This window comes from Alnus glutinosa, chromosome 11, assembly GCF_958979055.1.
Source record: "Alnus glutinosa chromosome 11, dhAlnGlut1.1, whole genome shotgun sequence".
Taxonomy (NCBI): domain Eukaryota; kingdom Viridiplantae; phylum Streptophyta; class Magnoliopsida; order Fagales; family Betulaceae; genus Alnus; species Alnus glutinosa.
The window spans coordinates 2259881-2382269 of NC_084896.1; the positions used below are offsets into that span (position 1 = coordinate 2259881).

Consider the following 122389-nt stretch of genomic DNA (forward strand, 5'->3'; position numbering starts at 1 on the left):
CAGGTGTGTCTGCGGATCACCGAACCTAGGTTGTTTTTTTTTTTTTAACAAAAAAAAAGGGGCGCAGGAACAGAAAACATAATCCCGCGCCACGAATTGCTCTCTAACGTGCAAGAGAGTATATCTGATATCTTGCTCTCTAACGTGTATTTCACCACTCTCACGAATTGCTTTCCCCACGCCGCCTCTCGTTCTCAATCTTTCTCTCTTAATATTTATTTTCTGTTTCTATTTGGCGCTAGGTCCAGCCGCGTGCAGAACGTTCTAATCGCCTCCATCGAACCCTCGCAGGTGTGCTCTTCCCTCTCGGTCTTGTTTTATCTTTGAGTGATTTTGTAGGATTTCGATTTAGGTTTCAATTTGTTGGAGGAATAGCAAATTTGAATTAGGGTTTTAAATTGTTGGAGGCTCATTCTTAAAATTCAGATTTTTCTTGTTAGGATTATTTTCCCCTGTTTTTCCCTTCTCTTTATTTTGCCGGCTGATTAGTTAATTGTAATGATTTAGGGTTATTTTCCCCTGTTTTAAGTGAGCTTACTTAGGCTAGTTTAATTCCAATAGAGCCCTGCGTTTGATTCTTAGTTCTGTTGATTCAGTTGTGGAACTCAAAATACTAAGTTCTTTATTTGTTAATAATAATAATAATAATTTTTTTTTTTTTTTTTTTTTTATTATTATTATTTTTTTTTTATTTTTAACAAGGACGAGAAATTTTACGTAGAAACTGTCTAAAAGATACATCAACCAGAAACTGTCTTCTCATTGGAGTACAAGTAGCACAAAAGCAAAGTGAGCTCAAAATTAGGCTAGCAGTTTATGATTGGGCCCACAAACCCGACATGAATCCAAAACAAAATTAGTAAATTAGAGTTGAAAAGTTTAACCCGTTCATTTAAACTGGTTAGTTTAGGATTAACCAATATTAAATGGTTATGTTAAATTGCTTTGGGTCTTAATTACTATGATTGAACACATGGTAGCTAGTGTAGTAAGGCATAAGTCAGTTTCTGAAAGGGTAGTTCTCTATTGGAGAATTTCATGTAATTAGGAAACTATGTATGACACTTTCTGCAATTGTGTGGTATTCATAAATTTTGCAAATGACATTATAAAATTCTGACCGTAGGAATTTCAACTTAAGTGGTTTGCTATTTACCTCCGCGATTGTAATGGTTGAGATTCTATAGTTCACCGTATTTTCAGAAGCCTTTGTGAAAATGATTGATATTAATTTACTCCTGTATGTTTGTGTGAAGGTGAAATAAAGAAAATAATCTGTAAAACCTCAGTAGGTGTTCCCTACTGATGTTGTTAGAAGGTATTATGTTATGAATAGTAGCAGTGAAATGCTCATAGAGAAGCAATTTTCGTGTCTTGTGCTTGTAAATATTGTTGTAAGCTAGTTTACTTGTGTAACATAAAGTCCCGGAGACAAAATTCTTTGACATGCAGTTGAGCTTCTATTTTATTTTATTTTATTTTATTTTTAAGTTGGGTTCTTAAAGATACTGTAAATTTGCTATTTTAAGGAGGAAGGAATTAAATATAAGGAGTTCTGGAGTTGCTGATCAATGAAAATCGTCATTGTTCCTAATTGATGGGTTCGTTTGGTAAAAGGAAGGGGAATTTCATTCCCCTTCCTCACTTATCCCAAAAATATCCAACTTTAAAACATTCCAACTTTATATCACATCAATAATTTTTTATTATTATTTAAATAAAAAAATTCACTACAATACAAAATTTTTTCACTTTTCTATACAAATTCTTTTTACTTTATATCACATCTATCAATTCTAACTCCCACTATCAATTCCCCTTCCCTTCCCCATCCATTCCCAAACAAGCCCGATAAGATGGTATCTAGGTACATTGTTCCTAGCACAAGTTACAAGAAGGCTCAGAAATCAGAGGAAATGAGTGGATGTGAATTTTTCAATCCATAATGCTATGTATGACCTTTGAATATGGACAATTAATCATTACAAAATGAATACAGATTAAGGAAAGTGGCTTCAGTTTGGCTTTTTCTTCTTGATATTGTAGCCAACCAATCCCCATATGATGTTTGCCTTTAGTTAACAGGTTAGCCCACCCTTTGCTCCAAGGTGCTCTACTTGTAACCAATTGTGCATGCATAGATAAATCAATGTGGCGATTTGGCTGATTAATCTTCATGTTTACCACTCATCATGGTCCATTGAGTCGTCGCAACTTTCATTTAGTTTTTATTTTTATGATCTAATTTCTCTTTTGATGTTGCTTTATGTTGGTATAGTTTTCGGTATGGTGACGTGTCGATTGGTGATTCTTTTTCTCCCTTGGTTGGCCTGCCTTGAAACCTGCAAAATAACAAACGACTAGTCAGGGGTGCCGACTCTGCCCACTCCGATGCCTAAGTCAGTTCAAACTAATTTTCTGGAGAATATCAATAATCTCAAAAACTCAGAAAATATGTGTGTCAAATACCTAGCGTAGTAGTCTTATTTATAGGCTTATGGTTACATTAGAGACCTACTGGGACTCTCGAAACCCAATTGGACTAGGAGTTTGAGTCCCAGTTGGTTTGAATCTCGACCTTATCTTCACGAGATTTGAATAAGGCAGCAGAATCCAAGTTGGATAGCACTCGCTTCTTCAATCCTTGTTCTATTCCATTACGGCCTTATCCCACTAATTATGGGATAAAGATTAGCCTTTAGGCTTCTTGAATATGGACCTTATCTCATTGTGCAGAGTTCTTGCTTCAGGGATGAACTCATGCCAGTGTTCTGTTAACATTTAATCACTTATTAGTCGAATTTGAAGGCGAGTTTAAGAAGATACTTCCGAGACGGTTGTAGCGTGCTTCAACCAATCCTCCGAGGCGCAAATATCCGAGACATGTTCGCTCCAATCACACTAGGAGATCTCGAGATATAGCACCCCGAGGCGTAGATATCCGAGACATGTTCGCTCCGATCACACTAGGAGATCTCGGGATATTTTGCACAGTTACTGAGTTCGGTAGGTCCGAGGTGTTACCATACTGAGACAATCTTTTATACAGGGTCACGATGAATGTCCAAGATGTAACACCACGTGACTCAAGGTTAGGATCCAGGTGTTCGTCGTAGTTATAGCTGCTAATGCTTCTGCTTCTGCCCATTTAGTAAAATAGTCTACAGCTACAACTAAGGACTTCTGACCCCCTTTCCCTACAGGCATTGGGCCGACAATATCCACCCCCCATTTCGCAAATGGCCATGGAGAAGTGAGGGGAGTTAGCTTCTCGGGCGCTGTCTTCATAATTCTTGAGAACCTCTGGCATTTGTCACAATGCTTTACAAGAAAAGCTGAATCCTTGCTAATCGTAAGCCAATAATAACCTACTCGGATGGTCTTTTGTGCCATCATCCTTCCTCCCGAATGGTTTCCGCACACACCTTCATGGATTTCCTTAAGAACATAATCCGCCTCGGTCTTAGAGAGGCATTTAAGCAGGGGTTCGGAGTATCCCCTTTTATATATTACTTCTCCAAGGAGGCAAAACCATGTTGCTTGAATCTTCACCTTCCGAGCCGCAACCTTGTCTTGGGGTAACATCCCGTTTCTCAGAAACTGAATAATCTCTGTAGCCCATTCTGGTTCGTTCGGCGTTGTATTTGCTTCCATGATGTTAGTCTTCGGGGTTATGGATGGCTCGGTCAGAACAATAATCTGCCGTCTTGACGCTTCAATTTCTTCATCTGTTCCTAATGCTATCTTCGAGAATTCATCTGCTCGGATATTTTCCTCCCGAGGTATCTTTGTGATAACGACCCTTTTAAAATAAGATTGGAATTGGCGCACCTGGTCCAGATATCTGGCCATTTGATCTTCTTGTGTTTCAAATTGTCATTGAACTTGGCCCACCACTACTTGAGAATCACTTCGGATTTCAACATTAGTTGCTCTCATCTCTAGGGATAATGCCAAACCTGCTATTACGGGTTCATATTTTGCTTCATTATTCGTTGTGACAAAGTACAGTTTTATAGCAAAACCGAACTCTTGACCTGCAGGATTCCTGAGGAGGACACCCACACCGCTTTTGCCCCGTGCCGAGGAACCATCCACATACACTACCCAGGTTAATTCTTTTGGAAGTTCTTCTGCTTCGGGGATGTTGCAAAATTCTACCAAGAAATCTGCCAGAACCTGCCTCTTGATAGTTGTCTGAGGATGAAACTCGATATTGAATTGTCTGAGTTCCATTGCCCAATTGACTAACCTTCCCGAGAGGTCAGGCTTTTGCAAAACCTTCTTCATCGGATACTCCGTTAAGACTCAAATAGCATGAGCCTGAAAATATGGCCTCAATCTCCTGGTCGAGATAATCAAAGCGAACGCCAACTTTTCGATCCGAGGATATCTTTCCTCTGCTCCGTGAAGTGCCTTACTTGTAAAGTAGACTGGTTTTTGAATCCCTGCATCTTCTCTAACTAAAGCCGAGCTTACTGCTGAGGGGGATACTGCCAAATAGAGATAGAGTATTTCCCCTTTAGTAGGGCGGCTCAACAATGGAGGGTTCGTTAAGTATTCCTTCAACTTTCCGAAAGCTTCCTCACATTCCTCACTCCACGTAAACGCTTTTCTCAAAATTTTAAAGAAGGGAAGTCACTTATCTGTTGACCGTGAAATGAATCGGTTCAAGGCCGCAATTCTTCCTGTAAGCCGTTGGAGTTGTTTTGTTGTTCTCGGTGCCTCCATCTCAAGGACAGCCTTGACCTTCTCTGGATTTGCTTCGATACCCCTTTGCGGCACCATGAACCCCAAAAATTTTCCTGAAGAAACTCCGAAGGCACACTTCGTAGGGTTAAGCTTCATCTTGTACTTTCTTAAAGTCTGGAAAGTTTCTCAGAAGTCTTCTATGTGTTTGGTTGCCCGGATACTTTTAACCAACATGTCATCTACGTACATTTCAACGTTTTTGCCAATTTGACTCCGAAATATCCTGTTTACCAGTCGCTGATAAGTGGCTCCCGCATTCTTCAAACTGAAGGGCATCATCTTATAACAGTAGAGTCCTCAGTCTGTGATGAAAGAGGTTTTCTCTTGATCTGCTTCCTCCATGTAAATCTGGTTGTATCCCGAGAAAGCATCCATAAAGCTTAGGAGCTCATGCCCGGATGTCGAATCCACCAATAGATCGATCCTAGGCAAGGGAAAACTATCATTCGAGCATGCTTTATTTAAGTCAGTGAAGTCTACACACATCCTCCACTTTCCATTAAATTTCTTTACTAGCACTACATTGGCTAGCCATTTAGGGTAATCCACCTCTCGGATAAATCCGGCTTTTACAACTTCTCTACCTCTTCCACAATAGCTTGATTTCGTTCAGCGGCGAAAGTTCTCCTTCTCTGCTTCACTGGTGGATGACTCGGTTCCACATTCAGCTTGTGGACAATAACCGAGGGATCAATCCCCGGCATGTCTTCGTGGCTCCAAGCAAATACATCACGGTTGTGCTTCAAGAACGCCACCAGGTCTTCCTTCACGAGTTGGGGGAGTTGTGAGCCTATACAAACTCTCTTTCCCGGATCGCCTATTTCGAACTCCTCTAAGCCTTCCACAGGCTCCCCCAACGGTGATTGCTATTCCCCGTCCTTCTTAGCTTTCTCACCCAGGTTGCGCTGCTTCGGGGTGCTTTTCAAGGACAAGTTGTAACAACGTCTAGCCTCCTTCTGGTCTCCCTTAACCTCTCCAACTCCTTCTTCCGATAGGAACTTCATTCTGAGATGTGGTGTTGAGGTTACAGCTTTCAAATCGTTGAGAGCTGTCCTTCCGATAATGGCATTGTAGGCTGAAATTCTGTCAACTATCAGGAATTTCACCATGATGACCTTTTGCCTCGGATAAGTCCTTGTCGTGACAGGGAGATCAATCGAATCAAGAGGTAGCACATTCTTTCCAGCGAAACCCAATAAGTGGCATGAGACCGGGACCACCTTCTCCCGTGGGACTCCCATGTAGTCAAAGGCTGACTTGTACAGAATATCGGCCGAGCTCCCTGTGTCAACAAGGATCCGCCGAGTCTGATAATTCGCTATTGTTAGAGTGACCACAAGGGCGTCTGTGTGCGGAAGTGAAACTCTAGCATAATCATCATCCGAAAACCCTACAACCACCATAGGGTTACATTTCCGAGACTTGTGGGGCTTTCGGACCGAATACACTTCAAAATCATCCAGCTGCCTGGCGTAAACCTTCCGATCCAAATTGGACTCTCCTCCACCTCCAAATCCTCCTGAGATGGTGTGAATGATGGGAATGTTGCCTTGCTGATCCACCCGAGCTCTACTCCTGCTTCTTTCCCTTCTTTCTTCCTCTCAAGGCCGAGGTGCTGGTTCTCTGCTTCTACCTCTTCTCTCTTCCCACCTCGGTTGATAGTTTCTCCTTTCATTCCGATCTTCTTCTCTTCTTGGCCGCGAATATTGGTCCCGCTCCTGTTGGTTTCTCTCATTAACGAGAAATCAGACTAACTTCCCATTTTCGATGAACTTCTCAATCACTTGTCTCAGTGATACACACTTCTCGATCAGGTGACCATATGAATCATGGAAGGCACAGTATTTGTGAGCCAAGCGTGGAGGCGGATTTCCTGGGATGGGCCTCGGCCTCTGGTAGTTTGGATCTTTTTTGAGTTCCATAAGCACCTCGGTGAGAGAGGCATTTAATGGAGTCCACTTGTAATCTCTGAAATTCTTCTTTGCCTTCTTGTACTCCCCGTGATTGGCATCCTGTGTGGCCTCGGGATTCTTCTTTCTCTTGGGTTTCTCGGTGGAAAGCTGCTGTTGCTGCTGAGAATCACCAAGAAGGGCTCGGAGCGTTTCCTCCTGATTAATGTACCTGTCCACCTTTACCATAAAGGTATGGAGATCCTTCGGTGGTTTCAACGCGAAGTCAGCCATCAATGGTCCGTCTTTCTTCATCCCTTAAAAAATTGCACCATAAATGAAATCGTCTAGCACGCTTTCCGTCTCCAACTTCTCCTGGTTGAACCTCCACAAATAATCCTTCAAAGATTCATTTGGCCCCTGTCGTACGGAGAGTAGATACCCTCAGGGTTTCCTTCTGATCCTTCCGGACACAAACTGGGCCAGGAACTTCCTACCAAGGGTATCGAAATTATCAATTGACCTCGGGGGAAGGTTTCTGAGCCAGTCTCGGGCCTTTCCGGACAAGGAGGAAAAGCCCGGCACGCCACAGCGTCGGGTGTCTTATGCAATGATATGTGAGAGCGGAAATTATCCAAATGCTCCACCGGGTCTTCACTACCTGAAAAAACAGAGATATCAGGTACTTTCAACCTTTCGGGCAGGTCGAAGTTGGATACTTCTTCGGTGAATATAGACTCCTTGTGCTGGAAGGGGTTATCCACAAGAGACTCTTTCCCATTGCGTTTCCGATCCATAGTTCTCGACAGTGCATCATACTTTGCATCCAAGTCCAGGACCATCTGCTGCAGCCTTCTTTCAGCATCCGTTGATGGGGGTGGAACCGGGTTAACAGGCTCCGCATGGTCTTCGATCGGTGGCTCGGCTCTCTCCCCTAACCCTTCCGGGTTTCCATTAGGATTTGTTCCTTCGATGACGTCATGATCTAATGGTGGAGGTGTCAGAGCAGCTATCAGCAAGGCATTCTGAGCCAGCAAGTCCTCCACATTCTTCTGCGCCTGAGCCAATTGTTGGCTCAGTTGGGTTATTTTGGCCTCTGGACCGGCAGATTCCGCTTCTCCACGGACATCATCTCGGCCTAGATTAGGGCGTCTCTCTTCTTCATGAGTTTCGTTTTGAGCCAGATTAGAGCATCGCGTAGTCACCATCACGGATTTTTATAAGAAACGAATAATCGTTCCCACAGACGGCGTCAAATTGTTGGTACAGTTTTCGGTATGGTGACGTGTCGACTGGTGATTCGTTTTCTCCCTTGGTCGGCCTGCCTCGAAACCTGCAAAATAACAAACGACTAGTCGGGGGTACCGACTCCGCCCACTCCGATGCCTAAGTCAGTTCAAACTAATTTTCTGGAGAACATCAGTAATCTCAAAAGCTCAGAGAATCTGTGTGTCAAATACCTGGCGTAGTAGTCTTATTTATAGGCTTATGGTTACGTTACAGACTTACTGGGACTCTCGAAACCCAATTGGACTAGGAGTTTGAGTCCCAGTTGGTTCGAATCTCGACCTTATCTTCAGGAGATTTGAATAAGGCAACAGAGTCCAAGTTGGATAGCACTCTGCTTCTTCAATCCTTGGTCTATTCCATTACGGCCTTATCCCACTAATTATGGGATAAAGATTAGCCTTTAGGCTTCCTGGATATGAGCCTTATCTCATTGTGCAATGTTCTAGCTTCAGGGATGAACTCATGCCAGTGTTCTGTTAACATTTAATCACTTATTAGTCGAATTTGAAGTCGAGTTTAAGAAGATACTTCCGAGACGGTTGTAGCGTGCTTCAACCAATCCTCCGAGGTGCAAATATCCGAGACATGTTCGCTTCGATCACACTAGGAGATCTCGGGATATAGCACCCCGAGGCGTAGATATCCGAGACATGTTCGCTCCGATCACACTAGGAGATCTCGGGATATTTTGCACAGTTATTGAGTTCGGTAGGTCCGAGGTGTTACCATACCAAGACAATCTTTTATACAGGGTCACTATGAATATCCAAGATGTAACACCGAGGTGACTTAAGGTTAGGATCCACGTGCCCTCGGGGTTGATTTTATCCCCAACACTTTACTTTTGTTTAGAATAAATTGTTAGACTAAACAATTGAAATATGAATAATAAAATGTATTGTAGGGTTTATAATTAAAGGAAGTAGAGCTGCTGAAGGATGGATATAATGCAGAAAAATCTTGCAACTGCCCTAAATAAAGTCCTTTACCCATGGACTTGGCTAGGAGCACAGATATACATCAGTAGCTAAAGCAGGTCCACCTAGCTCTTCAAATGCACTTATTCTAATGGCTTGGAATCTTAATGTAATGTTCAAGAAAATATTTAATGGGTTTATTGAGATTAAATAAAAATAAGTCTATTTAATGTGGTAAAACAAAACTAAGTGTTTTATTTTTAACCTATGAACTTGTAAATGATAGCTATGAAAAGAAAATATAAGTGATGTTTTTAAGTTCAAAGAAAATAGAAAAGAAATAAAATAAGAAGAAGAAATAGAAAAGAAAAAGGAAATAGGAAATAGAAATAATGAAAAAAAAAAAAAAAAAATCAGAAAAGCATAAAGAAAAGTCAAAAAATAAATAATAAAAAATATAAATAACATGTGGGGCGACCTATGCCCCTTCACAAAATAAAGGGCCAGGTGGTCCTTCACAAAATAAAGGGTCAGCTGCCCTTCACCACGAAATAAGGCAGAATGCCTCTTTTGAAAAAAAAAAAGGAAAAAGAAAAAAGGGGGGGGGGGGGGGGGGGGGGGGGGGGGGGGGGGTGGTCCGGTTCTTCCTCATTTTCTCTTTGGTTTTTCATAAAAAAATTATGATTCACGAAGATTCAACGGTCCGATCTTCAATCCATTTTCGGAAATGTGATTCTTACACTCGGATCTACGTTATCACCGATCGTTTTGAGGTAAAACACTAAAGTCGTGTTCTTGACATTTTTGGGTTAAAATATTGAAATGTGAATTTAATCTAGTGTTTTCTTTAGGTAATGGGTTACTTGAAACTTACTTGAAGCTATCCAAACCATGAGTTTTGGTTAGGTGAAATTTTGGTGAGTTTTCCTCAAACACTAACTTTTGGGTATTTAATTTTAATTGAGTTTTTATGTGATTAACCCTTAGTAAATGCTATTAGGTTAATAATATTGTGTTTGGAGTAGTTTTTTTTTATAAATTATGGTTTAATTTTGAAAACCCTAATTTGATGGGTTAAATTAATTTGGGAGTTTTTAAGTGTTTAAAACCTAGATTGTTAATTTGTGGATTGATTGTGGTTATTGTGACGATTAATCCCAAATTAGCTATAGGTTTTGTAAAAAGATATTTGTGAATATAATTTTAAAGTTAATATTATTATAAAAGTGTTAGTGAAAATAATTTATGGATTAGTGAAATTAATTGCGGGTTAGTAATTATTTAAATAGTGATTTTAATATCTAACCCTTAGTAAATACTTTGGATTAGTATTGTTTGAGTTTTAGTTAGTGTCTAGGATTAATGGGTAAAAGTTTGGAACCTTTAAAAAAATATTATGGGTTTTCCAACGGTTTAGCCTTGAGCGATTCAAGTGCTAATTATTTAAGTGCTAAATAGTGCAATGTATTATTCCACAGTGATGCATTGCAATGTGGTGTCTAGTACGCCTAGTGCTTAAATCCGTGCAATTAAGGCGATATTTTACTCACTGAGAAAACTACTTTCATATATTATAGAATTGCAAAATAGATATTGTTTTATAAATTCGAATCGACTGTACGTTGAAATAAATGTTTTGGATGTTTTGAGTAGTTTCTTATTATGTTGAAATATATCAATGATGTTAACGAAATTGAAGCATGAATGAAAAGTATTATTTGAATTGTTTTAAGGTGCTTGATTGCCTATTGTTGGGATTTAAATTATACAAATTGTGATATAGAAATTGACATTGGATTGTTTACTATTTTAAGAGAACATTGTTTAAGAAAGCATGTGTTTAAGGTATAGTTCTTAAAAAACAAAAGTATATTGTTTTGAGCATAAAGTGGTTTGTAAAAGACCAATGGGCTAGCATTCCCATATGGCAATTGTTTGTAAAGACCAATCGGCTAGTATTCCTCTATGGCAATTGTTTGTAAAGACCAAATGGCCTAGCGTTTCCCTATAGCATTTGTTTGTAAAGACTAATGGGCTAGCGTTCCCCTATGGCACTAAAGACCAATGGGCTAGCATTCTCCTACGACATTAAAAGACCAAAGGGCTAGCGTTCCCCTAGGGCACTAAAGACCACTAGGTTAGAGGTTTCCCCTTTGGCATACCTTGTGGTTGTAGACCATTGGGCTTGCGTCCCCAACTGGATATTTGTTGTATTGAATATAATGCAAATATTTTATTGAGTGCATAATAGTGTTGTTTTTTGCGGGTTTTCTATAGTTGTTCATGATGATATCTTAGTATTGAAGAGTTAGATGCCATGTTTTCTTGCTTAAGACTTATGTGTAAGCGTGAATCCTATAATGGGGTGATCATGTGCACATATGTCCGAGCCACCGATCAAAGTAATATATTGTAGATGAGTCGATATGTAGAAGCTTCCAAGGTGAGATTACTGGAACTTCTATATATGTTCACAGCTGCATAGTATGCTTTAAATGTTTTCTATTAGTCGGTGTTTGCTTTATCAGCTATTGGGATTTTCAAACAAAAATTTATAAAATTGGTAGCTGTTATAGTATACGCAAGTCTAGAAAGAAAAGTTGGTTCTTTGCGAAAACTCAATCAGTTTAATATCATTGAGGCCTCGGTATTATGTACCGAGACGGTTAACTTATTATTTTACCTATACGGATATGGCAACCTCCGCAACCGTGCAGGCATTGATGCTTTGGTTGCAGGTTCTGCGGATATAGATATTGACTCGTCCATTTAGCGAGTGAGATGCTATGATTAGAGCACTTCATGACAGTCATAAATCACAGATTCATGGGTAGTTCACATTTTGAGTATTTTATTTATGGCTCATGTCCTACGTGACATGTATTTGTTGAACTTGTATTTTAGTATGTAATTAGTGTAATGTGTTTTATAAACCTTAAATAGGTAGACTTATAAATGACAATTGTTGTAATTAATTGTTATGTATTAGATGTATTTCCGCTTATGATATGTGTTCCGCTAGACATTGATTATTATATTCCGCTGTTAGATGTAACTCTGATTATTAGGTGCATGTTATGGGGCATGTGCCATATGTTGACTGAGCGACATGTAGTCATACTACTGTAAAGATCCATTTGTATGTTTTCAAGGAAAAAAGAAAAAAAAAAGGGTCGTCACACTTAACCTAAGATGGAGATTGGCAGCTACTAAATGAAGAATTTTGTGGGTTTCTTTGATGACAATGACTTTTTTGTTTATAAATTTGTTTATCAAAATATGTTTGAGTAATTAGTTTATCAGGATTTGTGTATGATGTTCATTATTTTGGGGGATATTATTCAGCAGTGAATGACAAGGATACTAAAATTGCCACTAATTAAATGCCATGAACATGTTTCTTGGCATTTAAAAGAGATTTTTTTTTTTTTTTTTGATGAGTTGAACTCGTAAAAGAGGTTGATAAAGGTCCTTCCTAAAAAAAATATCTTCAATCTGCATATTCTAATATCTAAAATCTGTGAACTTTTCGATTCCAATCTTTGCTTCTTCTACTGCCATTGCTCGCATCCGAGCCAAAAAGCTATGATACCAATTGTAAAGAAATTTATCCTATTTCTCAAGACTCGTGATATGCGAAAAATAAGAAGATAATAAAATTAAATTAATCACACATGACACTAGATTAAAATGATTCTCTTAATATGAGATACATCTATTGGTAGAGGCAACCTGGAGAAAATTTAGTATCAAAAGGTTAGTATAAGAGAGTAGCAATTGGAGAAAACCACTCAAAGTTCTAATACACCAACTTCTCACTTTTACTTCGAAAGAGAATAATAATAAATATATTAAAAAAAAAAAAAACCCCTCTCTTTCTTTGTAGTGCTATTCTTGTTGAAGCTATACGGCTTATTCTAGTCATTTAACAAGAGACTATTATAACTCACAAAAAAAAAAAAAACAAGAGACTATTATATGGTGCGACTAAGTCGGTCAAAGTCAATTTAAAAAAAAAACAAAAAGTCAGTCAAAGTCTCCTAATACAAGACCAAGAAGGAAATCCTTTAAATGCGGTCCACAACTTGATGACTTCAACGCACTCAACTTTAACAAAGTCATTTTCTACAATTCTTATGAGTACACTCCTTAATTTGTATTCTTTTCTTTCTTCTTGTTTGTTGCTCCTTCCCCTTCTTCCAGTATTGCTCAGGAAAAAAAAAAGTACAAGTTTTCTGAAACTACTCACTGGGATACTGCAAGTTATAGAGAGGGATGGGTAGCATGACGAGTAAGCCATGGCTCTTATTTGTTCTGCTTCTAATCCTGTCTTGTTACAGAGCATGCTTCTCCATAGCTGGTAATACCCTTTCAGCAGGTCAGTCTCTTTCTTTTTCAAAGAACGAGATCATATTATCTCAAGGTGGCACTTTTGAGCTCGGTTTCTTCACTCCAGGCTCTTCATTAAAAATATACCTGGGCATATGGTATAAATGGTTTGTTCCGAAGGAAGTTGTTTGGGTAGCAAATAGAGAAAACCCTTTGTCTGACCCATCTTCGTCAAGACTTGACCTCTCAGAAGATGGCAATCTACTCCTGTTTGAGGGTTCCTCCAAGATCCCATTTTGGTCGACAAATTTGACATTTCCCGGGTCAAATATAACTGAAGCTGTACTTCGTGATGATGGGAATTTTGTTTTGAGAAACAGGTCGAACCCGTCTTCTATATTTTGGGAGAGTTTCGACCATCCAACCGATACATGGCTGCCAGGTGCAAAGCTTGGAGTCGATAAGCTCATTTCATGGAAAAATTCAGAAGATCCAGCACCTGGTGTGTTCTCGTTGGGGTTAGACCCAAATGGAAGCAATCAGTATTTCTTAGAGTGGAACAGATCCCAAATCTATTGGAGTTCTGGAGTTTGGAACGGAAATTTTTTCAGCTTAATTCCTGAAATGAACGGATTGAGGTATATCTTCAACTACACTTTTGTGCCAAGTAATAATGGAAGTGATGGATCTGTTACTTACTCTCTTCAAAACCCTTCTTACCTTTCTAAATATCGGGTTGACTACAGAGGACAGTTCAGGGAACTAGTGTGGCTGGGTGGCCCTTGGGAATGGAGTTTATTTTGGAATGCACCGAGGAATCTATCTGATGTCTTTGCTTTGTGTGGTGCGTTTGGCGTGGTACAGTACCGTGAGAATTATTCAACCCCTTGTCAGTGTCTAAAAGGTTTCGAACCATTTTCGATGAACTACACCAGACTAAACGATTGGCGAGGTGGCTGCGTGAGGAAATCCCCTTTGCAATGTGAAAACAATACGTATGCTAATGGCAAAAAAGATTGGTTCATGAAGATACCATTCCTGAGATTGCCCTCTAATTCGAAAGCATATTCGGCAGCGAGTGCTAGGAATTGTGAAGTGGCTTGCATGAATAACTGTTCTTGCACAGCTTATGTTTATAATAGCAGCGGCTGTGTGATATGGGAAGGAGCTCTTTTGAACTTACAGCAACTCTCAGATGGTGGGGAGATTATGTATCTCAGACTTGCTGCAGATGAGCATCAAAGTACCAAAGGTGAAAAATCTACACAAATTTATGTCATCTTTCGTTATGAACGTACTAATATTTCATTCTCTGTTATATATGGTTGAGCTAATAGTGATTCTTGTCATCATAATCAGGCAAAAAATGGAAAGTATGGGTAGCTGTGCTAGTTCCAACAACAGGGCTTATCTTATGTCTCTTCATTTGTTTTTCAACCAAAGGAAAGCTCAAACCCGTAGGTAAGTGTAAACGATGTTCTAATTACCTCACATAGAAATCACTTTCAAAAAATTACAAGTAAGTCTACTTTAATCTAAGACAATAAAATTGTGACAAGTCCTTGTTCTTAGGAACATCACTTAATTAACACACTTTTCTAATGGCCCGACAATGAAAGCTAGCTGTTAGCATCATTGGTTGGTGAAGATAGTGTTTCAGGCTCCTGTTTGTGGGGGCCCTAGCTCCAACAACTTTCATCATGTCTCTGTGAAGGAGTTTGATTTGCAGTTATTTGGTCATTTCACTAGAATCAGAATGAACTGCTATATTATTACTTCTTATTTGCATAAATGACTAAATAAACTTAGTTACCTTTGGAAACTGACATTGCTTAGTGGTTGAACTTTGGTGATAGGGCAGCTCGATACATTTTGAAGCGTAAGACCACAAATTTAAGTGGGGTATAATTTTTTTTTAAAATATATATATATATATATATATATATATATATATATATATATATATATATATATATATATATATATATATATATATATTTATATATATTTATTTATTTATTTGAAAATTGTATTTTATTTTTATTTTTATTTATTTAAGTGAGTAATTTTTTTTTTTTCACTGATCAGCTATGGTCCTATGAAATGATTTTAGAGCCTTGAAAGGCTTGAATAGTGACTTGGTGGAAAATAATTAATGAAATTGTGGAAGAAGAGAATAATTCAAATTTGAATAAGACTTGAATTGGGAAATGGAGAGAAAAAAAAGAAAAAGAAAAAGAAAAAGAAAAGGAAACTTATAAAGAAAGGAGTTTATAATTGAATAAAATATTTTAAAAAAACTTTCTATCTTCTTAGCATTTAATTTTTTTTTTCCCACTTTATTTTGAACGTTGGACTTGTACGTGTAGCATAATTTCTATCTTTTTAACATTTGGAATGAATAATATATTATTAGCATTGATTTTTTTTTTTTTTTGAAATGATTAGCATTGAATGTTAAAGTTGCTCAGTGCTCATTACAAGGCCTAAAAAGTCTTTATCCACAACGTAATTAAATATTATTATTATTTTCATTCTCTCCATTATTCCCAAGAAATTGAATAGAATGTTTTAAGTTGGAGAATTGGTTTTATTTGAGAATGTCTTTAAAATTATTTGATTAGCTCATTTGGTTAAATACACCTTTGGTCTCTGAGTTTTGAAAATTTTATTTTTTAGTCATTGAGTTTCAATTCGCATCACAAATGGTATTTCAACTAGGGGTGGGTAGGACTCGCAGAACCTGCCCTGTACCCGCAACCTCGCCCCATGAAACACCGGTTTTTCGGTTTTTATTGTGGGTACCGGTTTAAATGTGAGATATTCACATGGGGTGGGGCGGGTTGCGGGTCCTAGTTTTTAAAAAAACTGGGGCCCCACCCCACATAATAAAAGAAAAAGTTAAAAAACCCCTACCCTTTACTCTTAACCTAGCACCGCTGGAGCACACCCCCCTCCCCCCCCCCCCCCCCCCCCCCCCTCCTTCCCTTTCATTTTTCCATTTCTTTCCTTCCAAGCGTCGCAACACCCACTCGCCCCCTCCCTTATTCTCTTCATTTTTCTCCTCTCCCCTATTCACAGCCTCTCCTCACAAAACACTCACAGATGGTCAGATCAGCAAGTCCTTCCCTTCACTTAAACGAAAGCTTTGGAGGTGCTGTTCATCCCCTTCAACACTGTCCGAAGGATTCCTAGAACCCTCAATGACAGAATTAGAGCTTCACGCCTTCACAAAATCACGGGTGTCGACTCTCGTTCTAAGGCGCCGAAATTGGGTATTTTCACTGCTTCACTATGTTTTCTCTGTTGGAAACTTGGAAATATGGTTTTTGTTTCATTGTTTGATATATCCATATATGATTTTGTTGGAAATTTTTAGAGCTTCAAAAAGGACCCTCCCGGCCCTGTCAAACCTGCACTCCCCGCCCCGCACGTACCCTCCCTGCATGTACCCATACCGCATGGTTTTCCCCTAAAATATGCGGTTCATGGGTTCAAAATATGGAATCCGTAGGGCTGTGCGGCGGGGGCAAAAAGGGCAGAAAACCGCCCCGCTCCACCCCGCCCCGAGCCCACTTAACCACAACTTTGGAAAAAAACCAAATTGGTACCTCAGTCAAGTTTTCTGTAAAAAAACTAACAGCTTGTCATGTGTCAACCTCTAAGATTGATACGTGGCACTATATATATAAAAAAAAAAATTTGAAAAAAAATTGAAAAAATTAAAAAAAAACAAGGGGATGACTGAGCCGCCCCCATGGCCGGTCTGGGATGGCCGAACCACCCACAAGGGCAAAATGGAAAAAACAAAATTTGGAGGGTTTGGCCCTTGGGGGTGGCCGAACCACCCCCAGTGGCCGATCACCCCCAAGGGCCAAAACTGACCTTGAATTTATTTTTTTGTCAAGGGTTGGCCGAATCACCCCATGGGGGTGGCCAGCCACCCCCTTGTTTTTTTTTATTTTTTATTTTTAAATTTAAAAAATTATTATTTTTAATTAATTTTTAAAGATTTTTAATTTTTGAGGTTGATACATGGCGGACCATTAGTTTTTAGACGAAAAACTTAACTAAGGTACTAATTTGGTCTTTTTTTCAAAATTGATGTACCATCTGTGATGCAAATTGAAATTCAGGGACTAAAAAATAAAGTTGTCAAAACTCAAGGACCAAAAAGGTGTTTAACACTATCTAATTTAATACTATCAATTGTTTAAGACTTATTTTCGAGAATGGAATGTTGGAGAATTAAGTTTTTTGGAAAATTTAATGATATTAATGCATTTTTAATTATTTATTACTATAATTAGGGGCCTTAATTAAAGAATATTGATTATAATTAAGCCTTTAATTTAATTTAATTTAATTTTTTTTAATTTTTTTTTTTTATAAAAAATCTTTATTAATATTCATTAATTGAGGGCCTTAGGCAACCGCATAATTTGTTATAAGGTAAAGCTGGCCCTATTTGGTGAACCTAATGATGTCACCTCGTTGGATTTCCATGTATAGTGACTAATTCTTATCAAACAGGAGAGAAGGCTTCAAGCAATAATTTACTAGTATTTGATTTCGATACGGAGCTCGATGCAATCAATGAAGAAATGAATACCAACAACAATATGAAGAAAAAAGAGAATGATTTTGAGTTACCACTATTCAGTTATGAGAGTGTATCAATTGCAACTAATAATTTTTCAGCTGTAAATAAGCTTGGAGAAGGAGGTTATGGACCTGTTTACAAGGTGCGTAACATTTTTCTGATGAATGTGCTTTGAATACTATCAAGAAAACCGACATTAGTGGTAAATCTTAATGAAAGTTTAAAGAGCTTATGGTGCTCCTTCATAGGGGAAATTACTTAGAGGGAGGGAAGTTGCAGTGAAGATGCTTTCAAAAAGATCTGGACAGGGAAATGAGGAGTTCAGAAATGAGACAATACTAATTGCAAAACTTCAGCATAGAAATCTTGTCAGAATCTTAGGTTGTTGTATCGAGCGAGATGAAAAAATATTGATATATGAGTACATGCCCAATCAAAGTTTGGACGTCTATCTTTTTGGTGAGTGCATGTTTATGTACATATGTATTTTTATTTTAATCTCATATGTTTCTAGGTTCTTAAGGATTAATTTCCTTGTTGTACTATTTAAACAGATCCAATCAAGAACAAGATGTTAGCTTGGGAGACACGTGTACACATTATTGAAGGGATCGCTCAAGGGCTTCTTTATCTTCATCAATATTCAAGGTTACGAATCATACATAGAGATCTAAAACCGAGTAACATTCTCTTGGATAGTGAAATGAATCCAAAAATATCAGATTTTGGCATGGCTAGAATAGTTGGAGGTAATGAAACAAAAGCAAACACAAACCGAATTGTTGGAACTTAGTAAGTATGCAACTTGTTTACATATGATATTTGCAATTGTTGGTTAAATTCTTTTAGCAAGCTACTAAAAAAATAGTGTACTAAATTTTGGAATCCAGTGGATACATGTCTCCGGAATATGCTATAGGTGGTTTATACTCGATAAAGTCTGATGTGTTTAGCTTTGGAGTACTGCTCCTAGAGATTATAAGTGGCAAGAAGAATACTGGCTTCTATAACAGTAGTTCACTCAATCTTCTTAGATATGTGAGTATCTTTTATATCCTCTCAATTTCTTTATGTTTTACCTTAGTCTTATAAATTGAAATGTTCTTAGTTTTCAATAAAACTTACATTTATTTGAATTGATATTAGGCTTGGGAGTTGTGGGTAGATGATCGGAGTTTGGAGTTGATAAATCCAACAATTGGGTATCCTTCTTCTAGTTCTCTTCCGTTGAGATTCATTAACATTGGCCTTCTTTGTGTCCAAGAAAGCCCGACTGATCGACCTACCATGCCTGATGTAGTCTCAATGATTAGCAATGAACATGCACCTCTACCTAAACCCAAGCAACCAGCGTTTACCACAGGCCGGAACATGATGGACACAAATCCAACAATTGACACTGCAGGAAATTGCTCAAATAATAGCGTAACTATTTCAACACTGGAAGCCCGATGAAACGTCTCCTATATCAAAGAAAAGAAATGTTAAGAACCAATCTTTTTGTTTGATTTGTATGCACGTTGATATATATGCTACATAGCCTACATGTCACTAAATGTTGTCTTGGTTCACTTATATCTTTGAACCAATCTTCTTGAAGATTTTGAAACATATCTCTAAATTATGCGATATGCAAAACTGCAATGATGTGAGTTTAACAAAAAGTATATTCACAGCTATATTATATATGTAAATTTCTACTATTATCGATGATAAAATATTTCCAATAATTACAGAACTTTTAATCAGAGCTCTGACTAAACACCCAATTGAAATACAACATGGCACAATCCAATAATTTCAGTAAATTGGTCCTCATAGATTCAATCAATTTTCCAAAATATACCATTATAAATGTTATATATATAAGAAATGGCAAGTGTTCACCTTGAAAGAGACCAACATATCATATATGTTAAACATAACTTCATGCTTTTTGGTCTGAAACTAGGACGGACAATTTTGTCAATTGAAGAACACAAACTAATCCCACCTATCTCTCCACAACCTTATTTTTGTTAGAAAATTTTCTACTTACATTCCAATTTTCAACCACTTAATTTCTTATTAACCAAATAGAACTTAGGGAATTTTTGCAATACTCCAAAGTATTTTTGTGACTACCCCTTTTTTTTTAATTTTTTATTATTTTTTTTATACAAACATAAACGAGTCCTCACAGTGGCACGACGATGTGTCGCAAAGCCAACATATGGTACATACCCTATATCATGTAAAAAGCATTCGAAAGTTTTTGAATTTCAGGCCATACGACAAAACACCAAAAAATAGCTGCAGTGGTAAAGGAGTATGGTAAAGCCGCAATCCGGAAAGTCCACGCGTGAGTGAGTGGGATCCATGCGTTGGCATATGAGTGCCACGCATCAGCAATTAAGTGCCACGTGTCAGTGCATGGTGGTCGAACAACGACATGAAGGAGAGTTGCAGGAAGCAGGGAGGCCCAGGAGCATGGTGGTGGCACACGTCTAAGGGCGAGGCTTACGAAAGTTTACGGATCTAGCCTTGAAAAAGCCAAATCTGTGACCATTTGCCGATCCGAGAAACAATTAGCAATGGGGAGCAAGAAAGAGGCGGAGAGCAGTTTAACGACGGGGAACAACGAGCTAGGGACGAAGAGCAACCTATAATTGTCTTATTTGGAGGAACCAAGAATAGCAACTATGGAGAAAGAGAAAAATGAAGAAAAGAATAGCAAGAAGAAAAACAAGGGGGAAAGGGAGGAGGGAGGGAAAAGGATCATCCCTCCTCCCTTGAAAAGCCGCCGGAGGTGGAGGAAAAACCTTTCAAATGGAGGAAATACCTTATTAGCTTTCACTTAATCACTTGCGACCACCGAAACATGCAATATAACACTTATACAGCCTAACAATTTACCAAATTGTATTATCGGTCAATGTGAGTGTGAGACCTTTGTTATTTTTTTATTTTTATTTTAGGGTTGGGGGATCCCGCAACCCCCTGTCTCCACCTAAAGTGACCCTAAACCCTAAACCCTCACCACTAAAACCCTAAAACCCTAAACCCTAAACCCTAAAACCCTAAACCCTAAGCCCAAAGCCCTAAACCCTAAACCCTAAAACCTTAACCCTGAACCCTAAACCCTAAAACCTTAACCCTGAACCCTAAACCTTACACCCTAATCGCAAACCCTAAACCCTAAACCCTAGAACCTAAACCCTAACCCTAAATTGTAAAGACCAAGAAAAATAAATAGGGAGTTTAGAAATTAATGAATTATATTTATTAAATAGATGAGAGTAATAATCATATTTTAAGTGATAATATTTATATTCTGTAAATATAATAAGTCCAAGATAAAATAATGGAGTTAAAATAAATAATAACAATAAAACAATAAGTCCTAGTTAAATAAATAATTAATTATAAGTGTAAGTTTTAATGGAATTAAAAATGATGGGCTAAATAACAATTTATAAATGATAGAATTTTAATAAAGTGGGGTCCTGTAGTAATTTAACAAAAGTTAGGGCTTAAAATAAAAGACAATCCCACTTTGCCACGTGTCATTACCCGGTTGGCTAGGAGAAGATAACCTTATCTTCTCCTAACCACCAACACCTTGACACATGTCCCACTTACTCTCTCTCTTCCTCTTTCCTTTCTTTCTTTTCTTTTCTTCTCTTCTTTCTCTTTTCTTCATCTCCTTCATGCACGCCCACTCTCTTCCCCATTCCTCTTTCTTTTCTTCTCTCTTTTCTCCCCACCTGCACACCCTCATCTCCCCCTTTCTTTTATCATGCAGCCCTTCCCCTTTCCCTTTCCTCTTCTCTTTGGTTTACACACGTACAAGCAACCCTAGATGAAGAGAAACACCGAGAGAGAATCCGGCCATGGGCTTTAAGAGGTAAAATCTTTAGCTTCCCTTTGTAATTTTGTGTTACCCATTATGTGTTGAGCACGAAAATCATGTGAATGGTTTGAGATTTGCTTAGATTTGGATTTTAGGTTAAAATGGTAATGGGTTTCAGTTTTTAGGAGATTATTGTAGATTTTTGGTGTGAAAACCGAATGGGTATTGTTAAGAATTTCTTGGATTTGCTTTGTAAACCGAATGGGTTCCCTTTGGTTTGATTTAGGTTGAAATCGTGGGTTTTGCATAAGATGGAAATTTAGGGTTTCATGGTGAGTTTGGAAGGGGATGGCCGAATGGTGTATGTCTTTTGAGGTTTTGGTTTTTAGTGATTTTAGCTTGTGTTTAATACTCTATTGTTAATTGTTGGAATTTTGGATGGACTTCCATGGGATGGACTGATTGTGTTGTTCTCTTGGGGTCTTGGATTTTGGTGGTTTGGTGTGAAGTAGTCTTGCTAGATTTGATGTTGTATTTTTGGAGCTTAGTTTAGTGATTAATAGTTTGAGTTTGGAGAATGTATGGGCTGATTTGGACGGGTGTTTTTTGGTGGAATCCAAATCTGGTTTTGGGTTGGGGATTTGATGATGTTGGTTGTTAAGTTAATGGAGGTTGATTTTGGTAGCTCATGGCTAATGCCTTGGACAGAATTGTGAGTGGAGAATAAGAGAAAAGTGTAAAACAAATAATTAGTAAAAAGAGGAGTAAATAAAAATAAAGTGTAATAAGGGTCATTAAGAATATGTTAAATAAGATTAGGGCCCCATAGTCCAAGTACTCAAGTATTTATGTAGTAAAAGAATAAGAGTTGCATAGGGTAGTTGAAGATGAAGATGTCAAGGGAGTTATGGTTTAATCCAATTAGGTCCTATGACCTAAGTTGCGTAGATGACTAGTAATTAGCACTGATTAAGTATTAAGTGTAATGTTTAAATGAGAATGCTTTAAAATGGTAAATTGTCCAAATAGCCTTAAGACAACAAATATAAAATAGTGACATTATTGGAATACATAAATAGGTTCCAAAGTTGATTAGCAATGTAATTATATGATTAATGTGTTTATCTAAGTATTATAAAATACCTAAGTGCATTATGAGGTTATGCTTAACTTAGTAAGCCTTCTATACATATATGTGTACATATATACATATATGGACCAAGTGTACTTAGTTAGCTTAAAGAAATAAACAAACTATAAGACTTAATAGTTAATAATGATAATAAGGTGACTAAGTACCTAATTCACTTATCCATGTACACTAAGTATTTTAGTGTATCATCAGATTATGTTTAAGCGTTGGATGTGTGTGTGTATATATATATATGAGTTAAAAATATATTGCTAACTTGATAAATAAACAACAAGCCATAAAAGGGATTATCAATGATAATGTGATGCAATAATAATAAATAAGCTAACAAAATAGTAAACGTGTCTTAAGGGTAATAAGCAAGATAAGATATGAACCTACAACTAATGGTTAACCTAATAATAGCCTAAGGTATCTAGCTAGCTTTAGAAGTGAGTGATGCGATGTGTGAGTACGCGGGTAGTTTATGTGTCATAAAGTATAGGTTCAATAGCATAGTCTAATGTTACCAATGTTTGCAGGATCTTGTCCGGATTGGAGACTTTAATTGGTTCTCCAATGTAGAGTTCATGTAACTAGAATTCAATGGAATATTCGAGTCAAGAGTCCAATGCAGCCAAGGTGAGTATTCTACTCATTGAGAAGTATTATTTTCATATATGATGAATTGCAAAATATATATTGTTTTACAAACCTGAACCAACTGTATATTGATTATGATTTGTTTTGGATGATTTGAGTACTTTTGAGTATATTGAAATTATGATGAAGTTTTGAAGTATGAATATGATATGTGGAGTTTGAATGAATGGTGTGACTGTATGTTATGGTTGGGAGTTTTGAAAATTGTGATTGCAATGGAACATGAATGTGATTTTAGAGTGAGTATAAAGTTTGGGAACATGATGTTTATGAAATTAATGCATGAATAAAGGTGTTTGAATTGATTTAAAGGGTATGAATGTGTGCTGTGATTGGGATTTAAATTACGCAAATATTGATTGATGAATTGATGTGTTAAACTGTTTATGGAATCTTATTGAAAGCATGTGTTAAAGCATGATCATGGAATTGGAAAAGATATATATTGTTTTAAGGCATGAAGCATGAGCATATAAACGCCGAACATGGAACGAAGTGAGGTTTACGACCTACGGGAAACGGTAATCTCAAAGGGACAAGTCCCAGGGACAAGCCCCATACAATTCATTACCTCAGGGCAAGCCCCATACAGTTCACCACCTCGGGGCAAGCCTCATACAGTTTACTACCTCGGGGCAAACCCCATACAGTTCACCACCTCGGGTAAAGCTCTATATAGTTTACTACCTCGAGGCAAGCCCCATATAGGAAAATTTGCATCAACATGTATAGCATTTTTTTTATGAGTGATGTTTTTATACTATGAGTTGTTTTGCTAGACGTATTAGTATGCATAATAATCTCAATAGGAAAGAATTTATGTATATTTCTATCGGATGGTTGCATGATTTAAATGCTATTGTTTTTAAGTCACTGAATCGAAAGTAATATAGTAGGTGAGGATGTATGTAGTTGTTTCCAACAATGGAACTTCTACGTATAAGTCTCAGCTGCATAGTATACTTAAAATGTTTTCTATTAGTCGGTGTTTGCTGTATCAGCTATGGGGGTTTTTCAAAGAAAAGTTTATAAAATTGGTAGCTGTTATATTGTACGCATGACTAAAAAGGAAAAGTTGGTTCTTTGCAAAAACTCAGTGAATAATAGACCTCTGAGGTCTCAGTGTATTTATTTATGCTAAGATGGTGGACTTATAATTCCACCTGTGCGGATGCGGCAACCTCACAACTGTGTAGGCTCTAATGTTGTGATTGCAGGTACTCCGGTATAGTGGATGGTTTGGTAGTAGTGTACTCTAGATGTTATAACTGAAGCTCGCCGCGACGGTCATAATTGCTCGACCACGGGTGTCCACTGTTTAATAGGTTTTATTTATAACTTGTGACGCATGTGTCACTTGTTATTGTATAAGCCATTTCTGTTGTGAAATTAATGTGTTTGATTTGAGGAAAGACATAAACAGATAGATGTAATATGGCTCTTTGGTTATGAATAGATCGTATTAGAGTTTATATTGTGATTTCTGCTATTCAAGTTTATGTTTCCGCTGCATAGTTAAATAGATGTTACTTTGATTTACTAGGTACGTATTATGGGGTATGTACCATATGTTGGCTTTGCGACACATCGTCTTGCCACTGTGAGGACTCGTTTATGTTTGTATTAAAAAAAGAAAAAAAAAAAAAAAAAACGGGTCGTCACATAAACCCTAAACCATAAATCCAAACCCTAAGCGCTAAAAACCCTAAACCCTAACCCTAGATCATAAACCCTAAAATCTAAATCCAAGCCTTGACCTTAAACCTAAACCCTAAACCCTAGACTCTAAACCCTAAACCCCTAAAAACCTAAAGGCTAAACCCTATACCCCAAAACCTAAACCCCGAACCCTAAACCTTATACCTTAAACCCTAAACCCCAAACCCCTTTAACCCTAAACCCCAAAACCTAAACCCAAAACCCTAAAGCCCAACACCATAAACCTTAAACCCTAATCCCTAAACCCTAGACCATTAAGCAGTATTTGGTGAAGAAGGGAGTTTTATTTTGAGAGATTGGTCGAATGCGTCTTTTATATTTTGGGAGAGTTTCGACCATTCGACCGATACATCCCATTTTTGGTTGACAAATTTGACATTTCCTTGCTCAACTGAAGCAGTACTTGGGGAAGATGGGAATTTTGTTTTAAGAGATAGGTCAAATGCATCTTCTATATTGTGGGAAAGTTTCGACCATCCGACCGATACATGGCTCCCAAGTGCAAAGTTTTGGATTGATAAGGTTACTCGAAAACAACAGCTACTCGTTTCATGGAAAAGTTTAGAAGATCCAGCACTTGGAGTGTTCTTGGGAGGGGTTAGACCCAAATAGAAGCAATCAAATTTGCTTAGAGTGGAACATATCCCAAATCTATTGGAGTTATGGAGTTTAGAATGGAATTAATTTAGCTTAACTCCTGAGATGAGATTGAATTCTGTATACAACATTAGTTTTCTTTCAAATGAAAATGGAAGATATTTTATTCATTCTCTTTATAATTCATCTCACCATTCTATATTAGTGATGTCGACTACAGGAACATTGCAGCTGTGTACGTGGATGTCTGGCCCTTTGGAATGGAATGTATTTTGGTATGTACCGTGGGACCAATCTCATGTCTATGGTTTGTGTGGTGCATTTGGCATGTTCTACCATGAGAATTTCTTAAACCCTTGTGAATGTCTAAAAGGTTTTGAACCATTTTCGATGGAAGACATCAGTCTAAAGGATTGTTCAAGTGGGTGTGTGAGGAAATCCCCTTTGTAATGTGAGAATAATATGTATGCTAATGGCACAAAAGATTGGTTCAAATATTTGGCAACGAGTGCTAGGAATTGTGACGTGGCTTGCATGAATAATTGCTCTTGCATAGCTTATGCTTATAATAGGAGTGGGTGTATGATTTCGGAAGGAGCTCTTTTCAACTTACATCAACTCTCACATGGCGACTAGACTGGAGAAGATATCTATCTCAAACTTGCTATTGATGAGCATCGAAGTACTTAATTCTCTTTGGTTTTGATCATATGACCTAAATCTCCCAAATTTATGTCATCTTTCATTATGAGCTAATACGCCATTCTTTGCATTGAGCTAATAGTGTTTCTTATCATCATAATTAGGTAAAAAATGGAAAGTATGGGCAGCTATGCTAGTTCCAACAACAAGGCTTATCTCATGTCTCTTCATTTGTTTTCAAGCAAAGGAAAGCTCAAACACATAGGTAAGTGTAAATATTCTAAGCATACATAGGAATCACTTTCAAAAAGTTTCATGGAAGTCTAGTTTAATCTAAGGCAAGAAAAACGTGACAAGTCCTTGTTCTTAGTGTTAGGGAGAGAATCGCCTAAAGAGTCTACAATATCTCATTTATATACATGTTTAGATACCACTCTAACCCAAAAGCTTAAGCTTAAAGGTTTGGATCCACTAATATATATTAACTACTAATTTGTTTATTTTTTCTCAACATGGTATTCAACACTCATACGTGCAATTAGAACTAATCTACCCCTCACGTGTAAGTCTCTTCCACATTAACCTACCTCCTCGTTGCGTGTGAGTCATCTACGAATCCAAGAGTGTCACATGAATAAGAATTGCACCAATTGCATGTCACCAAATGCGAATTTGCTTCGAGAGCCATCCACACTCTTTGCCGGAGCCAAACCAAATGCATTAAAGACCAAGATACTCGCTTAAGCGAAAGCTGATCCATAGCTTTGATACCAATTTGTTAGGAAGAGAATCACTTATGGAGTCCACTAAAAGCACCTTAATATATATGTTTGGACACCACTCTAACCCAAAAGTTTAAGTTTATAGATTTTGGTCCACTTCTGTATATTAACTACTTATTTTGTTTATTTTTTCACAATGTGGGACTCAATACTCACACGTCCACTCACAACACTTAGAAATGCCACTTAACACATTTGTCATCATTCTATATTAAACAGGACAAAAGGCTTCAAGTAATAATTTACTATTATTTGATTTCGATATTGAACTCCATCCAATCAGTGATGAAATGAACACTAACAATAGTTTGGAGAAATAGAGAATAAAGATGTTGAGTTACCATTATTCAGTTACGAGAGTGTATCATTTGTAACTAATAATTTCTCAACTGCCAATACGCTTGGAGAATGAGGTTTTGGACCATTGTATATATGATTCATTCTCATGATGAATGTACTTCAAAACTATTAAGAAAACCTGTAATGGTAAACTTTCATGACAGTTTAAAAAGCTTATGGTTCTTAAGGGCCAGGAAATTGCTATAAAGATGTTTTTGATAAACTTTCATGACAGTTTAAAAAACTTGTGGTTCTTAAGGGGCAGGAAATTGCTGTAAAGATGTTTTTCCAAAAGATCTGGACAAAGGCTTGAGGAGTTCAAAAATGAGAAAATACTAATTGCCAAACTCCAGCACAGAAATATTGTTAGACGCTTAGGCTGCAGTATTGAGAGAGATGAAAAAATGTTAATCTACTAGTATATGCCCAATAAAAGTTTGGATTTGTACCTTTTTGGTGTGTGCGTGTTTTTGTTATCATGCTTTTTATAATACTTTTTTTCTTTCTAACTTTTATTTGTTTTTTGAGCTTTAATTTTTCCTAGTTTTACTATGTAAACAGATCAAATCAAGAAGAGGATTTAGATTGGGGGACACACATACACATTATTGAAGGGATTGCTCAATGGCTTCTTTATTTTCATCAATATTTAAGGTTACAGATCATACATAGAGATCTAAAACCCAATAACATTCTATTGGATAGTGAAATGAATCCCAAAATATCAAATTTTGGGATTGGCTCGGATGGTTGGAGACAATGAAACACAAACAAATACAAATCGAATTGTGGAAACTTATTAAGTATGCAATCTATTTCACATCTAATATCTGCAAATAAAGTGCTTAGGATACCACAACTTTTAGTACAAGTTTTTTTTTACAAACTGATATGACAGTCTGCAATTGGCAAAATAGTTAAGAGTGTATAGTTGATATGTAAGTAACTAACAATTTTATTTTTTTTGTTTAATCATTTCATCAATTACAAATTGTCACGTCAAGTTTGTAAATGACATATAGTAAAAGTTGTAATTCTCACAGCAATACTCCATTTGCAATTGTCAACGATATTCACATAAAAATCTATTAATATAGTCGTTCACTATATTTTCGAATGCAATGGCTATATGTCTCCTGCATATGCTATGGATGGTTTGTACTCGATAAATTCTGATTTATTTAGTTTTGGAGTATTGGTACTAGAGATTGTGAGTGACAAGAAGAACACTGGGTTCTATAACAGTGAATCACTCAATCTTCTTAGATATGTACGTATGTAGCTTTTATACTCTTCCAAATTCCTTATGTTTTACATTAATCTTATAAATTAAAATGCTATTAGTTTTTAATTAAATTTAGTATGCTTTGAAATGAAACTAGGCTTGGGAACTGTGGATAGATGATCGAAGTTTGGAGTTGATGAAGCCAACAATAGGATATCCTTCTGCCATTTCTGTTATGCTGAGATTCATTAATATTGGCCTTCTTTGTGTCCAAGAAAGCGCGACTGATGGACCTACCATGTCTGATGTAGTCTCAATGATTAGCAATGAACATGTACCTCTACCAACATCCAAGCAACTTGCTTTCACGAGAGGTCGGAATATGATGGACACAAATTCAACCATTAACAGTGAAGGAAATTGTGAAAACTTATTTTGAAATGTTTTATGTTTTTGGAGGTGTTTGTTAATACTTTTATTTTGAGAATAAAAAAAATAAAAATAAATAAATAACAACATTTATGGGGCTCTAATACCCAAAATAAACTTGACTTAGGATTAAGTTTAATCCAATTAGTAATACATAGTTGCTAGAAATGTAAGTGAGGGGCAATGGTATTTAAAAAATAAGTGCTCAATTGTTTCCACACAAAATACCACAGGGTTTCATCAAACCCAATTCGGGTTTCACTTTTTCTTTTTCAACATAAATAAACACTACAAAGTATTCAAAATTGCTTTCATATTTTTGTGTCAAATTAAAACCTTTTTTTTTTCTCAAAAAAAAAAAATACAAAATACAAAAAGAAGCATTAACAACGGAGCCTAGAATCTAACTCTAACTCTAACTCCAACCTCAACCTCAACTCCCAATATTGGTTTCTATTCCTACTCTTCTAAGTAATCATGTGAAGCCCTCAACCTCAGGTCTTCATCGTGAAGCAGGGTGCTCTGTTTTTATGTGAAAAGTGAAGGTAAAGGCCACTTCTTTATACTCTTATTAGACTTATTATGATATTTTCTCTATGTTGTAGTGTACTAAAGATTGAGTAAGGCCATAAAAAGGATTCATGTCATTTTTTTTTTCTTCAAAATTGACGTGGCTTTTAAAATTATTATTTCATGTGTGATATATCACTATTAAATTTCGATATTTTTGACTTAGTTGATGGTTGTATTTATAGGCGCTTCTGTTTTTTAGGGTTTCGTGCTGTAGTGACGCCTCATTTGATTGTTCTTCAAGAAATAGTGAAACATCTCTAGAACTTGACGGATATAGCTCTTAGTAGGGAACCATGTAAATCTCTGTGTTTGTATTTTTTTATTTTTTTTTTCTTCCTTCTCACTAGTTCTATTTTCCTAACATGTTAATGGTAAAAAAAAAAAAAAAAAAGTTGGTTCCTGAAAATATCAAACATGCAATTGCCTGTTTCTTCAAAGAGAAATGATAGGCTTACACCCACTTTCTACTCCCATTTGCCTACACCCTGACATGGTATTACCACATCAGATTTTCCCCATCTCTCTCTCTCTCTCTCTCTCTCTCTCTCTCTCTCTCTCTCTCTCTCTCTCTCTCTCTTTGACTGGCGCCCAGATCTGCTCAAAAGGACGCTAGTGAAGAATAGATACAACCAGATCTGGGCGCCCGCGAGAGAGAGAGAGAGAGAGAGAGAGAGAGAGAGAGAGAGAGAGAGGCCTGGTAGTGGAGAAGACACAGCACCGGTGGGAAAGAGGAACGGCCGGCTGGTTGGTTTCAAGGAAGAGCGAGAGAGAGCGTTAGGGAAAATGACCCCAATGCTGATTTTTGTTTTCCAAGAATAAAACAAAAAAAAAAAGAAAAAGAAAAAGAAAGATAAGAAGCCACGTCAGCGTTGATGTAGAGGAGATGTAAAACAAGTTTAGAAATAACATATCTTAATGGTGATAATCTCATTTCATTGATGCCACATCAAGATGTAAGTAAATGGGTGTGGGGAGTGGGTGTAAGGCTAGCATTTCTCTTATTCGAAAGCATATTTGGCCGTGAATGATAGAAGATGTGAATTGGCTTGCTTTGAAAATTGTTCTTGCACCACTTGTGCTTATAATAGGAGTGGGTACTGTATGTTATGGGACGAAACTCTTTTCAACTTAAATCAACTCTCATATGGTAGGGAGGCCGACAAGATATTTATATGCATGAGTATCAAAGTACCAAAAGTAGGATGAATAAAATAAAATTTACACAAATTTATGTTTTCTTTTGTTCGGAACTAATACTTAATTCTTTGTTATGGTTGAGCTAATAATCATTCTTGTTATAAGAAAAATAATGATGTGAGAACTACAAAATTAATGAAAGCAAAATAAATTATGTCATCAGGATATAATATTGTCTGAATATAGTGTGTAGATTGCAAATTACGAACAATACTCTTAACAAGAAATTTTGTAAGAGCTGAGAAGAAGAAGAAGAAGAAAAAAAAAATGTGTTAAATCAAATTTGCTTAAAGTGTTTTTTTTTTTTTTTTTTAATTTTTTTTTATAGAATTACAATAGCAATTTATTACTGCTTAAATGACAGCTTTTAACGGTTAATATTATGATTGTTGAAAAAACAGTTAAATACTGTTAAAAAAAAATGACTGTTGAAATAGTAGAAAAATGCACACGTAAATAATAAACTCGTGCGAGTGTGCGACGATGCGTCAAAAACTGTCAACCCGACGCACGTATGAGCAGCTAGTGATAGCATGGGTCTACAAATAAATCTCATAACTTTTTAATATGGGACAAAGTGTAAGACAAAAAATAAAAGGAAAGTTGAAATTTTGAAATTGGAGAGTAACTTTAATTTTCATGAAATAATTGTCAACTATTTTTGTCATAGGGGTAGTTCAATCGGCTGGGGACCACGACTCATGAAGCGGAAGTCACTAGTTCGAATCCTCCCACCTCCCTCTTGTGTGAACATGTCAAAAAAAAAAAAAAAAAATCAGGCAAAAAAAATGGAAATAATATATATATTTTTTAATTAAAAATGGAAACAACTTGTTTGAATAACTTGTCTCCTTCTTTTTTTCACTAAAAACATTTAGCTTCTAAGTTTAACTCGGTAGTTGACTTGGAAATCGGATGCGGAAGACTTGCAATACAGGCAGAGATTAGAGCAAGTCGAGGGTACCCGTGTGATAATTGTTGGTCTTTGCTTTGGGAAATTCCTTGACACCACAGTGGAAAGGATTTTCCTACCCATCTCCTCCATTGGCCTGCGTCAGAAAGACTTGACTCCTGGCTCTTCAAAACCTCTGAACATTAAAAAAATTTGAAGAAAATTTGCTCTTGATAATGACTAAAACCAAAACGAAAAAGAATAAAAGATCTATCATCACCCATGTCTTGCCTCTCTAATTCTTGGGTGAAAATTGAATAAAGGTGAAGAAGATTAGACCATATAGTGGTGATAATTGTATAACGCGTCTTTCTCATAATAAAACAGATAATTTTGCATATGGTCCACAATCTGTAAGGAATAGCCAGCAATTTCTTGGAAGTGAACTATTACGAGTCTAGAGTCATATGGAAAAATATGTTATTTATCTAATGGAAGTATTATTTCTATTAAGATTCTAGTAGTAAATAATAGTAGAGAATAATGTTATAGTTGACTTGATTTTTTTAAGTCTTGGTGAAGCTCTTCTTAAGAAGTAAAGTCCTCTTCATGATTAGTTTGAGGAGATATTTTATGAGAAGATATTTTTTGAAGCCGAAGAAATAATCAGACTTAAGGGACAAGTCATAATCATGACTTAAGGGATAACCTGAGGTGCCACGTTGTTTGACTCTTATCTTAATGAAGTAAAGACTTTACTTTATGAAGAAGTAAAATAAATATCTTTGGTTCTCTTCCTATATGAAGAGAGCACCAGGTTTGAAGTATTTAGAATGCGTTTGGAATTGCGATTTTTATAGACAACAAGTGCGATTTTAAACCAAATCGCAGAACATAAATTGTTTGGGAATTGCGTTTTTAAAAATTGCGATTTGAAAACGAATAAAATTTACTTTTTCAAATCGCAGGTAAGATGGTACGTTTTTGAAAACACAAAATTTGCGATTTTAAAGGCTAAACTGCGATTTTACCAAACACTTCACTGCGTTTTTAAAAATCACTTTTTCAAATCCCACATTTTAAAATCGTTATTTTAAATTGTACTTTTTAAAATTGCAAACCCAAACAGACCCTTAGAACAATAGAAGCAAAGAAAGACCAAAAAAAAAAAAAAAATAGAAGCATAAGAAGAAAAGTTTATTCTTCTTGGTGTGCGGCACAAACCAAAAGAAAAAGAGGTTTTCTCTTCTTGATGTGCCATACAACAATACACAAAAAGAAGGTTTCTTTGATTTTCTTTCTAGAGTGAGAGGAAAATCTTGGTGTATTGGAGCTTTGGGCTTTGAGTGATTTTCTCCCTGCAATAGTGCATTTTCTCTGCGTCTCTTATAGTGGATATACCTCAATTTGAGGGAACCATTTAAATCTTGGTGTCATGTGTTATATGATTTAATTTTTCTTGTCTCCTTAATTTTTCACATCCCCATGGGTCCTGGAATATAAGACTTATTTCCTAACAACTGGTATCAAAGCCATATTTTGGTTCGGGTGGGAGCGATGGCATGAGAAGAAGAGAAGATTGGAATCCAAAATTCAATGGCACATATTTTGGGTACTGGAAAGTGCAGATTGAATATATTCTCTATGGGAAGGATCTCCATCAACCTCTTTTGGGAAAACAGCCTGATGACATGTTTGATAACGAGTGGGCTTTGCATGATCATAAAACCCTGGCAGTTATCAGGTTATCATTGTCAAAATCAGTGGCACACAACGTTGTAAAGGAGAAGACCACAACAGGTCTAATGGTGACTTTGTCAAGCATGTACGAGAGGTTGTTGGCTAACAACAAGGTGTATCTGATGAAGTGATAAGTCTTGAATTATTTGATTCAAGACCCCTTAATTGGCATTTGTTATACCTAGTTTGTGTTGTATATATAAAGTTTTGTTGTAGTTTTGTGTTATATATGTCTTATTTTCATGTCTTAGTTGAAATCTAGTTCAAAACACTTAAATTAGACCTGAAAATACATCAAAGGCAATTTGGTCATTTCCATAGTTCAAGGTTCGTCCTGAAAAGATAAAAATCGTCCAAGGCATTTCGATCGATCAATTATTTGTATAGCCAATAATTCGATCGATCTACTTTCAGTCGACCTAACTTCGATCAATCTAGATGCGATCGATCGATTATCAGAACATGATACAATCGATCGATCGAAATATGTTCGATCGATCAACTTCGCATCTTCCAAAAGGTCTAGATATTTCCAAATCTTTGTGAGATCCAAATCAAAAGTTGAGTTCTATGGACAGAAATGGACGGCGACCAGTTCTGAATACTTGGCTAGAATTAACTCTTGTAGTCTTTTTGTAAATCCAATTTCCTATATATATGGAATTAGGATTTAGGATTTAGGTTTATTTTATGCACTTTTTGGGGGTTTCAGATTTTCTTAGGTGTATCACTTTAATTTCTTGTGTTTTAATTTACATTGATGCAACTCTCGAGACCAAAATCCAGAGAGCTTAATTCCTTTGTATTTCTTCTTTAAATTTCAATTTCTTAGCTTAGTTTGTTTTTCTTTTTCTTTCTTTTCTTGTAATTCGAATTTTAGAAGTTCAATATAGTTGTTGTTCTTCAATTTTCTAGATTATTCTTTACTGTTTTCATTAATTTTCATGCTTAGATTAGATTCAATTATGCATAGCTAAACTCTTCCTTAGGGTTTTGATCAAAATCTTTTCCAAAATCATGGAGTGTTCTTGATGTTCTTTGGATTTTCTTGATAAATGTTTGATGATTGTATAATACTAGAGGATATCAAAACTCATGCTAAAAGGTTTTGTTATCAATATTCCAATTTAATTAGTCATGAAAAAAGAGTTATGCTTGTCTATGAGTTTTCTTAGATTCATGAATAAAACCAACATTTTTTAAAGAGAATGATGTCTTGTGCAATGGTTCTAATTGACATGATGCATGTTTACCTATTAGAGTTACCTTATAGGGTATACTAGAGAACACCAGTCATTTCACACCTTTGGTAGTCTAAAATATTTTTCAATTGTAGTATAACTTTTACGTGATGTGATCGGTGTGAAACTAGATATCTTATTATTGTGGCCTAATTAGGGTTTTCATGTATTGTGTATGCTTATTAGGATGTTTAATAGGGTAGTAAGCTAGGGAGCATTAATCACCCCACACCTTTTGTAGTGTAAACGTTTTCAATTATAGATTAATCTTTACGTGGGGTTGTTTGAGTGTGAAACTAGGTGCTTTATGATTACGTCTTAACAAAAGTGTTTTCATGTCGAGGTCGTCGTAATGGTTGACGCCCATTACGCGCTCATATCATACATGTTAGGAAGATCCATATAGACTTTAAGCATTTCATTGGTTGAGGATTGGATAAGACCACTTCCCTAAGTTTCTTTAAGTTTGTTTCATTTTCCGTTTTTCTTAATTACTCGTTGTAGCTTCAATTCTACAACTTTACTTTTGTTTTCTTTGTTAAGTTAAGTTAAGTACACCCCTTCGAATATCCCATTACGCAAAACAACCTCAAATCTCTGTGGTTCGATAACCTTTACTATAGTACAATTGATTCGTACTATTGTGAAGTGGTAAAACTTATAAATTTAAAATCCACGCAGTCGATTCGCACTACCAATTTACTTACATAATGCTAGTCCCTAGCATGAAGAAACTGTTCAACCTGAAGATGGCAGAAGGGGTTTTGGTGGTGCAACATCTCAATGAATTCAACACCATCAGAAATCAACTATCCTTGGTGGAAATTGATTTTGATGATGAGATTCACGTGTTGATCATCTTGGCGTCTTTGCCAAATAGCTGGGAAGTTGTGAGAATGGCTATGAGTAACTCTGCAGGTAAGAGTAAACTATGCTATGAAGATGTCAGGGATTTGGTTCTTGGTAAAGAGGTCCATAGGAAGGATGCTGGTGAAACCTCCGGTTCTGGTGCAGCCTTAAACCTTGAAGAAAGGGGCAAAGGTCAAGAGAGGAACTCTGGGAAAGGCAAATCTAAATCTAGAAAGGCTAGGAGCAAATCCAAGTTTGGGTGACAACTAGAGTGTTGGAACTGTGGCAAGACAGGCCATGTAACGCCCCGCCTTTTACAAAAAGGCGTAAGTGAAAATTTCGATTTTCACGTGACATTACGACATCATCAGAGTTATAAATTGGCAGCGGAATATATATCTTTTTTATTATCCAACAGACTTGGAAAGAAATAACACATCAGAGCTTCTAACTGGAATACCTCCAAATAGATATATAAAGTGTAACTGAATAATTACACATAAGATAGTATTTGTGCCATACAAGGCACATATAATTTACAAGCCAAAGTAACTAGAGTATAGTTAATACACACCAACAAAAATATAAATATCATTCTCGAGATAATATAATAAAGGACTGGAGCACAGCAGTCCACAAAATGGAGGCATCCCAACCTCAAACACTGCTATCAAGTTCACCTAAAGGTCTTCTTCATAACCTGTATTAATATATAACACAGAGAGAAACAATAATACAAAAATACCTAGTGAGTTCACTGTTTTCAATAATATGATGATTACTGATTTAATTAACAATATACGATGCAATGATATGATGTAGTGACAGTTTTATGTGCACAGTCTTATTTATTTTCTTTTTGCACTCCTCTCATACCAGGGCCATTAAATCCCTGTTCGTTTAAGCGGCTAATTATTAGAGCACATGTTTTTTTTAGCTTTTCCGCACTAGTAGTCAAAGTAGCATACTTAGTACATTGGTCATCGCGACAACCAAGTACATTGACCATCCCGACAGTCAATTAAGTAGCCATAACTTGCCTAGCACATTGACCATCCCGACAACCAACTTGTACTTATTATTGTTTTTCGCACAGGCGGTATGCCTGTCCATTGGTCATCCCAACAACCAACTTGTTATTAACCCTGCATCAGAATTATTAACAGTATGCAATATACTATTCCTATGCATATAATTAAATAAAGCAAAAATCACAACATTATAGAAAACAACCACGTATGATCCTCAGTGAGTAAGAATACTCACCTTCTTCTTCGTGTAGTTCCTTTAAACTTCTTTTCAAAATACTTCTTAGCACACACTTCAAGTCTTGAACCACACAAAACTACACAAATTTCACAATTTTCTCTCTTGGTTGTAGGTGTGTGAGTGAGTGAAGCTTAATGAGTATTGCATCTTCCACCATGGTTCTATTTATAAGAGAATGAATGGCTAGGATCAAGTAGATACATTTTGATCCAATGGATGGGAATTAACCTTACCTACCACAATGCACTCAAACTTACCCACCACAATGCACTCAACCTTACCTACCACAATGCACTCAACCTTACCTACCTCAATGCACTCAAACTTACCCACCACAATGCACTCAACCATTACCTACCACAATGCACTCAAACCTTAATATATTATTCTAACATTATTATTATTATTATTATTTTTTAACCATTCTCATTACTAGACCAATCTACTATGCCTAGTTTCTCACTCAAGGAAATTACTATTTTCTCAAAGGTGGGTTGGGTTTGTAGATAGCAATTGGAATGGGTTGAGTTAAGTTCAAAGATGGCCCATTAATGAATAATGTGAATTTCCGTCCAGAACAGGGGTCATATTTTTCACGGGTGTTTTCATAGCCTTAACAACGTCCAAAAATCATGAATTTTGGAGGGGAGCTAGAGGACTTCAAAACGAGCGTCTCAGTTTTTGAATCGACCAAAATGGAGTTCGTTTGACCCTGTTTCCGTTATTCCAAAGTTTAAGGTCTGTTTTGAGTTTTTATCAAATTGCAACTATAAACGTTTCTACAAACAAAAATACACATTTATTTTCATAAATAATCGTAGTTATTCTTTTTCCTTATTAAAAATGTTTTAAAATTAATTTAAACCATTATAATTTATGTCTTAAAATCTGGGGCGCTACAGGCCACTTCAAGAAGAATTGCAAAGAACAAAGGAAAAAGAAGATTGATGATGATTCTGCAAACGTTGTGGTGACAGAAGATGTGCAGGATGTTCTACTTCTCTTTATTGACAATCCTCTTTGAAATATTAAATGACTTCTAATATAAACAAGTGTGTGAAAAAATGTGTGTAACAAAATATCAAAAGGTGGAATTAAATGAGACAGATATTTTGTTAATGAAGTGGAAACTCAGTCAAGAGAAAAACCACTCCGGGGCAGCCAAACCCAAGATATCCACTATTCAGAAGACAAGACTAGTTACAAAGCAGTAGCACTCACATAACCTTATGCAATGGTTGTACCTTGAACTCTGACGTGTAACCCAACACGAACGCCTCCCAACCAAGTCTCCTACTTGAAGGGGTCTTTAATGGAATCCTTTACCCTAGGGCCAACCCCTAAGATAGACTTCAAATTAGCACAACAACAGCACACAACGGCAACGGCTTGAGAGAGACTAACTCAGCACAATAACTCTAAAATATAACTCTCTAAGCACTATAGAATTCAATACTAAATTCTTGCAGCTCTCAAGCCTAGGGACCTCTCTTTATAAGCTACAGGTTCAAATAAGCGTCTGGCTTGAAAAACCTAGGCGCCGTCTGGACGATAGAAATAAGGCGTCCGGACGGATAACTGTGCGATTGGCTTTCCAAAATTTTGCAGAAATTCTTTCCTAAATTAAGCCGCGTCCAGATGGTCGTACCTTAGCTGCACGCAATTTTTATATCAAGGGTCGCGCGTCCAAACCATAGAACATTTTGTCCGGACGGTTGATTTGATGCACGTAATTTTCATATGTGTAGCTCGCGCATCCGGACCATGAAGACTGGTGTTCGAACGTCTTAATTTTGAATGCACAACTTGCCTTATGGATGAGCGCGTCTGGATGGGAATCTACATCGTCCGGACAATTGCAGTTGTCTTCCCATATCTATGTTTTGGAAAGAAATTTCATAGCTGGCCGAACACTGAGTGGCGTCCGGACGTGCTACTGAAACATTCGAATGGATGCAAGCTGGAGTAGTTCCAAGCTTCTCGACACAGAGGAAGGTCCGGACAGAAAGTTCTCGTCGTCCTAATAGATGATGCTTGGACTGTTGAGTGTTCAGACGGTATGTCATGTCGTCTGGATGGCTGCAAGGGATCCGATTTCACTGACTTGTAGACTGTGCAAAATCTTCTAGAAGACCTCTGAATAGCTGAATTCCTGTTTAAATGCATCATTACATAGAAGTGATTTTATCCACCAGAATGTAGCTAATTACACACTAACAAACTCCCTCTTTGGCCATTCTGGGTCAAAAAATCACTTGACCGGTTAAAAATACAATCCCGGTCCAAAATAAAAATTACTTCCCCTTTTTGTCACAAAGGGTAAAACAGAGTAATAATATCTATGAGTTAAACAATTTTCACAAATCATCCAAAAATAAAAATATATTGTCTCAAAAATAAAAACCAAGCACAACATAAAAATCAAGCAGCCTCTGCCATAGGCGCATCATCCTCATCATCACTACTGGATGGGTGATGGTACTTGAGACACTCTTGGAGATCTAGCTGGTTTTGCTCTACATGGAGGTTAGTAGAGATGGACTGCTGCATAGATGACATGGTTAGCTGCATGGAACTCATACCCCCTGTATAGATGCCAATGTTTCCAAAATCTAAGCATAACGACATCCTGCTGAGGTGGCGGAGCAGTCTGAGAAGAGGATGCCATATCAAGTACTGCTACAGGAATAGAAGGGGGTGGTGGCAAATCATCATCCGGATCGTCTCGCAGCAGCTAGGCATTGGACTTCATCAGAGTCTGTGTGACATCCCACATCGCCTGGGAATGAGGATGTGCTTATATGTATAAATGCACCCTTTATGACACAACGCGTTTTAAAGCCGTGATGGTCATGAACCTATCAGAACTCCACAGTTAAACGTGCTTCTGCGAGAGCAATCCCAGGATGGGTTACCTCCTGGAAAGTCTGGTTTGGGGAGCCAAAAGCGGACAATATTGTGTCATTGGGGATGGGTCGTTACAGTCTGCTTGCTGATGGGATCCTGGACCTTCGTCTTTGGCTTACCAGCTACATTGATGCAATAGTGTAAAATAATTTGTGTGAACAGGCAGCAAAACGGGAGACCGGTATTGCCCTCTTCACGGGCTTCCAGGAAAACCCTCAAAATATGCTTGCACGGGTAGAAGGGCAAGCGAAGGCAGATGGCATAGACAAACTGTGCCCTTTTCAAGATTAAATCACTGCACCTAACAACGAGCTAGAGGTTGTGCTGAACAATCTTGGCAAGCATGCGATGTGGAGTAGTCAGGGCACCAATCCTAATAGCATGAAAGAATTTTCTGAGATCATCCAGAGATGGAGGCAAGACTGCCTCATTATATGGACTGGTAGAAATCTAAAGTACTGACACCCCGATGAACTAACTGATGATCTAAGGATCAATAGTGATAATATGTCCGTCCACAGAAGACTGAAGAACTACTCCATGATCATCAGTCTGAATAACCTCGAGGTTTGCATAGAATAATCTGACAAGCCTGGTGAACATAACACAGGCACAGTTGTGCAGATAACCCCAGTTGTAGGTTTGGATAATCTCGTGGATACTGTCCAGAGGAGCCACCATGATGTTTGAATGAACCATATTTCTCTCAGCAATGACTGGTTTGTCCATAATTTTAGCTCTAAGGGCTGACCTATCTCCTTTTGTCCTCTGTCGGACTCTGCACTGTGGACTGCCAGCACACATGTTTTTGCAAAAATAACCAACACGATTTTCCAAAAAATTATTCTCAAAAAGATTAGATTCTTATTAGTTTCAAAAGAAAATTTGGCATTATAACGGCAGTAAAAATGACTTTTCCAAAAGTTACAATCAGCAAATGTCACAATACAGTCCAAAATGATATCGAAACACAAAGTTCCAACACAGCAGATATCACAAATATGCAATTCATATTCTCAAAAAAGTTCCCAAAAGAGTCAATATTCTAACAGTTAGCAAAACACTGAAAAGAATTAAGAGGAGTGAAAAAGATACCTGGAATGGAGAGAAATAAGCACAAGAGGACAAAATAAGCCAAGATTTTCCACTAACCCATAATAAAAATGCATAAAAAGACAAAAGTTTAAGAGAAAAACGAGTGGGGTCTGCTTGAGATGCGGCAGCTAGGGTTTTTAAAACTTGTGGGGTCCTTGTCCGAACGACTCACTAACCCGTCCGGATGCGCGTTGCCACATAAGTATGCGACAGGCCGCGCGCATCAAAACGTGTAACCTTACCGTCCGACCGTCTGAGCCGCACCCTCTGGACGCAAGGAGAGACCGTCCGGATGCTTCACACTGAAAAGACAGAAAGTGACGGAAAATTCACAGAAAATATTTTTCGTAATGTCAGCTTCAGAATACGCATGTATAATCAACTGATAAAGCAATCAAATAGCATTTCAACACTATGCTAAGATATAAAAGAGACTTTAGATTCCAATTAGCACAAATTTTCCTGTAGACAGAGAATTTAAATAGATTACTCAACTCATGCAATGCATGTGTGTGTGAAGACTTTCTCAATAAGGTAAAAAGTTTGCTGATATGACACAGAGCAACCGAATTTTCTAGACAATAGAGAAAATCAATGAAAGATCAATCAAAAGTCAAACCTTATGAAGTACTAAGGCCTAGCCACCCTCATTTGATACACTCCCCCTAAGATGCAGCATCTAATTGTTTTACTTGTACCATGAAGGACAAGGTAAAATTTTACTTGCACCATGAAGAATAAGATATATTGCTAATTCAGCACAAAAGCTATGAATATAAGCATATAGCACAGAACTCAGAAGAATAACTGCTTGATTCTTTTTGGTGCTGCAACCTAGAGAAAATGCTAGAATTTTTAGGTTCTAGGTTCAACTAACATGTTGGTCAATTTGGCCATCTTATCAAAAACATCTCTCTTATTTAGAATTTTCAGAAGCAAAAAGTCAGAGAGGGAAAGATGTACCTTAGGGGAGTCTTAGATAGTGCACATTTGCATCGCATGAGGAAAGTAACTATCTAGCTTTTACGTACACAGGAAAAACTTGGCAGAAATATAGTCATAAACTCTCAATCATATCTAAGCAAAGTTAATTAACACATAAAGAATTGAGATATCAGGCAAAAATACAAGCAATATCTGACATACCAAGAAAATAAAATAAAATTTCTTGCACTTTCTTCCCATTTTTTTTTTTTAATAAAAACAAAAACATGCTATATGGAAATAACATCATAAAATAAGCATGCAAGGCAAGATCAAACCTGTGAGGGCTCAAGGTTGCCAATATAGAAAAACAGTCGCCCGACATGCTTTTTCTGTTTTTCCCAAATTGTACCTGCAATATTCTCTTAAGAGAAATAGGGGGCAAATAACAGTGGTTCCAAGATTGCACAATAAGCACAAGAATAGCAAGCAAAAGATCAAACAATCAAGCCTAATGCCTTAGGATTAGGAACCAAATCCTAGGCATGAATACATTTGCCAACTAGGTGCATCCATTCCCCCTCATAGGGTGAATGTCTTCTTCCTTCTTGACCCAAGCCTGCCTTCCTATGGGTAGTTGTTGGTAGGACTTCATCTGCCGATCCATCCATAGCATCATGCTTTGCATCCAAATAGGTGGCTCTCTGCAGTATAGATCATCATCCACCTTCTGTGATTTTTTGAAGTGCTTGCATTTGTTAAACTTGGATTTGCCACTATGATTGGCAGGAACAAATCTCTGCTGAGGCCGTTGATGTTGAGGAGCCTAGCACCTTGGGGCATGATGCCTTGGGTCTTGATGCCATGGGGCTTGATAAGGAACCTAATGCCATGGAGTTTGATGTTGGGCCAAAGGTCTTGTGCCGTAATTTGCTTGTTTGGGCACTTCTTTCTTGACCTTCACTCTCTGAGCTTTGAGGAGGGAGTACTGGGGTTGAACATGCCCATTTAGTCCGCAATGATGGCATATGGGAGATTTTCTGATGGTAAGGGGCTTATGAGTACTTGGAATATCTCCATTAATTTTGTCCTTCCCTTTATCCTCAATAGTGGGGGGAGGCTCTGGGACTGCAAGCTTAACAAAGATAGTCCCAGAAGTAGAGGGAATATCAAAAGGAGGAGCTACATACTCGAGACCAGTCTTGTCTGATGGGCTCTTTTGAATTGATAGCATGTGAGTCAGCTTTTCATCGGTGACTCTCTCTAATTGGAGCTGTCTCTAGTAGCTTCTCCTCTAGCTCTTGTATCTTGTGCAGCAATGAACTCTTTTCAGTCTACAAACTGTTCAGATCATGAATGTGCTACTTGCGACCTTCCCTCAGCTTTTCGAACTCTACATAAAGGGTTTTATAAGCCTCATTTAGTTCTTCCCCATCATCACTGTGCTCTGAGTAAGAATCTTCCTCTTCTACATGCGAAGCCACAAAGGCTAGAAATTTCTCTTTCTCAGGAGCTTCTTCTTCTTCGGACTCATCACTGAGAGTCGTGTTATATGCCTTCCCCTTACGCTGCTTGAGGTTCCCACAATCAACCCGTATATGCCCAAACCCTGAGCATTCAAAACATCTTGGGCCTCTGGGATCTTTCTTCTCAGCTTCCTCAAGTTCAGCTTCTTTGGGGACCTTCTTCATTTTTTCGGAAAACCTTTTCTTGAACCGCTCATTTCTCATTAATCTTCTGAAATTTTTGGCCAACATGGCCATAGCTTTTTCTTCATCCTCAAAGTCGTCTCCAGATGAGACTTCGACCTTCTTCTTGGAAGCTTTCAGGGCAATGGTTTCAACTTCTTAACCAGGGGAAAGGACGGCTCATAAGTTTGAAGAGATCCCACCAACTCTTCAATCTTCATTTCTTCCATATCTTTGCTTTCTTCAATTGTAGTTACCTTGATTCTGAAACACTCAGGCAAAGATCTTAGAATTTTGTGGATGAGTTTTACATCCGAGATGGTTTTTCCAAGACTCACCATTGAGTTTTTTAGGTCGCTCATTTTGGAGTAAAACTCTTCGAATGTCTCATCCTCCAACATCTTAATTTCTTCAAATTTAGAAATCAACATTTAAATTTTGGCAGATTTAACAAGTTTGGTGCCTTCATATGTTGATTCTAAAATTTCCACTCTTCTTTAACGGATTCACTATTTGAGATTCTTGCGAATTCAGATGGTGAAAGTGCTTGACAAAAAGCATGGAGGGTGTTGTGCAAATTTATTTAACTCGCAAGTGCACGAATCATTTGCAATATAGCGTTTTGCAAGTGCGAGGTCGATCCCACAGGGAATTGTGTTGCGAAAATTAATCTCTCTTCAAACTAATCCTATTTTAACCTAGTTCCAAATTTAGTGATTTTTAACAAAAGAAAACATAAACAAAAATAATGAAAATAGCTACAGATTCTCATGCTCATATTCCCACCAAATCATAGCTACATATTCTCATGCTCATCTACACCATTTGAAGTTCTTAACATACAAATCTTATGTTTGTTCTACTTTGCTTCAAAAATCATTTAAATCATTCAATGAATCCATTCTTGCACAAATCACAAAAGATGTCTAGTTTTTACTAAATCATCAAATGTATCCGTAGAATGAAACACACCGAATATCCAACATTTTGATAAATCAAAAAAACAAGCCATCAATTTAATGAAACTATCTCAAATCATCACATGTATCTGGAAATCACAAGAGATATCCAAGAATAATTTCAATAATTGAAGTAGAACAATGAGAAATCAAAACCCATAAACTCAAATAGCATGAACAAGCAAGAAAACATAGTATCTCTCCAATGGTGAGGTTTCATCCTCAACCCTAGATAAAATTTTAGCTACACATGATAAAAAAAAAAAAAAAAAAAAAAAAAAAAAAAAAAAAAATCTAAAACCTTGAATTAAAAGCATAAAAGTTAAAGACTTACAAAGGAAGAGAAATGTCGAAATGAAAATATTGCAAGAAGAAAATGAACAGGGGCTGGCTGCGTGCACAGGGGCTGCGCCTCACTCCCCCCTCGTCGCTTGTTTTCAAGAAAAGCTCACTCTTTATAATTAGGTGCTGCTAGGGTTGGTAGAAAAAGACTAAAATGACGATTATACCCTCATTTCCTCTTATACATTCATTTCCAAGGCACTTCAGGTGTTGACGTGTCCTCTTTTGCTAGGCTCTTGCACCTTTCATCTGATTTAAGAATTGAGCCCTTGCATTTGTGTTGACCAGATCATGTCTTTCTAAAGACAAGAGAAATGTTGGTCCTCTTTAAAAAAAATCTGTACTTAAGGTCTTTAAATGGCCCTCCAACTTTTGTCTTTTCTACATATATATATATATATATATATATATATATATATATATATATATATTTCTCGCTACATTTGGAAGTGGTTCAAACTGAGACAGTTTTGCACTTCTTTGCAATATTACTTAAAATACCGTCATTTTATCTCTATGTCATGCAAAACACTAAAACATTAAAACTAACAAAAAATATTAGTAAATAACAAAACTAAAGGCTTAACAAATGCAAATTAAGGGGTCCAATTATACAATATTTGGCACTAATCAGAGGGCTTTATCATTGGAAAGTCGTGCGTTTTTCTCAGGGACAAGTTCGAGAGTTGCATCCACTAGCTTAGTCCAACCAGTTTCAACAATACTCCAAAAGTCAATAGATTTTAAAAAGAACCGTATACAAGCTTTCCAATAACCATAGTTCTTACCATCAAAGGCAGGAACAGTATTAAGACTTTGAGACATTATATCAAATAGAAGTCAAAGAGGAAAGATTAACACTTAAGAATTAAATCTAAACAGAGTGTACCAAGCTCTGATACCAAATGAAATATTAAATGACTTCTAATATAAACAAGTGTGTGCAAAAATGTGTGCAACAAAATATCAAAATGCGGAATTAAAGGAGACAGATATTTTATTAACGAAGTGAAAACTCAATCAAGAGAAAAACCACTCCGGGGCAGCCAAACCCAGGATATCCACTATTCAGAAGACAAGACTAGTTACAAAGCAGTAGCACTCACATAACCTTATGCAGTGGTCGTACCTTGAACTCTGACGTGTAACCCAACACGAACGCCTCCCAACCAAATCTCCTACTTGAAGGGGTCTTCAATGGAACCCTTTACCCAAGGGCCAACCCCTAAGATAGACTTCAAAATACCACAGCAATAGTACACAACGGCAACGGCAACGGCTTGAGAGAGACTAACTCAGCACAATAACTCTAAAATATAACTCTCTAAGCTCTATGGAATTCAATACCGAATTCTTGCAGTTCTCAAGCCTAGGGACCTCTATTTATAGGCTGCAGGTTCACCGTCCAGATGGACAACTGTGTGATCGGCTTTCTAAAGTTTCGCAGAAATTCTTTCCTGAATTATGCCGCGTCCGGACGGTGTTGCCCTTTCGTCCGGACGGTTGCACCTTACCTACACGTAATTTCCATATAAGGCTTTGTGTGTCTGGGCCATAGAACATGTCGTCCAGATGGTTAATCTGATGCACATATTTCTATATGTGTAGCTCGCAGGTTCGGACCATGAAGATTGGCATCTGGACGTCTTGATTTTGAATGCATGACTTGCCTTATGGATGAGCGTGTCCGGACGGGAATTCACATCGTCTGGATAGTTGCAACTGTCTTCCCATATCTGTGTTTTGGAAAGAAATCCCATAGCTGGTCGAACACTGAGTAACGTCCGGACGTGCTGCTGAAACGTCCGGACGGATGCAAGCTAGAGCAGTTCGAAGCTTCTCGACATAGAGGAAGGTTCGGACGGAAAGTTCTCGTCATTCGGACGGATGATGCTTGGACAGTTGAGCATTTGGACAATATGTCACGTCGTCCGAACGGCTGCAAGGGATCCGATTTCACTTACTTGTAGACTATGCAGAATCTTCTAGAAGACCTCTAAATATCTGAATCCCTATTTAAATGAATCATTACATATAAGTGATTTTGTCCACCAGAATGTAACCAATTACAAACTAACACTCTTGACTCTTGGGTCTTGGACTCAGGAGCCTTTTTTGATACCAAAGCGATCCTTGAAATTCTCGAAAACTATGTTGCTGGAGATTTTTGGAAGGTGTACCTTGCTGACAGATCGACGCTGGATATTATGGGCATAGGTGATGCTCGCATAAGAGTCCACAGTGACTCGGTATGGAAGCTACAAAAAGTCAGGCATGTCCTAGAACTGAAAAAGAACTTGATTTCAGTAGGGCAACTTGATGATGAAGGTCATTTCATTAACTTTCATGACGGTAAGCGAAAGGTCATCATTGGAGCCAAAATTTTGGCTTAGGTTAACAAAACATGTACTCTCTATATGACTACAAATATTAGAGATACAGTTGTTGTTGTAGATGCTAGTGTCAATTCAAAATTGTGGCATCTAAGGCTTAGGCATATGAGTGAGAAAAGGATGAAGGTACTATTGTCTAAAGGGAAACTACCGGCACTGAAATTAGTTGAGTCTGACATATGTGAAGGTTGCATCCTAAGGAAGCAGAAGAATGTGAGTTTTGTAAAAGTTGGCAAAGCACCTAAGCCAGGGAAGCTGGACCTGGTACCCACGGATTTGTGGGGTTCCTCTCTAGTGGCATCTCTTGGAGTCTGGTGGTACTATCTTACATTCATTGATGACTCAAATAGGAAGGTATGAGTTTACTTCTTAAAACTTAAATCTGATGTATTTGAAGTTTTTAAGAAGTGGAAGGTCATGGTAGAGATAGAAATTGGTCTCAAATTGAACTGTCTAAGTTCAGACAATGGGGAGAATACGAAGATGGGGGTTTCAAAAGGTTTTATGCGGTGAATGGGATTAGGATGGAGAAAACTATTCTGGGATCGCCACAGCAGAATGGTGTGGCTGAGCGCATAAACAGGACTCTCAATGAGCGTGCGAGAAGTATGAGGCTGCATGCTAGACTGCCGAAAACTTTCTGGGCTGATGTAGTAAGAACTGCTACTTACTTGATAAACAAAGGACCTTTAGTTCCTTTGGGTCATAGATTACCTAAAGAAGTCTGGAATGGAAAGGAGGTAAATCTCTCTCACTTGAAAATTTTTGGTTGTGTTTCATATGTTTACATTGAATTTGATGCTCATAGCAAACTAGATGCTAAGTCTAGAAAATGTTATTACATTGGCTATGGGGATGAGACATTCGAGTATAGGTTTTGGGATGATCAAAACCAAAAGATCATTAGAATTAGGAATGTTACTTTTAATGAGAATGATGTGTATAAAAATGATTCTAGTGCAGAGCCAGCAAATATAGAATCTGAGACTGAAAATCCTGAATTTATCAACTTAGATGGAATTCTTAATGGCATAGCTCAAAGAAGGAATTCAGAAAATGAAGAGGGTCTAGAAGTTGAAGATACAACAGATCAACAAACTGAACAGGGTACATTGACAATGGCTGTCAGAAGGTCTCTCAGAAATATTAGACCTCCATAGCGTTATTCACCCTCCCTATTTCATATTTAGTTAACTGATGGCGGTGAGCCAAAGACATTTGTTGAAGCCTTGTAGGTTGAAGATTCAATCAAGTGGGAGTTAGCAATGAAAGATGGGATGGACTCATTATTGACTAACCAGACCTGGGAGCTAACAGAGTTGTCAGCAGGTAAAAAGGCTTTATACAACAAATAGGTGTACAGAATAAAGGGTGAATATGATGGTAGCAAACACTACAAGGCAAGATTAGTAGTAAATGGATTTCAGCAAAAAGAAAGAATTGACTACACAGAAATCTTCTCTCTGATGGTGAAGATGACAACCATCAGAATTGTGCAGAGCAATGTGGCGGTGGATGACTTACATCTAGAGCAGTTAGATGTAAAGTCGGCATTCCTTCATGGTGAGTTGATGGAAGATATTTATATGCAGTAGCCACAAGGATTTGCAGTGCAGGGGAAGGAGAGTTTTGTGTGCAAACTAAAAAGAAGCTTGTATTGCCTGAAACAAGTTTTGAGACAATGTTACAAGAAGTTTGACAGCTTCTTGTGTTGTACTGGGTTTACGAGGTGCAATGCAAATCATTGTTGTTATGTCAAGAGTTTTTTTTTTAAAAAAAAAAATTACATTATTATACTCTTGTACGTAGATGACATGTTTATTGCAGGAACTAGTATGGAAAACATCAACAAGTTGAAGAACCAACTGTCAAAGCAGTTTGTACTGAAGGATTTGGGAGTCAAGTTTTCTTGCCTGTGTTCCTTCTTTGGAAGTTTCAAAAGTCCAAAGGCAAGCCTGTTAGGAAATTAATCCTATTTTTCAAGATACGTCATATGCGAAAAATAAGAAGACAACAAAATTAAATTAATCACACACAATACCAGATTTAAGTGGTTCCCTCAATATGAGGTACATCTATTGGCGGAGGCAACTCAGAGAAAATTTACTATCAAAAGGTGAGTATAAGAGAGTAACAGGGCGAGAAAACCACTGAAACTCAAAGCTCCGATACACCCAATTCTCACTTTTACCCAAAAGAAGAATTAAAAAAAAAAAAAAAAAAAAAAAAAAAAAAAAAAAAACCTCTCATTATTTTTGGTGCTCCCACCTTTTCCCTAGCTTCTCTCAATTAACAAGAGACTATTATATAGTGGGACTAATTCGGTCAAAGTCTGCTAATACAAGACCAACAAGGAAATCCCTTCTCCTACTCCAAGTAGGTTACATAGGTCTAAAATAAAAACAAGGGAATAGAAAACTTGAATGGGGTCCAATACTTGATGACTTCAAGGCACCCAACTTTAACAATCTCCACCTTGACTTGAAACCGATCAAGTCTAACAATCGCCTCTCAATATGCCTCTACCCATTTCTCTCAAGGGCAAACTTTAAAAAATACCACCCAAGTCTAATCATCTCTTGAACTTGAGCATAGGTCCTGGTTTAGACATAACACCATGCTTCTCTACCAGTTCACTTGGCCACATAGCTTTCTATGATGACTCTTTCTTCCTGTAGATCCATCTGCACCATTTAGCATTCTTTCCCTTGAGCAATCCAACCGACTCCCAAGCTTTACCTTTTTGTAGTAACTCCACCTCTTTCGGCATACCATCCTAAACAGATGATGGATTTCCACTGCCAGCTGTACGTTAGAGCAAAAGAAACCATATCTACAAAGTCATACCTCTCTCGTGCTTTTCGATCATGTTTCTCTTTGTCTCTTGCTAAAGAATAAGGCTCTTCTTGGTGCTGTGAGTCTCTTGAAGACTCGTTGCCATCACCGTTTTCCATGAGTGAATGATGTTCATCAAGCTCCACCTCTATGATTTGTTTTCCTTTCTGGTTGTCAGTTAATGCTTCATCCTCTTAAACCATGTTCTGTATTGTACTCTTCGGATGCTCATCTAAGTTGACAAACTCAGACTTTTTTAGATTCTGGCTCTTTACCCACAGGTTTTGCACTTGACCTGTCCTTGTACACAGCCTATTCATTAAATGTAATTTTCCTACTTCCAATGATCTTCCGGTTTTGATCATCCCAAAACCAATGGCCAAAGGCCTCAATAACTGTATCTCTAATATTTGTAGTCATATAGAGAGTACATGTCTTGTATCCACGAGCCAAAATCCTGGCTCTTGTGCTAACTTTCCACCTACCACCGTAAAAGCTAATAGCATGCCCTTCTTCATCTAGCTGGCCTACTGAAATCAAATTCTCATTCAGTTCTAAAACATGTCTGACTTTCTGCAGCTTCTATATCAAGTCACTATGGACTCTAATGCGAACATTACCCAAGCCCACAATATCCAATGTCGATCTGTTAGCCAAGTACACATACCCGAAATCTCTAGCAACATAGTTTTCAAGAACTTCACGAATTGTGGTGGTATAGAAATGTAATGCCCCGCCTTTTACAAAAATGTGTAAGCGAAATTTTCGATTTCTACGAGACATTACGACGTCATCAGAGTTGAGATTTGACAGCGGAATATATATATTTTTTCTTAAAGACTTGGAATATAACACATCAGAATTGACTAAAATACCTCAATATATAAATAATATATTTGTCTATTGGAGAATTTCATGTAATTAGGAAACTATGTATGACACTTTCTGCAATTGTGTGGTGCAATTGTGTGGTATTCATTAGTTTTGCAAATGACATTATAAAATTCTGACCGTAGGAATTTCTACTTAAGTGGTTTACTATTTACCTTCGCGTTTGTAATGGTCGATATTCTATAGTTCACTGTAATTTTCAGAAGCCTTTGTGAAAATGATTGATATTAATTTACTCCTGTATGTTTGTGTGAAGGTGAAATAAAGAAAATAATCAGTAAAACCTCATTTGATAGAAGCAAAATAATCAGTAAAACCTCAGTAGGTGTTCCCTACTGACGTTGTTGGAAGGTATTATGTTATAAAATGCTCATAGAGAAGCAATTTTCGTGTCTTGTGCTTGTAAATATTGTTGTAAGCTAATTTACTTGTGTAACATAAAGTCCCGGACACAAAATTCTTTGACAGTTGAGCTTCTCTGTTTTTATTTTTTTAGTTGGGTTCTTAAAGATACTGTAAATTTGCTATTTTAAAGGGGAAGGAGAGATAAGGAGTTGCTGAACAATGAACATCGTCATTGTTCCTAATTGATAAGATGGTATCTGGGTACATTAATTGTTTCTAGCACAAGTTACAAGAAGGCTCAGAAATCAGAGGAAATGAGTGGATGTGAATTTTTTCAATGCATAATGCTATGTATGACCTTTGAATATGGACAATTAATCATTACAAAAAGAATACAGATTAAGGAAAGTGGCTTCAGTTTGGCTTTTTCTTCTTGATATTGTAGCCAACCAATCTTCATCTGATGTTTGCTTCAGCTCACAGCTCAGCCCACCCTTTGCTCTAGGGTGCTCTACTCGTAACCAATTGTATATGCATAGATGAATCATTGTGGCGATTTGGCTGATTAATCTTCATGTTTACCACTCATCATGGTCCATTGAGTTGCGCGTTGCAACTTTCATTTAGTTTTTATTTTCATGATCTAATTTCTCTTTTGATGTTGCTTTACTTTTGTTTAGAAGAGATTCTTAGACTAATCAATTGGAATATGAATAATAAAATATATTGTAGGGTATAATTAAAGGAAGCAGAGCTGCTGAAGGATGGATATAATGCACAAAAATCCTGCAACTGCCCCAAACAAAGTCCTTTACCCATGGACTTCGCTTGGAGCTTGGATATCCATCAGCAGCTGAAGCAGATCCACCCAGCTCTTCAAATGCACCTTCTTCTAATGGCTTGGAATCTCAACCTAAGATGGAGACTAGTGGCTACTAAATGAAGAATTTTGTGGGTTTTTTGGATGACAATGACCTTTTTGTTTATGAATTTGTTTATCAAATCATGTTTAAGTAATTAGTTTATCAGAATTTATGTATCATGTTTAGTATTTTGGGGGATATTGTTCAGCAGTGAATGCCAAAGATACTAAATGAACACTTTCTTGAATGACAATGACTTTCTTGTTAATGAATTTATTTATCGGAATATGTTTAAGTAATTAGTCTATCAGGATTTGTGTCTGATGTTTATTTTTTTGTTTATCAGGATTTCGGTACTTTAGAAACCGATTTTATAGGTTTTAAAAAATCCGGTTCTACAGGATTAATATAAATTAATACAAATTAATTTTAATTAAATAAAAGTAATGGGAAGTTCAAACTCCCTGGCGCATGGGCATGTGCCAAGGGTGCAAGCACTCCCTGGCGCTCGGATGCAACAATGCGCCAAAAATTATTTCATGGCGCAAGTTGGTTCATTCGTAGCACAATAATTTGTGCCAGGATATTCTGGCATATGTGATATATGCCAGTAATTATAATTTTTCAGACACAGCATTAGTGGTAATTAAAATTGCCAATAATTAAATGTCAGGAACATGTTTCCTGGCATTTATTCATACATTCTTGGCATTTAAAAGATGCCAGGAATGAGGATTTTTTTTATTTTTATTTTTTTAAGTGAGCCCACTTGCTACCATCCATGTCTTTAGGTAGTTCTCCTAAAAGAGGTTGATAGAGGTCATTCTTATAAAAAAATATCTTCAATCTGCATCTTCTAATATCTAAAATCTGTGCCGTTGAACTTTTCGATTCCAATATTTGCTTCTTCTGCTGCTATTGCTCGCACCCAAACTAAAAGTTCTGATACCAGTTGTTAGAATATTTATCTTATTTCTCAAGACTTATGATATGTGAAAAATAAGAATATAACAAAATTAAATTAATCACACACGACACTAGATTTAAGCGGTTCCCTTAATACGAGATACATCTATCGGCGGAGACAACCCGAAAAAAATTCACTATCAAAAGCTGAGTACAAGAGAGTAAAAAGATAAGAAAACTACTCAAACTCAAAATCCCAATACATTAACTTTTCACTTTTACTTCAAAAGAGAATAATAACAAAAAAAGAAAATAAATTAAAATAAATAAATTAAAAAAAAAAACCCTCTTTCTTTGTGGTGTTGGCTCTTGTTGAAGCTATAGGGCTTATTCTCATCATTTAACAAGAGACTATTATATAGTGTGACTAAGTCGGTCAAAGTCTCCCAATACAAGACCAACAAGGAAATCCTTTGAATGCGGTCCACAGCTTGATGACTTCAAGGCACCCAACTTTAACAAGGCCAATTAGAGAGCCCATTTTTGTCCAAAATGGCTGTCGCCATTTTCTACAATTCTTATGAGTACACTCCTGGAACCCTCCTTAATTTGTATTCTTTTCTTTCTTTTTGTTTGTTGCTCCTTCCCCTTCTTCCTGTATTGCTCAGGAAAAGAAGAAAAAGAAAAAAAGTCCCAAGTTTTCTGAAACTACTCACTGGGATACTGCAACTTATAGAGAGGGATGGGTAGCATGGCGAGTAAGCCATGGCTCTTATTTGTTCTGCTTCTAATCCTCTCTTATTACACAGCATGCTTCTCTGTAGCTGGTGATACCCTTTCGGCAGGTCAGTCTCTTTCAGAGAGCTACACCTTATTATCTCAAGGAAGCAAGTTTGAGCTCGGTTTCTTCTCACCAGGCAGTTCATTAAAAATCTACCTGGGCATATGGTATAAAAATTTTGATGAGAAGAACCCTGTTTGGGTAGCAAATAGAGAAAACCCTTTGTCTGACCCATCTTCCTTAAGACTTAACCTCTCAGAAGATGGCAATCTACTCCTATTTGGGAGTTCCTCCAACATCCCATATTGGTTGACAAATTTGACATTTCCCGGGTCAAATTTAACTGAAGCAGTACTTCGTGATGATGGGAATTTTGTTTTGAGAGATAGGTCGAACCCGTCTGCTATATTTTGGGAAAGTTTCGACCATCCAACCGATACATGGCTGCCAGGTGCAAAGCTTGGGATTGATAAGGTTACTGGAAAACCACAGCAGCTCATTTCATGGAAAAATAAAGAAGATCCAACACCTGGTGTGTTCTCGTTGGGGTTAGACCCAAATGGAAGCAATCAATATTTCTTAGAGTGGAACAGATCCCAAATCTATTGGAGTTCTGGAGTTTGGAATGGAGAAACTCACACCTTTGCCTTCGTTCCTGAGTTGACATTGAATTATATCTTCAACTACAGTTTTGTGTCAAATGAAAACGAAAGATATTTTACTTATTTTCTTTATGATCCTTCTTACCGTTCTAAATTTGTGATGAAGTCTACAGGAAATATCCAGCAATTGGCGTGGCTATCTGGCCCTTTGGAATGGAATTTATTTTGGTCTCAACCGGTGGGCCAATCTAATGTCTATGGTTTGTGTGGTGCATTTGGCGTGTATCGTGATAATATCTCGAGCCCCTGTGAATGTCTACAAGGTTTTGAACCATTTTCGACGAACAACACCAGTCTAAATGATTGGTCAGGTGGGTGTGTGAGGAAATCCCCTTTGCAATGTGAAAACAATACGTATGCTAATGGCAAAAAAGATTGGTTCATGAACATACCATACCTGAGATTGCCCGCTAATTCGAAAGCATATTCGGCAGCGAGTGCTAGAAATTGTGAAGTGGCTTGCATGAATAACTGTTCTTGCACAGCGTATGCTTATAATAGCAGCGGCTGTGTGATATGGGAAGGAGCTCTTTTGAACTTACAGCAACTCTCAGATGGTGGGGGGATTATGTATCTCAGACTTGCTACAGATGAGCATCAAAGTACCAAAGGTGAAAAATCTACACAAATTTATGTCATCTTTCGTTATGAACGTACTAATACTTCATTCTCTGTTATATATGGTTGAGCTAATAGTGATTCTTGTCATCATAATCAGGCAAAAACTGGAAAGTATGGGTAGCTGTGCTAGTTCCAACAACGTGGCTTATCTTATGTCTCTTCATTTGTTTTTTAACCAGAGGAAAGCTCAAACCCGTAGGTAAGTGTAAACGACGTTTAATTACCTCGCATAGAAATCACTTTCAAAAATTACAAGGAAGTCTACTTTAATCTAAGACAATGAAATTGTGTCAAGTCACTTAATTAACACCCTTTTCTAATGGCCCGACAATGAAAGCTAGCTGTTAGCATCATTAGTTGGTGAAGATAGTGTTTCAGGCTCCTGTTTGTGGGGGTCCTAGCTCCAACAAATTTCATCATGTCTCTGTGAAGGAGTTTGATTTGCAGTTATTTGGTCATTTCACTGGAATCGGAATGAATTGCTATATTATTACTACTTATTTGGCAGAAATGACTAAATAAACTTAGTTACCTTTGGAAACTGGCATTGCTTAGTGGTTGAACTTTTATAACACTAGTTCACTCAATCTTCTTAGATATGTGAGTATCTTTTATATCCTCTCAATTTCTTTATGTTTACCTTAGTCTTATAATTAAATTGAAATGCTCTTATAGTTTTCTGTAAAACTTACATTTATTTGAAATGATACTAGGCTTGGGAGTTGTGGGTAGATGATCGGAGTTTGGAGTTGATAAATCCAACAATTGGGTATCCTTCTTCTAGTTCTCTTCCGTTGAGGTTCATTAACATTGGCTTTCTTTGTGTCCAAGAAAGCCCGACTGATCGACCTACAATGCCTGATGTAGTCTCAATGATTAGCAATGAACATGCACCTCTACCTAAACCCAAGCAACCAGCGTTTACCACAAGCCGGAACATGATGGATACAAATCCAACAGTTGACATTGCAGGAAATTGCTCAAATAATAGTGTAACTATTTCAACACTAGAAGCCCGATGAAATGTCTCCTATATCAAAGAAAAGAAATGTTATAGAACCAATCTTTTTGTTTGATTTGTATGCACGTTGATATATATGCTACATAGCCTCCATGTAACTAATTGTTGTCTTGGTTCACTCATATCTTAGAACCAATCTTCTTGAAGATTTTGAACCATATCTCTAAATTATGCGATATACATAACTGCAATGATTTGAGTTTCTACAAAAAGTATATTCACAACTATATCATATATGTAAATTTCTACTATTATCGATGATAAAATTTTTCCAATAATTACACAACTAGTAATCAAAGCTCTGACTAAACACCCAATTGAAATACAACATGGCACAATCCAATAACTCCAGCAAATTGGTCCTCATAAATTCAATCTGTTTTCCAAAATATACCATTATAAACATTAAACATAAATAATATATATATAAAAGAAATGGCAAGTGTTCACCTTGAAAGAGACCAACTTATCATATATGTTAAACATAACTTCATAAGAAGAATGAATTATCCTACTAACCAAATTAGAGAAACATTGCTTTCTCCTTCTGGTGATCGGCGTAGGAGTATTGTATCGGGTCCCATTCCTCTGTTGACATCCCTGTCTCGGGAAGAAGATAACAGACGGTAATGGGAATTTTGTTGGTGGTTTCCCTTTGTCCAAAGGGGAACAGAAAGGTACTGAGATCGTGGATGAGACAATTGAGGAACTTCGTGTCAGAGGTTCTAGGTGCATTGTGGGACGACTAGGAGAACCAAAAAAGCTCAATAAGGAGGCTTTCAAAGCCATTCTTGTGCGCATTTGGAGACCGGCCGGCAGATTGATTTTCAAAGAATTATTGGATAATCTATGGCTATTTGAATTTTCTGATGAGGGGATAAGCAAAAAGTCATGGCCTAACGACCTTGGTCTTACGATCGCACCCTACTGATCTTGAATGATTTCGATGGGCAGGTCCCTCCTTAATTCGCAGATGGACTTCTCTTGTACACACATTTGGATCCAAATCCATGATATGCCTTTGGGCTGCATGAACCGGGCGGTGGGAAATCAAATAGGGAGATCCCTGGGGAAGGTGACGGACGTAACTGTGGCGGAGGATGACGTGGGACGGGGAAGGTATCTTCGGATCAGAGTGGAGATTAATTTGCACCAACCCCTTGAACGTGGAAGGTCCTTGATCATTTCGAGTAAATCACTTTGGGTTTCGTTCAAGTATGAAAAACTTCCCGTATTTTGCTTTAGGTGCGGCCGGATAATTCACGGGCCATCAGGATGCCCTGAAATTAACATACGAAAACAGAGCCATGACGGGGGGTCTAAGGGGTGGGGAATCTCGCTTCGAGCAGATGATCCATCCAAACGGGCGTGGCTCAAGGAGGGACAGCAGTCTTACCGGTCGCCGTCACCGGAGATGTCTGATTCTGGTCATAACGCGGAACTGATGGGCGGGATGCCTGAAACAGAAAGTCAGATACCTACAGGGGATCTTTTTTCCTTAACCAACAGGATAGGCCTTCAATAGCTCAAGATGAAAATATCGAGGACAGCAAGAATTTTTTGAAAGGGAAGATTTTGGGGGATCCGGAAGATGCAGAGGTGGTGAAGAATCATTCCTTATAGCATTCTCAATGGCTTAATGTATTTTTCAATTTAGAATAGTTAATCAAAATCTATTTTATCTAGTTTAGCTAATGAATTTTAAATACATTATACATTCGATTATTTATTCTTAACTCTATATTATTTTTTTATTAATTTTAATTAATTTATTTCATTATAGTATTTTTTTTACGTGGGTCCCGTTTCATAACTCCATTACTTTACACACTTTCTCTTAGATCTCCACTATAAAGAAAGAAAAAAAAAAGAAAAAAAGTGGAGTGGTGGAGGGAAAAAGAAAAAAAGCAAAGCTAAAAAAGTGGAGATGAAGAATAAAAAAAAATAGATAAGTGAATAGTGTAACTCTACTTGTAGAGTTCCACTATTTATGGAATTAAGAAAAATCTATTCTAGAGTTGTAATACATAAGCTGATGGAGTCTCTTTTTAACATTTTTGTTATCTATTTTAACTCAAAGTTGCAAATAAATAATCCATTAGGAGTGCTATTAGATGCTAATCATGTCCCAGCTGTGAATTCATATCCCAATTTCACGAAAAACTTCCAAAATACCAGATACGTCAATCTAACCGATTCGAATCTGATATTTATGGAAATATAGAGATTAGGACGGAGGGCAGAAATGAAAGGAAGAGATTGCGGGTGGACGAGGGGCCCACTAAAGCCCACTATCGATCAGCATGGGTCCCAGGAGTGGAACAAATTAAGTTATCCGAGGCATATAGATAGGTGTTAACTGAGGGGCCAGCTGGACCTTCTATTGGAAGCCAAGGATCTTATCTCCTCTGACTAACTAGAAACGGAGCCTCCAGAAGCAGATAGCAAGGATGGGAACTGGAGCTGTCTGGCGAGAGGGGAAGGGTTGGGGTGACAAGCCGATCCTGATTGTGCTATGCGTGAAGCTTCGTGGAGTTTACTGCCCTATCTAAGCCAACTATCCCCTGAAGATTGGCTCTGCTTAGGAGATTTCAACGAAATTGCTGATCAAACTGAAAAGGTGGGGGTAAGGATACATAATGAAACAAAAATGGGGGCTTTTCGGGCTATCTTGTCTGAATGTTTGCTCAATGATTTGGGGTTCAGTGGCTCTAAATTTACCTGGAGTAATAAGAGGAATTCGGGGGAGTTTATCAAGGAAAGATTGGATAGGGCTTTAGCCACGGCAGGTTGGTGTGCCAATTTCCCAGCAGCTGTTGTGGAGGTGTTGGTTACTACAAGCATTGATCATAGACCACTCTAGGTTTCCTTCACAGTCCCAAAATCTTCAGATTTGAGGCTAGCTGGAATGTAAGTAATGAATGTGCGGAAGTGATCAAGAAGGCATGGTCTGAAGAAGGGAATATTGAGCCATCTTCTGAAGCTATTCTAAAGAAGCTTCGACATTGTCAGGAGGCTCTTTCCAGTTGGAGCTCTTCCAAATTCGGTTCCTTCTCAAGGTCTCTGAAAGTTCTGACAAGGAGACTTGAGGGGTTACAGAATAGGGAGAATCCGGGCAATTTGGAGGAGATAAAAAATCTGCAGCAGGAGATTAACCTTTCATTGTAAATGGAAGACCTTCATTGGAGGCAGGGAGCGAAGAGAAATCGGTGCAAAAATGGCGACCGTAATACCCAGTATTTTCATGCTTGGACTACACAAAGAAGGAGAACAAATTTCATTAGATCAAAAATGGCGACCATAATGCCCCAGTATTTTCATGCTTGGGCTACACAAAGAAGGAGAACAAATTTCATTAGATCGGTCACAGACATGAATGGAGTTTCTTGGTCGGACCCAAGTGATATTGGGAGGGTTTTTACTCATATCAATATTATCAGTCCCTATTTACTACTGCAAATCCTAAAGGTTTTGTGGAGGTGCTTTCAGGAGTCCATTCTCTGGTTACACCTGAGATGAATGCGGGGCTCACAAGGAGATTTACACATAAGGAGCTTAATGAAGCTTTGTCTCAAATGCATCCCTTAAAAAGCCCCTGGACCGGAATGTTTTTGGGGTTTGTTTTTACCAGCAGCATTGGGATACAATTGGTGAAAGGGTCAGAAATGCAGCCCTGGATTTCTTGAACAAAGGTACTTTTGACCCTTCATTCAATTCTACTTTCATAGTTCTAATCCTTAAGTTGCATGATTCTGTTTCCGTGGGTGATTATCGCCCCATTAGTTTGTGTAACGTGCTGTACAAGTTAGTGGCTAAGGTGCTTGCCAACCTCTTAAAGAAGGTGCTGCCGGTTCTCATATCCCCAAGTCAGAGTGCACTTGTGTCTGGGAGACTCATAATTGACAACATTCTTGTGGCATATGAAGCGCTCCATACCATGAACACAAGGATGCGGGGAAAAAAGGGTTTATGGCTGTAAAGGTGGATATGAGCAAGGCATACGATAGGGTTGAGTGGTTGTTTTTGGAGAAGATGATGCGGAAGATGGGATTCTCGGATTAGTGGATCAGGTTGATAATGAAATGCGTTTCTTCAGTCTCTTATTCGGTTCTAATCAACGGTCAGCCCATGGGAAAGGTCCTTCCAACGCGTGGTCTTCGGCAAGGCGATCCACTTTCTCCATATCTTTTCCTGATTTGTGCGGAGGGCCTTAGTGCTCTAATAAGGACAGTGGAGATGGAGGGCAGGTTATTAGGTGTGCCTATTGCAGCTGAAGGGTATAGGTTGAGTCATTTTTTCTTTGTGGATGATAGCCTACTCTTTTGTTGGGCTAATTCCACGGAATGGTCCCAAATCCTGGATCTGCTGAACTCCTACGAGCGTGCTTCAGGCCAAAACTTGAATGCGGCTAAGACATCAGTGTTTTTCAGTAGAAACACAGGGAGTGTTTTTCGAGAATCGGTGAGTTCTATTGCTGGTTTGTCAATTGTCCGAGGTTTTGAGAAGTATTTAGGGCTCCCTGCCATGGTGGGGAGTTCAAAAATCAGAACGTTTGCTAATTTGGTGAGCCGTGTTAGAAAGAAGCTGGAGGGGTGGATGGAGAAATTCTTGTCTCAAGCCGAGAAAGAAGTTCTACTCCAGACAGTGGTGCATGCTATTCCCAGTTACTCAATGAGTGTGTTTAAATTGCCCAAGACTTTGTGTAAGCAACTAAATTCGCTTATGAGCAATTTTTGGTGGAATCAAAATAGGGAGTCAAGAGGGGGGACCTGGCTCAGTTGGAAACTGTTGGGGTTGGCTGAGCAACAAGGGGGAATGGGATTCCGCGATATAGAGGCTTTCAATTTAGCATTGCTTGCAAAGTAAGGATGGAAACTCCTCCAATATCCGGAATCTTTGGTGGCTAAAATCATGAGGGAGAAATATTTCTCTTCTGATTCCTTTTTGACAGCCAGTGTGGGTAATCGACCTTCTTATGCTTGGCGAAGCTTTTGTCAAGCTAGGGAGGTTTTGGGTATCTTTTTTAGCAGCCGACAATTTCTCCTGAGATTGGAATTGGTGGATGGCGACTAGTTGATGGACCCTTTCTAAACATTTACATATCTTCTTCTTCTTCTCCTCCTTTTTTTTTTTTTTTTTTTTTTTTGGGTATTTTCAGCCTTTTATAGGTTTTGTGGGTCTACTTGAGTTTTCTATCTCTTGAAATGCTCATTATTACAGGATCACTCTCTCGTCTAAGAACGTCAACAACCTTGAGAAAGGTACCCCCACTTAGTTTTTTGCTTTCATTTTTCTTTTCGTTCTGGTCCATATGGTGATGATGATGAAATAGTAATATATTTGGTTCTGAGAATGAATATCAGAGATGGGACACCCTTTGATTATTATCTTAGGATTGATGAATTTTTGTTTATCTTCTATATTAGGTATCTTCAATATTGGGGTTTTATCAATGATTGTCCTGTTTAGGTTTTTGTATTATTGTTGAGTTTTTCATGGTTGTTTCAATCTTATATCTTATTGGAATACTTGGCATCTATTGAACTTAGGTTTTGTTCCTTTTGTGATTGATAGTTTGTGCTGATTTGGTTCGTGGTGCGAAGGACAAGCGGTTGAGGGTTAAGGAACCAGTGAGAATGCCCACCAAGCGGCGGTGCACCCAACATTTCTTGTTTTGGAACTAGCATCGAAGCTTTTGGATCAAAGTTTTGAAGGATTGTTTGGGATATTGAATTGGGTTGTTCGTGGACTTCTTGCAGATCTCGATCAAGAAGAACTATTGTGGATTAGTTCTAATATTTTTTTAAATATTTTTTTTTTTCGAATTTAGAGTCGTTTTAGGAACCATAAAATGACTCTAAAAAAAAATATATATTTTTTTAATTTGTTTAAATTTATTTATTTAGAGTTGTTTTAGTCTAAAATGACTCAAACCGAGACTTTAATACTTGGTATGTGGAGCCGTTTTGAAAATGGCTAAAAAAAAAAAGTCTCAAATCGTTTTGAGCCGTTTTTAGGCCTTAAAACAACTAAAAACAAGCGGTTCTAAACACTTTTTTTTTTTTTAGCTTCTCCCTAGTTTTGGGAAATAGGATATATTTCCTAACATGTTATTGGTAAAAAAAGTTGGTTCCTAAAAATATCAAAAATGCAATTGCCTGTTTATTCGAAAGCATATTTGGCCATGAATGCTAGAAGAGTATGAGATGTGAATTGGCTTGCTTGGTTGAGCTAAATAGTGATTCTTGTTATAAAAAAAATAATGACGTGAGAACTACATAATTAATAAAAGCAAAATAGATTATGTCATTAGATATAATATTGTCTTAATATAATATGCAGATTGCAAATTATGAACGATACTCTTAACAAAAAAAAAAATTGTAATCTTAACAAAAAAAAAATTGTAAAAGCAGAGAAGAAGAAAAATGTGTTAAATCAAATTTGCATAAAGTTTTTAACGGTTAATATTATGATTGTTGAAAAAGCAGTTAAACACTGTTAAAAAAAAATAGGACCGTTGAAATAGTAGAAAAATGCACACGTAAATAATAAGCTCGTGTGAGTGTGCGACGATGTGTCTAAAGTGTCAATGCAACGCGCGTATGAGTAGCTAATGATAGTATGTATGTACACAGAAGCCATTCTAGAATAAAAGTAAGATAATTCATTATAAAGTACAAATAAATCTTATAACTTTTCAATATGGTACAAAGTGTAAGACAAAAAATAAAGGAAAGTCGAAATTTTGAAATTGGAGAGAGTGACTGTAATTTCCATGAAATAAATTTCAAATATTCTTCAAAACCTCGTAACATTAAAATTTTTTTTTGAAGAAAATCTACTCTTGATAATGACTAAAACCAAAACGAAAAAGTATAAAAGATCTCTCGTCACCCATGTCTTGCCTCTCTTATTCTAGTGTGAAAATTGAAAAAAGGTGAAGAAGATTAGACCACATGGTAGTGGTGATAATTGTATAACGCGTCTTTCTCATATATAATAAAACAAATAATTTGGCATATATATGGTCCACAATCTGTAAGGAATAGTTAGCAATCCCTTGGATGTGAACTGTTACAAGTCTACAGTCATATATATGGAAAGATATGTTGTTCATCTAATGAGAGAATTATTTTTTAGAAATGCTCAAATTACAACAAGTGCACTTGTTGTGCATATATAATCTCCCATTATTTTTATTAAGATTTTAGTAGTAGATAATAGTAGAGAATAAAGAGATAGTATGTTATCTGGCCCTAAGTAGTTATGTATTATCTTTATTAACTGTTAATGTTAGTGATAGGATAGTCATAGGATACACCTCTATAAACTGTTAGCTAGTGATAAGATCAATGCATGCATCTTTATGAGAGTAGTTTATGTTTATCACATTTTTTTATAAATCTATATAAACTTATTAGGTTGATGAATAAAGGAAGCAAAAATTATTAAAAAAATAAATAAAAGCTCTTGACTTGATTTGGGAGGTATTAGGATTTTTCGAACTACCTTTATCTATCAAATACGTGTTTGAGTAATTAGGCAACTTTGTCACAAGAAATGTCCGTTTTCTTGCCGGCGTTTTTCTTCTTGGGAAACTTCAAAAGTCCAAAGGCAAACCAATGAGAGAGCTAATCTGGCTGGTGCTCACAATTCTTATGGATAGACTAATGATTTGACAAATTGTGTTGTCTGCAATGTGGGTGTGACCCACCAAAATAACACAATACAATGTAATTAGTTAAGAGAAGAAGAAAAAGAAGATTAGAACTAGAAGATGAGGAAGATTTATTCGAATATTAAATCTCTTTCGAGCTTTAGAGTGTGTTTGATATTGCAATTTTTTAGACAAAAAGTGTAATTTTAAACTAAATCGCAGAAAATAAATCGTTTAAAATTGCGTTTTTAAAAAATTGGGGGCCTTTTCAATTCCGAAATAAGTGAGTGTTTTTTTGAAAACACACAATTTTAAAGGTTAAACTACGATTTTAAAAATCACATTTTCAAATCGCTAATTTTAAATATCTTTTTTTTAAATCGTCAACCCAAATAGACCCTTAGTACATTATAATGTATTTCTTATGCTTTTGCATTTTTTGCTTGCAGAAGAAAAAGAAAAAGGAAAAGAAATGGAAGATAATGAAAAAGAAAAAAGTGAGTGGGCAAGGGGAACAAAATGAAGCTTTGAAGAATAGTTATGAGTTATGAAAACAAAAAATAAAATAAAATAAAATAAAAAAAGAATAGTTATGAGTAGACTAAAAGTAGGGTGAGCACGGCCGGATTGTGCTAGATTTACATGTTTTCTACAACCCACCCCGTAATGAACGGATTTGAAAATCGGGATCCGCAATTCGCATAGTAATTGGTCAATCTGATGGGCCACGGGTAGCACGGATTGGGGGCGGGTTCTGCTGGTTTGGATATTCTATTTGTTGTTTGTTGTTGTTGTTGTTGTTTTTTTTTTTTTTTTTTTTCTGGGCCCAAAATCAGGTGGGCAGTGGCCATATTTAAAATATATTCTATACATCACCTTAAAGGCATGTGGTCCACTAGTCCGTGAATCTGTAGGCTCCTTAGCAATCAAACAAGTAAATTAAAATGTAATATACTGCTATTGAAACAAACTTAGCAATCACACAAGTAATATGTATTGTAGTCCTGGAGCAAGAATTAGAACAAATTTTAAATCATCGCATTCCAAAATTGCTCCTTTCTTTTCACAAGTACTCTCAAACAAATATTGAGCTGCCAAAATTGCTCCATTCTTTGCATACATATGCACCAATGCCGTGCCAAGAATCACTCCAATATCAAACCCCTTCTCCTTCATATATGCATGGATTCTTTCTCCCAATTCTGAACAGATCAAGCACAAGCAGATAACACATAGGCCATAGCCAGTTTTGAGGGTTTCTTGTTGTGAGTCGTGAGTCGTGACTCTTAGTCTTAGGGTTTTTTTGGAAAAATAAGAAAAAACTGAGTAAAGAGGGAACGCGGGGCAGGGCGAGTATGCGGGTGGGAAATATATTAATACCACAACCCGCCTCAAAAATCACGGATTACATGATTCAGGATCTGCGATTTTAAAACAATGCATTATATTTGTTCTTCACGGGTCGGGTCGGGTCGGGTCGGTGCGGACCGGGTCGGTTTCACGGGTACGGGCGGTTTCTACCCACCCCTAGCTCATGTCGCAAGACTAGAGTAAGATGGGACAGATAGACAAGAAATCTTATTCCATTTATTAATATGTTAAGTTTAAGCTATTGTGAAACTTTTTTTTTAAACTAACCATTGTATCTGTTTTTCTATTTGTGAGTCATATATAATCAATAGTTAAATATTTTTTTTAAAAAAAAAAAATTATTGAGATTGTATATGAGTTGTACAAAGGTTGTAAACTTATGATATCTCATTTATAATCTTTATATACACATTGTACACCCATGACCTTTCTTTTTTTATTTTATTTTTTAAATTACAAATCATGTTGGGTGTACACCCATTGTACACCCATCGTGGCAGAGGGGAGGAGAAATACTGCAATATACTTCCCAAAGTAAGGTCAACACAGACGAAGATAGGGAGGACAATAAATTAAATTAAAATGGAGAAAATAGGTAGGGGTGCAGTGCAGGCAGCTCTTTTTGAATGTTCCTTAAAAGGGGTAAAATTCCTTGTCTTGGTAGAAAAAAGAAGAAAATTCTTGTATTATTCTACTATTTTGTAATATTTTGGGCTCGTTTAGGTGTGTCATTTGTTTGTATTATATTTTACTATTTTGTATTATATTTAAAATTGTGAATATCAAGAGAACTTATTTTTTGAAATTATGTTTGGATTATTTAGAAAACTTGAGAAAAAATTAGAAAAAATTGGATAATATCTTAGTAGAATTTGAATTCTAAAAAACAACCTAAATATGTTTTTAAAAAATTAATAAAGTATAATAAAAAACAATTGTTACCCAAACATGCTCGAAATAGTACTGCAAACTACAAATCCCTAGGCTGTAGAGTAATTTTTTTCAAAAAAAACATTGGTTTTTAGAAGTTGAAACAATCAATAAGGAAATCTGGCATATAAGAGCATTTGTAGTAAAGTTGTCAAACATATGAAATCACAAAAATCATACGATTTTGCTTAAAATTTCGTCTCCAACGAGCTCTCTACTTTTACAGTGAATTTGCGGATTGTCAAAAGAGGTCGTCTAATGAGACGTGACAAAATCACTTGTCACTTCTTATTTTGCATTTGTTTATTCAATTTTCGTAGGGAAGATTGTTGATAGTCAGCGGATTTGCAATCGTAGTGCTTCCCCCAGTCATCGTCTTTCATTTTCAATGGTCGTCGAAAAAGCCAGTTCCAGTGGATTTATAACTAGATGAGGTCCATAGTTGGCCGATCTTTCATTTCTGCGAGTAGGCGAAAGTCGAGAAGTTGTTGGCTGTCGAAGGATCTAGTCGTCGTGGAAAGCCAGTTCCGGTGGATCTAGGAGCAAAGAAGGTCCACAGTTCGTTGATCTTTCATTTTCGAGAGGAAACATCGGCCGTCGAAGGTTGGGTCTGGTGGAAGTCTTTGCTGCGTTCAGTGGAAGTCGGGATTCTAGAAGGGTTAGATGGTTTATTTTTTATTTTTTGGAACCAGAAGGTTTTTGCCAGGTTGGTTGAAAGATTAATAAAAAATAGTATTTATTTTGAAGTAGAGAATATTTGGGGAATTTGTTATTTAGAGCTTTTGAAAATTAGGTAGCTAAAATAACAAAAGTGATATTTTTTGTCAAAATTTACTGAAATTTTGACTTCAGTACAAATGCTCTAAAGCTATTGTACTTTATTAATTAGTCAAGATTGTACTAATTAATCAGTGACGGCTTCCGTTGAATGCGCAAGCTCCTCACAACCTAAACCAAACTTGGTCAATTATTTGACCATCACATTTATCAACATCTCTTATGATAATAGTTTAAATGTGTGCATTTTTTTTTATTAATAATAAGCATCATCATAATTATTTTGTATAAATTTTGACATTTCATAGTTAATTGTAGAGTATTGTTTAATTATTAATATTGAGCTTAAAATGATGTATTAATGCAAGATATCACCTTTTGTAAGAATTGGTAGGGTTTCAATTTTTTTTTTAAAAAAAAAAAAAGAAAGAAAGATAGATAATTGATAATTTATTGTAATTGTGGGGCTTGAAAGAAAAAGAAAATTGTGGATATCTATTGTACAGATGTCATTTTGTCGACATGATGGTGAAATGTGCTAGAACATATTTTGGTCTTTTGTTCTTTTATGTCTTTTGCAACCACATGCGTTGAAAAGTAAGAAGAAAATGTAAGCAAATGGCAGAGATCAGAGAGAGAGACAAAGGGAAAAGACGAAACTGAGGTTGCTAGAAGGTCTGCAAATTCATTAAAGGGGTGAGAGAGAGAGAGAGAGAGAGAGAGGGAAAAGAGTCAAAAGACGAAGCTGGGGGAGAATTGAAACTGCGTCAAATTCACTTAGCCGTACACGACACCGTTTGAGTAAAAAGTTGTAAAATTTAATCTAGACCCTTCATTATTTTTACATCAAATGTGCTTTTACTTTTATAACAGCACGTAAGTCGGATTCCTCACCAAAATTTATTTAAATTTTTTCAAATTCAAACAAATAATTATAGAGAATTTTGATCAATTCTAAATTTATACTCTTATTATGATATTTTCTCTATGTTAATGCCAGGAATTATTAGTTTGACTCAAGTTGATACTTTGGTCAACAGTGAATGATAGATCGGTAGAGTGAAAGATTCGTACTTTGTACATGTTTTAGATATGTATTCTCTAATAATTTTTAACACATCTTCATATAATTAAATTTTAAATCTATTTTTGAGTTTTACAAATTTAATAATAAATTTAAAAATAAAATAGGTAGGACATAAATTTGTATTATTTTCCTTTGAACTTTGTGTTGGCCGGAGACCCCATTGACGATCTTGAAGAATAATCTGGCAGTTTGAAGTCGTCATGATGTTGGCTGCTATGCCAGTCAACAGAGTAGCTTATGTGAAAAAGGACAGGGTGTTCAAACTTGATCGGTGCCGTGTAGTTTTTTTTTTTTTTTTTAAGTACATCAACAAAGAAATAGGTCTAGCAACCCAATAAAGTGATAAAGTCCATTGAGCTTTACTCTTCCACAAAAGGTACCTTAAAGGAAGAAGTTTGCTCAAGGCTTATAAAGCCCACAACAGGTGTTCAACATCGGGAGAGAAGGCCCAACATTATCCAAGGGCTCGTGGCTCTGATACCATGATAACGTCCATTGAGCCTTACTCATTCCCAAAAGGCACCTTAAGGGAAGAGGTTTGTTCAAGGCTTATAAAGCCCACAACCCAGACATACCTTGGCAATGTGGAACTATTAACATAAAGAGCTCCGAATTAACCTTATCAATGGTGATAAAGATAAATTAAAAAAGAATATATCAAATAAATGATGCGGCCCTATATATTTTTTGTATGAAAATCAAGAAAAGTGATCACCGGCCAATTAAGGTAGTTTGGTAAGCCGCACCATGAATGGCACAACCTAGAAGCGGAAGAAGGGTCACAAACTTCGAAAGGTCCAATAACCAATCTGTAGCCCAGCAAATAAATAACTACAGTAGCATATCCAAAGGTAAACCACTGCAACAAAGAAAAGTGTCAAATAGAAATAAATGATAAAGAAAAAATTTAAATTTATGACCTTTATTTTAGTGTCATTTTAAATCATCGATTATTCTAAAAGTTTTTTTATAAAAAAAAAAAAAAAGAAGAAGAAAAAATATAAGAATTTAATTATTTAATTAATATTTTAACAAATTTCGTAATTAATTTACTAACGAAAAATGTCAGTAGCATCTGAGTAATTTCTTAGACGTCCCAAAGCGATGATCATCTTAAAAAAAGAAAGAAAGAAAAAAGGATGATCATGTTCAACACGACATCGTCGACAAGTTGGTCTTAACGTTAATTGCATGTGCAGAGCAGACGGCATAATTGACGGCTTCTTCTAGTATCTTGCGTTAAAGATTATTAAATAATTAAATATAATTATTTATGCTTCTTATCAATTAACTACCGTCTTAAATTTTAGAGATAAGCGGTGATTAAGCATATTAAAGGAACATTCAAGCTAGACTAGACACGATCATCTTTTGAGAATAAGAGTTTTCTCTATTTCTTACCCAAAGAGTGTTCAGCATCAAACTTTTTACACCATATTCTTAAAGCATTTTCGCTGTGCTAACTAAATATTATTTTACCTCGTTAAAATGTTAAAATGAGAGTAAAATGAGCTGTATCAGACATATCTTCTTTTTTTTAAAAATAATAATAATAATAATGATAATCAATCAATTTTATTGATCATAATGGAGAACCTTGCTCAGCTAGCTAGCAAAGACAGCAGATTGGATATGGGAAGGGGTTTCCTCAATCCAAAACATTTCTAACATGAAACTTGAAGAAGACTTGGCTAATAAGTGGGCTGCCTGATTTGCGCTTCTTCGGACATGCTACACTTCTGCTAATGAGAGCTGTCACAAATTGCCCGAGTGTCTTCCAAATTAAACGATCAGCTCTTTAAGTGAGTTAATTTCTAACATTCTCTCTCATTTCAATAAAAAATAAAGGAAGAATAAAAATGTTAGTGAGAAATAATATTTAAATAGAATAGTAAAATTTGATAACTAAAGTAAAAAAAGTAATTAAAATTCATGTACTTTTGAAAAATTTGATAGCTAAAATTTTTTTAAAAAAAAATAAATAAATATATTTAACTAAAATATAAAGAAAACTTGTTTGACCAGATGTGAATACTTTTTTCATAGGAAATCGAGTTCAAAATTGATACTATCAAATAATAAGGAAAATATCCTTGCACAACTTGTACACAATACAAGATTCATGGGGTGAGGTCCAGTAAGTGGGACCCACTACATAAGTTCCATCCTATGTGTATTGTGTTGTGCACAAGTTGTACACAACTATTATGCACCAATCACTTTTCCAGATAATATGCTTTTACTCACCGAAAGAGACAGACATGCTAAAAGGGTAGTGTAGGTAACCACACCTCTCTAACTTGCAGCACCGCAGATTGTAATTACAGCTTGCTCTATTTGTTCAAAATAGAAACATTAACAAATAACTCAAAATATAAAATTTTTCTCAGAATATAAAAATTGTTTTTATCATAATGTCACATGAAAATACTTTATTAAATCATTAATTGTCTCAAAATGTTAAACTATTTTATTACTCTTCTCACATGTGAGACCGACATCACATAGAATATTTTAATTGAAATATAAAAAGATTGTAAGAATTACGATTCGATCTTTACACAAGTTATCCAAAAGCTTAACCTATTTTAACAAGAGTAATGTTTCTTGTATAACTCTCACACAACTTTTGCACAATAACTAACTACTTTTTTTTTTATGATCAACCATTGGATTTGTTTTTCTACATGTGGACCCTAAATATTCAATAGTTGATCTTAAAAAAAAAGTTGTTAGAGTTGTGCAAAAACATTACTCTTTTAACAATATTAATTGTAATGTCACTCTTTTAGAACAGCTTTTGTCAAACACAATGGACAGAAGGTGTGTTTGACTTTACTTATTACCGTGCCCTATTTCGAGTAAGTTTCAGGAAAAAAAATCAACTATCGGTCATGTAGGACCCACATTTAAAAAAACAGATCCAATGATTAGTTTGAAAAAAAATTGCTAGAGTTGTACAAAAGTTATAAATAAGTTGTAAACGTATTATTTCTCAAAGGATTAATATAGACCATTTGTCCAGGCAAACAGGATGGGAGCAAACTGAAGCAGAATCAAACTACATCACCAAGGAATTCATTACGTTAAAGAAGTCTCAAGCCTTTAATCATCCCCGATTGTTCACTCCTCTTCTACTAATCATCCACGTTTGTTTCTTAAAGACATTCTGCACTGTCCAAATGCATCAGCTAATCTCCTCTCTATTAACAAATTTTGCAAAGACAATAACTGCTGATTTGCCTTAATTGGTTCATGTTTCTTTGTGAAGGACAACCAAACGGGACAGGTGCTGCTCCAGGGACCTAGTGTGAATGAACTCTATCCTATTCCCTTACATCCAAAGCACCTAAATAATCTGAAGGGGTTTGCAGTCTACCTTGGAGTCAAGACCACAGACCAGGTTTGGCACCAAAGGCTAGGACACCCTTCTTCCTCCACTGTCCAGTACCTTTTGAAGAACCAAAGGCTTCCTTTGTCTGGTTCCATAGACAAGACTCGAGTATGTGAGTCCTGTCAGCTTGGTAAATCCAAGCAACTCCCTTTTGTTGAGTCAACAAGATGTACCTCTACCCCTCTTGAACTTATTCACTCGGATGTATGGACTTCCCCTATTCCTTCTCTAAGTGGGTGTAGATATTATGTAATCTTTGTTGATGACTATAGCCGGTTTACCTGGCTTTATCCTATCCTAAATAAAGCTGAAGTTTATCAATACTTTGTCAAGTTCAAGTTACTTGTTGAGAATTTGTTTGATACTAAAATTAAACAATTTTCAATCAGACAATGGTGGGGAGTATACCTCCATTCAGTTCAAGCAACTTCTGTCTTAAAATGGTATCTTTCATAGGCTAACTTGTCCACATACCTCTCAGCAAAATGGCATAGCTGAGAGGAAGCATAGGCATATTGTTGAAGTTGGTCTAACACTACTAGCACAGTCGGGTCTCTCACCAAAATTCTGGGTTGATTCTTTCCTCACAGCCACATATCTTATCAATCGGCTCCCTACACATGTTTTACAACAAGAATCCCCTTTCTCCAAGTTAATGAAGAGAGACCTTGATTACACCAGCCTAAGGTCTTTTGGATGCCTATGTTATCCTCTCCTACGGCCTTATGCCAATAACAAGCTATCCTTTCGTAGCAAGCCATGTATCTTCATTGGATATGGGGGAAATCAAAAAGGATATAGATGCATGGATTCAACAACTCACAAGGTTGTACTCTCTCGAAGTGTTATCTTTGATGAAACACAATTCCCTGCCAAAAGCAAGTCCATCTCACAAGGTCCCTGCAATGTAACAGCAGCAGCACATGACCCCCTGGTCTTCTTGCCTAATCCTCAACCCAGCTACCTAAATCCTGCCCCTAGACCACTCATCAATGATTCAACCACACAGCCAGCAGTAAATACTACACACTAAAATTCCATGTCTGAATCTGGAAGCACTGACAGTGATCACTCTCCACAGCCTAGTCCAGATGTTCATCTACCTGATCCTGCACCTCAACAACTTATGACCACCTCATTCACCACATCCAATGATCCTGATTCCTCAGATGCAGGAACAACTCCTGCTCTCTCCAACTCCCATTCACCCCTCACTCAATCACCTATTAACCGGATCATTACTCGATCTCAGACTGGCAACCTGAAACCCAAGGAGTTCCCTGGCTTCAAACTCTTTCATACCCTCAAATACTCCATTTCAGCCCTGCAAGTCACAATGTTACCTCAAGAACCTTCTACCTACAAGCAGGCAGCTTCCTCACCCGAATGGATTGCAGCCATGGGCCATGAATATGATGCTCTCCTCTCCAACCAAACCTGGACTCTGTGTCCACGACCCTCTCATCACAATGTAGTGAGAAACAAATGGGTATTCATGATTAAGCAAAAACCGGATGGCAGTGTGGACAGGTATAAGGCTCGGTTGGTTGCAAAGGGGTATGATCAATTAGGTGGTGTTGATTTTTATGAGACATTTAGTCCTGTTATCAAAACTGCAACTATCCGGCTAATCCTAGCTCTTGCAGTCCAATTTGACTGGCCAATTAAGCAAATGGATGTATCAAATGCCTTTCTACATGGGGTCCTTGCTGAAGAAGTCTACATGGAACAACCACAGGGCTTTATCCATCCATCCTTCCCTGACCATGTTTGTAAACTGCACAAGTCCATATATGGTCTCAAACAGGCACCTAGAGCCTGGTTTACCTGGTTGTCTCAAGCCTTGCTAAACCTTGGCTTCAAGGGTTCTCAAATAGATCACTCTCTCTTTATCTATCACTGTGGCTCTGTGCATGTATTTCTCTTAGTCTATGTCGATGACATTATCCTCACTGGAAATCATGCAGTCACTATGAACATGCTGATTGCCAAGTTGAAGATAGATTTTTCCATGAAAGACCTTGGGCCTCTTGGTTACTTCCTAGGCATCCAGGCCACAAGAGACACTAATGGCTTGCATCTTAGACAAACCAAGTATGTTCTTGATCTCCTTAACCGAACTCAAATGGCAGAATCTAAGCCTTATCGAGCACCCTGCACTGCTGGCTCTAAGATGTCCAAATATGATGGGGAACTTCTACCGGATCCATCTGAATACAGGCATATAGTAGGAGCACTCCAATATGTCACACTTACTAGGCCAGATATTGCCTATTCAGTCAACCAACTATGCCAACATATGCATGCCCCTACATCAGTACACTTCACAGCTGCTAAAAGGGTCCTCCGCTGCCTCAAAGGAACTCTCAATTCCGGCCTACACTCCTGCAAAGGACCAATTAACCTCACTGCCTACTGTGACTCTGATTGGGCAGGAAATCCGGACGACAGAAGATCCACCACCGGGTATGGAGTGTTCCTGGGACCCAACTTGATCTCATGGTCTGCCAAGAAACAACATGTTGTCTCAAGGTCCAGTACTGAGGCTGAATACAGATCCCTCTCTCTCACCGTGGCTGAACTATTTTGGCTTCAAATGCTTATGAAGGAGCTCCACCTTACACTATCCTGCCCTCCTACAATCTGGTGTGATAATTCAGGTGCCTTAGCTCTTGCCTCCAATCCGGTTTTTCATGCCAAAACAAAACACATTGAAGTTGATGTTCATTTCATTCGAGAAAAGGTAGCTAATCATGACATTCAGCTGCACCATTTTGTCTACACTTGAACAACTGGCTGACATTTTTACTAAGGGGCACACAGTCGATCGTTTCTGCTTCCTTAGAGACAAACTGAGGATTGTTCCTCCCCTCAGTTTGCGGGGGGGTGTTAAGGAAGAGAATCAAGATGATCCAGATGGTCCACACCTCACTCAGCTGGAAGAAGATCCTCCCGACAGCATGCCAAAACCAGTCCAACAACACTCCAACTTTCCCCTGCATCAGCAACCGTATGCACATCATACCATATACAACATTCATCTTGGAAGTCAGCAGCCTCCTAATCAGTCTGCAATGAGCAATCATCTTGGAATTCAGCAGCCTCCTAATCAGCCTGACACTGCAGCTAGAAGCCGCCTACAATCCAGGATTCCAGGCCACATGGTTTCAGCTTAACTTCACCCAATGCATTCAGCATTGGATCCAGTTATTTGTTTGTTTATTATGTACACTAAGTTTCATACACTTGTCTTATTCATAAGCTCAAGAGCTAAACATGTAATGAATTCTATATAGATACAAATATAGCCTCTGCCTTGTCTTTTAATCAAGCAGAGATTCATCAATCTTTTCACTAATATTATTAGAAGGACAATAAAACCTAAATCCTTTGGAGTTGACTGCATAGCCGATAAAATGACCGCTGGTTGTCCTTGGGTCTAACTTCTTTATATTTGGATTGTAAATCCTTACTTCAGCAGGACAACCCCATATGTGTAAGTGATTTAAACTTGGTTTCCATCCATTCCATAATTCAAAAGGTGTCTTAGGGACAGCCTTGGATGGTACCGGGTTTAATACATACACAGCAGTTTTTAAGACTTTACTCCATAGAAATAAAGGTAACTCCGAATTACTGAGCATGCTCCTTATCATGTCCATAAGTGTGCGATTTCTTCTTTATGCAACACCATTTTGTTGTGGTGTGCCAGGCATTGTGTATTGAGCAACAATGCCTTCTTCTTCAAGAAATTGCGCAAATGGACCTATCATTTGTCCTTTTTCTGTGTACCTTCCATAGTACTCTCCGCCTTTATCAGATCTTACGATCTTGATTTTCTTTTCCTTTTGTTTCTCTACTTCTACCTTATAAGTCTTGAAAGCATTGAGTGCTTCAGCCTTATCATTTAGAAAGTAGAGATACATATACCGTGTATGGTCATCAATAAAAGATATAAAATATCTTTGACCATTTAGGCAGGGAGTAGGAAAAGGTCCACAGATATCTGTATGTATGATTTCAAGAATCTCAGAACTCCTTTTGGCACCTTTTGTGGTCTTGTTGGTTTGCTTTCCCTTTATGCAATCCACACTAAGTACCAAAATCAGTAAAATCAAGAGTTTTTAAGACTCCATCATTTACTAATCTTTTGATTCTCTCTATGAAGATATGCCCTAATCTCTTGTGCCATAACAAAGCGGATTTTTCAATCACAAGGCTCCTCTTTATGCCAACACTAGAATGCAATGATAAATGATTGTTTTCAAAGTTGGGATCTAGATCAATTTTGAATAAACCATCAATTTTGGCTCCACCACCAATAAAATTTTCACCTTTAAAAATACTAAAGGTGGAGTTTATAAACCAATAACATCCAGTTTAGAAACCTAAATTTAGTTTCTAAAGAAGCATGGAATAAAAAATACATTTTCCAAATCTAAAACATAGCCAGTTTTTAAAATCAATCTAAAGGTCTCAATAGCTTCCACACGAGAAAACAACTTATTTCCGAAATAGACCCGTTGCTCATTGCTTGCTGGTTTCCTTGTGTTGAGAAAACTCTGCATTGTATTAATAATATGGATTGTAGAACCAGAATCAATCCACCATGTATTACAAGGAGCCTCAACAAGAAAAGATTCATGACATACTAGAGATATGATATTACCTTTCTTTTCAAGCCATCTTTTGTACTTTTGGCAATCCTTCTTCATATGCCCCCCTTTCTTGCAGAAGAAACAAGTATCCTTATTGTCATTTTTCTTGATTGACAACTTGTTATCTTTCTTGAGATGTGGGACACTTTTGCCTCTTTTACTCTTTCCCTTATCATGAGTAGCCACAAAGTGAACACTCTGTGGCTTCTCCTGCTTTAGCCTTTCCTCCTGAACACACATGGTCAGAAGTTTATTCACTGACCATGTATCCTTATGTGTGTTATAGGATATCTTAAAAGGAGTATACTCAGTCGGGAGTGAGTTCAAGATGAAGTGAACTAAGAAGGAATCAGAAATATCAACCTCTAGGGACTTCAGTTGAGCTGCCATGTCCCTCATTTCCATAATGTGCTCTCGCACACTATAATAAGCAGCAGAATTATAAATACCTCCAGCCATATCTTTGTTCAAACGAGATGAAGAACGAAGAACAAAGAAGTTTTCTGCAACACCAAATTTTGAAAAACAAAATTCAGAGAGTTCTTCTGGCCTATGCCTATGAGTGTGTCAATAGATGGATACACATGGCTTTTTATATAGGTAGGCTAGGGACCCTCGTCATCAATTAGACAGCTGATTATTCTACTGATTCCATCAAGAAGAATAAATCAGAAAATTTAATATAAAAACCGTTTTAAACCGTATGATTTCATATAACTTAAGTGGAATAAATCATATTCAATCTTTATATTAAATAATTACCGTTATGATAATTATTTAAATTCCAACAGTTACAATAAATTAAATAATTACCGTCATGATAATTATTTAAATTTCATCTGTTACAATGAATTAAATGTGTCTGAGGGACACATATGTAATTTCTTACATGACACTTTCTGCAATTGTGTGGTATTCATTAGTTTTGCAAATGACGTTATAAAATTCTGACCGTAGGAATTTCTACTTAAGTGGTTTGCTATTTACCTCCGCGTTTGTAATGGTCGATATTCTATAGTTCACCGTAATTTTCAGAAGCCTTTGTGAAAATGATTGATATTAATTTACTCCTGTATGTTTGTGTGAAGGTGAAATAACGAAAATAATCAGTAAAACCTCATTTGATAGAAGCAAAATAATCAGTAAAACCTCAGTGGGTGCTCCCTACTGTGTTGTTGGAAGGTATGATGTTATGAAATGCTCATAGAGAAGCAATTTTCGTGTCTTGTGCTTGTAAATATTGTTGTAAGCTGATTTACTTGCGTAACATAAAGTCCCGGACACAAAATTCTTTGACAGTTGAGCTTCTATGTTTTTGATTTTTTCTTTTGTTTCTAGTTGGGTTCTTAAAGATACTGTAAATTTGCTATTTTAAGGGGGAAGGAAAGATAAGGAGTTGCTGAACAATGAACATCGTTATTGTTCCTAATTGATCATAAGATGGTATCTGGCCGGGAACATTAATTGTTTCTAGCACAAGGAACAAGAAGTCTCAGAAATTAGAGGAAATGAGTGGATGTGAAGTTTTTAATTCAATCCATAATGCTATGTATGACCTTTGATTATGGACAATTAATCATTACAAAAAGAATACAGATTAAGGCTTCAGTTTGGTTTTTTCTTCTTCTTATAATTATTGTAGCCAACCAATCCTCATATGATGTTTGCCTTCAGCTCACAGGTCTACTTGTAACCAATTGTATATGCATAGATGAATCAATGTGGCAATTTGGCTGATTAATCTTCATGTATACCACTCATCATGCATGGTCCATTGAGTTGCTCGTTGCAACTTTCATTTCGTTTTTATTTTTATGATCTAATTTCTCTTTTGATGTTGCTTTACTTTTGTATAGAAGAGATTCTTAGACTAATCAATTGGAATATGAATAGTAAAATATATTGTAGGGTTTATAATTAAAGGAAGCAGAGCTGCCACTACAAAAATTGGTGAAATTTGCCACGTGCAGTTCGGCACGTGTACGGACACTGTACACGTGTCGAACAGGTTGCCACGTGCGTTTCGCCACGCATGCGACTCGTGTCAGATGTGGAAGTCACTAACTGTACATTTTGACACTTGTATTTTAATACACGTGTCCAGTTAAACACGTGTATTGAAATACACGTGTCAAACTGTCAGACACGTGTATTTCAATACTCGTGTCTAACTGTCTATTTTGTGTTTTTTTTTAAAAAAAAAATTCTAAATTGTATTTTTTATTTAATTAAATTTTTTATTTAATTCTTTAATTGTTTTTTTAAATTAAATTAAAAATACAATTAAAGAATTAAATAAAAAATTTAATTAAATAAAAAATACAGTTTGGAATTTTTTTTCAATTTAGTTTTGGTTATTGTCTTTTTAAATTTGTTTGGGTTAATTAATTTTCTTTTTTTTTTTAAAAAAAAAAAAAAAATCTTATTTCAGACCACAAATAACGCAATATTTATTTTACCCAAAAATATCACAAAATCAAATTACACAAACCAATAATTAATAACGTATTTGTTAACTATGCAAATTTTTACAAACAAAAAGTAATTACACAAAATATTTACAAATCCGAAGGGCGTCCCTGCGAAGCACGAGGTACCGTCCTAGGCGTGTTATCGCCAACCGGCGATTGCTGCGCAAGGGATGGTGTAGCGGGCAAAGGTGTAGCGACAGGGGAGTGCTGGCTCAGCCGTCGTCCAACAGGCGACAACATACCAACCGTTGTCGCACTACCTGCAAATAATATAGACAATTAAAGTATATAATATTACTTGCAAAATTAGAGTGGTAATGAAAACAAATTGAAATTAATTTTGTCCTATACACAATATAAATCATACCTGCAAATGCACTACTAACAGACGACGTACTACCTACGTGTGCAGGTGAAGACTGAGCACCAAGACATGGTTGTGATACTCCCATGGAGGACATGAAAACCTCGAACTGTCACATGTGCTGCTCCATGGGTAGCTTATATTAAATACACGTGTCCAAGTGAGGAGTTTATACAACTAGCCACGATGTCAAAAAGACACGTGGCTAATTGGACGCGTGTCTACCGTAACCGATACTATAGACACGCGTCCAATTGTAATGTTTTTTGTAGTGTGCTAAAGAATGGATATAATGCACAAAAATCTTGCAACTGCCCCAAACAAAGTCCTTTACCCATGGACTTGGCTAGGAGCACGGATATCCATCAGCAGCTGAAGCAGATCCTCCCAACTCTTCAAATGCATCTTCTTCTAATGGCTTGGAATCTCAACCTAAGATGGAGACTGACAGCTACTAAATGAAGAATTTTGTGGGTTTTTTGGATGACAATGACCTTTTTGTTTATGAATTTGTTTATCAAATCATGTTTAAGTAACTAGTTTATCAGAATTTGTGTATGATGTTTATTATTTTGGGGGATATTGTTCAGCAGTGAATGTCAAAGATACTAAATGAACACTTTCTTGAATAACAATGACTTTCTTGTTTATAAATTTATTTACCAAAATATGTTTAAGTAATTAGTTTATCAGGATTTGTGTATGAAGTTTATTTTTTTTGTTTATCAGGATTTTGGTACTTTAGAAACCGATTTTATAGGTTTTAAAAAATCTGGTTCCACAGGATTAATAGAAATTAATAGAAATTAATTTTAATTAAATAAAAGTAATGAGAAGTTCAAACTCGCTAGCATATGGGCATGTGCCAGGGATGCAAGCACTCCCTGACTAACGCTAGGGGGTGCAACAATGCGCCAGAAATTATTTCATGGAGCAAGTTGGTTCATTCCTAGTACAATAATTTGTGCCAGGATATTCTGGCACATGTGACATATGCCAGTAATTGTAATTTTTCAAACACTGCATTAGTGGTACTTAAAATTGCCACTAATTAAATGCCATGAACATGTTTTTTGGCATTTTTTCATACATTATTGGCATTTAAAAGATGCAAGGAATGAGCATTTTTTTTCTTTTTTTAGTGAGCCCACTCGCTATCATCCATGTCTTCAGGTTATTCTCCTAAAAGAGATTGATAGAGGTTCTTCCTATAAAAAATGTCTTCAATCTGCATCTTCTAATATCTAAAATCTGTGCCGTTGAACTTTTATATTCCAATCTTTGCTTCTTCTGCTGTTATTGCTCGCACCCGATCTAAAAGCTTTAATACCAGTTGTTAGGATATTTATCTTATTTCTCAAGACTTTTGATATGCGAAAAATAAGAAGACAACAAAATTAAATTAATCACACACGACACCAGATTTAAGTGGTTTTCTTAATATGAGATGCATCCATTGGTGGAGGCAACTCGAAGAAAATTCACTATCAAAAGGTGTGTACAAGAGAGTAACAAGATGAGAAAACTACTTAAACTCAAAGTCCCAATACACTAACTTTTCACTTTTACTTCAAAAGAGAATAATAACCAAAAAAAAACAAAAAAAAACCTCTCTTTCTTTGTGGTGTTGCTCTTGCTGAAGCTATAGGGCTTATTCTCATCATTTAACAAGAGACTATTATATAGTGTGACTAAGTCGGTCGAAGTCTCCACTCTCCCTCCCAATACAAGACAAACAAGGAAATCCTTTGAATGCGGTCGACAACTTGATGACTTCAAGGCACCCAACTTTAACAAGGCCAATCAGAGAGCCAATTTTTGTCCAAAATGGCTGTCGCCATTCTCTACAATTCTTATGAGTACACTCCTGGAACCCTCCTTAATTTGTATTCTTTTCTTTCTTCTTGTTTGTTGCTCCTTCCCCTTCTTCCTGTATTGCTCAGGAAAAAAAGAAAAAGAAAAAAAGTCCAAGTTTTCTGAAACTAGTCACTGGGATACTGCAAGTCATAGAGAGGGATGGGTAACATGGCGAGTAAGCCATGGCTCTTATTTATTCTGCTTCTAATCCTCTCTTATTACACAGCATGCTTCTCTGTAGCTGGTGATACCCTTTCGGCAGGTCAGTCTCTTTCAGAGAGCGACACCTTATTATCTCAAGGAAGCAAGTTTGAGCTCGGTTTCTTCTCACCAGGCAGTTCATTAAAAATCTACCTGGGCATATGGTATAAAAATTTTGATGAGAAGAACGCTGTTTGGGTAGCAAATAGAGAAAACCATTTGTCTGACCCATCTTCCTTAAGACTTAACCTCTCAGAAGATGGCAATCTACTCCTATTTGGGAGTTCCTCCAACATCCCATTTTGGTTGACAAATTTGACATTTCCCGGGTCAAATTTAACTGAAGCAGTACTTCGTGATGATGGGAATTTTGTTTTGAGACATATGTCGAACCCGTCTACTATATTTTGGGAAAGTTTCGACCATCCAACCGATACATGGCTGCCAGGTGCAAAGCTTGGGATTGATAAGGTTACTGGAAAACCACAGCAGCTAATTTCATGGAAAAATAAAGAAGATCCAACACCTGGTGTGTTCTCGTTGGGGTTAGACCCAAATGGAAGCAATCAATATTTCTTAGAGTGGAACAGATCCCAAATCTATTGGAGTTCTGGAGTTTGGAATGGAAAAACTCACACCTTTGCCTTCGTTCCTGAGTTGACATTGAATTATATCTTCAACTACAGTTTTGTGTCAAATGAAAACGAAAGATATTTTACATATTTTCTTTATGATCCTTCTTACCGTTCTAAATTTGTGATGAAGTCTACAGGAAATATCCAGCAATTGGCGTGGCTGTCTGGCCCTTTGGAATGGAATTTATTTTGGTCTCAACCGGTGGGCCAATCTAATGTCTATGGTTTGTGTGGTGCATTTGGCGTGTATCGTGATAATATCTCGAGCCCCTGTGAATGTCTAAAAGGTTTTGAACCATTTTCGACGAACTACACCAGTCTAAATGATTGGACAGGTGGCTGTGTGAGGAAATCCCCTTTGCAATGTGAAAACAATACGTATGCTAATGGCAAAAAAGATTGGTTCATGAAGATACCATTCCTGAGATTGCCCGTTAATTCGAAAGCATATTCGGCAGCGAGTGCTAGGAATTGTGAAGTGGCTTGCATGAATAACTGTTCTTGCACAGCTTATGCTTATAATAGCAGCGGCTGTGTGATATGGGAAGGAGATCTTTTGAACTTACAGCAACTCTCAGATGGTGGGGAGATTATGTATCTCAGACTTACTGCAGATGAGCATCAAAGTACTAAAGGTGAAAAATCTACACAAATTTAAGTCATCTTTCGTTATGAACGTACTAATACTTCATTCTCTGTTATATATGGTTGAGCTAATAGTGATTCTTGTCATCATAATCAGGCAAAAAATGGAAAGTATGGGTAGCTGTGCTAGTTCCGACAACAGGGCTTATCTTATGTCTCTTCATTTGTTTTTCAACCAAAGGAATGCTCAAACCCGTAGGTAAGTGTAAACGACGTTCTAATCACCTCACATAGAAATCACTTTCAAAAAATTACGAGGAAGTCTACTTTAATCTAAGACAATGAAATTGTGACAAGTCTTTGTTCTTAGGAACATCACTTAATTGAACATCACTTAATTAACACACTTTTCTAATGGCCCGATCGACAATGAAAGCTAGCTGTTAGCATCATTAGTTGGTGAAGATAGTGTTTCAGGCTCCGGTGTGTGGGGGTCCTAGCTCCAACAAATTTCATCATGTCTCTGTGAAGGAGTTTGATTTGCAGTTATTTGGTCATTTCACTGGAATCGGAATGAATTGCTATATATATTATTACTACTTATTTGGCAGAAATGACTAAATAAACTTAGTTACCTTTGGAAACTGGCATTGCTTAGTGGTTGAACTTTGGGGATAGGGCACTTCGGTACATTTTGAAGCTTAAGACGACAAATTTAAGCGAGGTGTTTTTTTTAAAAAAAAAAAATTATTTTAATATTAATATTATATTTTTATTTGAAAATTGGATTTTATTTTTATTTTTACTTATTTAAGTGAGGATTTTTTTTTAATTTGTTTGTTTATTTTTTTTCCTTTTGATCACTGATCACCAGCTATGGTCCTATGGAACGATTTTAGTGCCCCTTGAAAGGCTTGAATAGTGACTTGTTGGAAAATAATTAATGAAATTGTAGAAGAAGATAATAATTCAAATTTGAATAAGACCTGAATTGGGAAATGGAGAGAAAAAAAAAAATGGAAACTTAAAAAAAAAAATGAGTTTATAACTGACTAAAATATTTTTAAAAAACTTTCTATCTTCTTAGCATTTAAATTTTTTTCTCATTATATTTTGAACGTTGGACTTGTACGTGTAGCATAATTTCTATCATTTTAACGATTGGAATAAATTATATATTATTAGCATTGAATTTTATTTTTTTTTGAAAAGATTAGCATTGAATGTTAAAGCTGCTCAATGCTCACGACAAGTCCTAAAAAGTCTTTATCCATAATGTAATTAAATATTATTATTATTTTCATTCTCTCCACTATTCCCAAGAAATTGAATAGAATGTTTAAAGTTGGGGAATTTGTTTTATTTAAGAATGTCTTTAATATTATTTGATTATCTCATTTAATACTATCAATTGTTTAAGACTTATTTCAAGAATGGAATGTTAGAGAATTAAGTTTTTAGGAAAATCTAATGATATTAATGCCTTTTCAATTATTTATTACTATAATTAGGGGCCTTAATTAAAGAATATTGATTATAATTAAGCCCTTAAATATTTTTTTTATAAAAAAATCTTTATCAATATTCATTAATTGGGAGGACCTTAAGCGACCACATAATTTGTTATAAGATAGAGCTGGCCCTATTTGGTGAACCTAATGATGTCACCTCACTAGATTTCCATGTATAATGACTAATTCTTATCAAACAGGAGAGAAGGCTTCAAGCAATAATCTATTATTATTTGATTTTGATACGAAGCTCGATGCAATCAATGAAGAAATGAATACCAACAATAATATGAAGGAAAAAGAGAAGGATTTTGAGTTACCACTATTCAGTTATGAGAGCGTATCAGCTGCAACGAATAATTTTTCAGCTGTAAATAAGCTTGGAGAAGGAGGTTATGGACCTGTTTACAAGGTACGTAACATTTTTTCTGATGAATGTGCTTTGAATACTATCAAGAAACCGACATTAGTGGTAAATCTTTATGAAAATTTAAAGAGCTTATGGTTCTCCTTCATAGGGGAAATTACTTAGAGGGCAGGAAGTTGCAGTGAAGATGCTTTCAAAAAGATCTGGACAGGGAAATGAGGAGTTCAGAAATGAGATAATACTAATTGCAAAACTTCAGCATAGAAATCTTGTCAGAATCTTAGGTTGTTGTATCGAGCGAGATGAAAAAATATTAATATATGAGTACATGCCCAATCAAAGTTTGGACGTCTACCTTTTCGGTGAGTGCATGTTTATGTACATGTGCTTTTATTTTAATCTTATATGTTTCTAGGTTCTTAAGGACTAATCTCCTTGTTGTACTATTTAAACAGATCCAATCAAGAACAAAATGTTATCTTGGGAGACACGTGTACACATTATTGAAGGGATCGCTCAAGGGCTTCTTTATCTTCATAAATATTCAAGGTTACGAATCATACATAGAGATCTTAAACCGAGTAACATTCTCTTGGATAGTGAAATGAATCCAAAAATATCAGATTTTGGCATGGCTCGAATAGTTGGAGGTAATGAAACAAAAGCAAACACAAACCGAATTGTTGGAACTTAGTAAGTATGCAACTTGTTTACGTATGATATTTACAATTGCCAATTAAATTCTTTTAGCAAGTTACTAAAAAAATAGTGTACTAAATTTTGGAATCCAGTGGATACATGTCTCCGGAATATGCTATAGGTGGTTTATACTCGATAAAGTCTGATGTGTTTAGCTTTGGAGTACTGCTCCTAGAGATTATAAGTGGCAAGAAGAATACTGGCTTCTATAACACTAGTTCACTCAATCTTCTTAGATATGTGAGTATCTTTTATATCCTCTCAATTTCTTTATGTTTTACTTTAGTCTTATAAATTGAAATGCTCTTAGTTTTTAGTAAAACTTACATTTATTTGAAATGATACTAGGCTTGGGAGTTGTGGGTAGATGATCGGAGTTTGGAGTTGATAAATCCAACAATTGGGTATCCTTCTTCTAGTTCTCTTTCGTTGAGATTCATTAACATTGGCCTTCTTTGTGTCCAAGAAAGCCCGACTGATCGACCTACCATGCCTGATGTAGTCTCAATGATTAGCAATGAACAAGCACCTCTACCTAAACCCAAGCAACCACCGTTTACCACAAGTCGGAACATGATGGACACAAATCCAACAATTGACACTGCAGGAAATTGCTCAAATAATAGCGTAACTATTTCAACATTGGAAGCCCGATGAAATGTCTCCTATATCAAAAAAAAGAAATGTTGTAGAACCAATCTTTTTGTTTGATTTGAATGCACGTTAATTGATATATATGCTACATAGCCTACATGTCACTAAATGTTGTCTTGGTTCACTCATATCTTAGAACCAATCTTATTGAAGATTTTGAACCATATCTCTAAATTATGCGATATACATAACTGCAATTATGTGAGTTTCTACAAAAAGTATATTCACAGCTATATCATATATGTAAATTTCTAGTGTTACCGACGATAAATTTTTTCTAATAATTACACAGAGCTCTACCTAAACACCCAATTGAAATACAACATGGCACAATCCAATAATTCCAGCAAATTGTTCCTCATAAATTCAATCAGTTTTCCAAAATATATCATTATAAACGTTAAACATATATAAGAAATGGCAAGTGTTCACCTTGAAAGAGACCAACTTATCATATATGTTAAACATAACTTCATAAGAAGAATGAATTATCCTACTAACCAAATTAAAGAAACATTGCTTTCTCCTTCTGGTGATCGGCGTAGGAGTATTGTATCGGGTCACATTCCTCTGTTGACATCCCTGTCTCGGGAAGGAGATAACAGACGGTAATGGGAATTTTGTTGCTAAAGAAAACGTCAAAGTCATTTCCAACTGCTAAAGAAGAAAAGTCTTCCATGTTCTTTAATAGCTTTAGCATCTACCGAGCAGGGAAAAGAGGAGGAAGATGCACCCGGACCTACTTTGATTGACTGACCTCTGACAGTACTGGACCACTGAAAGCAAAAGGACAAGAGTAATCGGCATATAAGTCTCGCGTAAGGGATAAGTCTTAAGCTTGTTTGTTCACGGATTTGTAACTGTACAAAGTGTAGGAATTGTTCAAAATTAGGTGGCCTCTTCTCGGGTCATTTCCTGGTACATGCATTTGGGCTTGTTTGGTAAAAACATGTATAATGAGTTGTTAATTTTAAAATTAGTAAAAAGTGATAATATGATATAAAGTAAAAAAAAAAATAAAAAAATTGTATAAAAAAATGAAAAAAATTTATATTGTAATAAACTTTTTTATTTGAATAGTAATAAAAAATTATTAATTAATGTGATATAAAAATTGAAAAAAGTGAAAATATTTTATTGTTGATAGGTATTAAAAAATATTTAAAAGTGAAAAAAAAAAAAAAAAAAAAATACATAAACAGTAACCAGCACGATTGTGTTCCGTTACTGTCCTTGACAATGAAAGCTAGCTGTTAGCATCATTAGTTGGTGATGATAGTGTTTCAGGCTCCTGTTTGTGGGGGTCCTACAAATTTCATCATGTCTTTGTGAAGGAGTTTTATTAATTTCTAGTTATTTGGTCATTTCACTGGAATCGGAATGAATTGCTATATTATTACTACTTATTTGCAGAAATGACTAAATAAACTTAGTTAACTTTGGAAACTGGCATTGCTCAGTAGTTGATCTTTGGTGATAGGGCAGCTCGATACATTTTGAAGATTCAGACGACAAATTTAAGTAAGATGTTTTTTTAAAAAAAATAAAATAAATAAATAAATAATTAATTAATATTTTATTTTTATTTTTATTTATTTAAGTGAAGCTTTATTTATTTATTTTTTTTTCACTGATCAGCTATGGTCCTATGGAATGATTTTAATGCCTTGAAAGGCTTGAATAGTGAGTTGTTGGAAAATAATTAATAAAATTGTAGAAGAAAACAATAATTCAAATTTGAATAAGACTTGAATTGGGAAATGGAGAGAAAAAAATGGAAACTTATAAAGAAATGAGTTTATAATTGAATAAAATATTTTAAAAAAACTTTCTATCTTCTTAGCCTTTAATTTTTTTTTCCCATTTTATTTTGAACGTTGGACTTGTGTAGCATAATTTCTATCTTTTTAACGTTTGGAATAAATTATGGACAAAAATTTCCTACAAACTCGTTTGTATGAAATTTCTTACAACCCACAAATAAAAAGGACATGTATCATTTTTTTTTGACATGTCCACACAAGAGGGGGGGAAGGATTCGAAATAGTGACGTCCGCTTTATGAGGCGTGATCCCCAGCCGATTGATCTACTCCTTGGGGACACATGTGTCCTTTAAACATGTGAGACGCACATGTTTTTTTTTATTGCTATTAAAAAAGTATGTAAGTAGCACATACTATTTAAATAACATGCGATTCCCACATGTCAATCTTATATGTGGGTTGTAAGAAATTTCCTACAAACCAATTTGTAGAAAATTTATATCCATAAATTATATATTATTAACATTGAATTTTTTTTTTTTTTTTTGAAATGATTAGCATTGAATGTTAAAGCTGCTCAATGCTCATTACAAGGCCTAAAAAGTATTTACCCACAACGTAATTAAATATTATTATCATTATTATTTTTATTCTCTCCACTATTCCCAAGAAATTAAATAGAATGTTTTAAGTTGGAAAATTGGTTTTATTTAAGAATGTCTTTAATATTATTTGATTATCTCATTTAACACTATCAATTGTTTAAGACTTATTTCAAGAATGGAATGTTGGAGAATTAAGTTTTTAGGAAAATTTAATGATATTAATGCATTTTTAATTACTTATTACTATAATTAGAGGCCTTAATTAAAGACTATTGATTATAATTACGCCTTTAAATAGATTTTTCTTTTCTTTTTTTATAAAAAAATCTTTATCAATATTCATTAATTGGGGGCCTTGGCGACCGCATAATTTTTTATAGGGTAAAGCTGGCTCTATTTGGTGAACCTAATGATGTCACCTCACTAGATTTCCATGTATAATGACTAATTCTTATCAAACAGGAGAGAAGGCTTCAAGCAATAATCTATTATTATTTGGTTTCGATATGAACCTCGATGCAATCAATGAAGAAATGAATACCAACAATAATATGAAGAAAAGAGAGAAGGATTTTGAGTTACCACTATTCAGTTATGAGAGCATATCAGTTGCAACTAATAATTTTTCAGCTGTAAATAAGCTTTGAGAAGGAGGTTATGGATTGTTTACAAGGTTCGTAACATTTTTTCTGATGAATGTGCTTTGAATACTATCAAGAAAACCGACATTAGTGGTAAATCTTTATGAAAGTTTAAAGAGCTTATGGTTCTCCTTCATAGGGGAAATTACTTAGAGGGCAGGAAGTTACAGTGAAGATGCTTTCAAAAAGATCTTGACAGGGAAATGAGTTCATAAATGAGACAATACTAATTGCAAAACTTCAGCATAGAAATCTTGTCAGAATCTTAGGTTGTTGTATTGAGCGAGATGAAAAAATATTAATATATGAGTACATGCCCAATCAAAGTTTGGACGTCTACCTTTTCGGTGAGTGCATGTTTATGTACATATGTGTTTTTATTTTAATCTCATATGTTTCTTGGTCCTTAAGGGCTAATTTCCTTGTTGTACTATTTAAACAGATCCAATCAAGAACAAGATGTTAGCTTGGGAAACACGTGTACACATTATTGAAGGGATCGCTCAAGGGCTTCTTTATCTTCATCAATATTCAAGGTTACGAATCATACATAGAGATCTAAAACTGAGTAACATTCTCTTGGATAGTGAAATGAATCCAAAAATATCTGATTTTGGCATGGCTCGAATAGTTGGAGGTAATGAAACAAAAGCAAACACAAACCAAATTGTTGGAGCTTAGTAAGTATGCAACTTGTTTACATATGACATTTGCAATTGCCGGTTAAATTCTTTTAGCAAGCTACTAAATAAATAGTGTACTAAATTTTGGAATCCAGTGGATACATGTCTCCGGAATATGCTATAGATGGTTTATACTCGATAAAGTCTAATGTGTTTAGCTTTGGAGTACTGCTCCTAGAGATTATAAGTGGCAAGAAGAATACTGGCTTCTATAACAGTAGTTCACTCAATCTTCTTAGATATGTGAGTATCTTTATATCCTCTCAATTTCTTTATGTTTTACCTTAGTCTTATAAATTGAAATACTCTTAGTTTTTACTAGGCTTGGGAGTTGTGGGTTGATGATCGGAGTTTGGAGTTGATAAATCCAACAATTAGTTTTGTGGGCCTACTTGAGTTTTCTATCTCTTGAAATGCTCATTATTACATGATCACTCTCTCGTCCTATAACGTCAACAACCTTGAGAAAGGTACCCCCACTTAGTTTTTTGCTTTCATTTTTCTTTTCATTCTGGTCCATATGGTGACGATGATGAAATAGTAATATATTTGGTTCTGAGAATGAATATCAGAGATGGGACACCCTTTGATTATTATCTTAGGATTGATTTGGGTTTGGTTGTTTTGAGATGAATTTTTGTTTATCTTTTATATTAGGTATCTTCAATATTGGGGTTTTATCATTGATTGTCGTGTTTAGGTTTTTGTAGTATTGTTGAGTTTTTCATGGTTGTTTCAGTCTTATATCTTTTTGGAATACTTGGCATCTATTGGACTTAGGTTTTGTTCCTTTTGTGATTGATAGTTTGTGCTGATTTGGTTCGTGGTGCGAAGGACAAGCGGTTGAGGGTTAAGGGACCAGTGAGAATGCCCACTAAGCGGCGGTGCACCCAACATTTCTTCTTTTGGAACTAGCATTGAAGCTTTTAGATCAAAGTTGTAAAGGATTGTTTGGGATATTGAATTGGGTTGTTCGTGGACTTCTTGCAGATCTCGATCAAGAAGAACTATTGTGGATTAGTTCTAATATATTTTTAAATATATATATTTTTTTCAATTTAGAGTCGTTTTAGGGACCATAAAATGACTCTAAAAAAATAATATTTTTTTTTTAATTTGTTTAAATTTATTTATTTAGAGTTGTTTTAGTCTAAAACGGCTTTAAAAGTTTTGAGCCGTTTTGTGTAAAACGGGTCCAAACGTTTTGAGCCGTTTTGGTTAAAACGGCTCAAACCGAGACTTTAATACTTGATATGTGGAGCCGTTTTGAAAATGGCTAAAAAAAAAAGTCTAAAATCGTTTTGAGCCGTTTTTAGGCCTTAAAACGACTAAAAACAAGCGGTTCTCAACACTTTTTTTCTTCTTTTTTTATTTGTAGTGCATATAAATCTCTGTTTTTTTTTTTTTTTTTTAGCTTCTCACTAGTTCTGGGAAATAGGATTTATTTCCTAATATGTTATTGGTAAAAAAAGTTGGTTCCTAAAAATATCAAAAATGCAATTGCCTGTTTATTCGAAAGCATATTTGGCCATGAATGCTAGAAGAAAATGAGATGTGAATTGGCTTGCTTGGTTGAGCTAATAGTGATTCTTGTTATAAAAAAAATAATAGATAATTAATAAAAGCAAAATAGATTATGTCATTAGAATATAATATTGTCTGAATATAATATGCAGATTGCAAATTATGAACGATACTCTTAACAAAAAAAAAAATTGTAAAAGCAGAGAAGAAGAAAAATGTGTTAAATCAAATTTGCTTAAAGTTTTTAACGGTTAATATTATGATTGTTGAAAAAGCAGTTAAACACTGTTAAAAAAAAAAATAGGACAATTGAAATAGTAGAAAAATGCACACGTAAATAATAAGCTCGTGGCTCGTGTGAGTGTGCGACGATGTGTCTAAAGCGTCAATGCAACGCGCGTATGAGTAGCTAATGATAGTATGTATGTACACAGAAGCCATTCTAGCATAAAACTAAGATAATTCATTATAAGCCATTCTTATAACTTTTCAATCTGGTACAAAGTTTTAGACAAAAAATAAAGGAAAGTCGAAATTTTGAAATTGGAGAGAGTGACTTTAATTTCCATGAAATAAATTTCAAATATTCTTCAAAACCTCGTAACATTAAAATTTTTTTTTGAAGAAAATCTACTCTTGATAATGACTAAAACCAAAACGAAAAAGAATAAAAGATCTCTCGTCACGTCACCCATGTCTTGCCTCTCTAATTCTAGTGTGAAAATTGAAAAAAGGTGAAGAAGATTAGACCACATGGTAGTGGTGATAATTGTATAACGCGTCTCTCATATATAATAAAACAAATAATTTGGCATATATATGGTCCACAATCTGTAAGGAATAGTTAGCAATCCCTTGGTAGAAATGCTCAAATTACAACAAGTGCACTTGTTGTGCATATATAATCTCCCATTATTTTTATTAAGATTTTAGTAGTAGATGATAGTAGAGAATAAAGAGATAGTATGTTATCTGGCCCTAAGTAGTTGTGTATTATCTTTATTAACTGTTAATGTTAGTGATAGGATAGTCATAGGATACACCTCTATAAACTGTTAGCTAGTGATAAGATCAATACATGCATCTTTATGAGAGTAGTTTATGTTTATCACATTTTTTTATAAATCTATATAAACTTATTAGGTCGATGAATAAAGGAAGCAAAAATTATTAAAAAAATAAATAAAAGCTCTTGACTTGATTTGGGAGGTATTAGGATTTTTCGAACTACCTTTATCTATCAAATACGTGTTTGAGTAATTAGGCAACTTTGTCACAAGAAATGTCCGTTTTCTTGCCGGCGTTTTTCTTCTTGGGAAACTTCAAAAGTCCAAAGGCAAACCAATGAGAGAGCTAATCTGGCTGGTGCTCACAATTCTTATGGATAGACTAATGATTTGACAAATTGTGTTGTCTGCAATGTGGGTGTGACCCACCAAAATAACACAATACAATGTAATTAGTTAAGAGAAGAAGAAAAAGAAGATTAGAACTAGAAGATGAGGAAGATTTATCGAATATTAAATCTCTTTCGAGCTTTAGAGTGTGTTTGATATTGCAATTTTTTAGACAAAACGTGTAATTTTAAACTAAATCGCAGAAAATAAATCGTTTAAAATTGCTTTTTTAAAAAATTGGGGGCCTTTTCAATTCCGAAATAAGTGAGTGTTTTTTTGAAAACACACAATTTTAAAGGTTAAATTACGATTTTAAAAATCACATTTTCAAATCGCTAATTTTAAATATCTTTTTTTTTAAATCGTCAACCCAAATAGACCCTTAGTACATTATAATGTATTTCTTATGCTTTTGCATTTTTTGCTTGCAGAAGAAAAAGAAAAAGGAAAAGAAATGGAAGATAATGAAAAAGAAAAAAGTGAGTGGGCAAGGGGAACAAAATGAAGCTTTGAAGAATAGTTATGAGTTATGAAAACAAAAAATAAAATAAAATAAAATAAAATAAAATAAAATAAAAAAAGAATAGTTATGAGTAGACTAAAAGTAGGGTGAGCACGGCCGGATTGTGCTAGAATTACATGTTTTCTACAACCCACCCCGTAATGAACGGGTTTGAAAATCGGGATCCGCAATTCGCATAGTGATTGGTCAATCTGATGGGCCACGGGTAGCACGGATTGGGGGCGGGTTCTGCTGGTTTGGATATTCTATTTGTTGTTTGTTGTTGTTGTTTTTTTTTTTTTTTTTTTTTTTTTTTTTTTTTTTCTGGGCCCAAAATCAGGTGGGCAGTGGCCATATTTAAAATATATTCTATACATCACCTTAAAAGCATGTGGTCCACTAGTCCGTGAATCTGTAGGCTCCTTAGCAATCAAACAAGTAAATTAAAATGTAATATACTGCTATTGATACAAACTTAGCAATCACACAAGTAATATGTATTGTAGTCCTGGAGCAAGAATTAGAACAAATTTTAAATCATCGCATTCCAAAATTGCTCCTTTCTTTTCACAAGTACTCTCAAACAAATATTGAGCTGCCAAAATTGCTCCATTCTTTGCATACATATGCACCAATGCCGTGCCAAGAATCACTCCAATATCAAACCCCTTCTCCTTCATATATGCATGGATTCTTTCTCCCAATTCTGAACAGATCAAGCACAAGCAGATAACACATAGGCCATAGTCAATTTTGAGGGTTTCTTGTTGTGAGTCGTGAGTCTTGACTCTTAGTCTTAGGGTTTTTTTGGAAAAATACGAAAAAACTGAGTAAAGAGGGAACGCGGGGCAGGGCGAGTATGCGGGTGGGAAATATATTAATACCACAACCCGCCTCAAAAATCACGGATTACATGATTCAGGATCTGCGATTTTAAAACAATGCATTATATTTGTTCTTCACGGGTCGGGTCGGGTCGGGTCGGACCTGGTCGGTTTCACGGGTACGGGCGGTTTCTACCCGCCCCTAGCTCATGTCGCAAGACTAGAGTAAGATGGGACAGATAGACAAGAAATCTTATTCCATTTATTAATGAGAGCCCCTTTTATAAGGATGGGCTGTAAAAGTGATGTTTTACAGCCTCCAATAAAGAGTTGACACATCATTTAAAAAGATTAAATAAAATAGATATGAAAGTGCCCAATCTTATGAATAATTAAAAAAACAAAAACACTTTCCAGTTTTCCCTTTCAACAGCCCAACCACCCCTAAAAACCCATCACCTCCTCTCTGCCCAAGGCCACTACCGGAGGCCACCACCATCATCTTCCTGAAGCTTTTTTTTTTTTTTTTTTTTTTTTTTTTTTTTTTTTTTTTCAATTCAGACCACAAACAGAACTCTAGAAGCCATATATATGTTTAAGGGGAAGGGATCTTAATTCACAGTCCTGCTTGAAACCTCTTGAGCGCCCACTCTTTGTGAACTCTATCTTTCTCTCACTCTCTCCGCAGTTATGTCACACAATGACTTCCTTTCTTGAATCCCATCAAGAACCGTTTGGTTCTTCTTTCTTGATTGGATCAGGACTATCTCTAGTCTTTCTTTATCGAATCACACCTATGGATTCCGCCGGAACAATGAGGAGAGAAGATAGAGTTTTGGGGCCAGAGTGAGAGCCCATGCACGCCTTGGAGATCAACTTGATCTCAGCGCAGAATCTCAAACCCCCATCGATACAGATCTGACCGTTTTTTATCAAACCAGCACAGATCCGGCAGTGACTCTGTGTGTGTGTTCAACATTTTCTCTATGATGAAATCTTATATTGTAATGAGACTATCAATGACTGCTTTGAAAGCAGGAGATGCAAAGATGAAATCTCATTACAGCTTTTCGTTCGCAATTCCATGTGTTCAACATTTTCTCTATGATGAAAACAACCAGTAGATGATATGATACAATCAAAGGATTCCGGCTGCAGCGTTGGCTGTTGGCTGGGAGAGGTGTGGTGGTTTGTGGGTTGGCTCATTAAAAGGAAATAAGAAAAGTTATCATTCGGTGTTTTAAGCTCTAATGTATTTAGTGTCTTTTAAATGATGTGTCAAATTCTTATTAAAGGCTGTAAAAGTAATGGTTTACAGATGGTCCTGATTAAAGGTTTTCTCTTTATTAATATGTTAAGTTTAAACTATTGTGAAACTTTTTTTTTAAACTAACCATTGTATCTGTTTTTCTATTTGTGAGTCATATATAATCAATAGTTAAATATTTTTTTTTAAAAAAAAAAATTATTGAGATTGTATATGAGTTGTACAAAGGTTGTAAACTTATGATATCTCATTTATAATCTTTATATACACATTGTACACCCATGACCTTTCTTTTTTTATTTTATTTTTTAAATTACAAATCATGTTGGGTGTACACCCATTGTACACCCATCGTGGCAGAGGGGAGGAGAAATACTGCAATATACTTCCCAAAGTAAGGTCAACACAGACGAAGTTAGGGAGGACAATAAATTAAATTAAAATGGAGAAAATAGGTAGGGGTGCAGTGCAGGCAGCTCTTTTTGAATGTTCCTTAAAAGGGGTAAAATTCCTTGTCTTGGTAGAAAAAAGAAGAAAATTCTTGTATTATTCTACTATTTTGTAATATTTTGGGCTCGTTTAGGTGTGTCATTTGTTTGTATTATATTTTACTATTTTGTATTATATTTAAAATTGTGAATATCAAGAGAACTTATTTTTTGAAATTATGTTTGGATTATTTAGAAAACTTGAGAAAAAATTAGAAAAAATTGGATAATATCTTAGTAGAATTTGAATTCTAAAAAACAACCTAAATATGTTTTTAAAAAAATAATAAAGTATAATAAAAAACAATTGTTACCCAAACATGCTCGAAATAGTACTGCAAACTGCAAATCCCTAGGCTGTAGAGTAATTTTTTTCAAAAAAAACATTGGTTTTTAGAAGTTGAAACAATCAATAAGGAAATCTGGCATATAAGAGCATTTGTAGTAAAGTTGTCAAACATATGAAATCACCAAAATCATACGATTTTGCTTAAAATTTCGTCTCCAACGAGCTCTCTACTTTTACAGTGAATTTGCGGATTGTCAAAAGAGGTCGTCTAATGAGACGTGACAAAATCACTTGTCACTTCTTATTTTGCATTTGTTTATTCAATTTTCGTAGGGAAGATTGTTGATAGTCAGCGGATTTGCAATCGTAGTGCTTCCCCCAGTCATCGTCTTTCATTTTCAACGGTCGTCGAAAAAGCCAGTTCCAGTGGATTTATAACTAGATGAGGTCCATAGTTGGCCGATCTTTCATTTCTGTGAGTAGGCGAAGGTCGAGAAGTTGTTGGCCGTCGAAGGATCCGGTCGTCGTGGAAAGCCAGTTCCGGTGGATCTAGGAGCAAAGAAGGTCCACAGTTCGTTGATCTTTCATTTTCGAGAGGAAACATCGGCCGTCGAAGGTTGGGTCTGGTGGAAGTCTTTGCTGCGTCCGGTGGAAGTCGGAATTCTAGAAGGGTTAGATGGTTTATTTTTTATTTTTTGGAACCAGAAGGTTTTTGCCAGGTTGGTTGAAAGATTAATAAAAAATAGTATTTATTTTGAAGTAGAGAATATTTGGAGAATTTGTTATTTAGAGCTTTTGAAAATTAGGTAGCTAAAATAACAAAAGTGATAGGACTTAAGTACAAATGCTCTAAAGCTATTGTACTTTATTAATTAGTCAAGATTGTACTAATTAATCAGTGACGGCTTCCGTTGAATGCGCAAGCTCCTCACAACCTAAACCAAACTTGGTCAATTATTTGACCATCACATTTATCAACATCTCTTATGATAATAGTTTAAATGTGTGCATTTTTTTTTATTAATAATAAGCATCATCATAATTATTTTGTATAAATTTTTACATTTCATAGTTAATTGTAGAGTATTGTTTAATTATTAATATTGAGCTTAAAATGATGTATTAATGCAAGATATCACCTTTTGTAAGAATTGGTAGGGTTTCAATTTTTTTTTTTAAAAAAAAAAAAGAAAGAAAGAAAGATAGATAATTGATAATTTATTGTAATTGTGGGGCTTGAAAGAAAAAGAAAATTGTGGATATCTATTGTGCAGATGTCATTTTGTCGACATGATGGTGAAATGTGCTAGAACATATTTTGGTCTTTTGTTCTTTTATGTCTTTTGCAACCACATGCGTTGAAAAGTAAGAAGAAAATGTAAGCAAATGGCAGAGATCAGAGAGAGAGACAAAGGGAAAAGACGAAACTGAGGTTGCTAGAAGGTCTGCAAATTCATTAAAGGGGTGAGAGAGAGAGAGAGAGAGAGAGGGAAAAGAGTCAAAAGACGAAGCTGGGGGAGGATTGAAACTGCGTCAAATTCACTTAGCCGTACACGACACCGTTTGAGTAAAAAAGTTGTAAAATTTAATCTAGACCCTTCATTATTTTTACGTCAAATGTGCTTTTACTTTTTTAACAGCACGCAAGTCGGATTCCTCACAAAAATCTATTTAATTTTTTTTTTAAAATTCAAACAAATAAGTATAAAGAATTTTGATCACTTCCTTATACTCTTATTATGATATTTTCTCTATGTTAATGCCAGGAATTATTAGTTTGACTCAAGTTGATACTTTGGTCAACAGTGAATGATAGATCGGTAGAGTGGAAGATTCGTACTTTGTACATGTTTTAGATATGTATTCTCTAATAATTTTTAACACATCTTCCTATAATTAAATTTTAAATCTATTTTTGAGTTTTACAAATTTAATAATAAATTTAAAAATAAAATAGGTAGGACATAAATTTGTATTATTTTCCTTTGAACTTTGTGTTGGCCGGAGACCCCATTGACGATCTTGAAGAATAATCTGGCAGTTTGAAGTCGTCATGATGTTGGCTGCTATGCCAGTCAACAGAGTAGCTTATGTGAAAAAGGACAGGGTGTTCAAACTTGATCGGTGCCGTGTAGTTTTTTTTTTTTTTTTTTTAAGTACATCAACAAAGAAATAGGACTGGCAACCCAGTAAAGATCTCCAAATTAACCTTATCAATGGTGATAAAGATAAATTAAAAAAGAATATATCAAATAAATGATGCTGTCCTGTATATTTTTTGTATGAAAATTAAGAAAAGTGGCAACCAATTAAGGCAGTTTGGTAAGCCGCATCACAAATGGCACAACCTAGAAGCGCAAGAAAGATCACAAACTTCGAAAGGTCCAATAACCAATCTGTAGCCCAGCAAATAAACAGCTGCATGCAGTAGCATATCCAAAGGTAAACCACTGCAACAAAGAGAAGTGTCAAATAGAGATAAATGATAAGAACAAAATTTAAATTTATGACATTTATTTTAGTATCATATTAAATTATCGATTATTCTAAATTTTTTTTTTTTTAAAAAAAAAAAAGACAAAAAATATAGGAATTTAATTATTTAATTAATATTTTAACAAATTTCATAATTAATTTACTAACGAAAAATGTCAGTAGCATCTGAGTAATTTCTTAGAGGTCCCAAAGCGATGATCATCTTAAAAAAAAGAAAAAAAGGATGATCATGTTCAACGCGACATCGTCGACATGTTAGCTAGTCTTAACGTACGTTGTGCAGAGCAGACGGCATAATTGGTGTCTTCACATTCATGAGCTCGGCCCATACAAGTCTGTGATCCTTGGCATCTTTCGTGCCAAAATATAGTTGACGGCTTCTTCTAGTATCTTGCGTTAAAGATTATTAAATAATTAAATATAATTATTTATGCTTCTTATCAATTAACTACCGTCTTAAATTTTAGAGATAAGCGGTGATTAAGCATATTAAAGGAACATTCAAGCTAGACTAGACACGATCATCTTTTGAGAATAAGAGTTTTCTCTATTTCTTACCCAAAGAGTGTTCAGCATCAAACTTTTTACACCATATTCTTAAAGCATTTTCGCTGTGCTAACTAAATATTATTTTACCTCGTTAAAATGTTAAAATGAGAGTAAAATGAGCTGTATCAGACATATCTTCTTTTCTTTTATTTTTAAAAAATAATAATAATAATGATAATCAATCAATTTTATTGATCATAATGGAGAACCTTGCTCAGCTAGCAAAGACAGCAGATTGGATATGGGAAGGGGTTTCCTCAATCCAAAACATTTCTAACATGAAACTTGAAGAAGACTTAGCTAATAAGTGGGCTGCCTGATTTGCGCTTCTTCGGACATGCTATACTTCTGCTAATGAGAGCTGTCACAAATTGCCCGAGTGTCTTCCAAATTAAACGATCAGCTCTTTAAGTGAGTTAATTTCTAACATTCTCTCTCATTTCAATAAAAAATAAAGGAAGAATAAAAATGTTAGTGAGAAATAATATTTAAATAGAATAGTAAAATTTGATAACTAAAGTAAAAAAAGTACAATACATGTAATTTTGAAAAATTTGATAGCTAAATTATTATTTTTTTTTTTTTAAAAAAAAACTAAAATATAAAGAAAACTTGTTTGACCAGATGTGAATGCTTTTTTCACAGGAAATCGAGTCAAAATTGATACTATCAAATAATAAGGAAAATATTCTTGCACAACTTATACACAACACAAGATACATGGGGTGAGGTTCATGTAAGTGGGACCCACCACATAAGTTCCACCCTATGAGTCTTGTGTTGTGCACAAGTTGAACACGACTATTGTGCATCAATCACTTTTCTAGATAATATGCTTTTACTCACCGAAAGAGACGGACATGCTAAAAGGGTAGTGTAGGTAACCACACCTCTCTAACTTGCAGCACCGTAGATTGTAATTACAGTTTGCTCTATTTGTTCAAAATATAAACATTAACAAATAACTCAAAATATAAAATTTTTCTCAGAATATAAAAATTGTTTTTATCTTAATGTCACATGAAAATACTTTATTAAATCATTAATTGTCTCAAAATGTTAAACTATTTTAATACTCTTCTCACATGTGAGACCGACAGTACATAGAATATTTTAATTGAAATATAAAAAGATTGTAAGAATTACGATTCGATCTTTACACAAGTTATCCAAAAGCTTAACCTATTTTAACAAGAGTAATGTTTCTTGTATAACTCTCACACAACTTTTGCACAATAACTAACTACTTTTTTTTATGATCAACCATTGGATTTGTTTTCCTACATGTGGACCATAAATATTCAATAGTTGATCTTAAAAAAAAAGTTGTTAGAGTTGTGCAAAAAACATTACTCTTTTAACAATATTAACCGTAATGTCACTCTTTTAGAGCAGCTTTTGTCAAACACAATGGACAGAAGGTGTGTTCGACTTTACTTACTACCGTGCCCTATTTCGAGTAAGTTTCAGGAAAAAAAATAAAAAATAAAAAAAATCAACTATCGGTCATGTAGGACCCACATTTAGGAAAACAAATTCAATGGTTAGTTTAAAAAAAAAATTGCTGAAATTGTACAAAAATTATAAATAAGTTGTAAACGTATTATTTCTCAAAGGATTAATATAGTCCATTTGTCCAGGCAAACAGGATGGGAGCAAACTGAAGCAGAATCAAACTACATCACCAAGGAATTCATTACGTTAAAGAAGTCTCAAGCCTTTAGAAATGTTATGTCATTTTAATTTCTAATTTAATCATATTTTGTTTCTTTTCCTATCTCTATATGTAGTAGTCAGTCTAGTCATCTTATTCTACATAGTAGTGTTCTTTTCGTGTTTTGTTTTTATGATTCAATAAGTTGGCCATATACGGTGATGTAAGTGTACGTAGATATTTTAAATAGATGAATGGAGAATTATAAGTTTGAAACTATGTGCTTTGAGTGTAATACTCGTGCTTGAAATGGGAGGTGCTACTCATCTTCCCTTTGTCTGCTGCGTCACAGACTTTCTTTGTCATAAGAAAAGTCAAAAGTTTTCTTGGTCTCATTCATATCTACAAGCATCATTATTCCTCTGGCATTTTTCTGTAATTACTATCTGCGGTACTACCAGTTAGAGAGGAATGGTTACCCATACGAGTAAACCATGGCTTTTCTTTGTTCTGCTTCTGGTCCTGTCTTACTACAGAGCATCCTTCGCCATTGCAGCAGATACCCTTTCAGCAGGTCAGCCTCTTTCTATGGGAGAAACCATAATATCTGAAGGAAGCAATTTTGAACTCGGTTTCTTCAGACCAGGTTCTTCTTCAGAAATATACCTAGGCATATGGTATCGTAATTATCTTGGTGGTGTTCAAGAGAAGGTTTGGGTAGCAAATAGAGAGAACCCTTTGTCTGACGCATCTTCATCAAAACTTGAACTCTCCGAAGATGGAAATCTAGTCATGCTTGAAGGTTCCTCCAAGATACCATTTTGGTCAACAAATTTGAAAAATCCCCTGTCAAACTCAACTGAAGCAGTACTTCTTGATGATGGAAATTTTGTTTTAAGAGATAGTTCCAACAAGAATACTATATTTTGGGAGAGTTTCGACCATCCAACCGATACATGGCTTCCTGGTGCAAAGCTTGGGATCGATAAGATTACTGGAAAATTAAATCAGCTTATTTCATGGAAAAATTCAGAAGATCCTGCACCAGGTATGTTCTCCTTCAGGTTAGCCCGAGATGGAAGCGAACAATTTATCTTGGAGTGGAACAGATCCCAAATGTATGCCAGTTCTGGAGTTTGGGATGACAAAAATAAATCTTTCAGCTTAGCCCCTGACATGTTGTTGAATTATATTACCAACCCCATTTTTGTGACAAATGAATATGAAAGCTATTTTACTTATTCGATTAAAAACAGTTCTCCCAAATATAGGTTTGTCCTCAATTCTTCAGGACTGCTCCAGCAACTCGCATGGTCGGAAAAATCTTGGGATTGGACTTTATTTTGGTCTCGACCGGTAAATATATATGATGTCTATGGTTTGTGCGGTGCATTTGGCTTGAATTATGAGAATTTCTCAAACCCCTGTGTATGTTTAAAAGGTTTTAAACCATTTTCAATTGAAGAAACGTCCCTAAGTGATTGGTCAGGTGGTTGTGTGCGGAAATCCCCATTGCAATGTATGAATAATACGTATGCTAATGGAAAAAAAGATTGGTTCAAGAAAATACCAATCCTGAGATTCCCTGTTAATTCAAAAGCAGTGAGTGCTATGAATTGTGAAGTGGCTTGCATGAATGATTGCTCTTGCACAGCTTATGCTTATAATAGCAGCGGGTACTGTATGATATGGAAAGGAGTTCTTTTAAATTTACAGCAACTCTCGGATGGTGGCAAGGCTGGACAACATATCTATCTCAGACTTGCTGCTGATGAGTATCAAGGTACCAAAAGTAGGATGAATAAAATGAAATCTACACAAATTTATGTTATCTCTCTTTCTGAATGCATGAATACATAAATCTCCGTTATGCTTGAGCTAATAGTGATTCTTATAATCAGAATCAGGCAACAAATGGAAAGTGTGGGTGATTTTAGCAGTGATGGTCACTGCAACTGCAATCGGACTTATCTTATTCCTCTCAATTTGCTTTTCAAGGAAGCGAAAGCTCAGACACAAGCACAAAGGTAAGTGCAAGTTCTAACCATATAGAAATTACTTGAAAAAAATTACAAACTTTTATTTTTCATCTTCAAGCTTTTTAGTCTCATGATGATAAGTTGGTGAAGATAGTGCTAAGGGTTTTGAAACGATTATCTGCTGATATGACTAAAGAAACTTATTTACAGTTGTGTACTGACATGGCCCATTGAGTTATTTGATTTTCCACGAAAGTGACAAATTCTGGTCATGCTATATCAAACAGGAGAGGAGACTTCAAGATATGATCTATTGTTATTTGATTTCAGTACTGAACTTCATGGAATCAATGATGGAACAAACACTAAAGATAATGTGAATATAAGAGGGAAGAAGGATGGTGAGTTACCGGTGTTCAGTTATGATAGTGTATCAGCTGCAACTAATAATTTTTCAACTGTCAATAAACTTGGACAAGGAGGTTTTGGACCAGTCTTCAAGGTATATATGATTCATTCTCTTGATGAATGTGCTTCAAAACTATTACGACAACCCATAATGGTACACTTTCATGAAAGTTTAAATAACTTATGGTTCTCTTTCACAGGGGAAATCATTTAAAGGGCAAGAAATTGCAGTAAAGATGCTTTCAAAAAGATCTAGACAGGGGCTTGAGGAGTTTAGAAATGAGACAACACTAATTGCCAAACTTCAGCACAGAAATCTTGTCAGACTCTTAGGCTGCTGCATTGAGCAAGATGAAAAAATGTTAATATATGAGTACATGCCCAATAAAAGTTTGGATTTCTACCTCTTTGGTATGTGCATTTTTTTTTTCTTATCATGCTTTTTATAACACTTTTTTCTTTCTAATAATTTTTTTTTTTTAGCATTAATTTTCTTAGTTGTACTATGTAAACAGATCAAATCAAGAAAAGGGTGTTAGATTGGGAGACACGCATACACATTATTGAAGGGATTGCTCAAGGGCTTCTTTATCTTCATCAATATTCAAGGTTACGGATCATACATAGAGATCTAAAACCTAGTAACATTCTATTAGATACTGAAATGAATCCAAAAATATCAGATTTTGGAATGGCTAGAATAGTTGGAGACAACGAAACACAAACAAACACAAATCGAATTGTCGGAACTTAGTAAGTATGCAATTTATTTCACATCTAACATCTGCAAAGAAAGCGCTTGGGAATATTTCAATTTTTACTACAATATTTTTACAAACTGATGTGATCGTCTATAATTGATAAAATAACTAAGAGAGTATGGTTGACAAGTCAGTAAAGTCAAAATTTTTTGCATAATCATTTAACCAATTATAGACTGTCACGTCAAGTTTTTAAAGGATTTGTAGTAAAAACTATAGTACCCATAGCATAAATTTATTTGCAATTCTCAACTGAGTAATGCTATATAGCACACAAATATCTCACTTTTATCCTACAATGCTAACGTGACAGAGTGTAGTAGTCCCTTGATTAGCCATTGTTGAAAGAAGATATCTAATGACTACTACACCCTGCCGCGTCAGCATAAGGAAATAAAAGTAGAATATTTGTGTAATATATAACACTACTATTCTCAACTAAATTCATTGAGCAGGCTACTAATAGAGTCTTTTACTAAATTTTGGAATGCAGTGGCTATATGTCTCCTGAATATGCTATGGATGGTTTGTACTCAATAAAGTCTGATGTATTTAGCTTCGGAGTATTGCTACTAGAGATTGTGAGTGGAAGGAAGAATACTGGCTTCTATAACAACGAGTCACTCAATCTTCTTAGATACGTATGTAGCTTTTATACTCTCCCAAATTCCATATGTTTAACATTAACCTTATAAATTAAAATGCTATTAGTCTTTTATTAAATTTAGTCTGATTTGAAATGAAACTAGGCTTGGGAGTTGTGGAGAGATGATCAAAGTTTGGAGATGATGGAGCCAACAATAGGATATCCTTCTTCCACTTCTGTTCTGTTGAGATTCATTAACATTGGCCTTCTTTGTGTCCAAGAAAGTCCGACTGATCGACCTACCATGCTTAGTGTAGTTTCAATGATTAACAATGAACATTCACCTCTACCTACACCCAAGCAACCTGCTTTCACGAGAGGTCGGAATGATGTGATGTACACAAATTCAACCATCAACAGTGTAGGAAACGTAACTATTTCAATAATGGAAGCTCGATGAATACTATTTCATACATCAAAGAAAAGTATTTTTGTAGAACCAATGTTTTTATCTTACTTTTATGCATATGGAGATGCCACATACTAATTGGTGAATGCTGTCTTCATTATTTCACTCATATTTTTCTTTTCATTTTATAAGATTGTAGGGCATGTGTTGTTAACGTGTTTTGGAGTTTATTTTTTTAATTTTTAATTGTTTTTTGTTCTTTGTTTAAAAAATTGTTCTAATGCGACAATATTGTGAAAATTTATTTTGAAATGTTTTATGTTTTGGAGGTGTATTTTAATGCTTTTTATTTTGAGAATAAAAAACAAAAGACAAAAAAAATAACAACATTTCTGTGGCTCTAATACATAAAATAAACCTGACTTAGGATTAATTTTAATCCAATTAGTGATACATAGTTGCTAGAAAGTGAAGGGGCTATGGTAATTAAAAAATAAGTGCTCAATTAATGTTTCCACACAAAATACCACAGGGTTTCATCAAACCCAATTCGGGTTTCACTTTTTTCTTTTTCTTTTTTCAACATAAATAAACACTGCAAAGTATTCAATACTGCTTTCATTTTTTTTTTTTTTTTTGTCAAATTAAAACTTCTAAAATGCCTCGTGTTTCATTTTTTTTTTTTTTAAAAAAAAAGAGGGTAATTACCTTATTCCTCATGAACTATCAATTTTTGCACAAATCCCTCATGAATTATCAACTCGACCAAAATAGAGCATCTAGCTACTATAGTTACTCAATTTCTCCCCTTCCGTTAGTCGGAGGGGTTAAATTCAACGGTCAACGCGTCATGTGCGAGTCACATGTGTTTTTAATATATTTTCACCCTATTTTACCCTCATCTTCCTCAGTCCTATCCCTCTCTCTCTTCTCTTTTTTTTCATTTCTCTCAGGCGCACGGGCTCTTTCGTCGAGGATTAAACCATTATACCTCCCCCTCCCCCTCCCCCTACATATTTGATACCCACCGGGCGTCTCCTGCGGCCAAACACGAGTATTTAACCGGCATTCTAGGCATTCACGCGTGTTCTGTGAGCAAAGCGCGAGAAAAAGAGACAGATAGAGAGGAGAAGGAGGAGGGAAAGGGGGATCAAATCTTCCCGCAAGCCAAGTGATATCTCCATCCCATGTGAAAGATACAAGAGAAGAATTCAATAAAAAAAGCAGCTACCCCAGTTCCCCTTTATAGCTCTTACTAGCATTTTTATTTTCCAAGGAGTAAAACCTTGAAATTACCATTAGCAAGATCAAGCAAGAGATCAGCAGGATTGACGGTCATAGATCTGGAGAAGCCGATTGAGGAGAAATATTCCAAGGCTGAAGAAGCAGGACCATAATAGATGGGGCAGCCCTCGGAGAGCAAGATAACCTTATCAAACATGTGGTAGAGCCTGTTGGAGGGCTGGTGAATAGTAGTGACGATGGTTCTACCGCCACCAGCAAGCCGTTTGAGTGTGTTCAAGATCTGTTGAGCTATGGTTGAGTCCAAACCTGCGGTTGGCTCATCTAGCAATAGTAAGCTTGGATTAATTAGCATTTCTTGACCTATGCTCACTCTCTTCTTTTCTCCACCTGATATTCCTCGAAACATTGGCCCCTATATGGAATACTTGTACTACATATCTCCAGTTTAAATCTGTGATTGAATTGATCACAGATTCACAAATCAACAGAAAAATCCAATCTCTAGAACCTCAGTTCCCCTCTCCCTTACAGTTCATCCTACAAACACAGATAGTAAAAAAAAAAAAAAAAAACTCGGTTTGCCTCTGTTTTGAGCACCACGAACAGTGGCAAACAGAGTCAACCAAGTTTGAACCCTTACCTAATAATATACTCCATGTTTAGTGCTACCTTACGTGACTTTGTTGAGGACCTTGCACGCACAATAATGCATGATGCTGTTCGAGTTATTGTTGGCAAAAATTAAAGTAAGATTGGCTTACTCTATTACTAAACCACGGAGGGATTCCTTGAAATGCATTTGATTCTTTTCCCCGTTAGGTTAACTCAGGTTCTACTTTTGAAAATATGAAAAGGAACACTGCTTCTCAATCGATCAAGCGAAAACTTCTTGCACTTCGTCAAAGCTTTGCAGAGGTATCTAAGATTGTGCTGAATATTGATCTCACAATGTTTAATATCTTACAGTTCATACCCACTTTCTCGTCCCCGTACACTTTCTGAGTCTATTTTTTACATCTTTTGTGGCTGTCTTTGTACGTCATCCTCCACAAACCACACAACATTATTCAAGCCACTACAAGCTGTCCTGTTATCATTCAGAACCATAATTCTATCAACATTATTTCCCATCTTAGCCTTCCATTTAACTACTTTAACCAATTGTATTCCCCTTTAACAATGACATTTTGGTAAACTGCATGGACCAACCCACCATTCTCTATTTTTATATATTGAATGCATCAACATGTACATGAAAACAATTAGAAGGTCAAACAAAACTATTCCTAACTAGCCCGAGAAGTGAGAACTCATCGCTGACATGTCTTCGACAGCCGCCAAACTACACGTGCCACTTCTATCGGAGCACAAACCTGCACTGAGGCATGCATCGGTATGTGGGGCGGTGTTCAACGTGTCAACGAGCATAATTGGCACCGGCATCATGTCCATTCCTACCACGCTTAAGGTCCTCGATGTTATTCCTGCTTTTTTGCTGATCCTGGTTATTGCTTTGTTGAGTGATGTCCTGGTGGAGTTCTTGATGAGTTTTACTCACTCGGTGACACAACAACCTACGCCTGTGTCATGAAGGAGTCTTTTGGTTGGGTTGAGATCGGAGAAGCTGGGGTTGGGTGAGTCGGAGTCCATGGGGTTCAGGGTAAAAGAGCATGTGCGCCTGAGAGAGAAATGAAAAAAAGATATAAGAGAGAGGGAGAGGACCGAGGAAGATGAGGGTAAAATAAGGAGAAAATACATTAAAAACGCACATGACTCCCACATGATGCATTGACCGTGGAATTTAACCCTTTTGACTGACGGAAGGGGGAAAAATGAGTAACTTTGGTAGTTGAATGCTCTATTTTGATTGAGTTGATAGTTCATGGGGAAAAAAGTAATTACCCTTAAAAAAAATTATAAAAAAATATCAAAGATTCAGACATAGATATTTTTGTAAATTTCATTAAATTTTGACCAACACCTAAATCCTAGCAATTTTTTTTTTTTTTTTTTTTACTAAAAAAAAAGATGGGTATTTTGAAAATTTTAACAGGATTTAAATTAAAAGAATTAAAAGATGGATACCCTAAATTGACACTTTTTAAAGTTTGAGTACTTTTTTTAAAAAGTGATGAAATATCAGGGTTTATAAGTGAAGTTCTCTAAAAAAATTATTGAGAAATAATATTTAAATAGAGCATTGAAAGTTGATAGCTAAAATAAAAAAAGTAAAATGTAAGTACTTTGAAAAATTGATAGCAAAAAAAAAAATTAAAAAAAAAATCTTAACTAAAATATAAATAAAATTTATTTGACCGGATGTGAATGCTTTTAAGGTAGATTTTAAAGTACTTGGTTTGAAGAAACGGGGTTCAAAATTCTACTCTCAGTCTTAGATAATATGCTTTTACTCATTGAAAGAGACTGGCCTGCTGAAAGGGCCGGTATCTCCTGCAATGGAGAAGCATGCTCTGTAGTAAGGCAAGAGTAGAAGCATAACAAATAAGAGGCATGGCTTAGTTGTGTAGGTAACCACCCATATCTAACTTGCAGAACCACAGATTGTAATTACAGCCCGCTCTATTTGTTCAAAATAAAAGCATTAATAAATAATTCAAAATATAAAACGTTTCTCTGAACACAAAAATCATTTTTACATTTACGTAACACATGAAAACACTTTGTTAAATTATCAATTGTCCCAAAAAATTATACAAAATCAAACTACATCACCAAGAAATTCATTACGCTAAAGAAGTCTCAACCCTTTTGGAATGTTATGTCATTTTAATTTCTAATGTAATTATGTTTTGTGTCTTATCCTATCTCTATAAGTTGGCTATATAAGGTGATGTAAATGCAGATATTTCAAGTAGATAATTGAAAGAATTATAAGTTTGAAATTATGTGTTTGAGCAGTTGAGTGTGATGCTTGTGCTTGAGATGTGATTTATCTGTTTGAGGTGCGACTCATCTCCTCTTCGGTGGTGAGACTCTACCAACAACCTATTGTTGGTAAGTGAGGCTCTGTTTAACATGTGATTTATCTTTATTTTTTGTTGGCTTTCGTTTATTTTATGTTGCATTTGTTTGCGCTGTGTCATTGACTCTCTCGTAAGAAAAGTCAAAGGCACCGTTTGGTAACCATTTCCCCTCCCCTCATTTGCTTTTTTCCACATCTCTAAAAAAAAAAAAAATGAGGTAATTATGTTTTTCCCATAAACTACTAGCCTCCGTCAATATGCCCTATAAACTGACACTCTCAACACCCGACTGCATCGAACTACCATTTACTTACCAAAACTCCATTCCATCAATAAAAATCATTAAAAAGCTTGAAATGCATACATACCCTAACTTTATAAACATAATTTACAAATAATATCCTTAAAAAATTAAACAAATTAAAAAAAAATAATAAAAAGAAAAAAGAAATGGGGTGTCAGCTACCCCTTGGGGGAATGGGGGGGGGGGGGGGGGGGGGGGGGCGCCTACGAGCCACCCCCGGCCCATTGGGTGGCCACGCACCATATGTGGGGTTGGCTCACACACCACCTTCTTTTTTCTTTTTTTCTTTTTCTTTTCTTTTCTTTTCTTTTTTTTTTCTTTCTTTTTTTCTTTTCTTTTCTTTTCTTTTCTCTTTTTTTTTTTTTTTTTTTTTTTATTTTTTTTTTTTTATGATGGTTGCTAAACGTATCACTTAAAGCGGATTCATGTCAAAACTACCACCTGCCTACTTGTCTTATCGAGTCTAGAAATCATATAAAATTTTCTACTGAAATCTCCTGTTAAAAAACAAACGGACAAGATTGCTTCTAGGAAAAAAAAAAAGAAGAAGAAAGAAAGACTTTTTCTCCAATCTTACAATCTTATCCATTCATTTTTTTAACACGAGATTGATCAGAATTGAAAATTTTATAGGACCTAGTCCATGAAGGAATGCTAGTTGACCCGGCCTAGGGCTGCTGCTTGGAGAACTCAATATTTGTTTGAATAATATAAATTATCACATGGACCAGATCCACACAATCTCGTTGAAAAATTAATCGGCCTACGTACGCCTCACTCTTCTAAGTTTTAAGTTTCTGAGCATTTTTCACAATTTATTAAATTTGGACGTTTAGGTCAGGTAAGTAATTTAGAATTAACAGTGGCACGTATTATCATATTATTGGTATTGACGTACCACACTAACAAAATTCATAAAGTGTTTTGACGTGCAACACGACTAAATTGTTATTTTGTCATATTTTAAGGACCTTTGAATTATTTTTTATTTTCTTATACCGTAGTGAGCGAATTACATTGTACTTTAAGCTAATCACATAAACTGATTTAACCCTTAATTAAATGAGTTCTACAAGTAAAAGGCCATGAATAATCATAGTCGGAACTTGGAGATTTCAAAACTTCATTAAAGGCCGTCCCGCTTGTGGAACTTCATTTCTACTTGAAATTTGGGAGTAGCCATCCCGTGAAAGAAGACCCCAGTAGCTTTGCTTGCCACAATAGTTTTAAGATTTTAAAGAATCATAAAACAACGTTAAAAAAATTACACAATCATACATTACATTAAAATTTAACGTTGTTCTAGAAAGAAAAATATTTGGTTTTCATCGTTTGCCAATGTCCGTACAAGAAATAGACAAATCCATCATTACATATATAGAACCTACATGTGATCCCATAAATTGAATTATGAATTTGCAAAAGAGATGAGTAAGAGATGAATGTGTAACAACTCTAATAAAGAGAAATTCCCTATCAACCAACGGAACTACTCAAAATCTAAATTTTTAATACACCTCTCTATCGTTATGGAAGAATTGGTGCTCATATATATATAGAGCTTGAAAAAGATGGTGCTAAAGTAGCTATGAACCTACCATTAGTAGTGGTAGTTCAGTGGTATCAAGTTAATCCCGAAGTGGCCGGTTAGATAAGTACTAGGATAAGAGTTTGACTTCCGCAATGAGGATTCTCAAACCTAATTAGTATTAATCGCATTAAGTCCCAATAATGCTATAATAGGGCTAGGCTCAGTTGGATTTGACGGAGCGCTTGCAGTTCTCACCGTCTAGCCTCTAGACTCGTCTTATGCGCCTCTCGTAGGTAGCTACTATTATGACAACGCTCAACTAGAATAATTATACCTATCCTTTTGCTTCTTTTAAATAAAACAAATAAATAAATTAAAAAAGACAAAAAAGAAAAAAGAAGAGGTTTCCTAATAGGAGAGGTAAAGCAACACGTAATCCAAACCAATCGAAACGAGAGAAAAGGAGATACAGCTGGGCCGGCAAAGACTTGATAAAAATTTTAAAATCAAGTCATGTTACGTACACCAAGCAACTACGTACCGGAATATGATGGACACAAATTCAAAAATATTTATCAGTGCAGAAAAATGCTTAAAAAATAGCGTAAATTTTTTAATAATGGAAGCAGGACGACTTATTCGTACATCAAAGAAAATAAATGTTGTCTTAATTAGTTCACGTGTTCACTCATAATTTTTAGTTTCTTTACCAATTAATAACACCATCCGGTAGGAACCGTGTCCGTAGGAAGAGGAAGCCTAACCCACGTTACTTTGATTAAGCTTCCACGTGGACAATAATAAAACTGAGAAGCTGATCCTCATCAGTACTTCTCAGTTGGGTAGCTAGTTGGCTATGTTTATCATTCCGCTCAATTAGTGTTGGCTATGTTTATCATTATGTTTCATTGTTGTTGGGTATGTTTGGCATTCTGTTAAGAGTAGTGTTTCACAGCAGATGGGTTGTTCATGCCCAGTAGTAGTCATTTATTTAAGGTAGGGAATAGCCAAGGGAAGAGTATCAAAGATATAAACAAACAATTGGTGTGTAAGGTGCTTTCTTGCCTCAAGTGGAAAACTAATCAATCGCATTCGTCACTTCATTTCTACTTTCATTCACAACCCATCTATCTATCTGATCGTATCTTATCAAGTGGTATATATCAGAGCTATGTCGACCCAAAAGGACCGTATTGAGAAGCTGGAGTCTGAAGTACACGATCGAGTCTATGCAGAACCTTGAACGATCATTTAAGGAGAGCCTTGAATGATCATTGAAGGAGAGCATTGCCCAGACGGTGAAGGAGGCCTTCGATACATTTGCAAAACATCAAGGGGAGTCGTCACGTTATCCAGAGAAAAGAAACGAAGGATCATATATAGCTCTTTTTCACGGTATATATAGTCACAATCGTGACCACAGGGAAGATGTGCATTTTTTTCGACCTATGAAGATGGTGTTTCCATGATTCCATGGAGAGGATCCTATTATATGGCTTCATCGGGTTACTAAATGTTGGGTGGTCCTTCCTACGTAGGCAAGCTGATTTTTCAGTTTGAGAAACAGAGAGAGAAGCAGTCAGTTTTTAAAGAGGTTCGAGCAAACAGTGAGAGAAAGGAGAAAAATGGGGTTTTTCACATAGTTATTTCCGTCAAGATTGGATGGTCATCTATTGTCCGATCTTGATGAAATTTCAGTATGTTGTTCCTAACGACGAGGGCTACGCAATGACTGGTGTCGATTGTTGGACTTCCTCTCCAGTTACTTGGTTGTTCATCCCCACTTGGTGAGGCCTTTCTTGTTTTTGTTGAAATCCACTTTTAAAATAATGAATTTATGTTTTAATTCAAGAATGTGTGTATTCTTGATGTAGTGATAACCTCTAGATAAAACATTTGTAAGCCTATTATTGTTGATAGTGGAAGTTTTATCTAGACTAGGTCCCGTGGTTTTTGTTTTCCACGTACAAATTTTGGTGTCTTGCTTGTGGTGGTTGCTGGATTTATTTTTTGGATGAGTTGATATTTTTGGTGTTAGATTGACCATTTAATTTGCATAAAGAGAGGTAGACAATTTTCGCTATGTATTTTGTTATTGGCCTTTGCCCCAAAACTAAATTTTTTGAGTACCAACCAATGTATCTGGAGGAGCAGAAAGTCTGCATTTTATTTGGAAAGTGAGGCAAACAAGTGGCATGGTGGCAATGGGTAAAGAAAATTTATATCCAGCAAAAAAGAAAAAGAAAAAGAAAAAAATTTATTGGAAACTCAAACTTTCAGATTGTTCCACCTAGAGTTTAAGGAAGGATGTTAGAGAGATTCATTGTAATTATAATTATTTTTATATTTTCTTTGAATGCCCATTCATTAAGTCAACGGCGGGCTGGGAACAGACTTTGTCATAAGAAAAGTCCAAGTTTTCTTGCTCTCATTGATATATACCGGCATCATTATTCCTCTATCATTGGAGAGGAATGGCTACCTATACGAGTAAGCCATGGCTCTTCTTTGTTCTGCTTCTTGTCCTGTCTTACTACAGAGCATGTTTTTCCATTGCATCAGATATCCTTTCAGCAGGTCAGCCTCTTTCACTCAAAAATAGCATATCATCTGCAGGCAGCAATTTTACACTCGGTTTGTTCATACGAGGTGCTTCAAAAATATACCTAGGCATATGGTATAATACTTTTGGTCTCCAAGAACAAGACATTGTTTGGGTAGCAAATAGAGAAAACCCTTTGTCTGACGCATCTTCATCAAGACTTGAACTCTCCGAAGATGGCAATCTAGTCCTGCTTCAAGGTTCCAGCAACAACATCCCAGTTTGGTCGACAAATTTGACACTTTCCCGGTCAAACTCAACTGAAGCAGTACTTGGTGATGATGGAAATTTTGTTTTAAGAGATAGTTCCAACAAGAATACTATCTTTTGGGAGAGTTTCGACCATCCGACAGATACATGGCTTCCTGGTGCAAAGCTTGGGATCGATAAGATTACTGGAAAAACAAAGCAGATTATTTCATGGAAAAATTCAGAAGATCCTGCACCAGGTATGTTCTCCTTCGGTTTAACCCAAGATGGAAGCGATCAATTTATCTTGGCGTGGAACGGATCCCAAATATATGCCCGTTCTGGAGTTTGGAATGGAAAATATTTCAGCTTAGTTCCTGACATGTTGATGAATTATATATCCAACGATTCCAACTCCAGCTTTGTGACAAATGAAAATGAAAGCTATTTGACTTATTCAATTAAAAACAGTTTTTCCAGTTCCAGATTTAGGTTTGTCATTCAGTCTTCAGGACAGCTCCAGCAACTCGCATGGTCGGAAAGATCTTGGGTTTGGACCTTATTTTGGTCTCGACCGGAAAATGCATTTGATGTCTATGGTTTGTGCGGTGCATTTGGCGTGAATTATGAGAATTTCTCAAACCCCTGTGTATGTTTAACTGGTTTTAAACCGTTTTCAATTGAAGAAACAAACCTAAGTGATTGGTCAGGTGGTTGTGTGCGGAAATCCCCTTTGCAATGTATGAATAATACGTATGCTAATGGAAAAAAAGATTGGTTCATGAAAATACCAAACCTGAGATTCCCTGTTAATTCAAAAGCACATTCGGCAGTGAGTGCTATGAATTGTGAAGGGGCTTGCATGAATAATTGCTCTTGCACAGCTTATGCTTATAATAGCAGCGGGTACTGTATGATGTGGGAAGGAGCTCTTTTAAATTTACAGCAATTCGCAGATGGTGGCAAGACCGGACAAGATATCTATCTCAGACTTGCTGCTGATGAATATCAAGGTACCAAAAGTAGGATGAATAGAACGAAATCTACACAAATTTATGTTATCTCTCTTTATGAATGAATACTTATGATTGAGCTAATAGTGATTCTTATAATCAGAATCAGGCAACAAACGGAAAGTGTGGGTGATTTTACCAGTGCTGGTCACAGCAACCGCAATCGGGCTTATCTTATTCCTCTCAATTTGCTTTTCAAGGAAGCGAAAGCTCAAACACAAGCACAAAGGTAAGTGTAAGTTCTAACCATATACATAGAAATTACTTTAAAAAAATTACAAACTTTTATTTTTCTGAAAAATAATTTCGTTGAAAATGTTTTACGATCGGAAACATTTCACGTCGAAACAAACGGAGCATAAGCTTTTTAGTATCATGTTGATCAGTTGGTGAAGATAGTGCTCAGGGTTTTGAAACGATCATTTACAGTTGTGTACTGACATGGCTCATAGTGTTATTTGATTTTCCACGAAAGTGACAAATTCTGGTCATGCTATATCAAACAGGAGAGGAGACTTTCAGATATGATCTATTGTCATTTGATTTCAGTACTGAACTTCATGGAATCAATGATGGAACAAACACTAAAGATAATGTGAATATAAGAGGGAAGAAGGATGGCGAGTTACCGGTGTTCAGTTATGAGAGTGTATCAGCTGCAACTAATAATTTCTCAGCTGTCAATAAGCTTGGACAAGGAGGTTTTGGACCAGTCTACAAGGTATATATGATTCATTCTCTTGATGAATGTGCTTCAAAACTATTACGACAACCAATAATGGTAAACTTTCATGAAAGTTTAAATAACTTATGGTTCTCTTTCATAGGGGAAATCATTTAAAGGGCAAGAAATTGCAGTAAAGATGCTTTCAAAAAGATCTGGACAGGGGCTTGAGGAGTTTAGAAATGAGATAACACTAATTGCCAAACTCCAGCACAGAAATCTTGTCAGACTCTTAGGCTGTTGCATTGAGCAAGATGAAAAAATGTTAATATACGAGTACATGCCCAATAAAAGTTTGGATTTCTACCTCTTTGGTGAGTGCATATTTTTGTTATCATGCTTTTTATAGTACTCTTTTCTTTCTAATTTTTTATTTTAGCATTAATTTTCTAAGCTATACTATGTAAACAGATCAAATCAAGAAAAGGGTGTTAGATTGGGAGACACGCATACACATTATTGAAGGGATTGCTCAAGGGCTTCTTTATCTTCATCAATATTCAAGGTTACGGATCATACACAGAGATCTAAAACCTAGCAACATTCTATTGGATAGTGAAATGAATCCGAAAATATCAGATTTTGGGCTGGCTAGAATAGTTGGAGACAACGAAACACAAACAAACACAAATCGAATTGTCGGAACTTAGTAAGTATGCAATTTATTTCACATTTAACATCTGCAAAGAAAGCGCTTGGGAATATTTCAATTTTTACTACAATATTTTCACAAATTGATGTGACCGTCTATAATTGATAAAATAATTAAAAGTGTATGGTTGACAAGTCAGTAAAGTCAAATTTTATTGCATAATCATTTAACCAATTATAGACTGTCATGTCAAGTTTATAAAGGATTTGTAGTAAAAACTATAGTACCAATAGAATAAATTTATTTGCAATTCCCAATTGAGTAATGCTATATAGCACACCAATATCTTACTTTTATCCTACAATGCTAACGTGATAGAGTGTAGTAGTCCCTTGATTAGCCATTGTTGAAAAAAGATATCTAATGGCTACTACACCCTGCCACGTCAACATAATTAAGGAAATAAAAGGAGAATATTTGTGTAATATAGAACACTACGATTCTCAGCTAAATTCACTAAGCAAGCTACTAATAAAGTCTTTTACTTAATTTTGGAATGCAGTGGCTATATGTCTCCTGAATATGCTATGGATGGTTTGTACTCAATAAAGTCTGATGTGTTTAGCTTTGGAGTATTGCTACTAGAGATTGTGAGTGGGAAGAAGAATACTGGCTTCTATAACAAGTCGTTCAATCTTCTTAGATACGTATGTAGCTCTTATACTCTCCCAAATTCCTTATGTTTTACATTAATCTTATAAATTGAAATGCTATTAGTCTTTAATTAAATTTAGTTTGATTTGAAATTCTAGGCCTGGGAGTTGTGGAGAGATGATCGAAGTTCGGAGATGATGGAGCCAACAATAGGATATCCTTCTTTCACTTCTGTTCTGTTGAGATTCATTAACATTGGCCTTCTTTGTGTCCAAGAAAGTCCGACCGATCGACCTACCATGCTTAATGTAGTCTCAATGATTAGTAATGAACATTCACCTCTACCTACACCCAAACAACCTGCTTTCACGAGAAGTCGGAATGTGATGGACACAAATTCAACCACCGACAATGTAGGAAATTGCTCAACATACAACCTAACTATTTCAATAATGGAAGCTCGATAAATACTATTTTATACATCAAAGAAGAGTATTTTTGTAGTACCAATGTTTTTATCATACTTTTATGCATATTGAGATGCCACATACTAATTGGTGAATGTTGCATGTCTTAATTACTTCACTCATATTTTTCTTTTCGTCTATAAGATTATAGGGTATGTTTGTTAACATGTTTTGGAGGTTATTTTTTTAATTTTGTTTTTGTTTTTTGTTTTAAAAATTGTTTTAATTTGACAATATTGTGAAAATTTATTTTGAAATGTTTTATGTTTTGGTGGTATTTGTTCATGCTTTTATTTTGAGAATAAAAAACAAAAAAAAAAAAAAAAAAAAAAAAAAAAAAAAAAATAACAACAACAACAACAACATTTCTGGGGCTCTAATACCCAAAATAAACTTGACTTCGGATTAAGTTTAATCCAATTAGTGATACATAGTTGCTAGAACGTGAAGGGGCTATGATTATTAAAAAATAAGTGCTCAATTGTTTCCACACAAAATACCACATGTACAGGGTTTCATCAAACCCAATTCGGGTTTCACTTTTTCCTTTTCAACATAAATAAACATTGCAAATTAAGTATTCAATACTGCTTTCCATTTTTTTTTTTTTTTTTGTCAAATTAAAACTTCTAAAATGCCCCGTGTTTACTTTTTAAAAATAAATTATAAAAATTTTTCAAAGATTCAGACATGCATATTTTTTCAAATTTCGTTAAATTTTAACTAATACTTGAATTCTAACAATTGTTTTCTTTTCTTTCTTTTTTTTTTTTCGTCCTAAAAAAAGAGATGGGTATTTTGAAAATTTTGACAAGGTTTAACGGAAAATTCTAACGAATGTTGAAATTGAAAAAAAAATTGAAAGATAGATATCCTAAATTGACACTTTTTAAAGTTTTGATACATTTTTTTAAAAAAATGATGAAAGATCAGGGACTATAGGCGAAATTCTCCCAAAAAAATTATTGAGAACTAATATTTAAATAGAGAATTGAAAGTTGATAGCTAAAATAAAAAAAGTAAAACATGGGTCTTTGAAAAATTGATAGCAAAAATTAAAAAAAAATAAATAAATAAAAAATTCTTAACTAAAATATAAATAAAATTTATTTGACCGGATGTGGATGCTTTTAAGGTAGATTTTAAAGTACTTGGTTTGAAGAAACAGAGTTCAAAATTGCTACTCAGTCTTAGATAATATGCTTTTACTCACCGAAAGAGACTAGCCTGCTGAAAGGGTATGTCCTGCAATGGAGAAGCATCCTGTAGAGTGCACAGTAGTTTTTAGGGAATTTTATGGATTTAAAAGGGAAAAGAAGTAGTAGCTTTAGCTGAATAGTACTAGAATTGGATAAAAGAGCATTTAGAGAAGCTCGGTCTCCTGGTTACAAATAAGGACTGATAGATATTCTGCTGCCTTTCTTCCCTCTGGCTCTACTATTTATAGAGTTACCCTTCTAGAATTAGTTCTAACCGAATGCCAGCTCATTACATTCCCTAGCAGCAGAATATTTCCTGCCAACGCCTAAAACCACCCAAAAACAAACTAGCTGAAAATAAGGAAACAAAACGACAAATAAAAGATGCTGACATGCAAAGTTCTAGAACACTCTGCCACCTCACTACTAGGACTCAACCAAATCCCTAATAGTAGTCAACAAGTAAAATCCCCAAATGTAGTAACCCTAAATCCCCAATTGCAATAACCCTGACTTCCAGATTGGGCCCACAACACATCCTCTGTAGCAAGACAGGACTAGAAGCATAACAAATAAGGGGCATGGCTTAGTTGTGTAGGTAACCACCCATCTCTAACTTGCAGAACCACATATTGTAATTACAGCCCGCTCTATTTGCTCAAAATAAAAACATTAACAAATAATTCAAAACATAAAATATTTATCAGAACACAAAAATTATTTTTACATTTACTGAACATATGAAAACATTTCGTTAAATCATCAATTATCTCAAAAAATTATGCAAAATCAAACTACATCACCAAGAAATTCATTACGCTAAAGAAGTCTCAACCCTTTAGGAATGTTATGTCATTTTAATTTCAAATGTAATCATGCATATGTTTTGTGTCTTATCCTATCTCTGTATGTAGTGGTCGTCTTCTATTCCTATGTACGTAGTAGAGTTCTTTTTGTGTTATATTTTTATTATTCAATAAGTTGGCTATATAAGGTGATGTAAGTGTAGATATTTTAAATAGATAAATGAAAGAATTATAAGTTTGAAATTATGTGCTTGAGCAGTTGAGTGTGATGTTAAAATATATAAGCATATAATGCTCAATTAAAGATAAGGATCTAGGCATACCTTTAGCCATCTTTGCTCAAGTGTTTCCACAAAGATCTAAAGAACAAAAATATTATTTGAGGGATCTTCTAACCTATGTCTATGGCTGAATTGCCGCACTGATGGTGTATATAGACTGTTTATTTATAGGTTAGGTCATGGACTCTTAAATATGATAAACACGGTATTGTTCTTTCCATCAAGGAAACAATAATTAAATTGATTTTAAAATCAATTTAATGATTCCATTACGGTAATTCAATTAAATTTAAATTACCATAACTGTAATATCGTATATTATATTTATTTATTAAATATAATAAATACCGTATATGTGGTATATAGGCCATATATAGAGATAATATCTTACATGTATAATAAATACCGTATATGTGGTATATATGCCATATATAGAGATAGTATCTTACATGTGATGCTTGTGCTTGAAATGTAATTTATCTGTTTGAGGTGCGACTCATCTTCCCTTCGGTGGTGAGACTCTTCCAACAACCTATTGTTGGTAAATGAGGCTCCGTTCAACATATGATCAATCTTTATTTTCTATTGACTTTCTGTTCAACATATGATCAATCTTTATTTTCTATTGACTTTTGTTTATTTTATGTTGCTTTTGTTTGTGCTGCGTCATTGACTTTCTCGTAAGAAAAGTCAAAGGCACCATTTGGTAACCATTTTCCCTCCCCTCAATTTTTTTTCCCACTACTCTTAAAAAAAAAGGAGGAGGGGGGGGGGGGGGGGGGGGGGGGGTAATTACGTTTTTTCTATGAATTGCCAGCCCCGTCAATATGCCCTCATGAACTAACACTCTCAACACCCGACCGCATTGAACTACTATTTACTTACCAAAACCTTATTCTGTCAATCAACATCATTAAAAAACTTGAAATGCATACATGCCCTAACTTTATAAACAAAATTTACATATATATATAATATCCTTAAAACTACCACCTGCCTACTTGTCTTAGCGAGTCTAGACATCATCTATATAAAATTTTCAACTGAAATCTCCTGTTAAAAAACAAACGGACAAGATTGATTCTAGGAAAAAAAAAAAAGAAAAAAAAAAAGACTTTTTCTCCAATCTTACAATTTATCCATTCATTTTTTTTAACACGAGATCAGAATTGAAAATTTTATAGGACCTAGTCCATGAAGGAATGCTAGTTGACCCGGCCTAGGGCTGCTGCTTGGAGGACTCAATATTTGTTTGAATAATATAAAAATCACATGGACCAGATCCACACAATCTCGTTGAAAAATTAGTCGGCCTACGCCTAACTCTTGTAAGTTTTAAGTTTATGAGCATTTTTCACAATTTATGAAATTTTGACGTTTAGGTCAGGTAATTTAAACTTAACCTAAATTTTAAATTTTTAGGTTTTAGGTTTTATATATATATATATATATTTTATTATGAGTGACACGTATCATCATATTATTGGTACTGACGTAACACACCAACAAAATTCATCAAGTGTACGTACGTCTTGATGTGCAATGACTAAATTGTATATTTTATTTTGTCATACTTCGAGGACCTTTGAATTATTTTCTATTCTTTAATACCGTATTTAATATTGTAGTGAACGATTTGTAATTTAAACTAACCATATGAACTGATTTTACCATTTATTAATTGGGTTCTACAAATAACTCGTTATTGAAACGATTTTAAGTTATAATATTTCAACGTTATAAAAATTAAACAATAATCATACATTACATCAAAATTTAACGTGGTTCAAAAGAGAGAAATACTGCACTGAAGTCTCTCTATCGTTATGGAAGAATTGGTGCTCATATATATATAGAGCTTGAAAAAGATGGTGCTAAAGTAGCTACGAACCTACCATCAGTAGTGGTGGTTCAGTGGTATCAAGTTAATTCTGAAGTGGCCAGTTAGACAAGTACTAGGGTAAGAGTTTCGACTTCCACAACAAGGATTCTCAAACCTAATTAGTATTAGTTGCATTGAGTCTCACTGATGCAATAATAAGACTGATGCAATAATAAGACTAGACTCAGTTAGATTTGACGAAACATATGTGGTTCTCACCGTCTAGCCTCTAGACCCCTCTTATATATGTGCCTCTTGTAGGTAAGTACTATGACAACGCCCAACTAGAATAACTATGCCAACCCTTTTGCTTTTAAAAAAAATATATAAATAAAGACAAAAAAATAAAAATAAAAAGGAAAGTTTTCTAATAGGAGAGGAAAAGCAACACGTAATCCAAACCAAACGAAACGAGAGAAAAGGAGATACAGCTGGGCCCGCAAAGACTCGATAAAAATCAAGTCATATGTTACACCGAAGGTCCCAAGCAACTACCGGAATATGGACACAAATTCAACAATTAACAGCGCAGAAAAATGCCTTAAAAATAGCGTAATTTTTTTTAATAATGGAAGCCAGACGACTGATTCGTACATCAAATAAAATAAATGTTGTCTTAGTTCAAGCGTTCACTCATAATTTTTATCGGAAAAAATTACCCTTTATCCTATGAAGTTTCATCCAAATTGTAATTTAGGCTCTAAAATAAAAAAGGCTGCAAATTAATGACTCCACAAAGTTTCAAAATTTTTCAATTTAGTCAATGCATCATCTTTTTCCGTCTCTGCTTATGGAAAGTCATTCACGTGCACCGCACGTGCTTTTTTGAGAGGAATTAAGACCAAAATACCCTCTATCACACTGCACCGAAGCTTGTATCGCCCTTTCCGAAATCATCGGCGTTTCTGGATCACCTATTGAATCAAGAGGAAACTGAAGTTGTAGTGTTAAACAGAAGTTGACATTTTTTGTTTTAAGGAAAGTTAAAAAGAAAGTTAAGCCTATTTGAAAATTAGGGTTTCGTGCAAAATTGAGGTTTCGGGGTTTTCATTGTGTAGGGTTAATGGTCCATTGTTTTTTGTTCTTAAATTCCTTCTGTAGCTCATGTATCACCTTTGACTTCAATTAATCCACAGAATAATGGAACATGTGTTTCGACTTTCATATGTGACGTTGACATATATATGAGATTGGTTTGTCTTTGAAAAGTTGCTTTCAATTATTAGGTCTATGTGTTTTATTATTGGTGTACATTTACTGATTTGTGTGAAGTTGGGTCCATGTGGGTTCTTTTTCACATGTGCATGATCGGGTCCTGGTGTGATCCTCAAGTTAATTTGTTAATTTGACACCATATGTCACTTACTGTATTTTACTAAATTGACGCTATAAGATGGGATCTACAAACTTGTAGTTGAGGTTCATCATGGGGGTAGGTTCAACAGAAGATTTGGTTGTCAGTATTTGGGTTGTCAAGTTGCAGTGCACAAAGACAGTGTTGACCCTAATAAGTTATCATATTTTGAAATTGAAAGTATATGTAAAGAGTATGGTTATAGGTATGGGGATTTAATGTACTATAAAGACCCTATGAAGAGTTTAGTTGATGGCTTGTTTTTAATAACTTCTTACCATAGTGTGCTTTGTCTGTCTACCTGCCATACTGCACATGTTATTTTAGAATTATACATTGTGTCTTTTGGGGATGGAGGAGGTGATGAAGATGGTAATGAAA

At 35.8% G+C, this 122389-nt stretch overlaps 5 protein-coding genes, 1 long non-coding RNA gene and 2 pseudogenes across 7 annotated transcripts; 7 read left to right on the forward strand and 1 right to left on the reverse strand.

Annotated features, from left to right (window-relative positions):
• The first annotated feature begins 9485 nt into the window (after window positions 1-9485).
• On the forward strand, window positions 9486-19409 carry LOC133881456 (receptor-like serine/threonine-protein kinase SD1-8). The gene is made up of 9 exons (XM_062320386.1): window positions 9486-9621; window positions 9700-9765; window positions 13052-14429; window positions 14537-14638; window positions 17711-17922; window positions 18029-18239; window positions 18335-18572; window positions 18671-18818; window positions 18927-19409. Exons 3-9 carry the CDS (start codon window positions 13124-13126, stop codon window positions 19233-19235), a joined length of 2526 nt encoding a protein of 841 aa, XP_062176370.1. The 5' UTR covers window positions 9486-9621; window positions 9700-9765; window positions 13052-13123; the 3' UTR covers window positions 19236-19409.
• A 2069-nt stretch (window positions 19410-21478) lies between these two features.
• LOC133881000 (uncharacterized) lies at window positions 21479-24842 on the forward strand. Its single transcript, XR_009902479.1, has 2 exons — window positions 21479-21666; window positions 24625-24842. It is a non-coding gene; the product is annotated as an uncharacterized LOC133881000 (long non-coding RNA).
• A 1088-nt stretch (window positions 24843-25930) lies between these two features.
• LOC133882014 (G-type lectin S-receptor-like serine/threonine-protein kinase At4g03230) lies at window positions 25931-29150 on the forward strand (annotated as a pseudogene).
• Window positions 29151-53791: 24641 nt separating this feature from the next.
• Window positions 53792-85464, forward strand: LOC133881719 (G-type lectin S-receptor-like serine/threonine-protein kinase B120). 2 transcript variants are annotated; one of them, XM_062320729.1, is made up of 7 exons: window positions 53792-55103; window positions 82282-82383; window positions 83836-84047; window positions 84154-84364; window positions 84458-84695; window positions 84794-84941; window positions 85050-85464. In XM_062320729.1, exons 1-7 carry the CDS (start codon window positions 53792-53794, stop codon window positions 85356-85358), a joined length of 2532 nt encoding a protein of 843 aa, XP_062176713.1. In that variant the 3' UTR covers window positions 85359-85464. The 2 variants fall into 2 exon arrangements, with proteins under 2 accessions (XP_062176713.1, XP_062176712.1); XM_062320728.1 differs by lacking the exon at window positions 53792-55103 and adding an exon at window positions 80678-82174.
• A 2700-nt stretch (window positions 85465-88164) lies between these two features.
• LOC133882016 (receptor-like serine/threonine-protein kinase SD1-7) lies at window positions 88165-89460 on the forward strand (annotated as a pseudogene).
• Window positions 89461-100320: 10860 nt separating this feature from the next.
• On the forward strand, window positions 100321-104299 carry LOC133881718 (receptor-like serine/threonine-protein kinase SD1-8). The gene is made up of 7 exons (XM_062320727.1): window positions 100321-101821; window positions 101940-102065; window positions 102305-102519; window positions 102626-102836; window positions 102941-103178; window positions 103680-103827; window positions 103936-104299. The coding sequence occupies exons 1-7, from the start codon at window positions 100510-100512 to the stop codon at window positions 104230-104232; spliced, it is 2547 nt and encodes an 848-aa protein (XP_062176711.1). The 5' UTR covers window positions 100321-100509; the 3' UTR covers window positions 104233-104299.
• Window positions 104300-105445: 1146 nt separating this feature from the next.
• On the reverse strand, window positions 105446-106557 carry LOC133882017 (ABC transporter G family member 14-like). The gene is made up of 2 exons (XM_062321100.1): window positions 106465-106557; window positions 105446-105838 (listed from the first exon to the last, which is right to left on the reverse strand). Exons 1-2 carry the CDS (start codon window positions 106555-106557, stop codon window positions 105446-105448), a joined length of 486 nt encoding a protein of 161 aa, XP_062177084.1.
• A 4396-nt stretch (window positions 106558-110953) lies between these two features.
• Window positions 110954-116525, forward strand: LOC133880844 (G-type lectin S-receptor-like serine/threonine-protein kinase B120). The gene is made up of 7 exons (XM_062319806.1): window positions 110954-114049; window positions 114153-114278; window positions 114556-114770; window positions 114877-115087; window positions 115185-115422; window positions 115928-116072; window positions 116178-116525. The coding sequence occupies exons 1-7, from the start codon at window positions 112720-112722 to the stop codon at window positions 116484-116486; spliced, it is 2574 nt and encodes an 857-aa protein (XP_062175790.1). The 5' UTR covers window positions 110954-112719; the 3' UTR covers window positions 116487-116525.
• Window positions 116526-122389: the final 5864 nt, after the last annotated feature.

What these genes read in the sequence shown, in the direction of transcription:
- LOC133881456 (XM_062320386.1), top strand. Translation starts at nt 13,124, where the DNA reads ATGGGTAGCATGACGAGTAAGCCATGGCTCTTATTTGTTCTGCTTCTA. An exon ending in TTTGGACGTCTATCTTTTTG is followed by an intron (nt 18,240 to 18,334) that starts GTGAGTGCATGT and finishes CTATTTAAACAG; the next exon opens with ATCCAATCAAGAACAAGATG. An exon ending in AACCGAATTGTTGGAACTTA is followed by an intron (nt 18,573 to 18,670) that starts GTAAGTATGCAA and finishes TTTGGAATCCAG; the next exon opens with TGGATACATGTCTCCGGAAT.
- LOC133881719 (XM_062320729.1), top strand. Translation starts at nt 53,792, where the DNA reads ATGGGTAGCATGGCGAGTAAGCCATGGCTCTTATTTGTTCTGCTTCTA. An exon ending in TGAGCATCAAAGTACCAAAG is followed by an intron (nt 55,104 to 82,281) that starts GTGAAAAATCTA and finishes CATCATAATCAG; the next exon opens with GCAAAAAATGGAAAGTATGG. An exon ending in CACTCAATCTTCTTAGATAT is followed by an intron (nt 84,942 to 85,049) that starts GTGAGTATCTTT and finishes AAATGATACTAG; the next exon opens with GCTTGGGAGTTGTGGGTAGA.
- LOC133881718 (XM_062320727.1), top strand. Translation starts at nt 100,510, where the DNA reads ATGGTTACCCATACGAGTAAACCATGGCTTTTCTTTGTTCTGCTTCTG. An exon ending in GTTTTGGACCAGTCTTCAAG is followed by an intron (nt 102,520 to 102,625) that starts GTATATATGATT and finishes TCTCTTTCACAG; the next exon opens with GGGAAATCATTTAAAGGGCA. An exon ending in CACTCAATCTTCTTAGATAC is followed by an intron (nt 103,828 to 103,935) that starts GTATGTAGCTTT and finishes AAATGAAACTAG; the next exon opens with GCTTGGGAGTTGTGGAGAGA.
- LOC133882017 (XM_062321100.1), bottom strand. Translation starts at nt 106,557, where the DNA reads ATGGGAAATAATGTTGATAGAATTATGGTTCTGAATGATAACAGGACA. An exon ending in TGTGGTTTGTGGAGGATGAC is followed by an intron (nt 105,839 to 106,464) that starts GTACAAAGACAG and finishes TATTCCATATAG; the next exon opens with GGGCCAATGTTTCGAGGAAT.
- LOC133880844 (XM_062319806.1), top strand. Translation starts at nt 112,720, where the DNA reads ATGGCTACCTATACGAGTAAGCCATGGCTCTTCTTTGTTCTGCTTCTT. An exon ending in GCTCAAACACAAGCACAAAG is followed by an intron (nt 114,279 to 114,555) that starts GTAAGTGTAAGT and finishes TATATCAAACAG; the next exon opens with GAGAGGAGACTTTCAGATAT. An exon ending in TTTGGATTTCTACCTCTTTG is followed by an intron (nt 115,088 to 115,184) that starts GTGAGTGCATAT and finishes CTATGTAAACAG; the next exon opens with ATCAAATCAAGAAAAGGGTG.